The following is a 120,626-nucleotide window of genomic DNA, read 5'->3' on the forward strand; positions in this document are numbered from 1 at the left end:
AGTAATTCCCGAAGACTATTAAGCTGTCTCACGAGGAGACATTATGTTCTGGTATTCAAACAACTGTCAGCAAAAGATTTGCAGTACCAAATCTAGACAACTATTAAACCGCTTTTCAACCTTCAATCCGCCACAGATTGCTAGAAATAATTAAGTCAAACATTGCTTTTTCTATCCTCCCACACATCATCCTACCGGTACGACTTTTTGACGTGATAAATTGTTAACATTACCCTCGAAACGCAATAAGTCCTTCAACGTAAAATACTCCCAAAACACCCGAATAGGAAATCAAAATAAACAAACGCTCCCACAACGTGTCCCAACACAAAGCTCCCATTATGGATGCCGCTGACCGTGTGTCAACAAACCACAAATCAACGATAAACGTGAAAAAAAACTAATCCAAACCGCAACGCAACAATAGACGACGACGACGACGACGACGACGGTGCAATCTATCGATTTATCATCAAACGACCATTTGCCCACGAAGGACTAAACGCACACCTTCCACACCATCTTGTCGATGGTCATCTGCAAGGCAAGACGACCCGGGGGCCACGCCACGCGATGTAAACAAACATGCCTTCCTGCCTGAACTGACCAACGGACACGGCGAGTCCTCAATTAAAGCGAAATTCGAAGAAATAAAACTTTCCTCCATGGCGTATCGATTTTCCCCGTCGGTTGGAGATGTGCACGGAGAGCGTATCCTTGAGGGTGGACAAAAAATGACAACGCGTTGTAATCGGGGAAAAAGGCCGGGTCAGACGGGTACTGAGTGTCCTCGCGCGTTTCGCTTATAATTTGTGTGTTGTTTGGGCTTTGGCTCAGCAAAGGGAAGTTAATTTATTATCATTACACCTTCACCCCGGTCCCGATTCACGTCGCTTTTGATCCCTTTGTCGGCAAATCGAGCTCGATGTCCTCGAGACCAAACCGACGACACACTGTCTGGCAAAGCTCTGCCGCACGGATCTCGTCAATGAATCCTTGAATCGATGCGAACAAACACGAGGTTGTAGGATGTTTGGTTTTTCTACGATCCTTCCTACCTGCAAGATCAACCGATCAACAATAGATCGTTCCGATCCTTTTCGCATTGGCACAGGTAGATAGCCCTTGATGGTTGTTTTTGTGCTTTTAAAATTTATTTTGTTGCTTGTTTTCCTTCCAGCTCCTATTTTTCCTTCCCATATCAGCCATTGTTGCGCCCATTGCCAACCGTTTGCTACACTCGATTGTAGTGCTCATTCATGAAAAGTGTCTTCGCTCCATTCATTGAACCTGTTGTTCGCCCCATTCATGGGCCTCGATCAGCCACAAAAGGCAGACGGTGCAGTGGTGCTGCAGCTCGCCCAAACAATGCACATTCCAATAGTGTGCTTCCCTTCTCCTCTTCCACCGGGTTTCGCACACAAAAAAGGACATCATACCCGGGGAACTCATGCCGGGCGGAAAATAGCTTACCTCACCGATCTGACCGACCTGACTTCTGCAGGGACATTAGCCAAAAACCTGTCCACCCTCGAAGTGTCCTATCCCGCTGCGCATGGTGACAAAACCTCCGCCTTCGGGGACTTTGGACACTTCGGCATCTACCTCAGCGGGGCATCCTCTCGCGCAGCGCACCGTTCACTTGACGTTCGGCCCATTCCCTGGAGCGTTTCTGGAGTGGTGGTACCAGCGCTATTGGATTTGAATTTGTCACCACCCGCCGTGCGGAGGAATGCAGAATTTGAATGGAAGAATACGGCATTCCTGCATTATGCACCCCGGGCAGCAAAAGTTCTTCCTTGTTGCTGTTGATGATGTAAAAATGGTAACCTGGAAAATTTGGACGAACCATCGTGGGAACGTTGGTCTACTGTCGGCTGAGCATTGCAGTGCCACAATCACCATAATGTGCATGCAATTTTGATTCGTACCGACGTGCGGAAGAGATACAATGCCAAACTGCTTCATCATGGTGGTGTTTTTGAGCTGAAATACTGTGCAGTTATTGCCAACTGTAAGCTCACTCACTCTTCCTACCAACGATGCAATGTTTGCGGAAAAAGAGCTATGATTAATCGTTTTAATCCATCATTAACATCCATGAAACGACCATTTATCGTGACAGGTTGTGATCGAGAGCTTGAAAATCATGCTAGAACTCGTAGTTCCTCGTTGGACATTAGAACAATCACCAATCTCAAGTAGGAAGTACCGAGACTTTAAAAAAATTGTCAAAGGAAAACGTTCCCAAAAAGAATCCTTCAAATCTCAATTCTCACAGGACCGATTGATGATACAAATCCGCACTTCCTTCCTTTTTTTGTTGGGATCTTCTGCGAATTACAGGTACGTTCTGTATCTCCCACGCCATCCGAACTGTTGGTGATGGACAGGAATGAAACCTCAAGGCAATTCTTTTCTTCAAACATTTTTCCCTTTCTACAGCGAACATGGCTTGCGGGAACTCTCAACAACTCTGAGAAAAACAATTCACGAAGGGTTTTAAAGACATCCTAATAAGCTTCCAATAGTGCTTCCCAGGCAGGCGCAATCGAAACAGGAAGTGGTTGAGGACTTCATCATGTATCTTGCATCAACAGGACACAGTAAAAAGACTGATCTCTTTCAGGAAACTTTTCTTGTTGGACGCAGTCAGTTGGACGCAACTAGAGATAAAGGCTTACCAACGGCTCTGTTGGAGTTAGATTTACAACCCCTCTCTATCTTCTGTGTCGTTGCAACAGTCACAAAAAACAGCATGTGATTGCATACCTAGTGATGTAACAAGGAAGTAATTGAAGGTAAAAAAGACTACCTACAAGAGAGTTCTTCAGCTATACTTCTCTTACGCACCGTGTGTCCCTCTTAAAATAACCAGCTGGGTCGTATTTATTGCCATCATCAGAATCACCACATCAAGGCTGACCATGCCATCGAATGGCCCTCCGCAAGGATCCCATCCCCAGCTGAGCCGTTTGACGGTCAAAGGGAGATGTTTTTGAAAGCATTATTCGACTCCTGTCTGGTTGGTCGTTTCCACTCGAGCGGCGTGTCGAAATTAAGCCCTTATTGCACCGAAACATTCAAAACGATACCGGAGGCATGGTACAAAGCTTCCGAGACCGATGCCGTGTTCGTTCCGGTCGATTTTTCCTTCACACCCGGCATCCCGACCTCAACGGACGTACAGCAGGACGACGCATGTAGAACCTTCCTCGGTTCGGAAAGAATTGTGCTGTGCTTCATGCTTACTCACGTGGTTCAACGGAAGCATGGATGCGCAGGAGAGAAGAAAAAACCCCATGCCAGGCGAACGCACCGAAAGGTAGCCTCTTTAATCCAATTAACGATGAAATTAAGATAACAAACAAATTTCATTAAAATTATAAAATGATATCAAATTAAATTCGACGCGGTACGCGTATTGAAATGGATTCGCTGCTACCTTCCGGAAGCGTTACAGGACTGTTGTTATAACGCGTTTTTCCTTGTTCTTGACAAATGCACTGCACGATAAATAGAGCATGCCGTCACGTAACCGTGGCAACCATAGCGCACATCCAAGCAGGGTGGAAAACACGAAGGAACGAAAGATTACATCTAATCGAGATCACATGACGATCGGTATGTTTACTTTTCACATGTTCCCATTCTGTTTATCTTGATGCTTGTTGTTGTTTACATGGCGGACCTTTTTTCCCCGTGCGCTCATCTTGCTTTTTTGTCCCGTGTGTCAATAGCTGCCGGCAATCGATCACAATCGAATCCTCCTCCACGAACGATCGATTCACGTGGTACATTTTTGTTGTTGTTTCCTTTTGCGTATTGATGTATTGCGCGTTCGAGCATTGTATGGCCGGGCTTCGGAAGCTAATGGGAAAAGCAAAATATTTTCATAGCCTCAGAGTTAATCGTATCCTTTCACACGGTGCGTCCTATCTGGTTTGGATCTTTCAGTCCTTTTTTCATCGAAGTTCAGCTCGATTTAGCCTAAAGCCAATCAACAGGTATAATGTGTGTCTTATGTATGCAAGAGTGTTTGATGCTTGAAACATCTACTTGAGAAACTGAACAATTTCTATGCCATCCTGATTACTGCCAACTGATGTTTACGATTTGATGGCAAGGTCACTAGAAGCAACAATTCCAAGCTGTCTGGGTACATTTGCTTCAACAGCAACGTGCCTGAACGCAATTAATCCGAACCAGTTGACGAATTTTATTGACCTCCGCTAATCAATGAAGTTGCCACTTCTACTCCGCTTGCCCTTATCAGAGCAACTTTATTGCCAACAAGTGTCGAATCGAAAATTCAAGTTGCACAGTAATGCCGAGCGTGTGAACAAGCAACTTCGTGTGTAAGACCGGAAGTACTAACTAATGCTAACGTTCGTTATGACCACACCCCTGAACCCTACCAAGAACGAGCCGCATACGAGAACCGACCCCCTTCGGCTACCGGCACAGACCAGCATTCAGCATTCGTAGCGTGCATCGCTCCAGTAACAACACCATCAATGGGGTACCGTTTCCGTTTTCGGCATGCCTTACGTCCAAAATCGGCCGGTGGACGAAGCACACCGAGACACCGGGACTCCATCAACTACAAATATTGCACCAATTCTCGATGCGAACAGCCACGTACCTTAACCGCCATTCGTCCGACATGGATCGATTTTGCATTCTTATCTTTAAGGTGCGTCTCTGTCGCTTTCTTTCCACTCGGCTCCCATCTCCGGCCTGAGTTCTGCAGGATGCGTTCAGCGGTCATTGTTGCCGATACTGAATGCTGTTGGAGGTATGGAGAGCAAAACTTTAAAACAATGTGCATCAGGCAGGAACCGAGAGGCGAAGCTTCAAGAGGAAGCTTGGGTGACAGAATGTATCGCATTTCAATTTAATTTAAATACAAACGACCAATAAAGCTAGTCCACGATCATCAACAACAGTGCGATTGGGCCGCGTTCTGTCCTGTACGGTGAGAAGGCGAGAAGTGGCCGTGTTGCCCATCCTTTCCTAAGTGTATCTCCAGCCACCCATCGCGGACCCACCCACCCACCCACAGACCCTGGCACGAAAGACTCCCCTTTGGCGTGTCGAGACTTACGCGGTTGCGTTGCCGAAGACACGCGCTCAGTAACGCTTCGGGCTCGACGCCGTGCAGATGTACGAGCTAGCGGCAGATATCTTGAAGACCTAGCTAAGAGACAAAGTTGAAGCTGCCCTAACACCTTCAAGTTGTCTAGTTTGTGTGGGGTTGTGTTTCGCGAGTGCCATTTGGAATAACGCCTTAGAAACCTCCGGATATCTTCATTATGAATTAAACAAGTGATAAATGTGAAGTGAACCTTCTTAATGCTAATTGTTTAACATCAGCTGCATCACTAGTAACGTGATCGAACCGTGATAGCCCCGTGATATAGATCCATCAAAATGGAACACACTGTTCATTCCGTACCCTTTAATGGGACGTTTTCGGAGTACGCAACAACCATTTCGGCAGCTCTACTAGCCACAACCAACAGCACCGATGTTGCCGGTGAACTTGCCGGCAACCGAACGCAGAAGGCATCCTCCCTGGTCACACCCTGCATGGTGGTGGTAATGTTTTCGTACATTTTTGGCTGCATTGGGAACCTGATTGCCCTCATCCATCTGTGGCGCAACGTCCGCAACACGAAACACGCGCTAATGCTGAAGTAAGTTCTCGAACCTCGGCTGCAGTGACCGAGCAACAAGCATGATACCACACTAACCGGACACTTTACATGCCAAGCACGTTCCCGGGGAACTGGTGGTGATGTTGCTACTGGAAGACTGTGATCACACAGGAAAAGGTTTCTTTTGGGGGTGGGAATGCTTCCAGATATCCGCCTTGAGAGTTCTAAACTTTAAAGCTGCGCTTTAAACTCCCAATAGAAACAGCGTATCGAACTGATTACAATTAACTTCTTCGCTGTTTATCACACTATAATTGACTGCTTGCTGCGCCCGACAGCAATTAATGTCGCTTCGTAACACGTCCAATATCTATGATTGATATAGACACTGCGCTACCAAAGGCGCTCCGAACCGTTGGGTGCCACTATGGCGAAGGAAAATCAATATCACTGAAGCGATAAACGTTTTATAGCCGACACATTAGCGGGTGTGGAAGAATTAGATGAACCGTCCAAGTGAAAGTTACGGTTTGCGTTCGGTCCATTTCACAGGATTCATTGGATTTGGTAATTAAGGATCAAATGACAAACCGTCAAAAGTCTAACCGTTTCGGGCAATTAGATCCTTGGAGGCGGAAGAGATTATGTGCGGTAAAGATGTATTTGATCAAACAATCGAGTTATTCATTGTGAATGATGTGATTTGGAATATGCAAATGAGTGATTTATCACAAAACGTTTTAACAGTAAAAGTTCAACGAAAAGCAAATCGTATCACAGCTTATCGTATTATTGAGTTTTAGCGTTCTGCTTGCAAATAGGTCCAATGGCATGAGGCGCAATGGTAGAGTTTGGGAATAGCAAAACTATCAAGTTTTTTTAATTTAAATTAATTCTTCGTGTAGATTGTAGATGAAGTTAACAAATGTTTAAAACTTCATTAAAAGCGTTAAAGAGTAGTAGATCCAACAATAATACCATTTCTCTCGTACACACGAGGGCAATTATCCTTAATGAGAATTTTTCGGTTTCATTACCTCAGATGTTTGCTTACGAACGATCTAATTGGATTGAGCGGCATGTTTGTCCAGATGTGTTTGCAACTCTACCTTCCAGCGGACGTCATTCAGGCGAACATACACAACCTATGCATCCTGCGCGTAATTTGGCGTGTATTCGGCATCAGTTCCGGTTGTGTAGCGTTCGTTATGGCCTTCGAACGTTACATAGCGCTGGCGAAACCGTTCTTCTATCATAAGGTAAGGAAGCGAGATGGTCAACGATGGTGGACGATAATGTTGCAGTACAACCGAGAACTGCGCCTTTTTACAGTACGTGACGGATAATCTGATCCGCAAATCGATCTTCATCCTGTGGGGTATCGGTGCCTTCATAACGTTTCTGCCACTGTTCGGATTCGGCGTTTATTACGACGAACGGAAGAAAACGTGTGCTCGCTACCGCAGTGCTACCGAACCGATGGATGTGGCGTATGCGTATTTGTTCTTCAGTGTCGGTAAGATCGTTCGTTGAGCCTGCTCTCGATGAGCTCCGTTAACGGAATGTTCTTTTTTACTCCCTAGGAACGCTGCTTTGTGTTGGGATTGTGATCTGTAATCTTAGTGTGAGAAAGGTGTTGTATAGATCGCATCGGAAGATGTGCCGCCAGTTTGGCTCAATCAAACCAACACCAATGCTGAACCGATCGATGAGCCAAACGCCAAAATCATCCAGCTTTACCGATTCCAACATCATGCGCATGTTCAACGAGCCTACGACGGAGGAAATACGCTTCGCCAAGCTGATGACCGTTCTTAGTGTGTTCTTTATCATTTGCTGGCTTCCGCAGATGGTCAGTAAAACGGTAAAGTCTCCTCGTCCTTCACATTCTACACACGTTTTGCCCGCTTTCTATTCGCAGATCTCAATCATCTTGCTGCAACAGCTCAATGCTGCCATGAAGCAGAAGCTAACCTGGGTGTTCCGAGTGTCCGACATACTGATATTGGTGCACTTTACGCTCGACCCGTACATCTATGTGCTGCTGAAGAAGAGCCGCCGAAGTGACTTGCGCACCATGATACGCTACATGTTTAGCCGCAACCAACGGTTCAACATCGTGGATGCTGCCCTGTCACCGATGCAAAAGTCGACCAACTCATCACCACTTCCGTAGTAGCGTTTTAGTAGGAAGGAAACAAATTCAGATTCTACTGCAAGCATACGGGATCCATCGCGATGTAACGAATGATGGTCGATCTGTAAGAATACAAAACATCGAGAATAAATCTTATCGATTCAACACATATGATGATAAAAAACACCAATTCTGATGTTCACAACTTACGAAGGATTGAACTACGCATTGCTAGCTTGCTACACTTGTCTAAATACCTTTATTTCAATGTAAATATTATCACTAGGATACTTTCACCTTTGAGAAAAAGTTCGTCACTACGTTTGTTTGACTCAATGTTCGGTACGCGACCATAGGAGATGGAAATCGTTTTTTTTTCTGCAAAGTTCTTACTACCTTTCCAGGTGATATCAATCAAACAATCAAAGAACGTATTTTTATGACACAAATTGCATCGCTTTAGGCATGTCCTGAAGTCATGCAAAACACGTCATAAAACTGCATTTAGCTGTTTGTTTTTAACTAATACTATCACCTGAACTGATGTACGTGACTAGCAACGCTTCAAGGCGTATTGAAGCAGTGAAGCGCCTTTATGTCCTCGTGGTTTTGTTTGGTTTGGATCGTCCAATGGTGTATCCTTAATATCCACCACACCGTTATTAATGTTGGCGGGATGGCTACAAATTTGTTTCGAACTGGATAAACAAGTTATAGGAGTAAAAAGTGTATGTGTGTGTGTCCGTCTGTGTGTGCATATGAGATTCGCTAATTACAACAGGCTCTATTAGACTGGAAATGGATTATGTGAAACGCTGGTGGCTGACCGCAGCCGGTGCCCTACACTGGCCAGCGTCTAGATTGTTGGGTAGTATAAATTGATATATTCGATTAAGACGGTCGTTCACAATCGTGGTTGATTTTTCTCCCTTTTGCTCTGTTTCACCCTATCACATCGCCTTCGGAAGGGCTACATCGATCGGAGCAAGTCGCGCGTTCAAACTTCTTGCTTGATTCTTCGTTCGTGTACACATCTAGAATGTCACTAATGTTTCCATGCAACATCGATTTGCGCTCTTCATAGTCGTAGTCCACACGCACAGATACAAATCCCATCCTTCAGGGCCAAATGTTGTTTTTGTTTGTGTTAGAATATCGTTTGTACTAATCAGTGGCAAAGCACCAATAAAAGGAAACTTCACTTGTTACTGCTGTTTGTGCTGTCTTGCTACACCTGCAAAACCCAACCTGATATCAAATGTTTGGAGGACCTGCGTTTCTGTTTGGAGTGTTTGGAAGGGTAGTTGGTAACTTCCCCTTATGTTCTGTCAGTTTCCCATTACTCCTCAAAATGTTATTAATGCCCTAATTCTGATTCTATCACCTTTTCTAGACGCAACGAAACAGATGTGTGCGTTGTTCAGTAGTAGATATTTGCTGGAGGAGTTAAAATATGTCATACTTGATGGTGCCTGTCGCTCACCGCTGTTTCTCTTAAGAAGATTTATCAAAGAATTCATTTCTTTTCAAGGTATAATATTGCTTAAAACTGCCTCCGAATTGCCAAAATTTGTTTTACGTTGATGTAATGTTAACACCCAGTTCAAACATATCAACCATAATTAAAAGCGCAATACAGGATGTTCTACTTTATGTACACTAGCAAGTAAGTCGATAAAAACACCATTCTTTGGGCGAGATGTAATAGAATTATTCGTTTGTTAATATATAATTTACGAAATCTAAGTTCAAAAACAAACTGTTGTAGACCAGAGAGATGTACCAGAGGTTGTAGACCAGAGGTCTCCAAACTTTTCAGTCCACAGACCGCATTGGTTGAAACTACCGTAGTAGGAAGCTCTCGAGGACCCGCGGGCCGCAGTTTGGAGACTCCTGATATAGAGAACCAAATAAAACTGTAAATTAGTTTCTCTAACCCTTCCTTGGCCTATAACTTTCAATTGTCATTCGAGGATTCCTTGCATCTCATTCTAAAAAGAGTTTAAATGGTACTGGTTAGTTTGATAATGGGCAAAGACGAGGAATTCTTCCGCATTTATATGCAACTGCATCTAAAGAACGATCCTGTGACGATCGGGAACAGCTAACCGCTACAACTTTATCACAAACTAGAAGCCACCGTCCGCATCCGATCTAAGATCAGCCCGGCAGCCAAAAATGTTTTTTCTCAACTAACGAGGAGTATCGTCTTGATATGGTTCCAGTTCCAATTTCCTTAGTCTGACCACGAGGACGCGATTCACACGCGTTCGGGACAATTCCAACACAAAATGCTCGGTGACGTCCGTGTTCGCCATCTCTTAGTTGCTGATAGTGCTGATGCAGTCAGCGTTCTTCGTTTCGTGCAGATGGTAAGCGCCTAAATCAATGCTCGATTCCCACGACATGGGTACGTTTGTTGTTCCAATGAAATTGCTATAGAACAGCGGCTGCTGCTGCTCTTCGGTGACGGAAGTGGCAGAGAATTTGCGTGGTACGGTGGCAACCGTAGCTCCGGAGCCTTTCATCGAAGCGCACACAGTACCGCTCGGACTAATCACAGCGGATCCACTGTTGGAAGCACAAAGCAACGGAATCGTATCGGTGCATACGCTTGTCTGTGTTGCGTCGTTATCTCCTCCAGGACCGATCGTACCGTTCAGTGATTCACCGCAGGATCCCACCTGCTGGTTTTCAAGCGTTTTCTCCATCGTGGAGCTAATGTACGGACAGACATTGGAGGACCGTACCAGCATGCACCAATTCTAGAAGTAAAATGGAAAACAAATCATTTGTCAGATCAACAGAAGAAATGGATTTCTTCAGGCACACTCACCAGAATATTGAAACTGATGGCAAATATTACCGGCATCACACACGAGTGGACATTCTCCAGGGCAATGACCTCCAGGAACCAGCACACGGAGAAGATCGGTTGGAAGAACAGTCCAAACTTGATCGCCTTCTTGAACTCCGTAAAGTCCTGCACATCCGACGCCATGCTCGGTGTGGTTAGTTCTGCCAGTGATAGCTGTCCCAGGTCGATCCGTGTATCGTAACAATCGAACGAACGTTTGGTTGCGTTCATTGCGTACTGGCTGGCAGCTGCCGTCGTCATGCCTGGTGTAATAGCCATACCTGTGGTGGTCGGCTGTGGTAACGTTACCACCGAGTGACGATTAGCGCAATCGGCGTACTCCTGGCAGCACACGTTACGGTCTTTCACTTGCTCTAGCTGCGGATAGCTGTTGCTTCGGCACACCATGGCCATGTTAACGCCGGCCAATGATGGCAAACGCGGATATATGATGTCGTTACACTTGGACGTTGTCTCGATGATACTTTCTATGCTTTCGCACAGTAGCTCCGTCTGCTTGGTGGAGATACGCTTGAGACTCAGTGTTCCCAACACGGTTGTAAGGATGATCAGAAACGATATCGGCACCATAAAACTTACGATCATACCTTTCTGGATCGACATCCAGCAGTATCGATGCACCTCAAACCGATCAATAGCAGACGCGTACGAAAACTGCATAAAAGAAAGAGAGAGCTATTAGTTGAATGGATCACGTACAAGACTGTTACTGTTCCGTCACTTACCAACACGTACACCGCAGGGATACCGTAACCCAGCAGATAATGATACTTCAACTTCGGTGTACACTCGTTCGCAAGCAGATCGTATATCACGTAGATGTAGATAAAGCACCAGATGCTCGTACTCAGATGCAAATAGTGCAGCAGCACTGCGATCAGCTCACACCGGATCACATTCCGCGTTGCCTGTACGCCCAGTATGAAGGACAAATTTGACGCGATCAGGGCCAGCAACAGATTCAGACAGATCGGATAGAACGCATTAAAGTGACGCAGACGACGATTCCTCAGGAACAGTATGATGATCGTCAGTATCTGTGGTGCCAGCGCAAAGACTGCTCCAATCACGATCACATTCCCGCCGAGATCTTTGCGCAAATTCCCATTAGTGCCGTAGTAGATGTACATGATGTTGTCGATGAAATCATGCCCCTTCATATCGTTGTTCAGATTATCGAAGGAACTCTCATCGTCCGTCGTGTGGGCCTGCGGTGACTTGCGTAACGACTTCGAGGAATCTACATCAAAACAAGGATTTGGAACAAGCTTTAGACGAACTGTGGCCCACTTCCAAGTCTCACGCAATACTTACACACTTTTATCACATTCTCCTCCCCAGGATATCGGTTCCGTTTCATCGTGCTTTTGTTAATGAAGGAAGCGTATATTTTGTCCGGATCGGGAAAAATGTCCGGCGGTCGGGTTACCTCACCGTTTGTCACGGCAGAGCGACCAGGTGTCTCTTCCGGTATTGGCAAACCACCCAACGTCATGCCCGTCTCGTAGTCGGACGTTTTAGTGCCACCGTCGTAATCGTAGTAGATCGGTTCCATGATATCGCCAGCAGGACGGGTAAAGTTGATAAAATCGTTTATGAACTTCGTTTCGTAGTTGGCAAACTTAGCCCGTATGCCTTTACATTCTGTTGAAGGTGGGAGAAACATAGATAACAGGACAATTTCAGTACTGCAAATGCAATTCTTAAAGCCATTTATATGCTCCAAATTAAAGCCTCATCTGCTACTGAACAAAAACCCCCACTCGAAGGCCTTTATCTTGCCTCATTCATTATGGAATATTCTCCACCGTACACCAACGACAATTGCAATGCTTCGACCAGAGAACTGACATCATCCTCATGCTGCAAATCATGCAATTATATTCCCGATAAAGTGCATTATAGTTGAGTGCATTCCAAAAATACCCACGCAGAACTGGGACATTCTCTCTTTTTGTACCTACGTAGGAGCGCGCCATCTGAAGCTCGTGGGAGTGCAAAAGAAACAGAAGGAAAATTTATTCGACATTGTCGAGGCAATTCCGGCTCTTCCCCGTTGTGTACTTCCAGCATGTACGTCGGGGTGCTTCCATGTACCGACGCTTAGTCGCTGTCGCTGCATACTTTCATTCATGCATTCATTCATGCTTCTGCACAGCACATTTCCTGCGGGATTTCTACAGTCAGCCATTCTTGTTTGCGACACTCGAGTGTAGCAGACAAGCGAACATCCTTTAACCGAGCTCTGTTCCTAGCCTTAAGGTTCTACGGTTGGCTATCAAAGGAACAGCTCGCGAGAAGCACACTCAATACAGTGCAGCGTAGTAGCGGGAACACAATCGAAATCCCCCGCCGTTTCTAGACGTGCCCTGAAGTGGGTGGCAAGAGTTGGCAAGAGTGTACTCATTTAATGTGTAACACTTGTCACGTACCGAGAATGCCCGAAGGATATTGGGGCTTTTGCAGGTGTTTTACCGAACACCTCTGCAGTAAGGATTGTTTCTTCTCCCCCCACTCGCTATAAGGGCTCGTATTTTTCTTCTACTCGAATTGCCAACACAGTTGCGATAAAACGGTCCCAAAGCGAGCAACATATTTGCTCTGTGAATCATGTGCTGCCCTTGTTTGTGGTCTCTCCGCAAAGGTTTGGCTTATGTTTGGCCCATTTGTAGGTGACCTATTCCTTGGGGTACAGCACGCAAACCACGTATTCGTGCGAAAAATTGATCAAACACAATCATCGGCCATCGAACGCGCCAGTTTGGCCAGTTTTTGGGGCTTCGTAGAGTCTAATTTTGTGTGTTTTATGTGTATCGTAGTGGGGAAATTGATTTTTCGTCCTGCTTTACGATTGTACGAATGTGACGCAAGTCCAACGAACGGATTTCGGCCTGTTTATTGCTCCCAGACGCCATTAAACCGCCATTTTCCATTGTGAACATTTGGCTCGGCGAGGTTCAGAGCCGTTAAGTGGTTATATGCGCCCGTAACGGCTATGATACAGCGTCAGCCCGTGATAGGAGTGCGCGATGACAGCTCGGGACAACACACTGCTGTTACGGATGCGGGGCGAAGAAGCAACAAGAATCCTGTTCTCTGGTTCCGGTGCGATGGCAAACCACATCGGTGTTGCGGTAGTTACTTATGCATGCAAATTGAATCCAGTTGATTTCTCCAACACAAGTTCTTCCGTTTTGCCACCCTCGCAACCCCCCTCATTTACAATTCGTGCCTTGCCTTGGCCCCGATTCTATACTCACGTAGCTGGCCGGAAAATTGCAGCACCAGCAGCACCGGAAGTACGCTCCTTGATAGCATGTTGATGAGGTTGTGGATGTCGTCTACAGTCGGTGCACGATTCCAAGGGTTTGGAGTTGGGCTAGTAGTGTACGGGATGCTAGATAAGATGCGGATGGATAGTGGGCACCAGCGAGCTTCAGTTCACCGGGAGGATTCAATTAAAAACACCTCGCTATCAGTCGGTTCACATCGCACAATTACCCTTTCTCCATATTTTTCACGCACCCGTTACGCTTTATCCCGTATAGTAAACACATCAACTGGTGTACACACAAACGCACACGCACACAAACACTGCTGCTACTGGAAGACTGAAAACGTAGACACGCGACGCACTCCGACGGGCTAGCTTTTCTGTTGGCAAGCTTTTAGGTCATCAGACACTCCCGTCCATCCAACTTACTACAGTCTCTTTCTGTTGTTTTGGGCTTCACCGCTTAGGTCATACTGGCTGCTTTCCCTCACGCGATACGCATAATCGATACTGGTGGGTCGCGTTGTTCACTGTACTGTGTCCCGAGCCGTCAGGACGCTTATCACATTACACTTTACACCTTGCCACAGATCTCCGTCCTGTCGTGTGGAGATAAATTTTCATCTTATCCTTTCCTTCTCCATCACAGAAGCGTTCTTTTCACTCGTTATCCCTCTCAAACTCACTACGCTCAGGCGACAGGCACAAACCCTTCTGCACCTACGGGTGACAACGACCGTAACCGTACGACGACCGCTTCGCTACCCGTACTATTACCGACTGACTGACGGTTTGTCGCTGTCTGCACCAGAGTTCCTGGGTGAGTTTGCTCTGACCGAGAAATATACTTCCGGTTGCTCACTCCCAACCACTGTGAGCTGTGCTTTGGTAGTGGTGTCAGAGTCCTGGGTTCCTATCCCCAGTGTGAAATACAACGCTACAACGGAGTGCTTTGTTAGCGTCGTTTGCAATACGCCACCAGTGAAACCATGCGTCTCCATCGCTGCTACATAGCAACCAAGCTTTACCAAACACGCGTGAGTGCCGCACGCGCACTACACCCGCTCGCCGTCGTGGTGAGTGACTGCGAGTTCCATATCACAACCGATAACGCAATACAGTACGTCACGGAAAACATCCACAGTGCTATATTATGTTTCCTATAAATCATTTCATAATTCGTGATTCCATTAGAGACTGTAAAGTGTTTTTCGAAAATACCGAATTAAATAACCTACCACAGAGTTTTTCTTTTGGCAACAAGCGAATGTTTATTAAAAATAGATTTAAAAAGAGTTTTTTTTTCATTATTTGTGTACCTTAGCTTATTAGCTAATTTATTTCTTACTCTGTCGAAAACAATCGTAAGTATGATGTAATAGGCCACTAAACACAGTGCAGTTGTGTTTTGTTTCGTAAAGTACATGAAAAAAGTAAACTATCTAACCAACCCATAAATAAAACAAATTAAAGCCAAACCTTTCGCTATTTCAATATAACAGTTTCATAACAAACAAATTTACGCCATTCGGTTGCAAATTGGAATCGATCTACCTAAACTGTGTCCGTACCGTGTTGTCTAACTGTAATATCTATGGATAGCGTCCTCGTTGTCGCATTAAGCACTTTCGCATTTGGAATATGTATCGGTTGAGCGCGTTTTTATCTAACGAATTATTTTCACAGCAACTATTTTGTTTTTCTTCACCGTGATTTAGATATAAAAACAAGAATTTAAAGTCAGCCTACATTTACTACTGGACTAACGCTTACGATGTATTAATAACCTTCTTCCTGAGTACCATTCCACTAAGCATTCCTATAACGATCGTTGATTGTTGCTCTTAGTGTAATAGGGGGTAGCACCATGCACTCGTTGTGCTATTTGTCTTTTTTGTCACCGAATGTGTTCAGAAAGTATCCGAAACTGGATTGTTAACGTTTAGTAGACTAGTAGTGTACCGGTTGTCGTGTCCTCGTCCACTGACTCACCGCCGTTGCGAGTGTACCAACATCAGGAAACTTGTGGCAAGGAATAAACCGGCCGGAATTGAAGCTAGCAAGCTGTAACGTTCATCTGGAAAAGTTTCAACAAAAAAACGGTATTAAACGGACCGCTTCGCACGATGTTCAACGTCCGCTTACCCGTCATTGCTTCACTCTTCTTCGATACTGCCCAGCCTAAACTTCGCTGGACCGCCATTTTCCACTTGGTGTAACGAGCATTCCGTTCCTCTTCGGTCGTCGTCGGAAGGAATGTTTCATGGTGTGATTGAACACCTGCATAGCCGCTGCAAAAAGAAAAACAAACACACATACGATCCTATTTGTTATCTATCTCAAGAGTGTTATTGAAAATGAACCTATCGGGAAATGCCACACTCGACCGTCGTGAACACACATATGCTTATCAGTCCGGGGTTAAACGGTAGCCAGGAAAATAATTATTTCCTCCACCTTGAATAAACACATCCACTTACCGGATTTCCGCTTCCAGCTTGTACAAATCCACCCCGTTTGCTTGAGCTGCAGCCATAGCTGTTCCGAGTGCGGCCGGTTCGTGTACCTCCGTTTTCACTGCAGGTTACAAACAAAATGACAGCATGTAAGCACGATCATCCGAAAAGCCCGACGTAAAAACGCGACAGTCACAACTACTACCTGCTCTCACTGGCGATAATACGTTACGAGCGTACTGCGAGAGCTTTATGTTGTCTACTTACACACAGGAATGCCGCTCAAATCCGCTTGCAGCTGCATTAAAAGACTGTTGTTCGCCATAATACCATCCGCGTGAAGTTTGTTCAGGTTTATGCTGTATGCAAGAAATAAAAACAGAAACATGATCCACTACCGTGCGGAGTGTGTTGCGGCACAACATAACTCGTTTGCCTTCCAGTTCCAAGTCTACGTACCCGCAGTCTTTTTTCATCGCTTCGATAATGTCCCGCGTTTGGAAGCATACCGCCTCCAAGGCGGCCCTCACGAAGTGGTGCTTGGTAGTGAAACTGGTCAAACCACAAAATATGCTGCGAAAGAAACCGAAATTAAACAACATCGAGTGAATGAGAGAGTGCGCGAGTGTAATCGAGTGTAATCGAGTGTGATCGAGCGAGATCGTGTACATTGTGTACAAGCAATCGTTAAGTTAAAATAAGACAACGGGAATTCACATCGCGACGAAGGGCACGATGAAGTCAACGTAAAAAAAACCCACCCCAAAGGGAAATCACCGAACGACCCGTTCGCGTTTGATCTCGTGATACAGTTTACGGAAGCACGAAACGTGTCTGGCTCAATCCGCACACAAAAAATAAATCAATGACGCGCAACCTCACCCACTGTCACCAACGTATGGTAGGAAACGGTTGAAATACTTTAAGCAGAAAAATAAAAATAGTCAATCACGAACGGCAGTGAACATCACGCAAGTCTCGGACAGCGCGTCATCATCGGTCGTGCGCGAGTAGCTTTGTATCAAGGTCTCTCTCGTACTGCTACTAATTCCTTCATGTTCCCTTACTACCAATATATCAATTCTCTAGCTTGCGTGCCACCTATCAATCCACACAAAAAATGAGCCCTGACATCTTGCGCTTTTCCCAATCATCTTCCCGCTATCTTCATGCGCAGCTGTGTGTACCGCAATTTACAACCGAACTATACTCTCATCATCCGCAGGGGTAATATTGATGGTTCCGCGATTAGTGCTTAAGGGTGTGAATTGTACCCTTGCCGTTTATAATCTAACGAACGCGAAATTGCGCGATAACAAGCTGGATTTATGAGCGCGCACTGTTGTAGAAACAAAAACACACGCGACACTTACCCGCGCGCATCCTTTCGCCAGTAGGGAGCGTACAGTCCGGTGAATGCAGGTACGAAGTAAACATCACCCGTCGATGATACGCTGCCAGCGATCTGCCAATGACAAAGTTGATAATAAGTAAACAGAATGTACAAAGCGGTATAACTTATAATAGTCAACAAAAAACAAACGGTGATTCTTTTCGATTCGTTGTTGGAAAGTTGTTGAGTGGAATATTCCATAGCAGAATTTCAGAATTTTCCATTACTAGTATGGTAAGTGTGTATACAAAACAAAAGCAACAATGACAAAAGGGAAATAATGCAAGTATCGTACTAATAAAATACGCGTAATAAAGTCGTATCTCCCTAATAACGACAATCGGACATCAAAGAACCTTCATTAATTGCTCCAAATTACATGATAACTCTCTTTTGATCATGCTTCTAATTTACATACATACAAAATATCTCTGTTTATGGTTCTTACACGTAAATATCTTTATCACATCAACGGCAATAAACTCTTCTCTAAACATGTTTCATTAAATAGTTTTGTTTGTCGCTCTTCAATGTCTTTCAAAGGTCACCGGTACTCGTCGATCAAATCGATGCAACTTACCTGTTCGGAATCTTTGATGTCCTTAATAATTTTAAGATTATCGCGCAACCAGTTCATGGCCACACCGGCTACTGCTACTGAGCCTTCCAAAGCATACACCGGTGGTGCATTTCGACCCATCTGGTACGCTACCGTCGTCACCAGGCCGTGAGTCGATTGGACGCACTACAAAATAAAAGAATATTGAAAAGTGTAACCTCATTCGCCTCTTCTTGTGTCCTTACTCCTCAAACATACCCTAGTTCCCGTATTGTACAGCAGGAAGCATCCTTTTCGGTAGGTATTCTTTGCCTGACCCTCCTTTAAGCACCGTTGCCCGATAAGACTCGCCTGCTGATTCCCCAATATCGCACTGATCGGAATTCCATCGAGCACACTGTTGTCCTTCACCTTGCCGTAAATCTCAGACGAACTACGAATTTCCGGCAACATATCCGGATGGACGGAGAACGTTTTCGTCAGCAGCGGATCCCAGTGCAGTGTTTCGATGTTCATTAACAGCGTACGGGACGCATTGGTTACATCAGTCACGAAAGCACCACCTTGTGGACCACCGGTCAAATTCCACACCAACCACGTGTCGATTGTTCCAGCGTAACAACGCTTCTCCCGGCACGCCTTCCTTACTGCCACCACATTATCCTTCAGCCAGTTCAGCTTGAGGGCGGAAAAGTAGGGCGAAATTGGGAGCCCAGACAGTGCGCGGAAGTGATTGTGGTTCTGTTCCGGCAGACGGGCCAACACCCGATCGACCGTTTTATCCGTCCGAATATCGTTCCATACTGCAAGGTGTGGAAAACAAAGTGTTAAAGCTTTTCTCCAACGGTTGTTAGAATAACGAGATCTCTTACCGATGGCATTGTACAGAGGTTCGCCAGTGTTTTTGTCCCACACGACAGTCGTTTCGCGCTGATTCGTGATACCGATTGCGGCGATATCTTTGACGAGATAGTCAAGCTTTTCCACCTGGTGGCACGCTTCCACTGCACAGAGCCTTACCGCTTCCAGCACCTCCACCGGATTGTGCTCGGTCCAGCCATCGCGTGGGACAATCTGCGTAATGCGTATTTGATGCGCTGCAATCTCCTCGAATTCCGGTAATTTGAAAATCTAAAACAAGAAACAAGAATTCATTAGACTCTTCCAAACCCATCAACAATCCTGACACCAGGCCAGCAGACACGTGTCTTCGTACCACAAACCGCGTACTGTTCGTGCCTGCATCGATCACGCCAATCAATTTGCTGCGCTCCAAGGAAGCCATGGTGGATGTGCAGATGTTGACAACAAATCACACTGTTGTGCCGGCGCTTCTTCTGCTACTTTGCTTCGAAACCGTATGTCGCGAGCACCAGCTCTCAGTCGGGTCAACGCACACACTACTTCACAGCACCACGTTATGTATCAGCCACCACTTCTCGGCTGTACGTACGTTGCATAATGTCACTCGCGGCTGGTGAGGTGCTGGGTCCGCCCGTCTCGAGATGATGATCTTCTGTGCACGTGTGTGTCCGCGATTAGCTAGAGGATTCCTGCCAAGAAGGTGTGTCGAAAGGAACTTATCGCCTTGTCCACGTTATCATGATTATGCACTCATCGCCGACTCGACAGTGTGTCCCAACTAACGAAGGTACGAGGCGAGACAGGCAGCTGAGTCAGCAAGCTGTTCGCAAAAACCACATTCCTTCACTGTGAAACCGGGTCGGGTAATGGAAACAAACACTTAGCGCCTGCCACTCCGCTGCTGCACAGTCACGGCGACCCTCACTTTTCTCTAAACCGGCTTGGCGCGAGATCGTGACGGTGTTATCAACTGCCCACGACGACACTGTCCGGGTGAACACCGGGACTAGCGGAGCAGCGGCTTGTGACGCTTAACACCTACTCTCGCCGACCATCCCAACAATCGCAGCTGCCGGTCCCCAGTTTGCCGCAACAATTCTGGCGGCCACGCAGCACGTCGCGTTTCGGTTCCGGCCAATTTGGTCGTTCAACACGCAGTTGACAGTTTCGGAGAGTCAGGAAGAAATCCGAGAGCAAAAGAAAAACAATACTGACGCACGCATGTCAAGTAGCAGTAGGAAAACCTGTTCATATCGTGCGTTAAATTAAAACTGTTCTAGCAATAGTCTAGCAATCGGCTATTAAATCGCCAAATAAACGATAACAAAACTACGAAAATGTGCAAGATAAACTCATATAATCAATACAAAAATAAGGGTAATCATCATTCTATAGGCTGCTATTTTCCCAGAACGCTTTACAGCAAAGCATGCCGTTGACGTCATTAGGGGTTGAAATAAACCCAACTGACAAAGAAATTAGTGTCATGTTATTAAGCTGTTGATGAGGCAGATGTGCGAATGAATCCTTTGGTAGTTATAATGATTCATCATTAATAAATCTAGTCCTTTGATTGGGGTTTACAAATCATTTGTTACAAATATTTTATGTGCCCTTGAAAGGCTTTTTTCGGTTACAGTTATTCGTAATTAATAACTAAGCGTGGCAGTCAACGAGTTACCTGATGTATTTCTTCTACATATTTGAAGACAACTACATGAAATGCACATTTCGTTGCATTGCATTGGCATTGCAATTCGCGAAGCACCTTAATAGTAGCTTAATAGCAGATATGTTGGCTGGGACGTGTTCAGACGTCATACGCTCGTACAGCAACGTACACCACCACACACAAACGGTGGACGAGCCTCCAAAACTGTCCAAACGACAGCGAATCCGGTTCGTTTGTTGATTCAAAAAAGGGAAAAATTGCTCTCAATCTGTGGCGCGACGGTTGTTGACCCACTTTCATTTCGCGAATATACCTTTCACTGTTCCGATGTCATTTTCCAAAATTTAATTAAATTTAAATGATGATGCACTGTTTACTGTTCTTCAACGACCATCGGCGCAACTTATCGCACGAGCGTGGGCTCATCCCACGTGTTGATTCACAACGGAAAAAGGTAAAGGGTACAGAGACACGCCAGGGGACGTGACGCGGCCCATTAGCTGCATTATAGGCGGGAGTGTAATTTTAAAATTCCCTTCGATAAGATAACGCCAGCAATCGGACACGCCTATCGGGCGCCTACAAACGGTGGGCAAAGTACACCGTTTCGGTGACCGGATGCGACGAACACTGCGCAACGACACTTTTGGAGGTGTTTAAATATTTACATACCGAAAGGTAATTAAGTAACAGACACATACACGGATTGTACACGGATTTACCCTCACTCGAGTGGGCCTCTGTTTAATATGATGTATCGCACCGCACTTCCTAACCGACACGCATGCACGACCGACACTCAACAACTGAGCATCTACTAATCAAAGATTGGTTACACCCGTAAACCTGGCCTAATCTTACACCCGCCGTGTGGCCGACCTTGCGCCCGTCACATTCCTGTCGATTTGTGATAAAACGTCGCATACAGAGTAAACCGCGGTAAACCAATCAGTCAAGGGACCTCATGAACGGGATCGCAGACCCTGGGCGACGATCGGGCTTGACGACTTTGACGTCATTACCAAAGTTCAAATTTCGCGAGCATTATCTCGAACGGGCGCATACGATTAAATAACCAAAGCGACTTCTTTCTGGACTGGTAAGCCGAATAGGCATTTTAAAAAACGCGCTCAATTCTTTTCCATTTGGCATTTGGTGCCATAACGGGTTTTTTTTGTTAAATCGTCGTCGTTTTTTTTATTTATTTACGTCACTTTCGGTTCTGGTTGTATGTACACAGCTTACACGCTAAGTATTTACTTTATACATATAAATTATACAGGTGCATCTTTGTACTCAAAATGACTGGTTTCTGTTGTTTGTTTCATTTTTTTTCTCCCCTATTTTTCGTTACTGTCGCCGCTGCTGATTAGCTCTTTCTGTCTTAAAGTATGTGTTTGGGCAGGTGTTTGCTCTACTAGTGGGTTATCGATTTGCAAAAGTTCTTTTTTTTGTGGTATTATCCATAAGGGCTGGAAGTCTTGCGCGTTCGATGATGCATTTCTTGGGGTAAAGTGTTGTCCACACGCTACCAGCTACAAAACGCAGTTTGAATCGATTCATTTAAAAAAAAACCTCACAACATAATGGGATCTTTTTCTTGTTTTGGGATCGTTTGGCAACATAGGTGAGCTTAGCCTTACACTTAGCTGCTAAGAAAAGGAAATCGTGTGTCAGTGGGGTTTACAGAGGGATAGATTTTATACGCTTAAATACTACTTTTCTATTCAAAACTCGTTACATATTCCGTAGCATCACTGTGTAACATGTTGCCGAGACATTAGGATTCCCCACTTCGGCAATGTTTGATTACTACACTAAACCGTAACAGTTGACTACTACTTGATGTGAGTGTGTTCGTAATTTTGAAAAAAAAAATCGACTTATTGAAAGGACAAACTAGGCACAGTTCGTGTGCCGCGGAGGATAAAAGGGACCTTAAGATTTTTGATTAGGATTTTGATTTTTTTTTTGCTTCAGGTTCCCTTTCGTGTCCTTCCTCCAATGAACGCTTTCCCATGATTGAATTCCTCTGAGCCATTGCTATAAGCATCATAAATGCAGTGCCAGGATGATAGGCCGCCTTCTTTTTGATAAAATTCCACACAACGATAATGGCAGTTGATCGTGCACACGCGATCGGTGCAATTGTGTATCGTACCCACTAGAGAGAGAGAGAGTGTGTGTTTGTGTTTACGTATTGGTTTCAAATTTATGATATCGGAACGTTAATATTGATTCTATGCGTTACACCTGCTTCCCTAAAGACTAAAACGCACTATATTTAGGCAGATGGAGTGTACATTTTCGTATCTATTGCTTCGTATTGTGAATGGTTCTGACTGAATTCGTATTCAATTGAATGTCCTGTCCTGTTAGATCTAGCGAGGGAGTTTGTGTACATGGGTTTTTATCTATTTGTTTCGTACTTTATCTGCATTACATAACACACAGAACGCACCGTGTCGGACGGGGAAGCGCACACAATTTGAGATGACAATTAAAGATGAACAATCTCTCAAACAACGATTAAGGGAAAACAATATCCGTTGTATCCATTTTTTCGTATGTACATATACAGGCTCTTGCGAAAGCGAAGATAATGATGACAATGTTCAGTAAAGTAAGGTTCCATCAATCGGATAAACGGATTTACTAACATACCACACACCGCACCGAACAGACCAATTAGATGTGTAAGCCATTACTAAGGCAGGTGGTGAGAAATGAAATTCCAGCTTGATGTCAACACCCAAGGTAACACAACTCTGTAGACGATCGCTAAAACGATAGGCTAGCTAACGTACATTCGGCAGGGGTTTATTAGCACTGGGTTCACCTATAGTTGCTGTCCTAGCGATTAAAGCAGAATAGCAAGCCGTTATACGTATGTAGTAGTAGTAGTAGTAGTAGTAGTAGTAATAGTAGTAGAGTAATAGCAGCAGTAAAGTTTTTGATAGCAGGTTTGATGAGTTTGATGATCACCGCTTATGGAACAAGCGCCTATTCCGGGATACGGGGCCATTTGGAAAATATCATATTTACATACATCACTCATAAAAAAGAAAACTTTACATACACTGTTCCTCTTCATAGCCGTTTCGCGCGGGACTATTGGTGCAAATAATTTATCAGCTTATCGTTTACTCCTCCTCCTCCTCTTCGCAGCATTCGATTGCCGGTTGCGAGTGAATTAGTTTTTTCTCTCCTCGCACTTTACACTCACAACAATAATGAACAAAGTCAGACACAGATAGAAAAAGGTAGCACACACATACACACAAAAACGAAACTTCAGGGCTGACCATTATAGCCTAGGGCTTATCGTCTAAGATCCGACCTCAACACTTTCACCCTTTCCTCAGTTTTAACAACAATCGATCGTTTTTACACATCTGAACTCACTCTCAACTGCAGAGTTTTAGCATTTCGTTCTACTTATTATCTAGTTTAGTTTAATTGTGTTCCGTATGTATTTTCCAAGTACACTGCGCAACAGTCGTATATTCGCGTACCGCCGCCATGTCGAACCTGGACATCTCTGCGCTAAACAGATGCTCAAATGTAGCAAAAAGGAAAATAAAAAAATACGTTTGAAACAAAACAAAACAAAACTCTTCAAACGTAACATACCACACAAATGCACACAAAAGTTGATTTTTTTTACAAGTAAACGACCATGTTGATGAATTAAAAAAAAAACAAAAAAGGAGCATTCAATACAGCCAAAATAAAGCCATCGAATGAAAGATCGTACATGTTAAATTATGGTGGCGTAAAATTGCATCCTGCCATTGGTACATCAATGGATGTGTTACGGAACATACCGCAAGCATTGCCAGTCATATGCATTAGGTGCATTGTGGAGGAGAGAAAAAACACAAAAGAAATCCACAGCAGCACGGAACAACAACACATAGAAACTGTCGGAAATATGTACAGTCGTAATGGCAGCAACAATAGTAACGTCGGTAATAGTGTAAGATTAAACATAGGGTAATGTAGCTTGGCTAGTGAGTGAATGTAAAGAGTTGCGCTTCCTAATCTCATGCCTAAATTACAAACGTACGTGCTTCCAGTACGTCGTCCTACACGATAGTTCCACTTTTCTTATAAACCTTTATACTACCCACTATTCCCACGCATCACATTCGGTGTCGTCATGCTGCTGTGCCTAGCGCAACAGCATAACCATCCCCCCATCCCATATAACCTTCTGCTATGTTATGTCTCTTTTCCATCCCACAAAAATTTCCACTCGATAAAATGGAAGGTGCATGCATAGTGGAGGGATGAAAGCTAACTCTTTCGATATTGATGTCTAGTAGTGATAGTAGCGGAACCGTTGAAGGTACCCTCCTACCACGGATGGCTATCATCGGCTATCCATGCTGGCCGTTGCCGCGCCACCGCCACCAACACTACTTCCGGCCATACTACCAACCCCGCCACCCATCGTCAGCCCGTAGCTGATAGTCGTTGGTCCCGTCGTCACCGCCATCGGACCCGTCTTCTTTTCCCCCGGCGATACAGTCTTTTTGCGCTTCGAGGAATTTGTACCACTGTGGGAGGACTTTTTGTTGCTATTGCTAGAGGAATTGGCATTGCTATTGATAGTGCCGGCGCCGCTGCCACTGCTCACACTGCTGCTGCTGTTACTTCCGCTGCTTCCACAGTACAGTTTGGCCGTGCTCGACAAAACCGAACTGCCTCCACCACTGGCCACTATCACCACATTGCTGCCCGCGAGCGCATTCGACGGTAGCAGTGGCAACCCACCAACAACGGTGGTGTTAGCCTTCGGGCTGCCCGAACGGTAGTGAAGATTGTTTTCGTCATTTACTACCATGCCGGTGAGTAGATTATTGCTATTACTACTGCTATTGCTGCAATTGCTTACACTGGAGAGACCGGTAAGATCGGTGGAAGGGTATGCCGGGGACGAGTTGGTGGGGATTTTGAGCATGCTGGCCGCTGTTCGTCGATTTTTACTATTATGACGAACCAACGCGTTGTTCGTCGTCGTTTGGCCTATTTGCTGATGATGCTGCTGCTGTTGCTGATGGGGCTGCATATTGTACACAGCGTTATGGACACTGGTGTTGTTATTACCACCGCCATTTGCCAAACTGTTGACGGTCGCACCACTCGATGAGATACGCTCCGAGCTGTTGCGACTGTACAGGTTCTTGTTGCTGCTGACAATCTGCTGCTGTTGATGCTGATTTGGCGACGGTACGATGCGACGATTGTTCATCTACCGAGAGGTAAAACAACATTGGGATCGTGCATCTTTCCGCAAATTCTTTATTAGCGTATTGCGCGTTGCTGGCCGCTTGTTACTTACGTTGTTATAGCTGATCACCTGCGTATCGACGATACTGTTCGGATCCGCCGATAATTGCTGCTGCGGATGGTGCTGATGGTGCGTCATGTTTAGCAAATTGTTCTCCTCTATTAGTAAATCGTGCGGATGGGCCGTAGTTGATGCTAGGTGGGGGGTTGCCGTCGTCGTTAGCATCATAATCGGCGCCGGACCACCGTTCAGATCGTGGTGCAGCTCGATCGGTGGCGAACGGGTCGTTAGGCCGGCTGCGGACGATGACGGCGAGATATCACGGGCGGTCGTCGACGTGTTGCAGTGAAAGTCCCCACTAGCGCCTCCCCCATCGCTATCCATGCTCTCCTCCGACAGCTCCACACTGGACGAGCTCGGTCGCCTTCGGATGACGTGTCGCGGATACTGCTGGTGAATATGATGAATTACTGGCTGCTGAGATAAGTGGCGCGCCTGTTGCTGCTGCTGTTGAAGCGGTAGGTAATGGTCGCTTAAAACAACCGTCGTAGTTGTTAGTGGCTGTAAGCTTGATTGCCGTGTCAGTTTATCTTCGAAGGTGTCCTTTATCCACTTGCGATACTCGATCACTTCGTCGGTCACACGTATTATTCGGCCCAATATGCTTTGCCGGTTACAGTCGTTCAGATGCTTATCCAAGGGTAGTACGGCTTGGACGAGCACAATGTAAGCATACTCAAACGCTTGCTTCACATGCAACGCACCTATAGTGAACAATATGTAATGTTAGTTTAGTCAACAGTATGGGACATATAACGAAGTGCTTCTTACCATAGGAAGAACGGCCAATATCATTGCCCGGGGTAAGTGGATCCTCTATGCACAGCAAGCTCGGTCGATGGCCATCTATCATTTCTCGCTGCAACTCTTCTTTTGGTATGTACCGTCCTGATTTGACACTTATGCCTACCATTGCACACAATAATTGAGCAGGATTAATACAACAGTTTTCAATAATTGCAGAACATACTGAAACAGAAAACTCACCGATCTTCATGTAGTTAAACTTGCGACCGTAAAGCTCGAAGAACTCGATCAACAGTACGCCCAGATTGGAGCAGGCGTTTGGCTTTTGGTGATGCTGCTGCAGGAAGCTAATGCACATCAGTATCAGTGAGTAGGAAGAAATGCCACCGGTGAACACCTCGTTCAGATCGCGCTGAAGCAGAAACTGTTTCAGCACTAGCACCAGCTTCTCCAACACCGGATAGTCTCGCTTGAAGCCCTTGATCAGCTTCGCCGACTGTACGCCAGATTCCATGTTAAATGAAATGTCCACTTTCACCTGTGTCTGTCGATCGGTCAGCTTCACGATCGGTACTGATGCCTTGTCGAGCACCCGGACTGAGTTAGGTTCCGCGATGCCTTGATTGATCAGTTCGATCTCCAACGTGCGCAGCGGCAACATAGCCCATTGTCCGATCACAACCAAGTCTGTAAGATGTGAATGAAAGTAATTATAACATTTGTAAGTACACACACCTTAAGGGATCGGGGTTTGGGAGACCCAAAGCTACTCACCGATATCGCTAGTTGGTAGGTAAAGCCCTGTTCGGAATGAACCGAACATTTCCACCCTTGCCGAGGGCCAGAGATTCAACACGATCTGTTCTATCCGGCCAACCACTTTCACTCGGAGGGCGTGCTCGGTAGGTGTTGCAATCATGTGCGCGTAGAATTGCTCTATCTCCTGGTGTAATCTGTGAAAAATAATCAAAACAAAAAAAAAACTTCATGAGTATTTGTTATCATACAGTACGTATAAATATACATGAGAAACTGATTCTAACGCCTCCGTCAAAGAATTCTAACATTTGCTAGAGAATGCATGTGCAGAGGCATCACATACAAGGGTCACACATCTGCACAATCTCATCGGACGACCTTGAAAAGAAAATTCCAAACTTCTGTTACGTCTTAAGCTGCTGTTACACAAACACATTCTAGTTTGATAAACGACCGGATGATGGTCCGCCTTAACCACATGTAGAGGAAAAGATCAACCAGCACCAGCACCAACAAAACACATTTCGCCGTCTTGAACGGCGACCGAGACGGCGTCGTGCGCAAAAACAGAATCACTTTGTTCCCATCGTTGTAACACTGTACCGCAGTACAAAACACGTGGTTGGGTCGATTTTCGAACGGCAGATGATTCATAAACAAATGGAGAACAACGCGCGAGCGAGCGAAAGCAGTTTCCAGGGTGTATGTAAACCATGGCTCCGCGTGATGCCACCTGTTGTTGAAGATGGAAAATGGCAAAAAACACACAGTATCCCAATGCAGAATCAGATTTAATTGGCAGTCCAGTAGGCAAAGAATTAGGCGCAATTACGCTTATCAAGTCAAACATTTCTTTCTTCTCTACACTTCACCTTCTACTGAACGATTGCAGCAGAAGGGGGTTGAGGTTGATAAGGGATTTATCAATCTCTTGTAATTCTTTTCACATAAAAGAATGCCAAAAAGAAAACTTTATTGGAAGAAGAAATGCGAATTTTCCCAGCCCAGAAATGTTGGCTGAGTCTGTGTGTTTGCACACCACCTGTTGCAATTAATTGTACACGAATTGGAGGACGAATGATACTGTAATCTTGAAGCTCGCTAAAGGCAGCGAAAAACAACCGCAAAGTCGAGTTCAGTGATTCATCCGATCGTTTCAAATCGCACCACACCACTAATGGTAAGTTTAATCAACAATCTTGCGTGCGTAATGAATCGTTTAATCAGCGAAGAATAAGTACGGATGGACAATGTTTCTTTCCCTCCATTTGGGTTCGATTTGATTAGGGTTTTGCGATAGCTTGGGGCTTTTTCTTCGGTCAGCTTGAGTCCAATTTTCCAATTTAGCTCTTCCCGATTAATTATTATTGCTCATCGCAAGCCAGCAGATACTCGCATTGATAGAAAAAGCCTCTCCTTCCATTTCGTGTAAAGATTCGTGTTAATGAAATACGATATAGTTTGTTGTTTTTTTTTCTTACACTCAATTCATTATACATCCCAACCAGAAGCTGGGTAAAAAGCACCCCAAAACGGAAGATACAATCACACCTTAGAGTTCGTCTTCAGCTTCACGGACCACAAAAAGAACCACGGAGAAAGCAAAACCTACAAAAAAAGAAACGAAAACGCTTTTACGGCAAGCTTCTTCCCTAAATGCGAACGCTCGGGGGTTTCTGTTCCTTTCACCTTGCTGCTCTCAGTGCTCAGTTCGGTGGTGAAATATAAGTTAACAAGTTACGGAACACACACGGGACCCACCGTCCGCTCCGGTACTGGTTTTGTGTGATGAACCCTTATGCACACACTGCAGTAAAACAAAAGCAACCGATCCACACAACGCTCCGATGATTAGCGCGATAGCGATTGGGTGCAACTGCATATATCGGCCACAACCGCATGCGTTTCCGGCCGGTTCGCCGGAACGAGGTCTGCACGAAAGCACCTTCACAGACATGTTTCGTACCAAGAGGAGCAGTGTGGTGAAGTGGGGACGCATCGTGTGTGTTGACCAGCCGACCGTTGGACGAATTATACGATTGACGGTGCACAGACGACTGACTGCTCTCGCTTGCCCTTTGCAGTTCCGTGTGCATTTCTTCCATTGATATCGCCCACGGTTTCGGTGTAAATTTCTTCAACCTTTCGTTGCCCAAGTAACATGCACAATTAGTCGTCGTTGTGGCTTTCCTTTTCGAAGGGTGTAAAGAATTACAGAAAACGAACGTATGGTTTATGACGTTAATCACCAACAGGTCCAACAATCTCAAGATGTTCAAAGTGTTATTAACGTATGGAAAATGGCGATTTTGCTTGACTCCTATGTTTAGTGACCTGTGTCCATGACCTCTTAGGGCGGGAGTTCAACATTTCCACATTACAAATTTCATTTCGTCCAGATACTTCTCTACTGCGGTTTGTCCGATTGATTGCCTCAAGCTCCTCACGAAGAGACCTCTTTGCTCTAGATCTTTGTGACTAGACCAAGATTACTATTCGATAATCGGGAACGGACTATATCCTTCTGTTAGGAAAATATATGATAAATGTCAGATCGTTTATATCAGACAGACCACGCTGTCTTCGCTCCGCGTGTTACATCGGCAGTTTAAACAAATCTTCAAAACTGACTGTCTGACTGTAACAAATATAGACTGATAGCATTGTCAGTTTTATTCAGCAAGAAGATGCAATACACACCTAGAGGGCAGGGAACCAAACAAATTAACCAACTTTCTAACCAAGATTCCCAAATACTCGAACACAATGTGCGTCGCGTTCTCCCTTAAACATAGCTCTGAGAGACTATCCGCGACAACTGTCTTGAGCTCGTCTAGCAGTAGAATGTTCGACGACTGGATTTCTACTTGCACAACTGTTTCCATCGACTCTGGTGTTGTTGTATTATTGCAAACAGACTGGAGCGATTGAATCTTTACAATAAAGCATTCACCGACTAAGCAACACCAAATTAATTTCACAACCGATACAGTCAGAAATAAAGGGCATTCCGTCACAATGGACAATTGTTGCGTGCGCGAATAGTTGCGCTCCAGTAAAATAGAATGCCCATAACAAGATCATGACGATCATTTCCCATTTGCCTGTTGTTGTTATTCGCGCAAACATCAACCGATCGACGCAATAGGAAAGTGGAGAAAACACTTTGCTTGGAACTTGGAGAAAATGAAAGCAGTAACACCCTTGCCCCCCCATACGATACTATTATGACACTTGCAGCCCAGGCAAACACAACTGGATAAACACGGGACACACGAATGTATATCCCCGAATGTACCTTCCTAACCCTTCGCATGTTGGGCGTAAGGTAAACGACGATCCGGGCCACCACACACAAACACACAGAATTTGTTCCAACTGCGTCGCTGCTCTCGTGTCTAGTGTCTGTGCAGTTCCACAATTCGTTCGCAGGTTGTTGTCTTACGTCTGTTTCCTGGACCACAACAAGGCTTCCCTTTGACGTACTTTGTCCGTAGCGGATTTTCGGCTAGGAGAAAGGGTAAAATGGCAAAGCCTGTTGAATTGTTAGGTGCATTTCATTCGACGCTACTGAACCGAGGTGCGTCCACTAGGTGCATTCATTGACGCAATCTAGGAGCAACAACTTCACACACCAACAGCCTGAACTTAGTAATTATTGTTTGTAAATGTAATGTCGCCAGCTCTTATTCTATGCATCGCCTATGTAGATTGTGGCGATGGGTTACATCAGGGTCTGATACGGGAATTTGGATCAAACTTGTTTTATGCGCAATTTAATCGACTTTTTGGACACAACTTTGTGGACTCTCTTCGAATATGTATCCCATCTACTCTTCGTTTGGTTCTGACGAAAATATCCCTGACTATATTCGAGCTTAGTGATCACGGTGTAAATCATATTGAATGAGTGAATTTAATCTTACTTAATTTACATCTTCACTCAGATTCTATCATAGTCTTTCTATTCACTCCTGAACTATAAAGCTCATGTGTGATAAAAATATAAGAGTGAGTGAGTTCGAGAGTTCGAGGTTTAATTGGCTACCAGTAACTAGCTACTTACTCAATTTAAATCCCTCCTGAGCTTACAAACGAATGAAACAAGGGTGAGTGAGATAGATCATAATATTTCACTCAAGTATTATAACTCTTAAAAGAGTGAGTTAAAGAGAGCTAACTCAATTTCATACCTAGCTCACTCTGAATCAATACACTGCATTGACTTCTTATTCCCATGACTAGATACGGGCAGGGAGCTTCGATCAGAGGATGTGATCAATCATCTACATCCGGATCGCACGGAAATTTACGTTGATTCCATCTCTAGAGATCCAGAGATCACTGTTTTTTAAAGCAAGAAAAAAACGCCTATTATTGTGTGTCGGGTGCATATGAATACACGTTTATATAGGTGATATTTTAATCACTATACCCAAAACATTAGCCCACGCGCAATGGCCATACTGCCCGCGATCGTGTTGTTATCGAACCGTCCATTCAACAAAGCAACACCCAACGCACCGGACACACCGACACTAGCTCGTGACGTCATAATGTCATCCGGATTTTTTGCCCCTTCCATCACGAGCGATGCCTACAGTGAGACCGTGCTCTAGCCATCTCGCACCACCGTAAGCGTATCGTTTCCGGTTCATCTACATGACAAGGACGGGACCCCGTCGGGCAGGTCTCGCAGCACATTTTGTGATGTGATTTTTTGTTCTCTAACCTCATCATCATCATCATCATCATCGTCAACGGAGGCAATAGTACCGATGCGAGAGTAGTGTGCGAGAACTGGTCCGCACTGGCACACATGATTTACACAGTGTGAAAAAGGCAAGGAAGGCTACATGTCATTAGAACGCGAAAAGTCAATTGAAAATGTGTTTCAGTTATTTTAATTTTTTCGGCAGTGGTTCATAAACCAATGTATCACTTGTCACAAAATGTGATGTACAGAGGTTTACATACAGTCGCGCCGGTACGCCGCCTGTTTAGTACAGGTTGTACAATATAGGTCATTACCGATTAGCCACATGTGTGAGACGATCCTTCACGTGTTCTGCGAAATATTTTCACATTTTCACAGATACAGATACTTGGTTGACCTATTTGCCAACAATATCTCTTGTGGTAAAAGGAAAGCATCGTCTTTATGCAACACTAGTTTGCGAAACATCTAACTTGTTCCCCCGAGCGATCTGCAGTCTGTTATCCGGCTATTTACTTGGCTGATTATCTGTCTTTTTCGAATGGTCCCGATTCATCCGCTGTACGATGAAGGTCTTCTTTGCTTACATGCCATCCTTGAACAGCAAAATCCTCGCGTCGTGTAGGAAACAATTCGCATTCTGCCAATTATAATCATGACGTAGACAGTAGATCAACGAAGATTTAAAGCTGTTTCCAAATACTTTTTCAACAATCTTATCGGCCAACAGTCCCACTCTGAGCATGGCTATCAGAAATGTTATTCTTCTCGCTCCAGTCACACTTGGTGGGCGCAAGGAACAGAGTAAACTAAAATAAGGCAACTATAAGGTCAGCATTAGCTACCATACGCTAATGATAAGAGTGCACACACCCAAAACTCCACATGGAAGACACGTCCTCCGCTTCGCGATTTCGACACCATGCTGCTTATGTACGCCATCTCAGCCCTATAACTAGGTGTGTGTAGTGCGCCGTCGTCTAACAAACGCGAGTACTTGCGCTATTCGTCAACCGAGCAGAACGCGGGTGTGTTCGTAATGGGGAATTGAATTGGTGTGCCGTCACAACGCCATCCGGATCGAAAACATCACACAGCCGGAAACGCACCGCAAAAACCAACGGAAGGTGCTAAAATGGAAGGAACGAAATCATACAATTGCTTATGCAGAATCAATAACAACGAGAGCCGTGAGGAACGAGCTCCCTCACATTTGCCAAAAACAACAACAAAAATTGCCAATCAGTGCCCGGCCGCGTAACGCTTGCGTCCAACACGCGCAGAAGAAAGAGAAATGTTGAGGTCCACCGGAGCAATGAGTGTTACCGGGTCAGTACACGCAGCAGCAGCACCCATGCCCCGCCATCGCACTAATAAACGCGTTCACAGCGCGAACAGGTTGTAAAAACGGCAAAACCGTTCCGGCTGATTATAGAATCGTGCAAAATAATCCGCGTGCGCACGGGGGTTTGTTGGTAATCTTCGTGTTTTTCTTTTCCCTTTCTGCTACTGCTCTACTGCCTTCTTGCGTATGCGGATGGTAGCAGCACGAGACAAACACCAACCGAGACGACAACGCCAAGAAGATTGGGGTAGCAACAGGAAATGTGTTGACCACAGAGTGAATGAAACCTCCGTCATGTTCTGATTTTGTCTGTTGTGCTTTTCGTATGATGTGTAAATATTCGAGCGAGCAAGGCAATATTGAACGGGATGACATTTTTGTACCACGCTGTGAATGTTGAATTCTCTTACTTAATTTCACGGAAGGAATAACGTGTTGGGAATGTTTGCAATTGACCTATATAAACTCGATATATCTCTTTTTTCTTGTCGATATTTGTCAAGGACGCTCAAATGAGCCTAGTCGGTAATGAATGGTCTGGCTTTACATCGCAAACAGATCGTTGGACCAAATGTGCACACTGAGTGAGAATGATTGAGTGATTTAAATTCATACAATGCGGTGAGTGAGTGCTAACCTCTACAAAGAGTTGTTATAACCATACGTTGTAAAACCATTCATATGAATTGTGCATTGCAATTGCATTATTAATAATAATTATTCAAATGGAGTTCAAAAGTTAACTCCTCATAACCAGAGCTTCAAAGACACAAGAATAGATGGCTGATTTATGTCACTTATTAGGCAAAAAGGAAGCCCAAAGGAAGGTGGAAGTGTGTCACCAATTCTATGCAGAAACGCGAGCAGAGCAAATTGCCTACATCATCACGGAATGACAATCGTAGTTTCAGTCACATGCAGCAAATGAGACGCATGATAACCGACTTTATCAGTAGGGGGTGGTAGATACACAGGTGATAGGCTTGTAGCAGCGCGAATATATTACGTGGAGTTCGTTTTCTATGACTTTTTACGTTCATTACACCACACCATTGCAAAATTGTATAATAACAATCGGGTGTCTTATCACCGGTTGGAAAGCGTTCACAATTCGGCGATCGGGAACCAAAACAGAACAGCGCAATAGGCGGGTATCATTTGTACGTTTGCTTATCGGACGTTGCGGTACTACTGTGTAGATGGTTCCAGTTCGTTCCTTTAACTTTACCAGCCCTTGAAGTGCAAATCATTCACATCCTTCCAAAATTCCATACTGCGTCACAGAATTGCCACCATTCGTATGGGTTTTTTTTCTGTAAATTCCGTTTTGTTCCTACTTTTCTGATAATCGTTTACCGCTGATTGTGTAGTTTACAATCAGATAGTAAAGAGATGCGTTCGTTTTCCCTCCGCATTTGAGCCACTCCAATAATGATCAACTTAATAACAGCAGAGTTCACACAGAAGAGTTTTGCGAAGATTCAAGCACACCAAACCCCATCTTCTATTTGAACTGAACGCTTATGCATCCAACCATAAAACTGTGAGCTATCACATATGGCAAAACAGTATTCTTCCATTTTTTGTTTGACTTTCACATCTCGTTGGACTCACTGGATGGTAATGCGCGTATAGGAAGCAGCAAAACAAGGCATCCAATTCCTTATGCGCGAACACTTATGCAGCGAAGGTCAACGAGTTCCTTTTGTTTGTCTTCCCGTCTCCTGTTTCTTCGTTCTCACTTCCTTCTCACCCCATAGTGGTTCTGGAATATGCGTCTTTGCTATGAACAATCTTCATTCAAAAGCGTTCGAAAAACTGCGCCGCAAAGTTAATTTTTTGGCAGTTTCTCTATCCGCGGTGCTCGCATTTGTTCCCGAGCGTATGATGGACACGCCGTTGGGTGACTTTAACGTTCGTACACTGATTGTAAGCCGCCGTTACATGTACGGCTGTTCTTTTTTCCGGTTGGCACTCCATTTACTGCCAGACAGTGGTCGGTGTAGGGCTTCCAGCATTGATGGGGTACAACAGACACACAACCCAGAACACACACCTCACTAATGAAAGCTCAATTTTAAGGTGAGAAAAACCCAAATTGGACATCCCTGCACCCCGCACATCGAGACACACCATCACGAAACGCTGAACAACAAAAGATAAGATAAAAGTAACGTAATGTGGTACTGCTAGCATATTAGCTAGCTGCTGTACGTTAATGTGTAACACATTCCATCCGATTTTACTCACCCAATAATGCCTCGGCCATACTTAAAATTTGGCGGACGCCAGGGACATCCACCGTGGACACCGATCAGCCGGTGTTGTTGCTTGTTCATGTTAAAGGTGCTGGCCTTATTGTCCGTCATCATGCTGCCCAGTTTCTTGCGCACCGGGTTGTAATTCTTCTCGCTACTGACTAGACCGGTTCCAGTTCCGCAACCACCCTTGTTGTTGTTATTGTTGTTGTTGGTACAGCCGTTACCGCTGCCCGTTGTCAACTCGCCGTTCGTCGTGCCACCGCTGACGTTATTGTTAGAATTATTGTTTCCTCCGTTACCATTCCCCGGCACGGACGCATTTACTCCGTTGTTATTGTTTCCGTTTAGTATACTACTGTTTGAAAGTGGTGCGTTACCACCGTTGCCAGCGTTACTACTGTTGACAGTTGTCGTGCCAGTGGTGTTCGAGCTGTTACTGTTGCTACTATTTTTCCCCGTCGATTCGATTGCCGGTGACGGTTGTTGATGATTGCCGATACCGTTGTTGTTCCCACTGTTGGAATTATTGAACTGCAGCAGGTCGTGTTGCTTTTGATCGCCGGTACCGCCACCACGGGACGCCGGACCCTTCAACGTTTCCTGTCCATTATTGTTGCCCTGACCGTAATTAGCGTGCAGTGGACCATACAGATCCGAATTAGTCTCCCAAATACGCATCCAGACCAGCTTCGACGGACCGTCCTGTTCCTCCTGATACCAAGCCACTGCTGGGTCCATCGCGCAATATTACGTTGTGGTTTTGTTTTTGCACCCTCTTTTAATTGGCGTAATATTATTTCCACTCTACACAACTATTCGCATTGATCGCAACTTCCAAACACTTGGAATAACACACTTCTTCTTTCTTTTGGGGTAGGGCCGTCGTAACGCACTTTTGTAAGTTCAATTCTAAACACTACTTACAATTCTAAACCGATCTTTCGTAATAAACGATTCGAGAAGAACGGCCAACTTACTATATATTAATAAAGGGTATTAAATGTGTAACTCTACGTAAACCAATAAGGGTAGCTACGCGGATCTAAGCCTAAAAACACAGCGCGTACCGTAAAAAATGTGTTGCCGCCACTGCTTTATCCACTACACACGTTTTGTGTTGCTTAGTATTACACTAACGATCTGCTCTAACCACTATGCGCGATTTCCACACGGTACGCAAGTAAGTGTGAAACGATTGAGGGAGGAGAAAACAAAATATGCTCGCTTATCACATGATTTAAATATTTGATTTTACGCCCGTTACGCTCGTTCGCTGTTTAACTGCTATAAAGGAAGAACCACTAAAATGGAATTCAAGTCCTTCTTTCTCACACACTGTTTCACTTAAACGTTGGTCACCTTACCCTTTCGCTACAGCAACACGCAAGATGCAATATCACACTCTCCAAGGGCGGTATCTTTTTTTCTTGTTTGCCGTAGCTAGTCTGCCAGCACGGTTATGATCTTATTATCTCATGGGGAGAAGAGATCACGTTTTTAATCATGCACAGACGTTCACTCACATATACACACGCACAGCGACACTGCGCGACTAAATCGAACGATCACTGGGTCGACAATGCAAGGTCGATGAAGGGTTTTTTTGGTTCGGGTGTTTTTGTGTCCACCCGCCGTATGTTTGCGAATGGCAGTATAAACAATATTGTTTAATCGCTACCAGTAAAGGCCAACACCCGTTCTGTCGTGCGTACGTTTAGTTCTCATACACAACCCGTGACCACGCGTCAAAGGAGAAACAGCAACACCATCTCCTTACGGGTGCGACGGCACACTAAGAGCCGACTGCGAACGATAACACCCGTTTCCTCCCCACGAACGACAGGTGTTCGTGTGTGTGTGTGTGTGTGTGTTAGTGCGTGTGTGGTTTGTACACGCGCACCCCAAACCCCGACTAAGGGGTGAGTTTTGCACTAGGTGCAGTTGGTGTGTTGCTGTGATGATCAGCCGAATGTATCGGGCTAGTACGGGCACTGCTGCGGTGTCCGTCGCCGTCGTTGTAGTGGTGATGGGATTTTTCGAAGGGACTATATGCTCTCGCTTTGCTTTTGTACCGTGAACAACTTTCAGGGTCGCGATCGCCTCCTCTCTACACTACAGATGATCCTTGCGGGCTGCGGCTTAGCTTCTTCGACGGATACGCACGCGATCCTCGCGACTTAACCTTCTATTCTTCCCTGCGAGGTGCTCCTACTGTAGAGCCCCTACGCTAGATGAATCTTCTCCACCTAAACTACGCACAACGCGTGTGTCTGAAAAGAGGAAAGAAGAGATAGGAAACATGAAAAGATTCTTTAGAATTTCACATAGAAGCTGGCATGAAAAGTGAATGTCGGATAAAGAGATGCTTGCTAGTGCTGAACCACTGCTGCTGCCGGCATGATTTTCGGTCGTTAGGTTACTTAATGTGGTGCACACTTCAGCGGTTCTGTTGCTGAGCGATCCGTGACAAACAGGTTCTCTACCATTTTCTCAATGCCAACTACTACCACCTTTTGGGTGTTATTTTGTGCATTGATTCCCCCTTCTACTGCGATGGTCAGTGCGTTGGTTCGAACTTCAAGCTATGTTAGGCCTTACGTCTTCTCATAGCTAGTGAGAATATGAAAAAAGAATTATGAGTTTATTTTCAAGATAAACACAGCGCACGTGTTTACTTGGTGTTCGGTATGCGTTTTTGTTTTTTTAATTTAGTTCAAGAAGATGTACTTTTTTATTGATAAATTTTGACAACATCAGCGTCTCTCTGTCTCTGTTCCTCTCATTTCCCTGCTCATGACCATAGCTTAAGCCCCATTCACACTACGCAAATTCATCAAAGCAAAGAATATGTTTCATCTATAATTTTTTAATACACAATCTTTACGAATATGATATAAATGTAGTTAATTAAAAATAAAGATTTCAAGCGCAAATTATCACAAAATACTGTACACGCAGCATTTGATGTGCGACCATTTTTCTCCCCCCACCGATGGAGCTCATCATCAACACACACACTCACTACTCCGACACGTGCTCGCACAGTCGTCCACCACTACATCCACATACTGTTCCACTTGCTGTACTACTTGGGTACGTGTCTAGACGGCGCTTTAGCTCTCCCATGCAAAAGGCAGAGATAGACAATCTCCTGGATGCTTGCGCCATCTCTCTTCCACATTTACGCAGCATTGATGTCGATCGTGTGTAGATTGGACCGTGTGATATGCGAAACATAAATGCACTTCTGCTCCTACCAACGTTACGCGTTGATGGGTTCCAAATCATAAAACCGATGTTCCCGAAACCAACCACGCCAAATTTGACACTTGGAACACCGGAGTTCTGGCTGCATTTTTCGTGCACCGTTCCTCCGTCATGTATCATTGCGTTTACCCACTTCTTCTTCATGTTTTTGTTGCTTCGGGAAGGGCCCACCACTCTTCCACTCCCGCATCTTTCAGCCTCATGCACTATTTCTTTAATCCACAACATACGACAGGCGATTAATTCTTCGCTCCTCTCTCATGCCCTTCCTCTTGCTTTGCTTTTCTACCGCACACAAAGAGATGAAGTTCGCACAACCGGACGATAGGACATAGAACACTCCGCACACAGGAAGAATCATTAGCGACAAAAAAGGAATACAATTGCGAAAATTTTTCTCACCTCCTCGCTGCCTTTTACACCACTTCGTGAAATCACTATACGCCCTCGTGCACGCAGCTCGCCTGCTTAACGGACAACTGATTGTCTAATGTTAGAATATCAGGTGGCAAAGATTGGGAAGAGCAGCAAAAGAGCCCCGCTTCCGACAAACTTCTATAGCCCAGCCTGTGTGACACGGCTCACTTTTCCTTCTTAAAAATCCTTCCCAGAACGTTCGGCACAGTCCACTCGTGGGTTTTGGGCCACCAGCCGGAAACAGCCAACAAAATGGCCCTGCCAACAGTCTCGATACAGCTTATCACGAGCCCAACCGCAAAGATGCTGTTCTGTTGGTATTTTATCACAAATTTGGTACTACTTTACGAAATTTTACCATGCGACCAATCGAAGGCGAAATGTATGATGGCAGCAGGCAACTTTCCTCTCAAGGCGACATTTCGCCGCACGGCCAAAGTTGCTACAGATCGCGTGAAGTTTCGGATGCAGGGGTGGTAAAGCTAATTCAATTTTGAATGCGTCCACTCCAGTAGCGCACAAAATCAAAGGCAAAATTGAGCTTTATTCATCCTTTTAGAAATCGGGCCATTTTACACTACATTTTTTATTTCGCTTTCGATATCACAGTAGGGGTTAAACTTTTTGGACTGCGTCGCGAGGTAAGAAACGAATGCATGAAACAATCGTTAGATACTGTATAGAGACACTGCATTGTAAAATTATGTTTTTCTGATATTTAATGGTCTTTTCTCGTTGGGACTTGTGGCCGTCTCCACATAGGCCGCGGCCACCACGGTACCGCGGAAAACGTGTATAACTTGTATGCCACCTCGCCGCGCTAGGTTGTCAAATCTCCGCGCTTGGCTGTCAAACAGGCGCTCCGCGAAAGGCGCTGCCGCGGGAACGCGATTTTGTTTATGACTAGCTAATCGGTCCGGTTACAGAGCTAAGGGCTGATGATAATGATGTTTTCTTCCGAATAAGTGTACGTTATTAAGTTTAATAAGTTGTAACATTTTTCATCTCATAAAAAAAAACTATTCGGCAAAGCATATCCCAGCTCACATATAGCTAATATTGTTGATATTGGATTTAAAAGACCTTGAACGTTAGTGGCTCCGTTCGTCTCTCAGTCTGAAATAGCCATTCGTCTGATCTGGACATCTAGCGTCGTGTTTTAGATATTTCGTCATTGTAGTTGATTAGTCCCGAACATTGGTTAATTATCACGAATGAAATGTATGGTAAAAATATACGATCCGTCCAATTTGCGTTCAGCTCCCATCAGGATTGTAATGCCCATATACATCATTTCATTTTAACATGAGTACTCCAAATTACACTTAACCGTAGAGTTTCCAACCAAATTTACACACGTAAGTTGGCTACCGACATACCCGGGTATTCCATACGCGTTGGCATCTATGCTCCACAAAATCCTGCGTCTCCAGACTCTTGGTTGTCTGGTTTGATAAAATATACTCTATATAACAGAGAAGTAAACAATATAACACAACAACAACAACAACATTTTTTTATGAAACAGCAGTATCTGATGGTAAAAATATGAATAATTGCAGCGAATCAAGCAGTAAAACAGCTTCTTAAACACCTATATAATATATGATGCTGTAAAACATGGTATCCACTACTATGCTGCTACCTTTGTGGGTTCAATGGACATTTCCTGTCTTTCTTGATTTGTATTAAACATGATAGTGTGTCCTGCGTACGGAGGACCGGCTCAAATAGGGTTTTGTACCAGTTTTGTCGTTTAAGAAACTGTTAGCACTGCATCACCGACCAAAATTAAAATCTTTTTCAAAATCTTGTAAAGGATCCGAATGAAAACTACTAGAAAACGCGCGACTACCCAAGGACAACAATTAAAAAACTTCTATTTGGTAAAACCATAATATAAATAGACCAAAATACAGCACTTCGGCTCGGCTCGGCTCAGCTCGGTCCGTGTCGGTTGTCAAATCTTCCGCGGCTGCTGTTCCGCAGAGTTGTCCATCTTGAACAAAGCCGCGTTTCCGCGGCAGCGCCTTCCACGGAGCGCCTTTTTGACAGTCTGCCGCGGAGATTGACAGCCTGCTGCGGAGATTTGGCAGGCGACCGCGGCCAAGTGGCATACAAGTTATACGCGATTTCCGCGGTACCGCGGAAAACGCGGCCCATGTGGAGGAGGCCTTATACGCGTTTTCCGCGTTACCGCGGTACTGCGGAAAACGCGAATAACTTTCGTTGTTAAATCTTCCGCGCTTAGCTGTCAAATCTTCCGCGGCTGCTGTTCCGCAGCGTTGTCCATCTTGAACAAAGCCGCGTTTCCGCGCCTGTTTGACAGTCTGTCGCGGAGATAGACAGTCTGCCGCGGAGATTTGGCAGCCGACCGCGGCGAAGTGGCATACAAGTTATACGCGTTTTTCGCGGTACCACGGAAAACGCGGCCCATGAGGGGACGGCCTTACCTCGGCGGTCGCGACCCATGTGGAGACGGCATTACAGTCTTCGAGCATAGCTACATTATTTGAGGTGAGTTGTTTTTAGTATTGAATGAACATTAGTGACTGATTAACAGTTGATTTTTTGTAATTAAGGCCATACCTTGGGCCAGACTGTGCAGATTGCTTTTTAACTCCTAGCCTAATATTCTGTCCTATTGTTTCTATGCACACATGTGGCTAGCAGCCTGGCAGCCACTGTAAAACAGGTTCACTCTCACATCTTACTACATGAACCTTGAGCATGCTGGCAACCATGATTTTTTAAACCATGTCAACTGTCAATTGTTTGTGTCACTTGAATTTTGCAAAATAATAACAGCTTTTAGCGGCTTCCCGTACAGCTGGCGTAAAACAACGTATAGTTAACTTCGTAAAAGATATCCGTTCCTGGAGTGAGTTTTTGGAAAAAAAAGTACATGGATTGGGTTGCAAACAATGCCACAAACGGAAACTAAAGCTCCTGCAGTTGCGCTGACGACGGCATCACTATCAATGGACACACAGAAGCAACCAATCGAACGGCTGCAAAGCGGTGTTAACATAACAATGTACGATCGAAGCAGGTCTGCTTGGTGGCAGCTAGAAGATCGATGAAATGTATTAACTTTTTGTTTTATTTGTTCACAATGGCTTGGTACAGAGATAAGGAATCCTCCGAAGAAGCTTCACCGCGATGTTTCCGTTCGACAAGAAGGTAAAACATGACTCCAATGTCACACCATAAGAATGTTTTAATTGAACGTAAACGTCTTTTTTTAGTTTCCAACCGAAGCGAGTGTCTGAGTTGCCTCCTTTAGAATCCGATTCCGAATCTGATGACGATGGAAAGTAAGTATGGTCCTGGGCAATGAGAAGTATTCTCTAATTAGTACATATTATTTCTATATTGCTTTGGCAGCTTAAACTGTGCGATCTTGAACGATTCGTTTCTATTGACGCCGTCAAAGTGCATCGATGAGGAGGACAGTGTGGATAAGAAGATCCCATCCAAAGCCACAATTCGGAGTGTCACGGATGCCGTACCTAAATCGCGAATAAAGCTAGAAGATAAGCTTCCTTCGAAGAACGGTGGTCCTGAACTTGAATCCAAAATGATCAAACGAGCGCCATTGGTAGAACGCTCGCAATTCGACCTAAGGCCTTACAATGATTCGTCACCGACCAAATCGACTCGTAGCCAGGATTCTGGATATGGAGCAAGCGCATCGGTTGATACTGTTGGCGAACTGTCAAGTGCTGCACGAAGGCCTGACAGACCAGTGCTTCAGAGTTCCGCCCAAAGTCCTGTTACGTTAGAATCGGTACCCGAAAAGATGGAAGTTGAAAGGAATCGTCATCAATTCGTAACTCCTCGTGACAAGTTCCCGGGTGGGCAACTTAGGGAAACTGGCTCAAAAATGTTCACCTCCACTACGGTACGAAAGTCACGTAACACGATTGAAAACGAGTTCAAATCGCAAAAAGTATTGTTTGCCACGCCGGTGGTGATGGCTAGGCCACCGGTAAACTTTCTTCCTGATGATAGTCTAAACTATTCGGTAATCACGCCCGATGCCTCGAAGGGAGGGAAACATTTATCACCGATTAAGGAGCAACAGAAAATGGCCAAAAGATCGACAAATCAATTGTTTGGGGAATTGGAAACCGCAAACGATAAAGTGCCTCCGCCGAATGTTGCAACTCTATGCGCACCGACAGGGGTTGAGAAACATGTTGATTCCAACGATACACCACAACAACCCAAGGAACGTCCTATCGTAATCAATGGGAAGGAATATTTGGTGGTGAAAAAAATAGGTTCCGGAGGCTCGAGTTCTGTTTTCCTGGCAAAACAAGTTGCCACTGGTGTGGAGTGTGCAGTGAAGGTACGCATTTTGACATTAACTTCGTTTCGCTGTTCGTTTTAATTTGCTAATGAAATGTTCATTCTCTGATCTTAACTCAGCTCGTTAACTTGAACGGAGATGCAAATTTGGTCGAAGGATATCTGAACGAAACCAAAATGCTTGCAAAACTGCAAACGAACGAGAACGTAATTGCTCTATATGACTAGTAAGTAACTGCATTCGAAGAAGGTTATTGGTTTATAATAATTTGAACAATTCTTTCATTGTAGTGCTCACATTCCCGAAGCTAGCCAGCTATTTCTCGTGATGGAAAAAGGCGAAAGTGACTTGCATCGAATTCTGCAAGGGTACACCTCGGACATTCCACTTCACACGCTGATCAGTATTTGGTATCAGATGGTGCAATGTGTACACTACATTCACGGGGAAGGTGTCATCCATTTGGATTTGAAACCGGCCAATTTCCTCATGATTAACGGTCGGTTGAAACTGATCGACTTTGGGATCGCAAGTAGTATTTCGTTCGATTCGACCAGTATTATGAAATTTTCCCAGGCCGGTACATTTAACTACATCAGTCCGGAGGCATTGATCGATACGTCGAGCGAAATGAGTCCGGCAGGCGCGCAGCCACGCATTAAAATGTCGAAAAAGTCGGACATCTGGTCATTGGGTTGCATCCTGTATCTGCTTCTGTACAAACGAACGCCGTTTGCTCACATAAAAAATGTCGTCACCAAGGTGAATGTCATCACTAATCCCAGAACGGTTATCGAGTACCCTTCGATGGCCAGTTACTATCCACCAATGCTGCTGGACATTTTGAAACGATGCTTGCGTTACGATGCAAAGTCGCGTGCTTCCACGGCGGAATTGCTGGAGTATCCTTATCACATGGTTATTCCACTGAACAAGTAAAATCCCCAATGGTTTTCTGGCTCTTGTGCAAAACGTTTACGAACTTTTGTATTTTGTATAATATTTATATATTGTTACTCGAGATACTTTTGTATACAAAGCTTTCTTTTGAGAACTAACAGAGGATTTTTCCGTACGCAGGACTGACTATCCGGCTACGGATATAAAAAGTCAATAAAACCAGATGTTGTTGTGCCGATACAGAAGGAGAATATAAAATAGAACTTAACAAGACCTTAAAATGCATATTACAAAGAATAAATCACCTATTAACACACGAACAAGATACAACATAACAAGAAAATGGAATTATTATCTTATTTAGCAAAGGAAATGACTTTATCTAGCGAGGTTATATCAGAGCCTCCCAGCAGATCGCGGATCAAGATAACAGAAGGTCTTCTTCGTTCCTTACTTCAAACTGCGCCCAACAAAGAGTACGTACTCTCGTTGGCCTGCTCACGATGGAGCACGTCGTCGTGACATGGCCCGGTCAACAATTATTCTCCAGGATGCTCGGTCCCTGGCTGCAGCTTCCCATCCATGGAGAATCCCGATTTCGGACAGGGTTTGCTTCACCTGTTTCAGCCAGCGAGCTCGCCCCCCGCCCCGTGCCGAATTGAGGGTCGCTATCGAACTCTTTCTTGGTGGGACATGAGTCCGGCATCCTCATTACATGCCCCAGCCATCGTATCTTGCCTGCTTTTGCCACCGTTAGGATGTCCGGTTCGTCGTACAGCTCAGCAAGCTCGTGGTTCATCCTTCTCTTCCCCACTCCATGTTCGAACACACCACCAAAGATGGACCGCAGAAAGCGTCACTCAAACACGCCCAGAGCGTTTGCATCCTCCGCTCGTGTCCATAGAGGACTACCGGGCGAATCAATGTGCGGTATATCTCGTATTCGTGCGGTCTCGTAGTCTTCTGGATCTCAGCAGATGGTGAAGCCCGTAGTATGCACGATGCGTCTTCCGATTTCGCTGGTGATGTCGTTGTCCGAAGTAACGACGGTCGAGGTTGTCGCCGTCGACTGATACGCTACCTCCAAGTTGGGCCCTATCACGGGCTGAACCTCCGGCAAGTAGGTATTTCGTGTTCGTCGCATTGATTCTCAATCCAATTTTTGGTGCTTCACACACCTTCACTGCCGTCTTTCCAATGATGTCAATGTCTTCCGCGAAGTCAAGAAGTTGGAGAGACCGGAAGAATATCGTGCCACGGATGTCGTTATCTAGCCCCGCGCTTCGTATTACACCTTCCAAGACGATATTGAACAGTAGACAGGAGAATCCGTCCCCTTGCCTCAGACCCCTGTGAGATTCGAACGAATCTGACAACAGATTCGATACTCTCACCTTCGCACCATATCCATGGTGGCCTCTAACAGTCGGATCAACTTTCCAGAAAAGTGTTTGCGCTGTATGATGTTCCATATCTCCTTCCGATATATGGTATCGTAGGCTGGCTTGAAGTCGATGAACAGGTGGTGCGTGGGGATCTGGCGATCTCGGCACTTCTGAAGAATCACATTACGGTTTTTGGAGCATATCCGCCCTGTGACTTCTTCAATCTCTTGTAAAACTAGCGGGTTTCCCCCGACTAGGAAAGTTGCCCAAGCAACTGCTCATCTGACTCTTTACAACGGCGTTTCTTGTCCTGAAAGAGCATGGGCTGCTGTTCCTTCAGTCGTTTGTAGTTTTCCACATTCTGATGGTTTTCATGCTGTAGCATGCGGTCGCGCGCTGCATTCTTCTCGGATAGTGCTCGCTTGCACTCTTCGTCGAACCATTCTTTTCTCGGCCTCTTTGGTAAGCGGCCGATTTTCGATTCGGTTGTGGTACCGGCTCGTTCCACCAGTCGCCAGTGGTCCGTGAGGGGCATCGTGGCAGAGTTGTAGTCGACCGAAAACGCTTCCCCGAGCGTTAACGCGTAACCCTCCGCTACATCAGCACGCTTCAACCGGTCCAGGTTGAGCCTTGGGGTGGGCAGGCTCGGTCGGTTGTTGACCACGGAAAGTTTCTGACGTAGCTTAGCCATGACCAAGAAATGGTCCGAGTCGACGTTTGCGCCTCGGTAAGTTTTAACGTCGATAATATACGAGAAATGCCTTCCGTCAGTTAGAACGTGGTCGATTTGGGATTATGTCTGCTGTGGTGATCTCGAGGTTTAGCTGAATCGAGGTGCGTGTGAAAGAAGGTGCTGCAAATGTTCATGTGCTTGGAGGATTGATTAGCCTGAGGCCGTTGTCGTTTGTCAGCTGGTGTGCGCTGAAGCTTCCAATCGTTGGTTTATATGCCTCCTCCCGTCCGACCTGAGCATTGAGGTCCCCATGATTGAGTGATCCATGTTGGAGATATTATCATCCATTGAATGTACTCTATTTTTAATTTGTTTACAGCGTGCTATTGAATAGCTGTATAGGAATAACGGTTCAATTGCGGCACCGGATTCGATGCCTCTAAAGCGTAATTGTGGGAATGAAACGGATATTTCGAAATTTATATCAATTGTCAAAGTGTACTAAAATGAAATTTAGAACATCTCGTCTTCAAATTATATTTTGTTCGGAAACAATTGTTTCCGATGCAGCAAGTGATTGAACTCCAAAAAATACAATAAATCAAAATCAAGCAAATTCATTTTAATCGTATTTTACCATATGTCGACATGTTCATAGTTTGAGCATGTCAATTTCGATCTCCGAGAGAAGAACCCTGTACTTCAAAATGTCATCTAGTTCGTTTCTCGCGCTTCCAGCAAGTCAGACCGTTCGCAGTTTGGTTAATTCTTGATTAACATCCAAGCGAAGAAGAAGCAGACGGTGCGAGCAGAAAATCGCGAGAAGTTCGTTCCAAGTTTAATTCAGTGACTAAGAAGTTATCCCAACACATTTTAATTAAAGGTAAGTGTGCTTTTTCCCCAAAAGTCAATATGGGTAGACCGGAATGTATGTTCCATATTTTATGCCGCCTCATTATGCCGAGGCGGTGTCATACAGAAGATTGGAAAAATGGCGATTTTCTGGAAAAATAGTTGATATTTTTCATGTTATCCGATCTATAGAAGTAGGAAAAGGCTGTCCATTTGAAAAGCGATATATAAAACTCATTTCGGGGCGACTGGAGTTTTCCACAATGGTCTGGAAATTTCCAGGGTCGAAGCGCGTGGTTCTGGGTCAATAGTTCGGCAGGGGGTGAGCTAGGTAAGGAACATTCTGGAATAAGCATCGAACGAGCGCATGGAATCAAAATGGAAGCCTTTTCTTTACCAAGGCTTGCTTGGATTGTGAGCTACCTAGGAACAACCCATGTTTGGTAATGGCTATTTCATCCTAACTATATTAAGCAGATTGTATTATTTTCAAGATTTGCTATAGAGCTATGACTCATACGTAGGGCGTTTTACACGAAGCGTGTTAGAACCCTATCTGATTTTTAGTTCCTGGATTTTGCAATAGCGTCTTCGGGAAATGATTGGAAGTTTCATTGATTTGTTTGCAAGAATGAATTTAATTTAAACCTATTGAACGTAATTTTGCGAATTGTGAACATGTGTATGTGTGTGAGTTTTGCCGTATCATGCCGCATGGAGCGAAGTGACAGACGTCATGGAGAAAAAGTAAAAAATATGATATTCATGAAATTGCAAGCTCATTTTCTCACTGTTCCACTTCAATATTTGCGAACATTGGCCAACGAATGAAATATCTTTAAATAGGTTACACATGTTCTGCAAATTTCATGCAGCTAGCTCTGGAAAATTCCATTACCGAAGCGCGTGGTTTTAACTTCCGGCCTGTTCAATTAAGAAGAGAAGGAAGAAGAAAGCTTCTGGAAGAGGCATGGTGGGAACAAAATGGAGGCTTATGCAACTAATTCTCACATGGCATAAAATTGATTTTCATTGATACGAGCAAACGCGTAAAGTTAAATTCGTATCTTTCCGTTAATAAGGAGGCTGTATAAATTTAAACGAACTTTTTATGTGCGTGTCCAAGAATAGCACATGTCATGGCCACCTTTGTGTGGTGTGTGTGAGAGTGATGGAAGAACATGTTTCCATGATGTGTCCATAGAAGGTTATGGTGCCGCGCGCGCATCATGCGTCTGCTCGCGGTGGCAGCTGTCCGGTTTGGCTTGTAACCGCCTTTTTATGGTAAAACACCGTTGCTTTTTTGAAGCATACACCAATTGCGGAAAGGGTCGCGTGTAGGGTCATGCAAAATTATTTCTTTATTTTCATGTTCACGATTTAAAAAAATGAACCATGCGTAGATTGTTCATACTGTGTTCTTCATTGCAGATGGCAGCAAAAGCACCAGCAGTTGGTATTGATCTGGGCACGACCTACAGTTGTGTTGGAGTTTTCCAGCACGGCAAGGTAGAAATCATTGCCAACGACCAGGGTAACCGAACCACGCCATCGTATGTTGCCTTCACTGACACGGAGCGTCTGATTGGCGATGCTGCCAAGAACCAGGTGGCCATGAACCCGACCAACACCATCTTCGACGCGAAGCGTCTGATTGGTCGCAAGTTTGACGATCCCGCGATCCAGGCCGATATGAAGCATTGGCCGTTTGAGGTGGAGTCGATCGAGGGCAAACCAAAGATTGCGGTCGAGTACAAGGGCGAGAAAAAATCGTTCTTCCCGGAGGAGGTCAGTTCGATGGTGCTGACCAAGATGAAGGAAACGGCCGAAGCTTATCTGGGCAAGACGGTGACGAACGCCGTCATCACCGTGCCAGCTTACTTCAACGATTCGCAGCGTCAGGCAACGAAGGATGCCGGAACCATTTCGGGGTTGAACGTGCTGCGTATCATCAACGAACCGACTGCGGCCGCCATTGCCTACGGTCTAGACAAGAAGACGGCCGGTGAGCGCAACGTGCTGATCTTCGATCTGGGCGGCGGTACCTTCGATGTGTCGATCCTTTCCATCGATGATGGCATCTTCGAGGTCAAATCGACCGCCGGAGACACCCATCTGGGTGGTGAGGACTTCGACAACCGCCTGGTGAACCACTTCGCTCAGGAATTCAAGCGCAAACACAAGAAGGACCTGTCCACCAACAAGCGTGCCCTGCGCCGTCTGCGTACGGCATGCGAGCGCGCGAAGCGTACGCTCTCCTCGTCGACCCAGGCCAGTATTGAGATCGATTCGCTGTTCGAGGGAACTGATTTCTACACCTCGATTACGCGTGCCCGTTTCGAGGAGCTGAACGCCGATCTGTTCCGTTCGACAATGGAACCAGTGGAGAAGGCGCTTCGTGACGCCAAGATGGACAAGGCCAGCATTCACGATATTGTGCTGGTTGGTGGATCGACCCGTATCCCCAAGGTGCAGAAGCTGCTGCAGGACTTCTTCAACGGCAAGGAGTTGAACAAGTCGATCAACCCGGACGAGGCCGTCGCCTACGGTGCTGCCGTCCAGGCCGCAATCCTGCACGGTGACAAGTCGGAAGAGGTGCAGGATCTGCTGCTGCTCGACGTGACGCCACTGTCGCTCGGTATCGAGACTGCCGGTGGTGTGATGTCGGTGCTGATCAAGCGTAACACGACCATCCCGACGAAGCAGACGCAGACGTTTACCACGTACTCGGACAATCAGCCCGGTGTGCTGATCCAGGTGTTTGAGGGCGAGCGTGCCATGACGAAGGACAACAACCTGCTCGGAAAGTTCGAGCTGAGCGGCATCCCGCCGGCACCGCGCGGTGTGCCCCAGATCGAGGTAACGTTCGATATCGATGCCAACGGTATCCTGAACGTGACGGCTCTCGAGAAGTCGACGAACAAGGAGAACAAGATCACGATCACGAACGACAAGGGCCGTCTGAGCAAGGAGGACATCGAGCGTATGGTGAACGAGGCCGAGAAGTATCGCACCGAGGACGAGAAACAGAAGGAAACCATCTCCGCGAAGAATGCGCTCGAATCGTACTGCTTCAACATGAAGGCCACCATGGAGGATGACAAGTTGAAGGACAAGATCTCGGACAGCGACAAGACCCTAGTGCTGGACAAGTGCAACGACACGATCAAGTGGCTCGATGCGAACCAGCTGGCCGACAAGGAGGAGTATGAGCACCGCCAGAAGGAGCTGGAGTCGGTATGCAACCCGATCATCAGCAAGCTGTACCAGGGCGCTGGTGGCGCACCGGGCGGCATGCCATTCCCGGGTGGTGCTCCGGGTGCCGGAGGAGCTGCCGGTGGTGCTGCTGGTGGCGCTGGATCCGGTTCCGGACCGACCATCGAGGAGGTAGACTAAATCATTCCCCACATTCCAGTGAATGATGGCGCGCGAACTAACCGACGTTTGTTAGCAGAGAGCAAGGGCGATCTATTAATAAAAACGCTGGCGCCACAGAAAGCCCCCTTGTTTGCGAAATACTACAACCTTCTGCTTATCTTGCTGTCCTGTTACTACCACACATAAGCTGTTTTTGACAGCGCATGCTTCTCTGCCGCTAATTTCTAATTTCCTCTACTCCTTTTGAACTCTCGACTGTTACCACCTACCCTCAAGCCAGCAGAGCCGAACACAGCCATTTATCATTGTGATTACGGGGAGGATTATTTCGAAAATTGCGTATTATACACGCGAATAAGCAGACACAAGTATTTTACGTTAGTGTTGAATGTTGTATGATTTTGAATCATCATTACCATACCATCCGCGCTTGTGGGTGAAGCAGTTTCAGAATATTAGGTGCGAAGTACCCGTAAAGATAGCTGCGAAATAATCGAACGAACTTGTTCTCTTCCACAATCGATGAAATGTGCTGAACAAATGATAACGAAATGAGCAGCAGGCCAAATAAAGAAACACAAAAAGAGATCTGTACTTCTCCAATGACCAAGATCAAAATTGGAGTGAAATTAGAAACGAATTTTTATTGTTTTTCTGCATTTAGACCATGAGGATGACAATACCCTTCTCTTCCAGTCTAGATATCTCTTTACCTGAGGACCTTGGAATTTCGTACTGTGGGAACTTGTATAAGGGCTCATTCAATTATTACGTTTCCGTTTTATAGTCCATGTATGAAAAATTTACTTGTTTAAGGGATTTTTATACCAATTCCTTGTTATCTATCTACTTGTCGTTTGTTTAAAGGTCAAGTTTCTTAGTATCTTTTGATACCCACTCATTGATGACTTCTAGTGTCCCCTCAGATGGTGATTTTGGATTCCTGTGTGTAGTAGTGGATCTAGTTTGCATCCATTGTCACATAGCAAGCATCGTCAACTCTTAAAACTTACATTGAGCTTGGAGAGCTCTAAACAGACTCAGAATGATGCAACCAAGTTATCCACTATCGTAAAGAGCTTCATACAATAATACATCAATCATTAACCATACATCAGTTAATTATTCAATATCATTTAGTGCTCGGAAGCTTATTCACGATACAATGAATAACTGTTGCCAACTAGAACGTGCAACATCGTGATCGGTGCTTGTATGACCGTGTTTGAACTAAACATACCAGCTAAAATAGTTGATTTTAATGGTGCCGAATTTTACGATGCTTATCAACTCAATTTAACGGGTTTTTTTCCTAACCAAATGCAATTTTTTATTGACTTTCTAAATTAATGATGTGATCAATGATCCCTTAATTTGGTGTTAAATGATAACAATTGGTTTGAATTTTGAGTTTTCCGGCGCTTCGTTGTCTTGGACTGTTGCAGGAGTCCTCTAAACCACCTACGGTCGAGCACCGTCGTTAGCCAATCCATAATCCCGATCTGTATGTTGGACCCATCAACGGCATCCCTCTAACTTAATTTGGACCTACCAAGCCTCCTCTGTCCATGAGGACGACCTAAAAAGGCTTTTTGAACAGGATCGTCCGGTGTCATTCTCATGACGTGTCCAGCCCACCGGGGCCCAGGCTGGTCTAATCCACTGTACGACGGTAGGTTCGCCGTGCAACTCATAGAGTTCATCATTGTAGCGGCTCCATGATCCTTCCTCACATACGGGGCCAAAAAACCTTCTGAGCATCATCCTCTCGAACGCGGCTAAGAGAGGAATAGTACTGATAAATAATTTACGTACGAATTCTTTTTCTTAATAGATTACATCGATTCGCCATGGTCCTATGTAATGTTAACTCTCATACGAGCTTCTTAAGCTTTTTAAATGGACGATTAGCGAATGAATCCTTCGTTTGGGATCTGTGGTGTTGAAGACTTGTATACGAAGCGTCTTCCGGAAATTGATATCTTTATCCAGAACCTATCCAACCTTGGTTTAGTTAACTTGGTACATGCCATTGGTACCAATTATTTTGATGAAAGATACGGACAGCCTGAAAACAAACATGGTTAATGAAGTATTGTATGCAGAATCGTAGTTGTATTGTATTGTGTATCGTAGATTGAAGTAGGTTCTAAAACCGCTTCAAATTATTAGCAACGATTAGCCTGGCGAGAGTAGTAAATTTATTAGGCAGTATGTTTGTTTCTTTTGCATTTGACGAAATACGATGGAATTACATAGATTACTTGAAAACAAATTTAAACAATGAGGGGGTCATCCAAATGTTACGTAACTGATGGAGGGGGTTGCGTCCAGTGTTACGTTTTGTTACAATAGGGGGTAAGAGACGGATGCAGTCGAAAGATGCAAAGTCTTTATAATCCAACACAACACAACAATAGGGGGTGAGGGGGTCGAAAATTGACAATTTTTGCGTTACGTGATAATTGAATGAGCCCTAAGTGCTGCTCACCAATGACTCAACCATATGATATTTTCCTGCATCAAGTCGGAGGTAGGATGGAATCGAGAAAGGTCTAGAGGATTGCATCATTGCACCTAAAATCCTGGAGAACGTTGCTGTGGCCATGCTGGGTCGCCAGCCGTGGCGGAAATTTACGAGCTGATGTTTTGTTCATGTTAGCTCTCTTTCTCAACGAAAAGATTATTTTTAGTCTCCAAGAATTGTGAATTCTGCAGACAATAAAAACACAAACCTTGTAACAAATGCGTGCAGTGTTGAATTCGTAACTTAATGCAAACCTTGCGTGTGCGCTACAACAGGGTCACATGAAATCTTTCATTTATTGCACGTGACAATACGGGGCAACCCCGGACCTCTGTACGAGACAACAATGGCCATAAATAAATCATGTAACATGGGTTGTACTACACGTTCCTTGAATGGTAACAACTTTCTACTTGACCGTGTGATCGTTCGGTGTGTGGGTGTTCAACGCCTACTACAGCTCGAGACTTTGTTCTCAACTATTTATTGATCTGGCACTTCCATTCCATGCAAGGATGAACTGTTTTGCTGCAACATGTCTGGATGCTGATTAATGAGCCTGTTCGTGTGTGCCATACCGCTTAGGATGTTTTGCAGGTTCCAGTCCTTTTTAAGCAACGAGTCTTCCAACAGAAAGTGACCGTGTCGAATGCACCGAACGCTGGTGCAGTGTGCACAAGACTTCAGATTTATCCCAATCTCATGAATCAGTTCACCAAGGTAAGCTTCCGTTTCGTTGATGGCATGGATTTCTAAAAAAACGAAAGAAAAATAATGATGTGAGGAAATGAGATCTTTTTCTCACATACAACACGGTTTACCAATGGTGAAGAACGGTTTCCGATATTCTGCCAGTCGTATTCCGTAGATCATCGGTTGACGATTGTCTGTGGGACGTATCGTTCCTCGACATGCCAGTTCGTACGCCGCCTGTGACTGTATGTCAATTCCGCTTAGTTCGAACATTTTACGTTGATGAGACGCTTGTATCGATGCAAGCAGTCGACCGATCTTTTCTGACCCAATGTGATCGATGGTAGCACGGACAGTTACACGAGACTCGGCGAAATGTGTTTCCGTTGCTTTTCCAAGGAAACCGGTTACTCGGTACACTCGCAGTGGGCGATTCTGTTGCAGTCGAAAGGCAAGATTTGTTCCATTGTTGATACCCAGTACTGCAACAAGTAAAGGAAGCATTTTAGAATTGAAAAATATGTATAAATGATGAATGTTACCTATAACACCACTCGTGAAACGACCATGATTGGCAGAAAATCGACATTTGATAGCATCCGGTTGGTAGCGTGGTCCTGTCACTAGCACGTTGTCCGACAAATCCTCAACTTTTCTCACAATCAGCTTTGAATCTACTGTGTTGTCGATTACTACACGCTGTAGAGAAGGTCTAACCTCGAGTTGGTTGATATCTGCAAACAGTAAAAGGGATTGTTAATAATTTTGTTAAAAACTTTAATTTGTTCGGTGTGTTACCCCGGCAAAGGTTGTGTATAATCGCATTTCGTACTTGTTGCACTGTTACTCCGGCAGGTTTGTACAGATTGACCAGACCATTCAAATAATTCCATACCGTTGGCGCGTCCTTAACTAGTTTTAAAGCCATTTAGTACGTAAATTTATCACAGCAAATGTTTTCTCCGGATTTTTCTGGTGGTTTTCGATTCCGGGTTTGTTTACATTGTTACGAGATATGTCATGATGACGTTACAAATTTTGTCCTGTGTTTAGGGAGCGTAGCTTGATTTCTTAAAATAAAATTAATTAATTTAGCGTGGATTTTTTTTCTCGGCTCCGTGGAAATTCGTTGATCAAGTTTTTCCTTCACTTTCATTGTAGTCCATAAATGGGCGTAGTATTGTTGAAATTACCTGTTGCATCCATGTCAAACGCGGCAAGCGATTGGCCGTGCGTTGACAGCGGGAAATTGACATTTCCCATAGGATGAGTGCAATTTGCCGGCTTGGGGTCAAACATACCTTGCAAAAAGTGCTTGCTGGAAACGGTAAATAAAGTGAAGCGACCGATTATTTGCCGGTGTATTAAACTCCTCTTCATTTGTAGTTGGTTGCAGAACATTTGCCAGAATGGTCGATGCCAAGCTCGATGCGGTGCCGGTCGTTGATATCGACGAAGGAATTTTCAAGTACGTGCTGATCAAGGTTTACGGAAAGGAAAAAAGCGATGGCAGCGAACCATCCAAGCTGATCGTCCGTGGATTCAACAGGGCTCAGTGGCATTCGGACATTTACGACGAGGTTAGTTCGGCCTTGTTGGGCCTTGGGCTGGAGACGGAATGTCTCGGTGGTGGAAGGATTGAGAATAGGCCGGACCTGAAGCAGATCAAAGTGTACGGATACTCGCAGGGATACGGCAAGGCGGATCATATGGAATCGCGACGTTTGCTGCTGACCAAATACCCGGACCATAACATTACATGCTCGGACGAAGGTTACTGAGCGTAGGATGGAACAATCATGTGAGCTTTATTTATACTGAAAGATTTAATACATTACACAATGTCTTAATATTTGAGATGGGATGCTAACCTTTCTAGAGGATACGGAACCGATCGGTGTTGTAAAGGGTAATGATACTGAGAACTATTGTAGAGCTTGTTGGGAAAGGGTCAATGGGCTACTGATATTACTGATATTTACGTTGTTTAGAAGAACATCTTTAATCTGCAAGAATCGATCTCAATGTTGTAATTACCTCTTGTTTCTAAACGATATTTAATTGTAAGGTTATTACATTCGTGTTGCTAGGTAATCTTGACTGGATTGGGGACTATAATTTCGGACTAACGTTATTGATAATTCCCAAAGCAAATTGCGGCTAGATGGTGTATTTGGTAGCTGTGTGGGTTTCACATAACAACCGGTCTAAAATCCCATTCGGACCAATCCTCTGGGATACTTCGGAGCACCGCTCTAGCATACGGAGAGCGTTAAAGCGTCACTTTTTGGAATCTTTTCTGGCATAATTTATACACTTTCCGTTACATTTCCTTCCCTCTTAATCTTTTTTTGGGACGGGAGTGAGGCGCTTGGCGGTCGCCTACTTCGCCTTCCGTTATATCCGCCACTGGGTAAATAAACTCAAAGAAAGCCAGAAATTGCAGGCTTTATACCTCTTCAGGATGTTATTAAAGAAGACTAAGCAATACCATGCTATTTAAAACAAAAAAGATTTATGTTGAGCATTTAAATGCAATTTATTAGCTTCCTAAAAGAATTCTAATCCATTAAATCCATCACTCAAACCACCTTTTTCCCTTGATGATTTGGAAACAGTAATTGATGGGCACTGGCGACCAGACAACATTCGGCAATGGAATCGTAAAAGTGACAAAATACGCGGGGAATCACTTTTTCCCCAACAGGATTATATACAATTTGCATTAAAGTAGAATATAAGCTTGGAAAGGTCATCTACCAGAGGGTGGAGTATCTGCACCATTAAAGTCGAATTTATTCCATTCGTGGAAAATTTCAAACTCCCGGCGTGTGCTCGAATGGGAGAAGGAAATGCCTAAACAATCGATGGGAAAATTGGAAACCGTTTTAAAAGGAATTAGCGTTGTAGGATAGCAGATTTTCCTAAGCGAAGCCTAGTGCCGCTTTGTTCATTCAAGTGGTACTGTAATGAAATCTTTAACCCAACTCATTGTGCTAAAGATGAATGGACACGAGCCTAAAGGGCTTACAATAAGCAGGGAAAAGTAAGCAATTCAATCCACCCCCGAGAAAAAGGGGGGTGCCATTTATGTAAACAACAAAACCATGTCTGAGGTGGTTTGCTAACAAAGTACTAAAAAAAGGATTTAACTGAGGAGATGTGATCCATCGAATATGGGTTTGGTTTCATCGCATTCGTGGAATAAACACTGCTATATAGCTACTTCGATCTTACCAACCTACAAAAACCATACACGTTGTGCTTTTGTGAGCTTTCCGCAAGTCGTGTGCTTTTTCTTTTACAGTTTTAGTCCTTTTTTATTATCGATTGTCTTTTTCCTCCTAAAATGTTCTATAAATATTTATACACCGTTGTGGAGGCGTGTAGCTCCGAACTCCATTATTCGCAGCAGAAAGGATTGTAATCCTTGAAACATTGACTGTGGGAAGAGGTCGGATGTTTTGCTACGCACAATGCTTCTACCAGCAACCAGGGAAACACACAGCCTACTGAGCTTGGAAAACAATCGTTGGAATAGCATATGCTACTTCGATTTACCTTTCCTTTTTTCTGCCGATGAAAGCTCGCCCGGGTATTTACGATCGTTTATCGACAGAGATCTTTTCGGATCGATAAATATGCCCGTACGGTTCGGTGTGTTCGTGCGGACGCAGCTGGGACACGCGGAAAGTGTATCGAATACTATTTGCTTAATACCAGCCTGTAATGTAATGAAATTCAATATGCTTTTCTTTCCCTCGTACCTTCGGTGTGCGGTGCTTTTCGTATATTTGGCAGAACGAACGTTTCAACCCGCTCCCCATTTATATAGGGAAAAACTATTCAAACTCGCGTGCGCATGGTTATGTTTTCGTACAAAACATCAATTTATTTGCTCGTTCAGTTTTAAATATCTCTTTATAGTTTAGACACTGTAGACACACCTACAGCAGCTGCTCCAGCAGCAGCAGCAGCAGCAGCAGTGGTAATAGTAGTAGTTGTGGTAGTTGTTTTAGTACTCGCAGAGGGAAGTTAAGCTGAAACCCGGCAACAATGCACTGCAGTTGCGTTTTCACTACAAATTCCTTCCCTGTAATTATCTATACATAATTATTACTACACTTACAAGGTACCGGTCACAATAACCTAATACAAGTATACCCTAGCACACGACTCTAATCGGTCTACGCAATACGAAACGGAAAGGTGAACCACCGGTGTTATTTTCTTCTAGGTTTCCGTTACTTTCCGGGACAGACGCACAGCATCCGCCATTGTTTTAGGGGTAAGTAAATTTTCCATTATGTCCTATATACGGTTAGAAAGTGTTCGCACGATGTACACGCACGAATTATGCTCCCGCAGTGGAAGTTTTGCCCGCTTGTCCAACTTGGGTGTTGTGGCCTATGATTTATGGTTTCCCATTGGCACACACCTGGAATGGCATGAACATAAAGCAACACTTGAAAATGATACACTCCGCCATATTCTTACCGATTTTTTACTTTACGGACCAGCATGGTCCAACAATTAGCATGTTTTCTTTACCATTAATATCCTTACTCTGTGCGCTGTATTAACTAGCATTGTCTTTAAAAAACACATTGTTACGTCAGTTCGCCATTGTTCTTGGTTATAATTCTGTTTTTTCGTCTTATTTGTTCTGTAGTTCTCAAAACCACACATATTAATCATTTCAACTTCAAGAGCAAGGAAACTCAGGTGAAGTAAGTTTGAGGGTTGAGAAGAATTTTCCGCAACAATGCATCTTGTTTGGGAAAGTAAAATATTTCTCTCTGCATGTTCATCAACTCGCTGCGATGGATCTGTATATTCTGGTACATGTATGTGGAGGATCCATGTGCGTGTATATATAAATTTGCGATATGTATCAGTGACAGTGGGCTTATGTAATAAAGGCTTCCGGTAAATATCTAATTGCCGCAGCATTCATTTTACCTGCGCAACAAGTAATTCCTCTGTTTTGTTATATTATCTCAATTTTTTCCACAAGTCCTGAGCCCCGTAAGGTGGCTGTTCCACTGTTCCACCGGGGATCTCTGTGCGATGGAGACGCACCAAAAGTTGTTTAAAAAGTTCATAGAACTCAAACTTGGCTAAAAGACTTGGTTTTGTTGTGTGTTGTTTGTTTTGATTTTGGAGGAAGAAAGCAGCAGAATGAGCAATACTTTTAACTTGTTTTCCTTGCAGCCGATGTTGGGACGTTGTTGGGCCATGGGCCTCAAACATTTGTAGGCACAGAGAGGGATGACTGTTACGGTTCAGGTTTGATTGACGTTCGAAGTCTACGGATACATGTGTGATGCGCGAAAGGAAGTAAGATCTTCCTGCTAAACAACTTTTCTTTGTTGCTACGGTTGGGTATATGTAACGTGTGGGAGTGGTGCAGGTGGTGGCGCTACTACACGGTCGATGTGTGTGATTGTAGAAGTTAAAGCTACTACACCGACCGATTCCGGCTATGCTAACCGGAGTGCGGTACAGTCCCTGACAAGTTGTTACTTACTTCGCTACAAGATTGAATGCGTTTAGACTCTACTGCACGACGGACTCGAAAGCTTTCAACCGAAACGAATCGAGTCTGTCTGTTGTTTGTTGGTTTGGCTGTCTTTTTACTCTACATTGAGCTACACACTAAGTTACACTGCCTATGATCTACGTTCAGTACTGATGCCTCTGGCTACCGGGAGACTAGTGGGGTTGTCCTTACACTTCCAATGGCTAAGGTAGAAAAGACGGGAGGGGGATTATTGTTTGCTTCCCCCATGTCTCAGACGTTCGGGAAACGGAATATTCAGCATTAGAACCCGACGCCGAACACCTGACGGCGTAGTGAAGATACACACGGACACAACGACATACACTGACATTCACATACGACGTACGTGTAGAGAATACTGTTGGTAGAATCCAGCCTTCCCGTCACTATCAATGCGTCACCCGTTGGGGAGAACGCTGGGGAGATCGTTGCGGAGAAATGGCCGCAGGTCCGTCCTCCGTTGCCGTATCACCGACCGACTGGGGACAGTGTATTTGGGCTTCGACACTAATCTCCTGATTGCACGATACACCCGCCTCGTTCAAGTTCGACTTGCTCGAGTCGGACTTGGCGATCAGGTTAGAGATGTTGGCCGTTATCGTTTGGAAGTCCTCGGTGATGACGTCGATTGTACTGCTCAGGTTGTCATTGAACTTGGAGTTCCTGAACAACTCCCGGCGGCTGTTGATGGTTGCTTGTTCCTCACCACCACCGACGGCTGCCACACCGGCCGTCGGCGAAGTGTTTCGCTGACCGGCCATGGTTTGATTGTGCTGATTGAGGTTTCGCACCCGATTGCCGAGGGCCGTCGTCTCATCTTCCGCTGGTTCGTCGACATCCTGCAAACTTAGCTCCTTGGACAGCGGAGACCGGCAGGGCGTAAAGTCTAAGCTTCCCCCAACACCTCCATTCGTGGCAATGGCGGACGACTTTCGGCGCAGTTCGCGCAGCTTCTTGAGACCGCTCAACGTGTCCGGTGGTTTCGAGGTGTCCGGATTGCTGAGCTCCACATTGCCGAGCACAAACGGGAGCTTGAGCGATACCTCGCCGCCCATGCTGCTGAGTATTAGCTTCACCTTGACGTAGTACGACACGTAGATGGCAAACACGTTCTTCTCCTCGGTCGAGGTGGCGGATGCGGAAAGCATACCGCGTGGGGCGCTCGTTGCCAGCTTGGAGTTGTAGGCCGACGAGCTCGGGTCGGCACTGTTGCTGCTAAATAAGGCACCTTCCACAGCGATCCAGTTTTTGGTGGTGCCTGTAACAGTGTTCAAGATAGTGCGTATTAACTTCCAGAAAGGGCAATAGCGTGTTTTAATTAACCGAAATTAATATGAGACTCTCTTGTGGCCAACACACAGTAGTACCGTTCAACAACCGTAGTAAAAACTACAGTAAACGGAACATATTCTTTTGATGGTCTCCCTTTTTATGGTCGTCGAGAATTCATCCCGTGCCATAATCCGTAAAAGAATATGGTGTGCTCCAAGCTACATTTACCCGTTTCCGGAAGAGTACGCGGATCTTCATAACGCATCTTCAAACCGATGTCGTTTGCATGGGACACGGCGCAGTGCGCGATACATCAATCGACCCTTACATTGCGCCACCAAGCAGCCCCATCTATCGTGTCATAAATATCACTTACCTCGAACCGGAAGCAGCGAGTAGGACGCGTGGAGCGTATCGCCCGGACCGATGTGTTTGCTGACGTCCACCTCGGCGACGATGTTTTTGAACTTGCCATTGCTGAACATGCACACGTCCACGTGCTGTACGGCGACCAGCTGCAGGTGAGCCACGGAGCGGAAGAACCATGCAATGGAAGGATAAAAGACGGAGAAGCGGTGCTTTAGTTTGCTCGACGCTGTTTGCTGAGCAGAGGAGTCGAATGGGTGACGTCGACGTTGCACGATGCTTGATTCCCCGGCGCCCGTCAGCTTGTTTGCTTAGTACGTCCATGTATGTGCCCGGTCTTTGCACCATGTAGAACTGGCATTTTTTCACCCACCCAACAAAAGCATACGAGGAACTAAGGTGTTTTATCCAGCCTTGCCATGCGTGCCTGTTCTATTGTAAGGCGCCCCTGCCATGCACATTTGCCATATTGTCAAAGGCCATGGATAAACATGCTGATACTGTAAAACAGATTAACTTCTGCTGATATATGCCCCAGCCTGGTTTGCCGGCCTGTAGAATGCTTCCGACCAATCTCGGTGTGTTCTGGGCGGGTAACGCTTACATTTCAAATGGGATTATCTGGGCATTCCGAAAGGGATGAATGATGCGGCCCCAGGGGGGTGGGGGGGGGGGGGGGGCTACCACTTCTTCGCTGTACTTTTGTAAAATTCAGTCTAAAGTCTAAATCTGTTGTCCGTTTCGATGAAGCTTCTCATGAATATTCATGCAGAGCTTTACATTGCGCCAAAAGGGCACATGTAAGGGAAAAGGGCGGGCACCTGTGAAAGAGAGGGCCCGAAAGAAACCGTCCCAGGACATGGGAGAAGATACGCGATATTATGACATAGTGGCCGTATCCGGATAATGGACGCAGACACCGATGGAAACGATGTTACAATGTGCGAATGAAAAATCTGTTACCGTGTTTGAGTTTGCCTCTAGCGAGAGGCCAATTGCCGTAATTCGAAGGGTTAAACCCGGCTGTTGAAGATGGCAAAGATGTAAGCTAAAGAAGCTAATAAAGCACATTAACGGCATCAGGCAGCAGTGGCGGGAAGTCTGGGAATTTAAAATGTTGTTAAGTACGCATTAAGGAAAAGTTCCCTGCTTGTAGTTTTGCTTTTGCTTCATAGTTAATTAATGCGAGACAGTGTTGGTTTATCATTAGCGATTCCTGCAGCCACATTGGCTTTGCTGGAGGTTGGCGCTCCACCGAGGGGGTGTATGACATCAAGCGGACGGGTATGAAAGCTGATTTTTTATCCGACACATTAATCCCCATAATTATGCGTAATAAAATCAGTTAGCTACAAGCGATTGGTTTGATGACTGTGCGGGATGATGAAGGGCGCACCAAGCGGCGGTACCGTAGACCGCGGGTGGAAGTCGTCGATGGGTGGGTGTGTTGTAATAAATTTAATTTAATATCCTCCCATCGGATTCGCGTTACACGTATTCAATTATTCAGCGGCATCACTTTACGATTGGATTTCCATTAAAAATACGACCGTCTCTTGGAAGCTGACATTGTGCGGCGTTGGTTTCATTTTCAATTTTCGCAAACCGTAATGCAATGTTTCATGCCACGCGAACAAGCGGCCCGAGCGCATCGCGAGTATGTAGCAAATTGTGATAAAAAATTGAACAATGCGTGGCTCCAGATTCAAGCATAACTCAATTAAAACAATCGTGCATTGTTCTGTCGACGGAGCAAGAACTGACAGGATTCTGACAATACAGCTGGGTGGACCTGGAGCGATGGAAAACTAGTGCTTGGACTGGTCTCTTGTTCGAATAATTTAAATAACATGATTACTCAATAACATGCATGAACGCTGGAAACATCAACTCGGCGAATTTGTATGTTGTGGGCGAGCCAAAATGTACCGCGTTTTGGTAGTTATGACGTCCGAAAAACTGTCCCACAAAGAGACCTTTTTTGTCGTCAACAAATAATCTTCCATTCGACCAACGACCCATTTTGAAGGATAAGCTTTTGCTATCATCCCGATCTACGGTCCACGGACCCGACTCGTGCAAATGGCGCGTACCTTTATTGTAAAACGGAGTTGTTGCCGTTCCAGTGCGGCTGCAAAAATGTCTTGTTCTGCTCGGCGTACTGATGCGACGATTGGAATATGGAAAATGGCGTTCTAATAACCAAAAGCGTTTGGTTTAAAAAAATAGCGCAAGCAAAAGTCTTCCTTTTGTCTCCCTACAGTTTGTGTTCGGGTATATGCAAACGACTGTATAGACGCGATCCGTTCTGATCACAACCGGAAACACAAATGGAAATATGCAACAGCAAAATTACCCTCAGTCCACGAGCGCGATGTGAGTTCTCGGATTACTTACCCGAATTTTCCGCACAATTTTTCGGCTGTCGTTCTTGATGTCGAGCGTGACGGTAACGTTCTCGCCGTGCACGTAGGCCGCTTTGTTGAGTGAAGCTTTCAGGTTGACGCGTCCATCCGCCCACAGGAACGGCTTATCAACGGACACTTGCGGGCCCTGGAAAATGGGTTTGGATGGCAAAAAAGGTGCACGTAAAGTAAGCTGCTTTTTTTTCGACGAGAATCATAAAAGCTAAACCGGAAAGCTTGTACAGCCTTTTATTACAACGCTCAGCAAAGGACAAAAAACTTTACAACGAACCAATAGTCCAGCAGTCCACTGAACGTGTAGGATGTACTTCATAATGCAACGATATCCTTCCTCTCCAAAGCTCTACAATATTCTCTTAACTTTTAGTCTAAAGCTGGCTACCATAACCACCCGTGACTGACCGCGGAAGCCTCAATATTGTGAACTGAATTAAAACTGTCAGACTTGTGTTTGCTGGTCATGTCATTAGAAAGACACCAAACCATCCAGGACGTAAAACTTCTAAAAGGTTTTCCCAGAAGGAGCTGTTAGTGGAGTTTTGAGGATACTACACTTCTACAAAGGCTTGACGATGGCCCTTGATGGAGGGATTTTTTTAATTAGGCAAAGTAAACTTAACTACTTAACAGAAGTTTTAATCAAAATCAGACGCCAAACTCCTTACATTGGTGGTTTGAGAAAAGAAAACTTTTTACGGCCTAAACTTGAGAAATAATTGGCTCTTGAGATTATCCCGAAAATGTTGCCTTCATTCATTCAATTACGTTTCCTTCAAACTTTCTTTCGTCTTCATGCTAACTTATTTAAAGTATGTAACCCTTGAGGGCTCGGGAAGGAATGTGCTAGTGTGTGCGTAAATTAAAAAATCGCAATATTGTGTTGCAGGTACTAAAAACCATCAGGGCAAACAATTGGGCCAAGCTTGTCTCTTTTGGTCGCTGTATTCTCTACAGCTCTTTTCTCGTCCCGAATGAAGACTTTTGGGTGCAATCAATTATTTACGTCTCGATTCGACCGTACTCCATTTGAATGTGGTTCGCATATGTGCGGACGTTATCCTCCGATGGGATGAAGGGACTGCGTTCTTGTTCCTATGTTCTAGTGGCTCTCAAGCACCCGATGATTCCTCTCGATATGCTCTGTTTTATTCGTAAGTCTGGGTGTGTGTGTGCTTTTTTCATGCTAGGATCTTTCTTTCCTTGAAGATGCCCTTGCGGGATGGTGTCCATGGGGCAACCGGAATGATCCCTCATCATAAAGGCAAATAATGACCTTCATAATTGGATCGGCTGGCAGATTTGGGAAGCAAGTGGTAAACGTAGTCGGAAACAGCCGGACACAAGCAGGAAAAGGCTTCAGACTTTGTTGTCACTGGACTTGAATTCGTAGTTCTTCGTTCGGGAAAGGGACGAAGGGAACGGGGGGACGGGGGGACAGTGTTTGTTGGATAAAAAGACAAGCACTTCTACTTATCCATGCACGATGTAGCGACGATCATCCGTGTGTCTCGTCCGCAGCAACGGAAGCGGGTAATGTAAAAATAGCTCGGCTCTACCTTAACCAACTACCCATTTGCACTAAGAGATGGCAGCACGCACTGGAGAGTCGTTACAATGTGGTCGACCCCTCCCGGTGTCCCGGTGTTCGCCATTACCCGTGAGCATGTATGCTGTGCGCTAAATTTGGTCCCACTGGACGTGAATAAATGATACGCAACAAAGCGGCATGTGTACATTCCGATGATGATGATGATGATGATGCTGTTCACGGAATGAACAGAAACTACTTCCCGAAATGCTGGTTATTATTCACCGGAACTGACGCAAGTCTCAGGCAAAGTGCTTGTCATCAATTTATCTCTTTAGTGATGGTCCAATGCGACGTGGGAGTCCTGGGGGCGAATATTTTTGACCTGCTGCTCCAGTCAGATGTGCTGTCACATCTCATTAGGCGATGTATGATAACTGTTTGTCTTTCTGTTGTTTTTTTCCTCCCCGCACCGTATAATGTTGGCCAATTGCCAAACTGGCCGGCGGTTTTCTGCGTCATTATTTATGTTTGTTTTTTTTTTCATCTTCAACCGGTAGCAACGGCGGTACCAGTGAGGCCTTATGATGCTCTGGTATGCGAAAATTCACACAGACCATGCTTCCGGCTAACGATGGAGGCGCCTGGTGTTTAACGTAAATTGCCTTAATTTTAAACACGTTTTGCTGCATGCGCGTCATTATATGGGTCTGTTTGGTTAGGCAGTAATGTGGTATAACTTTCACTCTCCCCTTTTTTGGCGGTGAGTTCAGTTAGATCGATATTCGGCGTAGATCTATTTTGTGTGAGTGTTCGTGGTTTGTGTTCTGTTTTTTTGTTGCGCGAAATATTAAATGTCGCATGCGCTCTTGCACCAAATTAATTAATTGTAACAAGCATTTTGGACACATTTAATTAACTGCTCGTGTGCTAAATGACAGGCGATATGTTTGAAAAATCTATTTAAATTCGATCCTCTTTTTGAAGTAGCGCATCAATGTTCGCGGAACAATCGAACAAATGGAAGGATTCTCAATGTATTGCTGAAAGACTATGGAAATGAAAGCCCGAAATACCAGCTGAGGGTTTTTTGTCGCAAGCCAAGCAATTAATCGAATGTGTTTGCTTCATAGTGGGCTTCAAACCCAAAATCTATGCCCCATTAGAATCCAAAATTGTAGCTTAATGCCCAAAACGAATCCAGAACCAGAATCCTTCAAAGCCGAACACTTGCGTGAGGATGGATTGGTTACTTATAGCAGAAACAACATGCGCTCGAAACAAAGTTTCTGAGAAATGGTTTCACAACGAAAAAACAAGCCTTTTTTTGGGGCGAAAATTGATTGCAGTTTGTATTGGATTCAATTTATTCTTTATTTCATTTCCCGCCTTCTCGTTTTCCACGCACAAGCGCAAAACCCATGCTATTAGAAAGAGCTTAAGCGGTAAGGCAGTTCGTAGGCTTTGGCAATAAATTACCCATCCCTCGTTCTGTTTGGCGTATGTTGTACCACCCACCTTGTTCGTCTCCGTCAGCTCGATGATGGCATGATCGCCGTACGACTTGATGCCACCGTTCGTGCTGTCCACGCTGCTGCTGTGCCGATGCAGTGAGGACAGCTTGAGCGACTTCGGAGACAGCCGCAACCGAAGCGCCCGTGGAATGGTGGTAGTGTTAGCGTTACTGTCCGTGCCTGAGCCGCCCGTTCCGATCGATGCTTGCGGTGCCAGGGCCGGTGGGCTTTTCGGCCCGGCCGTACCCGATTCGCTGAACGAGTTGTTGACGGTGGCCGTTTCGAGTGCGGCCGGTGCTTTGGTACTATCAAGGCAGATCTTATGGATTAATCTTATACCTAATCTCACAGTTGATCTCCGCTGGACACGTTCGTCACCGGATGTTTCGGCTGGGGCCGGTGTGGATCGGCGATTTGGCGATGGGAAGCGGCGGCATTTCATTCCAGCGAAAATTGGTCCCCGGACACATATGGGCATCGGCGAAGGTAGCAAATTGTTCAACAAAGAGAGCAAGAGATAGAGTTGGAAACGAAAAAAATACAATCAACCTCACCGGAAGGGACATCGTAAATCAATTAGCCCTCGGCAAAAAGGGTGTCACATTCTGTGGCTGGCCACCACCGGAAGATTCCAATGACGCTCGTCCTTCACGGTTCGGTCACGGTGGTCCGTGCCTGCCGGTGCGTCATCTTCCCAACGGTGAAGCGAACGCCGCGGAACCTTTTGTGTGTGCGTCCCTTTTTTCCGCATTTTCGCGCGCTGCATATGCCGGAAGTGGAACCACTTACCTGTGTAGACGCGAACGTCATAGCTGGTACCGATGGGTGCTCCGGTGTACCGTTTGGCCGGTAAAAGCTGCACGCTTGGTGGGGCCAGCGTTCCAATTTCCAGCGCGAAGGGCACCGCATTTTTGCCCAGCCGCTCAAGCAGCGCTTCCTGTTGTTTTTATTTAGAACGCCATAACCGTCGTCGAACGGATATTCAGTTTCAGGGCGTTTGAAATGAAGAAGAACAAGAAAAAAGGCCAGTTAATGGGATAGTTTGATGGAAAATTATGGTGGCTATTACTGTTTAGGAATGAGTGTAACATTACGTGAATATATATGATTGACGCTTTTTAAAGACTTATAAATCGGACAATGGGTCTACGATATATGTGCACAAAGTTTTTTTTGAAGAATTCAATAATAGAAATTTATGTAATAATCAATCTTGACCGATTTAAAATTCTTTGCAGACTTTGAAATCTTTTGTGATAGTATGAGTCTTGAACATGATTTTTGATTCTCAGAAGGTGCTATAAATTAAAAGGAATTTTTGAAGCATCAGTGAACCAAGACCTTCAGCTATTTATAAATTTACAGATATTTGAAATTCGATCGTTTGTCTCTTGTATCTCTTCTGTCTTGAATTTTGTTGACTCTTGATTCGATTGACTCTTTACAGAAGATTCATTATGAGTATTACTTCTCAAACCAAAAAAAAAAACATCAAGCACAATAATAATAATTAGTACCGGTTGGATATGTTTTCTTAAATTATAGATTGAACTCTTGCTAGATACGAACTTTAATAGCGTACCCTGCGTATCTGATTTCCACAGCCATCATAATAAAGTGAAAAACGAAGCGTTTTCATTGTTTGGTTTTGGTAAGAGTTTCATCCTATTGTTTTTTGTTTTTATTTTTGAGACCAAAAAAAACATCTCTATTTCATGGAGTATGATCTGAAAATAAAACAACTAAAGCTTCCACGAGGAACCACAAGCGAAACCTACAGCACTCTCAGGAAAGTGAGAATCCGTTAGAAAGAAATATTCATTTCGCGAAATGGTCCATGTTTGTGTTTGTGCTTTCACGGTAAACAACATATTTCTGTTGCCTCACGTAGAAGCATATTTTTGTACCTAGCTTCTCCGAATGTACGTTCGGTCGTCGTTAGCCTTGGGCTAAATTGTAGGTGGAGTTTTGGAAGAAAAAAAGCAGCTCTTTTGAGGCTGTAGAAGAGTTAAGCTTGTTTACAATGCGGGAAAAACAAATCTATTCGACGTAGATTAAAAGAGAAAGTAACAAGAATTAACCTTGTTAGTAAATGTATTTTTCTTCTTGTTTGCAAACAGATTTCACACGATTAGAACATGCATGATTTTTGCTCACACGCACCGATTACTCCACACGAATCTGACGACCTAACAGGATCCATCAAATGAGCTTATAATTTATCTGGATGCTTTCTTCTCGTCATCTCCCCTCCTGGGTTACTTAATTATATCTCCTGCTGACTGCTTTATTCAACCAACTTTTCTACAAACTTACCTGGAGGGGTGTCAACGAATCCGCCTCGGCACTGACAGGTCTTGGCCAAAATTGCTGCAGGGCAATAACGGCTTCATTGCAGAACTTTAGTCCCATAACTTCCTCATCCTCGCGCCCGTACCTGTGCGGGAAAGCAGGATGATGGGAACCACAAAGTATCATCAGTGTTGGATATTTCGGACGATTACCATTACGAAAGGATACGGAGAGCGTAATTGTGGGTTCCGGATTTTCCCCGGTGTGGCCTGGGTGGTACGCGCAGGGAAAGAGAAATGCAGGAACAAACTCAATAAACCAAGATCGGAGCGAAAATTAATTACCGCATGAGTTTTATTTTCTTTTCCTTTCTTTTGGAAATGTTTTCAGGTTGTTAGACACTTTACCCGGCAGAGCCCCACGTACTTTGCGTCATGTCGGCCCTAGCGCGCCCGACTTGATGAACTTGTTCCAAAGTAGCCGCTCAACGTCGGTTCCTCCTTTAGGGGAGGAATTTTTGCAACATGGCGTTTTGCGTCAGAAGCGTGTTCGCGTGAATTTGTCTTATCCCTTATGGTGAAAGCCTGCTTTTCCGCCTGGTTGAAGCTTTGAGATGAGATGGTAGACGCGCACCACCAAAACACCCATCGAAAGCCGGTCAACCAGGGTCGGACGGTTAAAACACCATGAGCACCATGGTCAACACGCGCCGAAACAGAAGCTTGCGTTAAACATAGAAGCACCTGCTCCACTACTTACCGGAACGTCAGTGTTAGCTGTCCGTAAATTTTAGCCTCGTTGATGATTTTCGAATCGATGTAAAGCACGCCCTTGAGTGGTTCGATCACGCCCTTTCGTGCCACCAGCTCCCGGCTGCCGAGGTACAGCGTTAGCAGTTGGTTGGAGGAAGTTTTCTTGTACACGCTGAAAGTGAGAAGCGTAAAACGGGGAGGGAGCCCGTGTGTATTATGGGGTGAAATCAATTTTAATGAAGAAATCGATCGTATCGAGCATCACAGGTGTTTCGGGTGGGTGCGTAAAACTTTTTCACGAGCGGGAAAATGGGAAAAATGTGTTTTTGTCTTCTATTTTCTTGTTCAAATGAGGCACACATAATAGGCGGTAGCAGTATCAGCTACATTACACAAAACCCATGCAATCGGATGTAGGTCCTGGACGTGTAAAAGGTTTTTGTTAGGAAAGGTGAAATTAATACTGTGAATATTTTTAACAAACCAAAGAAATTGTATCCCTTTGAATTCATGTGCGATTTAAATTGAAACATTTTTATACTCTGGCATTGCGCTTTTGAAAAGTTCTCAACACCTCGGGTACAGTTGACACCAGAATTTTGTTTACGACACAATTTACGTCCCACTAACAGTAAGCGACAAACATTATGTTTTCTTTCACGCAACCTTTCCATCCAGGTTGCTTACCGTGTATTGCGTGAGCAATATAAATTACCCCACAAGGTAGCATAAATCAGCTTACCTTTTTATGTTACCGGGTTGCCGAGTGTGTGTGTGGGTTGGGAAGTGGAAGTTTTATCAAGCAATATTTCATGAAAAAACCCCGGAAGCTATTGCTTAAGTTCGTTAATTATTTTCGTTTGTTTTAGCTGTAAAGGTGGGAGCTACCAAAAGTCTTCAATTAACTCAAACCACTCACTTACGCGGTGAAGCCGGTGTTCAAAAGGGCTTTGCGCTGAATTAAAATGAATGAAGAGTAATTTAAAGCATAACGCAAAGCTAGACATTTAATGGATTTAAAGCAAGAACAACAAAAAATCGATCACACAAAACCCAATTCATCTAATGCGTTCGATATTGTACTTGTAAGGGTATCGTTTTCCACTCGCCATCGTAAGCATTTCCCAAGAAACGTGTAATCCGGTTTGAAAGCCAAACAACAAACTTCAATGGAATGAGGGCGCGGGGTTTTCCCTATTCCTTCCATTTTCCAATGTGTTGAAAATATCTTCAGAAAGCTTTTGAGGAACTCGCGCACTCGTGTTTGCTATTGTGGTTGCATCCCCATGAGCACAAGAGGAAACAAACTCCCGGTGTGAAGTCTAACATTGCAGCTGTGAATTGCTGTAGAAAGAGGAACTATAACCGTACCCGTGCAAAACAAAAAGCGGACAAAATACTAAAAAAACGTAATCCAACATCGTGACTTTTAGCATTGCAGAAGACTGCACAGTGGCGCATTACACGCCACTTATCCGAATGAGACTGAAAGGCAATGTTAAGTTAAGCATCGAAGCGCATTCCTTTTTGCAGTGCCCGAGTGTACGGTGTGGGATCGTACAATCTAGCAAGACCAACACGGAAGCACAGATTGTGTTCGTTCAATGCAGCTCGCTGAAGCTATTGCCGACGGGGTGTTGGCTTTAGTTCATTGAGTAACGAAACCTTTTTCTCTCGACGCCCAAATTCCAACCTCCTTTTTAACCACACGGATCCGGTTGCATTCGTGTCGTGTTGGGTGCGATGGGTGTTTTGCCTTGGTGGAAATGTGGTTGGAAGGTTCGGTCGAATGGTAACACGATTAGGCCATCGTGCACTCTACATCACTCCGGTTTGGTATGCATGTGTTTGGGTCGTATGGCGTTTTTTGTGGATGGCATTCCTGCATGGAAATGCACCATTATTTGTGGTGTTGCATTTATGCAGTGGAAATTCAATCCTTTCTACTCCACCTTCTGCTTTGAGCAGCAATTGTCCCATAAGCGGCCCCCGCAAAGGGCATCACGATTTTAAGCTGGATTACAATTTATTTACTGTCAGATTGGTTCACCCTTCGGGGGAAAATGGCCTTTTGTGTGTTTATTTGGTGGAGCTTACAAAAACCCCGGAATTGGATCACACTGGGAGGGATTGCATGGTGTTATCGCATGGTGTTAGCTGTAATGGGAGCATCCTTTACTTACCGCTGGGAACCAACGGGATCCGCATCCGAATCCTGCAGTTTTCTGTAAAATAGTAAAATGCAAAGAGAGTCCGATTTAATTGAGGTTATCTGCGTCACAGACAGGACAGACCTGTGATTTTGGTTGAGCAATATGCTTTAAGTGTAATTAATACGAGAACTCCTCTTCAAAACTTCGACTATAACATTTCTCGTTAGTGCTGTAATGTAGCAAGAAATTCCGAGAAATCTTTCCCCTTCTGTGCTTTTTGATATTTGATATTCACTCACCAGACAAAATCACACAGCTCCTGGAAGGACCAAGGCAAAATCGAAACACGAAACAGTTTGTAATCAAATTCATCATGACAAACGATGACGTGCTGGTGTGCGACCCAAAGACACAAAACATTCCGTCCTTGTTGCCGTGCGAATTAGGTTAAACTCTCAACCCGGCAGGAGTTGCGTACGAAGACATCGGAAGCGCCTTCGAATCGCAACAGAATAAGCAACTTCCGCTAGCTGCTAGGGTTTTTTTTGGGTTAACGATATCCCTCTAAAAAAGGGTACGCACCGCTTTGCCTTGGCGAGGTGAAAAGATGCTACCAAGAAGCAGATGTCTTCATCGAATGTTCTTCCACCGAGACACTCGCACGTGATGGTGTTTGGGGCAAAATGGTTTTCCATCGCCCTCGCCAGAAATATTGCACCCGAAAAGGAAAACCTTTTGAAGATTTACTTCTGAACGTGGTGCCCTTTGGTGTGAATCCCTTTTCAGCAGATGCTTCACTATCGAACGATTGAATGGCGTTTGGGGAGGCGGGTGTCGCAAGGCAAACATGCCTCGGTACATCCTCATCTGGACGCGAAGGGTTAGACAGAAGGAACCCGACAGGCACACAGAAACACACGCCTATCGGTTGCTAACGATTGGAAGCAGAACGAAAGGTGAGCATTTGGTGGCATTCGCAAGAATTATGTCCAATGATGAAACGAGCGCTCTTGAGAATACGGTCCCTCGATGGTCCTTTCTTGTAGTGGAATTAAATTTACATGCACCGTTTGTTGTACATCCGTAGGTTTCGACGAAGGACGATATATCACGCACAGTGCTGGGAAATGGAACGTCGAGAATGAATGAACGATCACTTGTGTGTCGTAAGAGGCGAAAGATCGAGTCCGCACCACCATTCATCGGTGGCGCAACGAACGGAAATGTTTTGCTGTCGGGTTTTATTGCAAACTCGTCCCAGTCACTGGAAGGAAGCGCTGGTCCTCAATTTACGGCCGATCTGGTACAGTGGCCCTGGTTTAAATCGTAGAATGTTGTCCTTAATTCTGTTCGACGACTAAGTGCAAACTCTCAACCACCCATGGTGCACGACGGTACGACCATCTATGGCGTCATGGTTGGGGTATGAAAGCGACGGATAAATTATTGATTGTTTTCTAACCGTTACGCAGAGTCAACAGCAATAGGGATAAATGCTTCTGGGGTAGAGCTCTGTCGTGCGGGTATCCCGGGCATGCTTCGTACTGTGAGAAGAAGGTGTCTCTTGCTATAACCTTTGCTGGGATTATCGGTGAAACAGTAGCGTTATTGGAAGATGCTTCGAAGCTTTATAAATGATGCAATACAATCGCCTCGTCTGTCAATTAGACTTTAAATTAAACACGGTACGCTCTGTGTGGACAAGTGTGACTGTAAAACAATGCGAAGGAGGCACCAGGAACAGGAACTACTCTGGTTAATTGAACCAAACTCGCCGCATAGCGATAGCGTGTAGCCAAAAGGGAAATATTTCCAGTTTTGTTAAACCAACAGGAGAAAAAGCGGCACTACTCGCGCGATAATGTGGGTCAATTTATATGGCCGTATCGTTCGACCGGTCCCAGAAATGAATCCCGTACGGCGGGTGTCTGGATAGCATAATGTGAACAGCACGCTACACACAGAAAGCGCTTTCAAGCGAACGTAACGGCTAACGATGCAGCCGAACCGATCTTACCTGTCTTCCGTCGACGATGGTGACGGTGCTTTGCATATCTCCTGATCTTGGTCGTCCCGTTCCTTCAACATCCTTCCGTGTCCTTGTCGGTGGTTCGTATGATGCAAGCGAATGCAGACTGTGGGCGAGGCGTGTACCGTCTTTTTAAAAGCAAACCCCCATGCGCCAGCGATGTCTTCTTGGCTGCCCGGCGTCGGTCGTTGGCAGGGGTGGGACCGTCTGTGGTGATGCGATATTAACTAAGGCTTTCACGGCGCTGATGCTGTTGCTGATACCGGTGCGATAAAACGCTGACAGACATTTGCAAACGATGGCTTCGGTGAGCGGTGCACGAACGTTGCAGCATTGCGCCGTCCCCCGGTACGTCGGTACGTTGCCGTTTGCTGTGGTTGATGCAACAGGGCGCTATCAGGCGCGTCTTCCGCCTAGCGGTAGTGGTAGCTATCAACTTCCATTGTAGTGTCAGCAGTAATAGAAGACGCCATTGTATGGTGTCCCAAACAAGAAAACCCACCGTCTAGGGGGATATCGTGTGCTATCGATTTTCCCACTCGAATGCCGCTGTTGACTGATGGTTGAAACGATCGATGAAGCTGTAAAGATAAAAGCGGAAAGTGTGACGGTGTGTAAGAATGGTTGCAAGATGACACTTCGTTACTTGGGACTTTATGAGGGATGTGTTGCTGTTCCCTTCTGCTCACTGCTGTGATCGATGCCCTACCACCGTAACACAATTAACGCTACGCTCCTTTCCATTTATTCTAATTGAAAGTGGGTTTTGGACAGCGGAACCTAAACGTATTAACTACCATAAAGCGTGACGGAACAACTTGGAGCAGCAGCTAATTTATTTCCATTTGTAGACAAATGTTTCGCTGAAAGCACATGGCATCTGTTCAATCTCTACCACGCCTCGCCAAGTGGCATAGCAATAGCAGGCTCCCCTTGTTTTGGGTGAAGCAGAATAAAACTGCAAACTACCAGCAGACGGTCATCAGTCAAGTGATGCACAGGATTTTGCTATTTAACTTGAATTAATTTCTAGCTCCATCCGATCCGGACCATATTCCACGAATTCCACAGCATTGGCCTGGAACAACCAAAATACTGATGGCATGATAGACATTACGAGGCCAACGAGATACACGCGCAGTTTTAATCCTGGTGTGTGGTGGCTTATTGTTCGGTGGGAAATTTCTGGGAAATGGTTGAAATTGTTAGTTGGCCGGTACTGCAAGCCTTCCAAAAGCGAGGGCACGCATTACCGAGTGGGTGCGAGAACAAAATGTACTTCGATAATTATACAGCACCATCACCACAATAGGCTTACACATTCGCCCTTCTGGTTCTGTGCTTTGTGCGATGTTTTCGGGGATGCGTGCAGCTCCGGTGTTGGTTGAATTTAGGGTGCAGAAAGGATTTCCCCGTGAAGAGGATAAAATTCACACAAAATTTACCATGTTGAACAGATGGTTTGCTGTGCGGTTTGATAATGGTACTCCTCACAGGCGCCTAATCCTTTTACTGTTATACAGTGGTACAACGTCTGGGGCCACATTTGTGGGTTTTAGATTCGGGTGCAGTTCATAGTATCGCGGAGAAGAATTTTTAACCAGAGTTTTATTTAATTTTGGTAGACCGATTTCACATGACACGTTCCCCGGTAGAAAGTAAACGAAAGACAGAAATGAAGCAGGGAAATATACTGAGTGATCCATTTCCTACAAAATTCCAATAATTTTAAAAATCTTCCAAAAACCAACGCCCGTTGCGCCCGTTGAGCAGCTAACAATTTAAACAAATTATTCAAACTATTTACCCAACTCTTCTCACACATTTGGATCATTCTCACACATTTGAATAATGCAAAGTATCGCACCAACAGTAAGAAGCAGATGAAAACAAAGTGTTCACGTCACAGAGACAGATGGCTACCGGCCAACGACAACCACACTCCCGGTAGCAGAATTGAAGTTTACTACAGCTTATCACAACCGACGGAAGTCTTTGCGTGTCGCGAAAGTTATAATTGACCCATAGCTTTGAACGGTCGTACATGACAAACCACGACTTAGAAGTTGATCGTTTGTCAAAGACTTTGGCTCGATAGGGGCGCACCGTTCGGTGGCCTTCGAAGATCCGTCCATTTGTTTGCGGTTCATAGTAGCACCTTCCTGTTAGTGGCGTTCGGAAGCAACGGCCCCACGTCGAGCGGTACAACAAAACTTGCTCTGGGAAGTTTGCTGTTTTCGACTACCCGGTAGAGAGTTCGATCACGCTCACTCGCTTGCCTAAGCTCTGTTCCGCATCGCAACGACCAAAAACCCTACGAACGTCACACAATCAGTCCGCTGATACATCGACCAGATGGTGAACGTTATCAAACGTGCATTGGAAGTCGATTGCGTCGATTACATTAACACCGGCATTGACATCGAACATCGTGGTAGTGATATAAGTTGGTCGTCGTCGTCGTCGTCGTCGTGTGACAACGCTGAAGGTTGCTGCTGAGCGATTTTGAACGGGCTAACGATAAACTTTGCGCACTGGCACTGCTTCCGATGTTTCCGGAAATGTACGCCACCGCTTCAGCGTTCGGTAATGGTTTTCGGGGGCAAACAAATAGCACGTCGCGTAAATTCGTTGCCTCTGTTTGGGGCTGACTGGATTGACAATGGTGCAACGTACGCGAAAATTGACGTTAACTGCCGGTTCACGCTTGAAGCGGTGGTACTGTTTTTGTACTGCAGAATGTATCAAATTGGGAAGAAATCACAAAAAAAAAACGAGAAACTGCTGCCAACGTAATTAGGTATTTCTCTTTCGATGCATCTGTGTGACGGTGGTTCAATAGACCATCGAATGCAATTCCCTGAAGGAAGAGTAAGTTGGGAAAATGCACAATTTATACTTAATGTTGCTTAGTCAATTTAACATATGAAGAGTAAATTTCTCGTTGGTCGCTCGCCGACATTCTGTTCGACTGTCATCACAGATGAGTTCCATTCTTCAAACTTCCTCTCGACTGCACTGCACTTTACTGCAGTGAATGGCAGGCGGAAAATGAAATGACTAATGAGATGAAAATAGGAAATCGTGCTCTTTGCTGTATCGATTGTGTTTGTATCGAGCCGTTGGCACGATAGAAACCGATTTCCGTCTGCTAAGAATAGCTTTTCGTCTTGCAAGCGAATGTTTCAATCATCCCTTTGCAAAAGTGCCCGCAAGAGCATATTTTCTTCCTGTCATATCACGATCAACCGAGTGTTCCTTCCTTCCTGGTGCGTGAATGTGGCACGAAGGAGAGTTTAAGCACCTTTATGCAACTGCTGCGAAAGGAAACGTTTGTGCAGAACTGATATTTTGTAGTCGGCACTGCTTCTGAATGTTTAACTCAGAGCAGTAGACAAAGTATGGCCTTATCGTAAGCAAGAGAAGTGCATTACTTTTGTTAAAGTTTGAGGCAAAATTGTTTGACATTTTGAGCACGCTCGAGGGGAAAAAGGGAAATAATCTCAACGAGACAACGACAATATTCGCAAAGTACCCATCGTCTGTTAAATATCGTCACAACATGCACGTGTGTCTCCGGTGTATGCTTACTTTTCCCACCTGTTCTTGCCCCAAGCCTTCTCTCAGGGTCCCTTCTGGTTCAGATCCTCGGAACTGTCAAAGGGTCGTCGCAACGAGTGCTTATCAGAGACAAGACACGAGCCGCAAAAAGGGCCGGCGATGAACACCGGGAAGTAATAAATGGTTATCGCAAAATATGTGCTTACTTTAGCGCACAAATTGACTGAATCGCTCAAGAGCTCTTGAAAGTTGGACGGAATATAGATCGGTGTGGACAGTTGGAAGGAAGTGCAAATCTTCACCTGAAACTCCCGCACGCAACAGCGGAGGCGTGCTATAAAATCAATGCAAAGACAGAAAGTAAAAGAAAACATTAAACAATGCGCGTTGCAATGGCTACACTCGAGTGCAATTTGGCCCTGCGTGTCCCGCGCCAGGGCCGGTAATGCGTTACGGTCGAGAACAAACAAATACATATGTTCTTTTGAGCTCCACCTGGGTTTGGGTAAATATTGGACCGAACGGATGTAAACAATCCCAATCGCAACGGCCATACGGTGAAGGAGTACATTTAGTGGCGTTACTCTGGCCGACTCCATAAACCCGTACCCGGCTTTGTTTGGGCGATTGCGAATGTTTAATGTGAGGTTGTATTTTTAACGATAATGGGAGAGGGAAGACTCCATTCGTTGCCAAAATTTTCCACGACCGACTGATGATGGATGTTTCCTTCCGCACACAGCAATCATTCGTCATGCAAGTATCGTGTGGGAACGCGCTTATAGGAGAATTTGGCTCCCGTCTATTTCTCCCGACCGTTCTGTGATCAGTTTGATTCGTCACGCCAAAAGCAGCTGTTGCGTATCGCGAGACGAAGGTGATTGATTTTTGAGCTGAGGCGTAACTCTGGGAATGAGAAATGCTACAGAGTTGGCAAGATCGATAAGCAATTGAATTTAATATTTTAAAGTATACATATTACATCAGTTCTGATGGTGTTTGAGATAAGTTCCAACATATCCAAACGTTGAAGATTACTCATGAAATATGCAATGGTACTCGTGTGCCCATCCGCCCATCCAACTGACTAATTTATCAAACAAAGCACATCGTAATTGCGGTCACTTTCCATGCATATTTCAGCGAAACTATTCAACAATTTATCGCACCATCCTGTGCAGCAACGTGCCGTCAAGTGTCTGCTGGCCCGCAGTGTGTGGTTTGGATTAAATTTCCAATTACACCAGTGCCGGAATCCGCGCGGTGAATTAGCTGATCCCGTACCGAATGTGCGCAATTAGAAGATGCATGGAAATTAAATTCCGCGTGTGGGCTCGCGTCCCCCCAGCCAGCCAGCCCATTTCTAGCAGGGAGCGGCGTGAAGCTGTGTTGGTGAGCGAATGCATGAATGTGTCATCCGTCCTTGTGTGGAAGTGTTTTTCTTGATAATTGTACCGGAAAATGCCGATTCTACCAAGTGGAATCCGGTGACGTCAAGCCAGCCTCTCTACGGCATCGCGGAGACATGCAGAGCAGGTGATCCTATTTTTTCTGGTCCTGTTTCTTTCTAGCCAGCCTGCCTGCTGAAGAATGCAGTGAACTGTAGGTGGCCGTGGCTTCGATGCTGGGGCACTTCGCAGTAAGCCCGGTGGAATTAATTCCCTTGCTTTAGAGTACGTGCAGGGCCGTTATTTGCACTTCTCCCTCGTACGGTACGTAGAGACACACACACAGCAGGAAGAAGTGCTCTTGTAGCCCGCATACAAGCTAGTGCTCGTGTTGTGAATGCGCAAGCATGGCGCGGGCCCGTTTGCATAATTACAGTATAATGACGGCACCTTGTAACGCTGAACGGCAATGTCTATGTGTGCTTATGTTGCTACAATCTGGCATGTAGCGAAAGTGTGACCGTGTTCAGGCCCACCTGGATCGGAACGTCGATCCGAAGGTCGAGCAGCAAAAGCGACGGCATGCACGGAAAGCTACGTGGCTTGCAAATTGCTGGACTTTTCATCAGTTTGTTCCAATTAACGCAACATCGACGGAACAGCAATGGATAATTAATCCGGTTTTACCCGAGATGAGTCATTTCTGGTTGAATGCCTGCACAGCGCACCGATTTGTGTGTTTTTAGTTTTGATCTAGCATTAGTGAGGATGAGAGGGAGATAGAGAGCGAGGGAGAGAGAAAACAAGGGAAAACCCATACGATATGATGAAATGGAGGCGCACGGTTGCTCAGCAATTTTTCAAATCGGTATTAGCAAACTTTTCCCGGTCGGACGTGGGCGTGCGAATTGAAATGGAATAATTAATTACCAGTTTCATGGGTTTCTCCCAAAAATGGTCCCTTTTTGCAGCCTCGTCAGTTGTTCTTTAAATGGTTGAATTGTTATTTTTAACAGCAGCAACGTAATGCGAAGAAAAAGGCACATCTATTCCATCCCAAAATTGCTTCCTCCTTGTCCAACGTTGATGATTGACATTGGATGGTTTGACCAGCACCGGAGCGAAAGACACTTCCAGGAAGGCACACGAATCGGCACGGCGGGCTGCTGTTTTTATTACCAGCGTGCAAATGATTGAATAATATTTTTATCACCTCGATGTTTTAATGGATATTTGGGGCTTCGCTTTGGCCGGCTTGGCTTCGAGCTGAGCAGATTGTGGAGCAGATGAATGGTGATCCATCTGCTGTTTAGCGTTGATGTGTCTGTTGAAATGGAAGCAAAGGAAAAAAATTGGAAAAGCGTGTGGAAATTGGTTCATTATTTTCCTTTCCATCACGAGTAACAGAACCAAATTAGCTGGAGTGTTCATTCCATTATCAGTTCTTACTTTAAACATTGCCATCTTGAATTCCTCTGAAGAATTCATTTTAAGACAATGCACTAAAAGAAAGCAATTTTGAACCGTAAGAAAGTTTCTTTGTGTCTCTGAATGTTTCGCGAAAGAACAACACTCTCCAATAGCTCTAGTTTTAATCCTTCTAAGCTTTCATTTGCCATTCCCGTTTGACCACGAGCAAAATGTGCTCATTCTTCCACCATTTTACGCTATATTCCATCTTTGCCCGTAATGAACCATTGTGCCAGTGCAGCAAAAAATCTCAAGATGCCAAACAAGAAAAGAATCATTCGCGCACCGCTCCGTTTCGTGGTTCCATTTTATCTCATCCCAAGTTTTTTGCCCATTTGATAAGCGACGAGCTTTTCTTACGTTGTGCGGGCTTTCTACCGTAAGAAATTAGCGACGAGATAAAAAGGGCAGAGATATGCAACCATCCGCAGCAGAACGTGCGCTACTGTTTCTTCGATGTAACGCAAGCAGCAGAAATGTTGCTCTCGGGTCTGGGGAATTCTTCGTTGCTCGTTTCGTTACGCTGCGTGATTAACGAAGCGAAGTTGCAGTATGAACGCAGCGGTGACTTTGGATGTGACTCCCAAGTGCAGACAAAAAATTTAATTAGTTGCGTTTGCGCTGCAGAGGAAAGGAAAAATCCCCGAAGTAATGGAGACGAAATGATACATTTACTCAATCCACTGTTATAAAACCAAGAACGAGAAGGTGAACGAACGATGGTAAATAATAATGACATCAACGTAAATAAATATTAATCAAATGTAGGTCGACAACTATTCACGCAAGCAGGGTATGCAAAGATCAACAAAATTACTTTTGCGTAGCTATATTACGTTTATTATTTTAATTCACTTGCTTGTTGGCAAACATAACTCCCACGCCAACTCTTTAACCGGCCACTACTTTGTTTACCTCCTTCGAAATAGGTCAATTTGACGCAATTTTCTCCTCACGGCGAAAAGGCAGGGAAAAGCGGAGAGAAAATTACTCACAAAATAAAATCCATCCATTGTAGGGAAATGAAGCTATAGCTCATCCTCCCGCGAAGGGTTTTCTATTCGTTTGTCCTAGACAAATGGGCCAACCACTACAAGCGCGCCAGAATAGCGCATCTCCGTTGCAAACTCCCACGTACGCAAACCCTCCAACGCGTCCTTCATCAACCGCATTCACTTTAGCATCACGTGCCGAGCGGCGTTCGTTGCACGTCGCATTCCAATTTGGCGGTTTAAAAATAAACACCCGGGACATCAGAAATCAACCGGGCGCCTCCATCGACTGATGCTCGCACGAGAAACATAAACAACCTGCCGCCGCCCGCGCGCTCGCAGGCCCCGCCGTCTGAGTGTTGCACATTTTAATATAAACGATGTGGAGCGATGAAAAATTACTGCCACCCTGCCATTGCTGTGTCGTGCAGTGTGTGTGCGAGAAGGAAATGCTGCTTTAGTTAAGGAAAAACATCTCATCATCGTGATGATCGTCGGCTTCATCATGCGCTGGTGCCGATGGTTGAAAGGAACAGAGCAACCGTTGGCATGGAATTATGCCATAATTTTAAATGACCGTCATCGATACACATTCCCTTGAAGAAGGGACCAGCTACCAGCGGAGGGATTTGGTTTCGGATGAGCTACGGATGGTAGATAAAACGTTGATTCACTGCATCGTTGCTCTTTTGCCTTTAAGGCATCGGGGAAAGTAACGTCAAGTTTTACCGCGTTTCTCACGTACCCCCGAACCGCCGGGTCGTAACGAGTTTTGAGCAAAAACAGCACCGGTAGCGACGAAAACAATGAGCTTAAAATTTGATTTACTTTCAATTTTTTCCCTTCCATCCCTCGGTACAGAGTGGCCTCGTGTCTTGAAACGCGCACGTAGTGTAAACAAAGGAAGCATTACTTCCATACTGCATCCCTCATCCCTTTTCGGGGAAAGTGTTTTGGTAAAAGTAAATCGGCGGAGACCAAAAGAAAAGCAACAACAAATCCATCAAAAGAAAATATTGAGGATTTATGCTTAGCTTCAACAAGCGCACGATAAGTGCTTTCAACATTTTAGCTTCCAGATTGTTCCAATTATTTTGCCGGCTCGATATTGCATTGTGCGTTTTATCACCTTTTTATTAGATTTATGTGAAACAATAATGAACCTTCGCGAATCGATTCGATCCGACGCAGCATGTGGATAAAATGTACACAAATCGTTTGACGAAAATTCCATCACAAAATATTGTCGAAAAAGGCCGAAACGGAAAGGGAAGGAAAACACAAATGTAATCGTAGATAACCGATTTTCTTCTTCGCTTCCCCCTTGTGGGGGACGTTCAGCAGAACGGTACGTAGTTTATTAGCCCCCATAAAGAAGGCAAAATTGTTGTTTGTTTTAATGCGGGTGCTTGCTTTTATGAGTCCCCGAACGGTTGACTGGAACATTTGCTGCCTGGGAATTCCGTTTTTCCCTCTTTATACGCAAACAAATTCCCATCGTAAAACTACTTCCCAGCTGCGCATAAACAGTTGGCCAAGTGCCCAGGAAGAAAATAGCTCAGAAATGGAAGTTTTTTAGTTGAGATGTAAATCCCGCGAGCGGGCGGAATGGTCGTGAATTTCCGTTGCAGTTAATGCTGTCCTATTATGCAACCGATACGCTAGATGTGCGCACGTACACAACGCATCCGTGTCGGTCAACAAGTGACTAAGTGCGTGTAAATGGTCGGGAAAGCATTCGGCAAACGGTTTTATTGTCTATCGGACGAATACGATCCATCATCCAAGACAGACGCTTTCGTGTGATGTTTATCGCCCTCCCCAAAAGGTGTCCATTGTGGATGTTACATTTCCGAAGGCTAGCACGGCTTGATCTCGCGTCGTTTCCGGCAGCTCACCTCACGAACACACACGCTGAGTACGTTTCATTGCCGTGCCAAGCGTCGTTTTTTTCCTTCTACAGACGTTGCTCCATAACATCCCCATATGTTGTCGTTATTGCGGGGTGTCTGTCGCTGACGTGGCAAAGCTTTCGACGACAATGCGACAAGGGCGAGATAAATGAGGAACTTGGGAGCAATCTGATGCTTTCAATCATAAACCGACCCGGACTGGAAGTGATTTTACCGTCAAACCGTGTGCGTCTTAATGAAGAATGATAGGATCTCAGGTGAGGTGTGACACCTGCGGTTGATACTTCAAAATAAAACCCAAAGAGCATTTTAATGTGCAATTTTTACTGCAAGGGACAATAAAATCTTTGGGCAAAACCACGCTAATGTGGGTCCGACCTGGTTTGTGGAGCTACCTTCATTTATCATGTTCTGCCGACGTCACTGCAGGAGGAGAACAAATAGAGAAAAAAACAGCAAACCCCCGCCACCCGATGGATGACCGATGACTTCCCTGAAAGTATCTCACATCATCGCATGTGATGCGCTCCTTTTATCACTGCTGCTGTCGGGCGTTATGCGTTTCCGATGACACTAATGACAAGATTTAATGTCCGCTCGGTTCAAATGGCAAGCGCGAAGCTTAGCAGGCCACTCCGACCCCTTGCGTGTGCCTTTTGCTGTACGTGTGCCGTGGGGGAGGTTGCATGAGTTGGGTTGCTGAAAAGTGTCCCCCAGTACGGTGACGTTTGGCTGTCAAGTGGGTCTTCGCAGATGGCAGCTCTTAGTGCGTCTTAGCGGGTTACATTTTATCATCCCATGTACACAATCTCACGTCCCCGGGTTTTTTGGGGGCCCCGTCGTGGTATTGTTTGTGCGGACTATTATCACGATTATGACGAAGCGATGTGATGACGTTCGAGGATGTGGCTAACGGCTACCATTTTGACCCACCCCCCGGCCAGGATTAGCGGCCGTCCATCATCATCCGACGTCTAACGAGTTTGGGTCGCGCTTGTCCTCGTGCGTCTATCAGGCCGTGGTGACTTTGCAGCCAAAACCACCAGCGAGCGCTTGGCGAAGATGTTCTATTCCCGATATGGAAGGCTTCCCATTTTGGAACCGCTCGGCAATAAAACGCTAATCCGTTTTGTACCAGAGGTTTCCATAACCCACCCATCAAAGCTCTTTTGTTTGCTGCGGCCGTGGCACGAATGCTTCACCCCCAAACGTCCAATCGCCGCGGTTGGTCGGCAGGCAGAAGGCTAGAAGTTTGTCGGAGCATCCCAGGCGTGATCTTTGCCTAGGACTAGCGGCATAATCAATCTTGATAATTCTGGCTGACATTTCCTGCGGAGTGGGATAACCAGGGTCCTGTCACGGAACAGAGCAGGCCGAATGGAAGCGAGCTGCAATAACGGGTACGCCGAGATGCATAAATCAGACTGAGGCGAGAGAATTTATTACCACTTGTTTTACCACGAAGAATTCTCGCAAAGCGCACGATTTACGGCAAGATGATGATAAAGTTTTGCATCACTTTGCTACCCCCGAAACCCGAGCAGCAGGTCTTTGGGTGCTGTGGCCGAGGCACGTGTTGACGCGGGAAGTTTTGATTCCGTTTCGCGAACGAAACGTAACCGATGAAGCGATCGGTCCGCAACGGATGGAGAAAGGATTTTCATGTAGCTCATGTCACTTGCAGTTGGAGGTTAAATACGTGGAAAAACTTTTGCACAATTTACTGTCTCGGTGTGAGTGTAATGGGACGGAGGATGGATTGAACTTTGCGAGTAACGATACGGTTCAGTGACGTCTAATGTCCTCATTTCATACATCTCCGTCCGGGCGATCGTAAGAAAAGGAAAGCAAATGGGATGCTCGCTCACGCTGTATTATCACATAATCGTAAAGTTTCGGAATCACTCAGCAAACGCTATCTGCACTGGAACGCGCACTGGCAGAAGCCGAAGCTTCCGTGAGACGGCCAGCGAACCCGTTTGTCCGTTATCGCATCTTGGAAGTTCGATAATGGGAAACTTTTCCATTTGTCCCATTTTGTTGCTGATCTCTCCCAGTCACACTCCCTCCCCACTTGAATGCTTCACATTCTGTTCGATTGAATCAACCGAATGTCGCTGGCCGCGATGTGTGTCGATGGCGGCCACCGCATGACAATGCATTCTGCTTCAGTGAAAAGTTTTTCTTCCACCTGGTTCCCCCTTATGCGATGCAGTTTCGGGAGGGGTTTTATGGTAGCTATGAAAATGTTTTCCATTTAACGGGAAATATTTCTGTTCCCAGTGTTTTCCGCTTGCTGGAATGGCCGTACACATCGGTGAGCTATTGGGCGGTGGCTTAATGGTTGCTGAAAGCGTTTTTCATTCGAAGCGGAGGAAGTATCACTCGATACGGAAGTTCGTATTGATTTTATAGCTGTTCAATCGATATCTTCCGCTCAATAGGACACATTGAAATGATGGACAATATTAATTAGCTAACGCTACGCTTACAATTCCTACGCATCCCAGCGCTGTTTGAATGGAACTAACATTGTAGAATCATAATTATTTTTATCCCCTCCAGACATAACAAGCTGTCCGGTGCAACTATTTCTGTAAATGACGTACGCTTATTAAAAGGAAAAATAACCCCGATTCAATCTACCCTAACCATCCTTTAGGGCGTCCTGTTGGTGACATTCGCTTTCGAGATTCGGGCTTTGATCTGTCCCGGGGAACGACACTATTGTTTCGATGAAAGTTTTTTCTTTCCATTACTTTACCTGTTGCACTAATGCGAAAACTGTTGGCTGACACCTTCGGACACATTCCCACCGCACGACATGTGTGTGGGTGTAAGTCGGACCAGAACAGATGGAAAGCTTATAAGCCATTAAACCGGGCAAGCACAGTACAGTAACAAAGTTTGCAACACACTTGTTGAATGTCCAGGACGGTATCGGGGAGGATGATTGTGCTGAAAGAGGAACACATTCACCTAAGTTCGTTCCAATTACATTGCTGTCAGCTTGCGGCGATGTCTTTCTCCGTTGAAGTATTTTTATGCTGACTTCGAAGCATTGGTTTGTTGTGGTTATTGTGTGCAATACAAATATTCTCGATAATATCATAATAATGAATTGCTAGAATAGATTTATTATGAAAGCTATGTTCTGAGTAGTAGTTTCAATGGTCGCCTTAAACACCGTTAGTGCTTTCCAACTTAACGAGCGGAACAAATAGTAATTTCCCAGTGTGAATATCGTCAACTAGGGGGCCTATTTCATTCATCACAAACGCCACCCGTTGATGGGCACGCTTTTCCGCAGGAGTACAATAACGAGGCGGCAAATAAAACGGAAAAACAAAAGCTTTCTAATGAGCTGCTCGTGCCGAAACGTGTATTCCCTTTTTGTGTTATGGCGAAAGTGACGTGAACTTTTTTAATATACCACCGGAACATAATGGAGCGTTCGCACCGGGAATGGTCGAAACGGTTATGAATAAAACACTTGGCACGTGGAGCGCAGGGTTTGTGGTATTTCACGGTGGGGCCTACCTCCGGTTGTTGATCGATGGGAAAAGTTTATACATTGCAAGAAAATAATGAAGAGAGAGTGAGAGAGAAGCGAAGGGTGCGTGAAATTATGAACATCACCATCTGCCAATTGTTTACCATTCTGGATGAATGGTTAGACGTAAGTCGCTGGAATTGCGGTGGAGTGTTGGGGAAGGTTCACGCATGGAAATGAGAAGTTATGAAGAACACTCTTTTTGGGTTGCTTTCTAAGAACACATCCAATTGTGGAACTGTATTCTCAGGAACTGATATCATCCATTCCGATAAGTGAGGGTGTACCCTTTTCCAAGTATTTTTATTCGATTTTTTTTTTCCTTTTCGCTAAAACATTTGTTAACGACAACTAAAACCGAACATTGTTACGATCTAATTGAATTGATGTAATATTGATTTGTTTTCCGTGCTATTTCCTGCAACCCTAGCACGTGGCCCGTGCGTTTGCCCGCTCGATTTGCGAAGGAATTCTCCATTACCCATCGCTAAAGCGGCGCAAGGATGAAAGTTTCCCGATCGAGTGTCCTTGATGGAGATCCTAATGGTTGGCTCTACACTTTCAGCTACCGTGACCCAACAGCAATCGAGGCTCCAACAACGACCCGAAGGCATTTTGAAGCACGTACTCACTCGCGGAAGTACTTGCGGTGCGGCTGTGCCCCTCGTGACCTGTGCCGCTGAAAGTTAACGCCGGCAGCGATCGGGGCGGAACGTGAAAAGGGCAAGGTAAGTAGTGTTATACTTCCGTGACGCAGGTCAAACCGAGAGACCCGATCGATAGCCGATTGGGGGAAGGTTCATTCACATGGTGGGAATGTCTCCCCATTGGCAGGATATTTGAAGAGCGACACAAGCGAACCGCTACCAAGGGCTTAATATAAGCGTGCTGCTATACAAATTGCATAACTTGAGGCGTACAGGATAATTTTGTGCTTTGAAATGTTATGCTTGTTTTTGTGCGTTATTTTAGGCATCACGCATACGAACTATCACGCATACGAAGCGTCAACGCTTCGTAGGATGAAGGCTGAAAATAAACACCAGACCTGACGTTGGCATTTGATGGATCACCATTTACCTTTATCCATTAAATCATCCACCACAGTACGAAGGAATGGATGGAAAGGCATCAGGAAAAGCCGCCACCCTGGAGTTATCCCATGGTAATCACACCCGGTGCATTTGTGTACACACGTACGCAACCCACCGAGGCGATAAGTTCAGTAAGTCGCTCCGGCAGAGGTGCAGCTCCTGGCGGATGAATGCATTTTCCAATTAAATATGGAGGCGGACGGTGGCCAGCACGGTGTGATGTGGTTGGATGAAGGTGCTGAGTGGTGCTTATTGATCAATGAATGGTTGATGATGTTTGCTGGCATGTTGGATATGGGTTTTTGCTGGGCTGGAAGGTTCGCAGTGTGGCAGTGCGGAAACCGCTAAAACACATAATCGTACCAAGTGCACACTTGTGCAGTAAATTCTGATAAAATGTATATTCGGGTAAGTGGTGCATTAAAGATGCATCGAGCGTAATTCTCTGCCAGCGATGCAAGCACGCCCCGGTTGTGTTTATCTACGTCAGTACCAAGAACTGTTGCGTTCGAAGCTAATGGAATAGTGAAAGGTAGTAAGTGACCGTTGCATGCGGAATTACCGATATTCGTACTTCGGATTATAAAAATCGAATCGCAAAGCCTTTCCGCTAGGGGCTGTTGAAGTAATCCCATCGAACTGCCGCTCCTTTGTTGTCACATTCGATACGTTCGGCGTTAGCGGGTGTTCACGGACGACCTGGCTTACATTTATCGAATCTACATACGATAATGCACTCTCCAATCACGTCTTTTCATCCGACGATTGGTGGATCAGATTAAATGTGAGGCTTAATCGGGCATAATTTATGATGGCTGTTTGTCAGCGTTGGCACGTTGCTGGTGGTGCGAAATGAAGCATGATATGACGAGCTTCTGGTCAATCGACATTTTGATTATCGATGAATGTGAAATCATATGCATATGACACAGGTGTGGGAAGTGGGAAGTAGGGGAAATTGGAGCGTCTGCTGCAGGTTTCCAATTTAGATGCATCACTGTTGACAGACACGTTGTATCGGGTTAGTAGCAAATTACAAATGACCCGAATTAATCTCGATGTGCTCAAAATCCGGTTAGTTGCAGCTCAATGGAGTGGATGGATGGTGTTAGATAAATACAAGAAATTTTCAATAAATCAAGAATTGTCCAAATATCTGAATGTTATTAAGTGTTGAATATCCACTTCGAAAAGTGTACAAACATCTATACCTCCGCGCTTTTGAAACAACACGCGATGAACCTTCGCCATGACGATGGCAAAGGCCTTCAAGAAATAAACCTCTTGTCATTGCTGTAAAAACAATTTCAGCATACCGACAGGACCTTTTTTTGACAAATCACCCCAGTGGGTGATTTCAATTATGCGCTCGTCCTTTCTTTGCGCCCGCTTCGCGGTACGTTACGATATCGCCATGGCCTGCGAAACGCAACGACCTGCATTGATTGTATATTCAGGACACGCCAGTTCCAAAGCCTGGGGACACGTTAATTTGACAACCTTTTAAGTTCTGCGGCCGGCCGTGTTTTAGGACGTTCGGTAAGCTAATTGAGGCTGGCCGAGCATTTTTGTTGTCGATGCTGCTTCCGCTTTTCGCGCTTGTTTCGATATGCATTATTTTTAAAAGGTTTTTTTTCGGTACGTCGTGTTTGTTTTTCACTCAATTTGGGTAATTTTAATGCTTCCGTGCCGTTTTTCGTCGATCGGTTCGGAAGCACTGCTTCCTTGAAATGGTATTATTTCAAATTAGTACACGTAATTGAATGGAAACCATAAGAGGCAGTTGTTTGTGCAGGAATTTCCAACAGGGAAAATGAATTAAGTAAGATAGTTAACTTGTCGAGATAAACACGAATAAACCGAAAACAATTTTTGCTCCCTCTATAAATAGTAGCTTCCCATAACCGTCTCGGTAAAATTGTTTTAATCAACATATTTTTATTAGCAGCAAATTAAGCGGTAGACTCCCGTTTCCCTGCATACACAGACTATCTTTAGTCTGCTGGTAGCATGGAGCACACTTTCATGGCGGAAACGATCAAAACATTTCTCCGAGACGTGACTCCTGGCTTTGGTCGTGCAAGCAAACGCAAGCAAAAAGAAAGTCCCGCTGTGACAGTGCTGCTTACTCGTTTCCGTTTCCAGCACACCAGTCCAATCACTGACAACACTTTTATGGAATCACTGGAAGGAAGGAAGCAAAACCAGCAGCTGCTCCGTTGGCCTGGCAGGATGAGGCAGCTTCAGTCAGGTTGTGCTACCAGAGAGTGACTAAACAATCCATCCAATTCGATTGTTCCCATTCTCCCCTGTTGTGGTTATGGTTTCCTGAGGTGAAGTGGTTTATCTGTTTCATATAAAGTCACCCTTTCTGAAACCTCATTCGCTCAGGTCGGTGTGCTACCGCCATCATCGCCATCATCGCCATCATCTGATCAAGTTTTACCACCCGTTGATGCTCTCAAGCCGTGAGAAGAAAGTCGTTGGATTGATTAAAATTTTACTCTGCATGAGTGTAAAGACTAAATAAATCGCCCACCAACCCATTCGTTCGTGGGTGTTCTTTCGCCTTGCTTGAAATTACATTTGCTACCGTTGCACGTTGGGTATGCGGAGGCACTAAAAACCGAGTCAACTACGCAAGTTGATTTATTCCCTGGAGGAATTCGCACATGAAAGGTTCGGTTTCAATTAGATACCGGAGGAACGGATTGATGAATGAGGGCAGGTCTAATAAATTATGAATTGATAATATTAAAGAGATTTAGGAAAGCTTTGGATGGAGAGCAATTTAATTTGAGGAGGAAGTTGTGGAATACACAGTATTGGATTAAACTAATTTAAAGAGAATGATTATAGTATGAGAAATCGGTTATTTCATGATAATATTACAGCAAACATCCATAGGGTATACCACAGAGACATTATTAAGGTTGGGTCATCTCTAGAGAAAGAGACAACTTCAAACAACCGATATCTTTTCAAAACTTCTCCAGCTTGGTTGGCATATGTTCCGTCCTCTTTAAATTGCTGAGGAATTGGAATTGATTTCCATGGAATTCGGAACTGATGAATTCTTGGAGAATGTAGTTTATCTTGGTAGCGTATGAATCGCACTCCGATAATGGTTGCATATTGTAATCAACATCATTATCAACAAACGGGAGATTCTGACTTTGAAGAATTCAACTATTTCTTCAGGAGAACTGTTGGCTTCGGTGATCTACGGAGAATGAGATCAGATTATACTGGTTGGAGTGAAAGTCCAACTTATGACATAGTTCCTAACTAATTTCTCTGTTTCATGAACATTCCATTCCGATTAATGGTTTTGGAAATACACCAAGAAAAGTCTTTCAAAGAGGGGATTGGTGGTCCATATTCATTTCCAATAGAGGAACCAGATGCGATTCGCACCACGACCTTCAGTCTATTCGTCTATATGTCGACCATAAGTTTGTGAGAACCTAGCAAAATTGTTGAATCACATAATCTATTCATGAATATCCTTAATATCCTCTTTACGCTTACTTCATCTAACAATTTAAGTAGAGCTCTCATGTTTCAATAAGATACAAGTGATCGTTTTCAAGTATAAACAAACGTACAAATGACGATCTAATCATTCTTATAAATAATTCTAATCATACTTTCATTTGATTGTAGTCCAACCAGAGCACACCATCTATACGCTCCATTGCTGCAATCGGTGTCAAACCCATTGGACGATTAATTCAATAGGATTTCTAATAGCGTCGTGAATATGAATAATGGCCCTCACTCCCAGCCCGAACTTCAGCTTCGTCGAAAAGAATCGCGTGCAAGTGGAGCTCAAAATCCCGACGCGGCTCTAACCTCAATTAATGCACCTTCGGTGAGAGAGTTGGAGCGCTAGTTAGTCGCTAGCACGACGCACTTCATGCACGGCGTGGTTATGCGCCACTCGATTATGCTGGCGTGATTATTCAGTCGCTTCCACTTTCTTTCCATACATCGATCGCACGCTTTCGTCATAAATAATGCCACACAGCGGGTACTCGCCGGGTATGTGTCCCGCTATTAGAATACATTACCAGACGGGTGCATCCCCCTATTCTTTCGCTATTTACGTGGCGTTCCCGTGTTGACCTTTTCCCGTACGGTTCCTCGGGGAGTGGTCGATAGCTGCGGTCATGTGAAGTGTGTTTCCTCAACAATCAACCATCGCGCTTAGAAGGGGTGGGATGCGTCATGTGCAGCACTACCTCGCCAATCTATCGTGTTACCTTTTTTCACTGCTTCCAGGCACCATGCGAGAAGTTGAGTGGTTTTTATCTGATAAATAGAAACAACACTTTGACCGGCGTCTGTACGTTTTTTTCTCGCTTCTTTACTTCGTCGACGTGTTTTTTCGCATGTGCCCGAAGGGATGGGATGGGATGGGAGGCAGGCATCATGTTGCACGATGGAGCTATCTGTTGCAGGTTGTTTGGCCGCAAACGTCATTCATCCACCGATCGGAGGGTGGGATTTGTGATTTTTTCTCACGATTTCTCACGTTTACCTGCGCGGTCGATGATTAGCATTAGGTGGCCGCGCGGTGATCTCCCGTCCCAGAAACGCGAGCACAAAAGCTACCCAGTCTTCGCACTTCGGGCGGAAGCAGTGGACAGGATGGTAGACATCAATGATTGATTTGCGAAAAGCTAGCGCAGAATCAACAGTGTGAATAAATTTGCATTATTCTTACATTTCTCTGGCGAGCGTCCGAACGTTGCGTTCGTTTTGCCATGGTTATTGCTGGATAATAAATGTCCCACCGCTGGGTGGGTGTCTACTGTGGTCGCGGGATTCGAATTGCAAATGATACCGGGCCGGGGTGCATGTTTAATCAATGGAAATGGCATTGGGAAATGGTAAATAGCCCCCAGTTCCTTAATGTTTCCTGCAGGAATGTTTGTGTTTTCTTTTTGCATTCTCACGATGACTTTCTTTTCTAACGATATTTGTTCTTGCACCTCAATTTGTAGCATTTGGTACCATCGCTTCCATCACTGTGTGCGTTACATGGTCGGACAACATGAACATTCAATTTGTCGTTGTAAGAAGATTAGAGCAAAAATGAGGAACGTTTAAAGCGGATGGAAAAGAACATCTTCATCAAAAAGGTTTTACTTCCCGGAATCCATTTGGTCGACGAGCCAATGGTTGGCCCGTCATAATGGTTTTCTGTGCTTGCGTGCTCTAATGGCGGTGTTCTCACATACCTGCATGTGGGGACAAAATGTCGCCCTAATAGAACGCCTTTATCCGATAATCTCGGAGACCTTTCTCAATCTGTTGTTTTTTCGATGGCGATAGCGAAAGAAATGCAGCGATAATGAATATAACTTTCATTTGCCAGCAGCGCCCTATACTACAATCAAACCGCGTGTCCTTTTACCGATCGTTTCGCCGGTCAATAATTATTCCATTAGGGCCGCAAATTACGTTTAGTAATTGAATTCCCGATGATCGTGGAAGGAAGCAACCTAATTAAACATGGCAACAGGGCCGTAAAGGAAAGAACACGAAATCGGCTTACCTTTGGAGCGTGCGCTTGTATTGCCGGGGCGAGTACACACCTTCGTTCCGTGCACCGAAACGTCCTCTTAAACGCTATCTTATCGGTTTGCGTTGTTTTACTGCTTTTAGTGAAGGTTCTTTCGCTTGTTGTCCCTTGGCCCACTCGTTAACAGCGGGTCACCGCGCGATTGCCGAGAATGTTTCCTTGGGAGTTGTAAATCAGAATCCTATTTCGAAGTTTCCCTGTGGCATTCTGAAGCCTCCTAACGAAACGAGCTCTGGGCGAAGATAAAAGCGTACCACTGGGATTGGAAAGGACAAGAAGAAAGCAACTTTAATTTGACACGAATCACCGGTTTATGATGATTGGAGAGGATAAATTGTGTGTCCCTTTTAGTGTCGGGATTTTTCCTTTCACTCCATTCTCGGCTACAACTGAGCGAGAGTTGTTCGTCCGCAGTTCCAACCAAGCACCGCAGCAGGCTGAGGATTTATTCTTTATTTTCCCACTCCTTTCAACCCCTTCAACGGTAACTACGGTTGGAATTTTTGCTGACGTATTTAGAAGACAAATGGAATGTAGAATTAAAAAGGCCTCGTGGAGAGAAAGAGAAAAAACTAAACAGCAAACAGATTGGAGTCAACCGAATTTCGGTCCTGTTGCATATTTGAACCAAAATGCTGAACACGTGGACACGTAACACTTTCACTCACCCCAAAATTCACAAAGCCACACACATACACACTCGACGCAGGTCTAAATTGTCAGCACTTTACACGCCAACCAAACCAGCTGATCCCGTTGCCAGCGCGTCAAATTCTTGACATTCTTGTAGCATCTTTTACACCGGACGCACTTTCACCAGGAACAGGAGATCGTTACATCTTGTGTAATCCTTCCCGTTGTAAGCCACTCCACTTTGCTCGAAATTCGGATTAACTTGATAGCACTTACACGAGATTCACGGAAAAAGGAAGTCGGACAGCAGAAGAACACAAAACAGACAATCTTTTATCGACCAGCAACGTCTGACGTCACTACGAGTCGATTTCACAATGCACACTTTAAGAAATTCTATGCTTTGTTTGTTTTTTCTTCTATTTGTCGCACTATATACTCCCCACAGCATGCAATGCGATGACGAAAATGACACCTCGAAGCGATAAAATCAGTTAAAAGGAACAGGGAGGTTCTTCTTGCAATCACGCAAACACACCATAACGGTCAACCGTTGCTGTACTTTGCCAGTAAGGTTTTGTTCGGTAGGTAAAACCGCGCGCTAGACCTACTTCGATTCCGTCCGACTATTCGCACACGAATGAACGACTGGTTCGCTATGGCGATGAATGGCAACCTGTGGGAATGGAATGAACCCAGCTGGCACGCTCATGGAAGAGAAACGATTTTGCGTTCGTTCTCGCCGCCAGTCGCGAGGGAAGATGGAGAATCATCTTGCAGAGCGCTGCGAAGAGAGAATGAACCTGCCTTGCTCTCAAACCAACCCCTGTTGAGGTACTAAAAGCGGTAGTGGAACGGCAGCAGTACAAACGTGTTAGCGTTCACTGGCTGCTGCTGTGTTTCCCATCGACCTCGGCCGCTCAGCTTCCGTGCGTGCGTGCACACGGCGGTCTGCAAACGGTTCACGTGCGCCATGAAAGCAAAAGTAAGTCTTAAAATCTCGCACAATAAAAGAAAAGCAATCGTCGTACACTTTCTCCGATCGTCGCACACAGCACGTGGGAGCTGAAAGAAGCGGACGAAGGGAGCAAAGTGGGACAAGGGGAAAATGACAGCAGTCGTTGAGCTTTGCAGGCGACAGGACTCTGACCTAACACTGCGTTATGCTGTCGTGCCGTGCCGGGGTTTTGTGTGTGCGGCTCGTCTTTGACGGTAGCACTCTGATGCCCTGTGGGGAAACCCCGTTCAATGGGAAGGGTAAATTTGATTATTGAACCTGTCGGGGAATAGGGCCGCAACCTTTACGCTAGGTCCTGGTCTGCAGCATTACTGATGCCTCCTCCACGTCCCGTACGTTATTTGTTATCTTTCGCTATTCTCTCTATGCTTTCCACCCTGCCACGAAAAACAATTGCCAGGAGGCGCTACGCGGGTGAATCGATCCGTTCCAAATTTCCGCAGGAGTGAGAAAATGGATTTACCTTCACCTTTTTCCCGTGTGTGTGTGTGTGTGTGTTTTGATTCCGTCTTCTCCTTGAGACACGATGCTGCCACACGGAGGCACCATGTGAAGGCAAGTTTTTCTTTCTTTAAGATACCGTCCTGCTGTGTCTTCGATCGGAAAGACACTCGAAACCTGTGGCTGTGCAGCAACGGAAGGCATCGAACGATAACTTTACCGATGAAAAGTTGGAAAAGCTACACGGTTCTCACCCATGCTCGGAGCGTCTGTAAACTGGCCTGTGACTGGAGGATGGAAATTCAAATCCATTTCCAGCGTGGGAAAGTGCGAGTAGCGAGATGATTGCAATGGGAGGAAAAAGGGTACAGTTTTGTTCAGTACGATTGTGATACGTGCGAACCATTTCCGATCGAACGGAAGCGATGCGAAGAAGTTGGCGTGAGTTTTCTTAAGGAAATGTAATTAAATGTAAGGCTGAATGAATGTGCAAAAGCTTATTTAAGATGAACGCAGCTGGGGAAAGTTTGCCGGTGGGTTTTAGTGTTTACTTTACAGCGATAAAAGGTTTTAAATAAGTTATTGCAATTCCTTCCTTATTTTTGTGTTAGTTTTTTTTAAATATTCTACAAGTTTTTTATAGTATTCCTGCTAACAGTTTTTCTATTAAATATAAACAAATATCGTATTGACATTGATCGTTAGATTTCATTCCACACTTTGCATTTTCCACCAATTTGCAGTTCGTTTCCAGATCTGTCAAATAGTGCAGATGGTATCGCACGGCTCAATAACACGCACAGTCCGGGTTAGAATCTGGATCAGACCGTGCTTTTTCCGCATAATCTTTAACGCTAATTTATGTACTAATCATATCGATTGATATGTTAACAATAGAGTTATTACAATCATGGGTAGCATTGCATCTACAAATTGTACAAATTTTCCTTCAGCAACCACAAAAAGGCAAAAAGACACATGGCCAAAGAATGTTCGATTGGGAGCATAAGGAATTTGTAGCATATTTCCCACATACCCAGCACGGTCAGGATGGAATTTGGTTGCATTGCTCCAATGAGGAATGCTGTCACATTTACTACCCTATCGTCCCCGAAGAACAAGGGAACGCGCTAGATAGCCGGCGGGGCGGTCTCTGTCTGTTTATACACCGATCAATATTATTTTCTCCAAAGCAAATACTGCATTCCATGCTGGTTAGAGTTCGACGAATGATCTGGGACAGTAGGGAGCCACCATTTCTTCCCATCAATCGAACATCTATTCAGCCCAGCTGCCACGTGGCGATAGTAAACAATAGTGTCAATATTAACAAAAGATTGTTTTTACCGCCAGCCAGTTCATTTAATTTGCAAATCGAAAGACGAAAAGTAGTAGGAAATGGAAAGATAGAGAGAGAGAGAGACTCACACACAAAAGAGACAAGGAACTCATTTACGAAAGCGTACGTGGAAATGCCTTGGACCGTAGACCGTAAGTAAGGTAAGCAATTAGTTTCGTTCGGTGGCAAATATGTAACCAAACGGGTAGGACCAGAACAAATACCTACCAGTGGCCGGGAACGTCGAGCAAACCGTGTAGGGATCGTTTGGCGAATAGCAAATGATGATGTGGAAATGTGACGAAAGTGCTTAATTGATTAGCTTTCCCTTCACGGTCGTTGGCAGGCAGATGAACCGTGAAATGCCAAAACCATCGTCATCAAACACCATACGTGGTAAGCTGAACGTTATCTTTTGGCCCGTTTTCCGCGTTTGGGTCGTTTTGGGAATTCAGACCAGCTATTGATATTGATCGGAGAGCGCGGCGCAACGTCAGCCTGGTTGGTCGTGTATTGTAGGAGGTTTTCTAAGCGCGACGTAAAGTTGTTTTTCATTTTCCCTCAACTCGGTCGCATGGTGGAAATTGTTGTGGAATGAAGTTTCCTACTCAAAAATGAAATTTTGAAGGGGTTTGATAGCATCGATGGAGCGCGGATGAAGCCCTGTGGATGAAGCAATAAATCATACAGACGTGTTTAATGGGACGACAGGTTTCCTGGAATTAAGATGTTGGTTTCGTACGGGTTTCACAAAAAAAAAATAACGGAGGAGATGCTTTTCCACTTGCCATCACAGCTCGATCGGGAGTGAAACACTTCAAGGGATGCTGCTGTGGGGATTAAAGGATGACTTTCGCAGTCGATTCGCTTCAGGCTTGTTTATTGACAGGAAAAAGGGAGTAGTAATCGCGTTTTTGAGGTTTTAAATTTAAGCTTTGAAATATTTTTTGGAGTAAGTGCAGGATTTCGGGTTGTTTTTGAGGGCTTAATTTGAGATTTAATATTTCATTCCATGGTGCAAACACAACTTTCCATGCGACACTCAATGAGACACAGGACCGTATCGGTATGTTTATGTCTGTGCCTTGTCTATTAATCTTGCCTTCTCGGATCGATTGGATCGGAATGGAAGGCTCACATAAATCTCTGCCTTATCGCAATTCGTATACGGAGAAAAAGTTAATAGATAGTTAGCGAAACCCAAATCTCGCAAGTTTGATGTTATTGAAGTTTTTCCTCTCTATCCCAAATAACGCCATAAATCTTGAGTTAATGACAGACTAAAAGTGCTTTCGCAAACGTTTTCCACATTGTCTTATGTCTTGTTTACTGAATATATTGTACGAGCATCCTGAATTATGTTTTACCCAAGGTCCTCAAAAAGAAAATAAGACAGAAAACATTGAGTCCCAGCACTTTCGCTGAACCATAAAATTTGACCACTGAATTTTGCGCTGTTCTGTCGGGTTTGGTTCATTTTGTGTGAATCAAAACCCACCATCTGAAAGGATTTCTTTTTCATGAAGATCTCCCTTTTTTTTCTCCGGTGTCCGGTCGTAGTGAAACAACCCAAGCCTCCCAAAAGGAAAAGTTTTGTTTGTAGAAAACGAAACCCAAAAAGCGGCGCTAAAGTAGCGTAACAAACTTGACGGTAAAGCCTGCGCCAGACTCTTGCTAGCGTGTGATTCTTCCTGATACAAACTCGTGCAATGTGAAGAGAGAGAGAAAACGGACGAGGGACCCAAAAAGCTGCAGAATTTCCTAGAGCACGCCGAGAAGGAACCCGACGGCAAATGGCAGCACGAGCTGAAACGGTGTACCGACCGAGTGTACTTTACTTTCTGGCGGTACCACTTTCCGGCTCTACTCGCTTCCGGTTGGTGTGTGTCAGAACCGACGTGACCGGAAGCGTCCGAAGAATAGTGAATTGTAGCGGGAATCAAGGAAGGATGCACTTGTGCCTACCGGTCGAAACAAGTAACAATGAAATGATGAACAGAAAAAAGCGGCCTCAAACCTCTCCCCAGCGTTAAAGCAATAGTAGAAAGCAGCACCGGTGATGTCTCTTTACGCTCGTCCAAACCCAAGTCGAATTCTCAATTTCTCCTGAGATGATTGAAACCCACAGGCACTCGTCAAATCGGCCGTACACTTCGAACCCATACACACTCACACACACAGTGGGACGCTCACCGGTGACACAAAATTCCACTCAAAAAGAAACGCCAACCCCCCGGAGGGATTCAATGTCCCACCACAACGTCGGCAAACGGTGCGTCTCATCGATCTGCAAGCCTCACGTATACAGTTTTCTTTCTCTCGTCGATCCCTGTGGTGGCTCTTCCCAGTACACGCGCTGCACAGCTTCCTTTACAGCGTAAGGATTCCGACTGTTCTCGCTTCTCGTGCACCAGTTCCGTTCCTAGCGCGGCTCTTTCATGAGCGTTTCTTTTTCGGCAGGATGTAATATTCCCTTTTTGGGTTAACTTTAATTTATTCTCAGCACAATTTCAATCGCATTGTGCCTGTTTCCGTGGGTCTGAATTGAATGCACGACAAGGAAATGGACCATGTTATGTGCCGTGATGGTATGGTGCGGCGGCCTGTTGACTGTGCCAGGCATCTCCTCGGCTTACGCGTCGTGAAACCCGCAGAATGAGGGATGTTATTAAATGGAATTATTTTTTTACTTTGGTTAAGAATTTATTATGCCAGCTGTTTACATGTGGCCATGAATTGGGAAGGGATGCTTCAATAACGAATGTACCACACCGTTCATTATGAAGCTTTCGTCGAAAACACTCCTTTCTGGGTAATATTGTAATACATTCTGTGCTACGTACTCGTGCAGATGTTTTATCCGCAATATTTTCACTTGTGTGCGAAGCAATTTTAATATGTTATGCTTTATTATTCTCCTTAAATTTACAATTCTGTAAAAATACAATATTGTCTTCATAACAGCTTGTCAATTTTAAGTATTGATAAGAACTCTTTTCGAAGTATTCTTCAAACCCGTACAAATCTCGTACTTCTTTGCAATATGCAATATGCCACAAATGTAATAATTCCGTTGAGTTATTCATGTTGAAAGATATCCTTTTTTCCGGCCATCTTACTCTTGTTCCGTGAATGGTACTCGAATGTCATTCAGCTTATTCAACGAAATTTTCCGACTCTCGGTGTTCTTCGATAGGCCTAGCGTAACATCGAACCTCACCATCACCTGTCTGCTCGTTTTCAGCTCGACTAGCAATAGTTTTATCATTTCCCTGCCGTTCACTTCATGATTCCGCCCAAAATGCACTTGAAGCCCAATCCCGTCGCAAAAGGGCCGCCATTGTGAGAACCCTACTTGGAAAATGGCAAGATTTGGCTGACGTCACGTACCGATGAAACCGACGCAAAAAAAAATGGAGGCCCGAGCACAGGAATCAAATGCTGCCGCACAGCACGAGTAAAACGAATTGAATCTAATTTTCCATCCTGCCAGATTTCTTCAACATACTCCTAAACGGATCTGATGGCACACAACTGCAGTAGCGAAAGGGAGAATAAAAACACACACAAACACACTCGTAGTCATAAAAATATGTTTTTTCCGTTCGGCAACTTTGCCTCTTACAGTGCTTTTGTCTCGTTTCAGGGATTTTTTTTGGCTGCTGGATGGTAAGGATTGAGTTTTTGTTCCGCACCTGTTCGTTTGCTGCTGCGGTAATACTATTTCTGATTCCCTTTTGGGATGTTTATTTTTCATCCAGCGTAGCACGGTAGTTCCGACTAACTCACGCAAAGCGATTATATTATGGTAATGATAATAATAAAATCACACTGCTACGTGCCCGAACGCTTGTCGAACATCGGCATGGAGACGCCTGGTACTTGTGAGTACGAATGATGGCGTGTTGTATGCAGCGTGTTTTTAGTACCAACCGGATGAATCCCAGCAGTGCAAATCAGCTTCTGCTAATGGTTTGATACACGCTTGCCAATCAATACCCGATTGTGTGGGAATTCTATCCTCAAAATATATCAAATGGAACTGGAAGAAATATAGGTCTCTTTCTTCGTGTTATTTACTACCATGTTAGTAAGACACCTTTACTTCCTTCCATTAAAGCTATCAGCATACAATAATCGATTGTTTCTCGATGGGCAGCAACAACTGATCGAATGCTCTTGTGCTTTAGGCTACTAGATCGATTATTACCTTTCAAACTGTAACCGGAAGTCTAGCACCAGGTTTGGTGTCATTCCACCTCGAGGCACTTTTACACTTTTGCACCCAACTCGTGGCAATTCAAAATTCATACTCCAATCGTTGTTGTTTTCCGTTCGTTTTGTTCGCTTGTTAGGTTGCAACCGTGTGACTTTTGCCACGCCAGCACATTCAACCGGCTAAAAAATCCCCGGATCACAATAACCAAGCCACTCGGAGTCTGTGTTTCGTGGGGAACTTTTTTTGCTGCTGCCGCTGCCGTTGTTCGATGGTTCTCACATTGAAATGCTTTATATTCAACGCTCGCTGTATCATGCTTCATGCCAGAATTTGGCGCTTCAATCCGGTATTCAAATCTCGGGATCCGTTCAAGCGTTACGATGGCTTTGTGCGGGCCTAATAGGGAAAACGAGTTCGATATGCCTGCTTTTTTGTGTGTTGCTTTTCCGTTTTCGTGAAGCGGTGGATTGGTTCAGTTAGCATTCGTTGTGTTTGGGTTTTTATGCAGGGTGCGTTATAAATTTGTATTCTCACTTTTGAGGCTTTCGACCCAGTTAGGTGAACTTTTCTGCGAACGGGTTTTCCCCACTTACAGTTCACATGCCCTACGGGTCAACGTTGTTTCGTTGGACTACGAATGTTGAAGTTTAAAATTGAATTGAAATATGTTTCAATTGTTGTACGATAACAGTAGTATCTCGAGATACGAGTCTAAATCGTTCCGTAGCCTTGTTAGTATGTCAAGTTACTCGAGCTAGCTAGCTTTCTTACAGAATAACCTCCTCCATTTTAGGCTCCTCTTTAACACTACTTACTGAAGCTGGGGCTATTCCACGAACATCGCGCTCATCCACCTCAAAACCTATGGATTTTCCCAGAGAAACAAATCTCCTTCACCGCTGATACTTCAAAACCAAATCCTTCGAAGGCCCTTTCAACCATAACCTCAGTCCACAACTTTTTCCATTCGGAGGTTAAGGTCCCCGTTGTATCACCACGTCCGTTCTGATCAATATTTCTAAGGCATACTACGGAGTTAAAGAGATCCTTTCAGAAATCTCAAGACGAGCGGTTTCTGTTTTCCGTCAGCTCAAAAAGAGGATAACAAGGCTGACTGCAAGTCTGAGGTAGTACAGAGTGTTGTGAGACATCCACACACAGTTGAAGAACAATCGCCACGATAAATGTCGACCTGTGCTGCAGTGGTGTGCTTCGTTCCTCGGATCGTAAAGCGTAAAATAACGCTCGCTCGTATCTCAAATCGCTCGACTCCCAAGGCACCACTGTATTTGTTTACAATTATTTATCTTTTTTTTCGAATCATACGAAGCGATCAAATTTTATTTCCTTATTAAACTTTACATCCCTAAACGGGGTAATAAACTCACGTGAATTTTAATATCTTTGTCTTGCTTGCTGCCTTTTGCCATATTTACGAGGTACATCCATTTATGAGGTTGTATTTCCTGCGAATGCATGCATTTCCGCGTACCCGTAAGTGTGTGTTTCGTTTTATTACCGCATGATTACCGCCGCCGTATGATATCTGCGCTTGTTCCCTATCGAGCACCCACAAACATATGTCACCCAATTATGGTAATTAAGGGTGAAGGATGATGTGGCACGGTGCCGACCATTGTACGTGCGTGTCACAGCACTTGATACGGACGCCGGTTATGAATATATTTGTGTTGCTATTAATCGTTGCTTAAATTTGATGTACAAACTAATAATCGAGCTTAGCATTAGATATATATTTGCTTTCAAAATGGAGGAAAGTTTTTTCCCACTAATTCGCGCATCAAACGCTGTAAGGGATTTGCCATCCGGTGCGTTAATAGCGCAGCACAGTATTTCAGAACCGCTCCACAACGCGCGGCGGTAATCCTCCGCGCGATTATTTTAGCGCGTTCGCTCGTATCGAATCAATGTAAAAGACAATCATTTACTCTACTCTCACCCAACCTACAATCGCACCCTGACATCGCACTGACCGTAGCGTACCGCACGCGTCGCTTATGGACTACCGGGCGTCTCCATCATCGCGAAGGACAATTGTGGCTGTACGTGCCGATTACGGCGATACGGCCTATCAATAACAAGTGTATTATCTTCATCACAATCGAAACGGTGCACGTCGAAAAGCGGTGGGATGAGCGTCCCACCCATGCACTTGCGTTCCCGCGTGTGGGCAGCCATAATCCACGCTTGTCACGTGTTTTGTGTCCGAAATGGTCTGCTGATGGCAGTTTCTCAGCTGGACACTTTTGGGGAGCCTTTTTTACTTTGCGGTCACGGTAGAAAGTATGAACGAGTGTAAAAATGGTCAGGTGGTTTTCCACGAATAATAAGTACGGTTTCAGATGTGAGGGCACTGATTGTGGAGTTGGGTCACTCGTCGTCCTCGACATCAACCACTGTTTGCATGTAAAAATATGTTTTAATCGCAACGTTCAGATCCGCAGCGTTGTACGAATGCGTTCAATGTAAACATTGCTATCCAAATGGCGAAACCACCTTTTGCGCATTGTTCCGATTCATATTTATCAACTAAGAAAACCCACTGTAATAACGTTGCTGCTGTACTTTAGCGCTTTACAACTTGTCCTTTCTTTTGTGGTTTTTCACATAAAAGAGTATTTTCCACTTCCACGAAACTGTTTGAACTGCTTTGTTTGGGACAACGTTGGGGCTTTTGTTTGCAGAAGAAGGCCCGAGATTTATCATTCCGCTGCTGTCCCCAGAAAACCATCCACCCTACGTCAAAGCGTGGCGGTGACCAGCCCAACCCGGTTCTCTTTTTTCTTTTTTACGGTCGGTGCTCGTCCGAGGAAAAGGGAAATTCCTCGTTAGATCGCATCACAAAATTTGCTGCCGCTTTGCAGTGGCTGGGTGTGCTTATTTATTCCGACCCGGAAGAGGAACCGCTGCTGGCAGATGGGGATGACGTACCCGAGGACGAGCCTTCCGGCGGCGGTGTCCTGTCGTGGTGGTGCTGCGGTGGCGGTTTCGATTTCTTCTTACGTCCGCTTGAGGTTTTTTCGTGGATTACCTCGAAGCTACCGCCACCCGCTTCGGTTCCGTTGCGCCGCTTGCGCTGATCCTTGCTACCGTCCGCGCTGTGATCGCTGTCAAATGAGGTACGCTGCTTTCGGCGGCCGGAGCTCTGCTTAGCGTCCGTGTGGCGGGTTGAAGATTTTCTGAAATTGGGGAAAAACACACCAGCATAACAAAACGCCACACTTTTCGGGACGAAGATGGTAATGATGAAGGATGGCAGCATGTATATTTATATCGAGGCTGAGTCTTCGCATGCCGAACTCGGCCGAACGCGGGGATGAGAATCCGTTTGTGTGGCGCATTATTCCGGTTATAAGTTATAATGGAATAAAACTCCACCGAGGTGGAAACATTGCGCTCTTCATCCTGCCCTGATCCTAGAAATGGCACACATACCAACACCACCACACATCATCTCGTGTATGATGTTAATGCCCTGTTTTTATCACAAGTGGCACATCATCGTACAGTGAAGGAGGAGTGAAGGAGGTTTTGGTACTCGGTTTTCAGAAGCGTGTGAGATACGGGCCCTATTTCTACGCCGTACACGCACACATCGGAACATGGGGACGTTAATTTGAGCACGGCATCGGAAGGAACTGAACACGATTGTGGCACCGTTACAGGATATCTTTCTCAATTAATATTAATCCAAAATGCCGCCATTGCGTTCGAGATGTTTTGCCGGTGGCCATGGATGGATGAGGATTTTCCGGAATGGGGTGGAATTTTGCAGCGAAGTGGGATTATGTGCGATCGGGTGTTAGACCGTCGTACTCGAGCGACGACGAAAAAGGCGTTTGTTACTGTCAGAAGTACTAGCTCCCTTACGGGAATCCAGGGGATGACCTTTTTCCAGGAATCAGGATCGATGGGGTAAGGCAGTTGTTTTTTTTCCCGGAATTCCAAGCATAATGTATCATTTAAAGTTGTGTGTAAGCACATGCCACATGGAGGATGTGTTTGTTGGGGACTATCTAACGTAGCCATTTGTGTGACATTTAGCAACACGCGGAGTGGTCGTGCCTTGAACGAATTAACCTTTGCTTCCGACTGCATCCTTTACCTGTCCTTCGTGTCCTTTGACCGACGTTCGTCGCATTTCCCATGACGCCCCGCTGGTCGTTCACCTTCCGACTGGTTGCGATCGTCCTCCGCACCGCCATCGCTGCAGATCGGCGGAGGTGGCAACGGATCGTCCTCATCCGACTCGGTTCCGGGCCGCGGCGGTGGCTTCACCGTCGACTTCCGCAGACGCCGCTGCTCGGCCGTAGTCTGACTGCTGGCCGTCGAGTAGCCAGTGTCCTTGCGGGACGAGGACGACCTGCGACGGGAAAGGTAACGTCAAATCGAAGGAGTTTTCCGGACGAGAAAAATGATGATGACGATGATGATGAGGTTTGGCAGTCGTTTTGCCGGAAGACACTTGCTACTAATTGAGCACAAAATGCGCAACAGTGGCGTGCCGTCACGGGTGATTAATTGCGCATAATTAATCGTGCACACGCCAACTGCTTTCGCACAACCGAACTCTCTCTCTCTCTCTGGTGGATTAGTGGATTTGACTCGCCTGGATAGGGCCACGCAGGGCTTGTCTACGCAATGAATGCTTGCCATTTGACTAACACTTACCGACTTTTCCGCGAATGTTTCGACTTTCGTCCTTCCTGATGGTCTGCTTCATCATCTCCAATATCCGCAACTTTCCTGGAAGTGAGCGAGAGATGGCAGATAAGCACAGATGGATAAGAGAATGTACAACACCAGAAAGGGCCTTCGCATCGATCTGCCATTTGATGAGACGCTTTCGCTGCCCGTTGTTCCTGGAAAACAACTCTCAAACTGCTGGTTGTGTTTGTTTCGCTTTTTTGTTTGCTATTTTCGGACGCAGATTTGTATCCAGTCCAACCCCAGTGGCGAAGTTTATCATTGGCGAAAGGCGGAAAAAGTTTTGATATAAAAGCCCACGCTCACGCTCAAGGTTTTCGTGCCACTGGCATCGAAAATCCTCTTTTTCTACCAAAGCGAGCCAAACCACTTAATTCTACTTGGTCGCCAGCAAAGGAAGAGGCAAAAACTGACTTCGGTACTGACTAAGTACTACTGCCGGCTACACGGTTGGATACTTTCACAGGCAATCAGTACACCTATAAGTCGCATTAAAAGTGCATCGTTGGGTGCAGTTTGCTTACGAAGTTTTGAAAATCGCCACCAGACAACGCAACAAACTGCAGGTGTATCGGTACTATCAAGCAGCTTTTATTGTTCCGGGCGCAACGGAACGGGAACTGCTGGCACAACAGTCCCAGAAAGTGGATTGCCTTGGTCGGGTACGGGAAAACTTTGGCTATCTCCCGGAGGATCAATTCACTCGCAAAGTTACGGTTGGGCAAAACTCTCAAGGCCTGGGTATGTTGGAAACGGTACGAAGGCCAGCATCGAGCAAGCTTTTCAAGAGTTGCCTTATCTTCTGGTGCTCTTGAAGCCGGAAGCTTGCAGTTGGACCCCGGGAAGACAGGATCGGGTAAGTTCTGTTTTGCCAATGGAATTGAAGCCGACAATCGAGGGAATTTTAAATGCTGTGCTTCCCTGTTTGATGCTAGTTTCAAAGTCATTTCATCGCAACTCCCGTCAATTTGGTGTCTGGTAAAAACGTAAATCAAACTAATTATGCTGGAAGCCTAATAGGATTGGACATGAATCTTTAAACAACTGTTGCGCTGGCACAGAATTTGGCTAGTTCGAGTGGAAGACTTTATGCCCATAGACATCCCTGATTTACTTCGTGACATACTTGGATGATTATTTTATTTGTAAGTGTTTAAAGATGAAGATTAAAATGTTGTAATTAATGTGGTAATTTAAATTCTTGCCCTTAAACAATTATCTTCTGATATTCTGGCGGTGAACCGATCTACCTAGCTCGGCTTCATTACGATACGGAAACCGAACGCAAATAAAGGCACGTGCGTTCCTTTCCCAACGCACCACCACTCGCTCTGTAATGATTCAATTTGACATTGGAAAAGTATCTTTTCGCTTCTGTCCCCGAAATCACGTTCGTCGAAAGTCAAATCGAATCATACCTTTATTTCCTTTATCCTCGCCACTATTACCATATCGTTTGGCTGGGCCGCGGCACAATGCTCAATGTGCGACCGAGGCTTTTAGCTGCCTCCGCACGGTAACAATCCGGGTTTGAAAAACGGTGAAGAGGACACGTTTGAAATAATCGATAACGCGTCACACGAAAGTGCTTTGCAGGAAGGGTTCTCGACCGCAGCATTTCATACGCAACCGGAAAAGGGCCTCTTTCCGAGACGACAGCCCGTTTCCTGCCCGGGCTTCTGTGACTTTTTCCATCCTTTACGCCATATCGTTCGCTCTCTCTTTCACTCATTCTTGGAGGACACCGGAAAATGGCATCGATTCAGACTTGGTGCTTCCCGTGGCCTACATTCACGGTGGTGGTACTGCTACCACAGTCAGTCGGTGTTGTTCGTTGGCGGACGGGATGATTAATGTTTGTTCCCTCGGAGGTTTCCTTGCCGTGCCAAAGTGCTGACGAGATAGAGAGCAACCGTTTCGCAAACATCCCGGAATGGGCAGGTTAACGATCCTGGTTCGCGCGATATGAAGATTTGCGCGCTCCTCCAACCCATGATACAGTGGGGCGGCTTTTACGTGACCGCTTGTTGTTGGGGATGGTTACGCGAAACAAATGGCATGTAATTAGTGATCGCTATTAGATAATGTAAGCGGATGGGAATATTTACACTTTTTGTCTAATCGGGGAAGCTCTTGGCATCAGTCATGCATGGAGCACACGGCTGTTCCAAATTGATTCCTCCTTTTATACGATTATGGAACGCGCGAAAAGTGAGCCTTTTTGATGCTTTTGAAAAAGCCGTAATCTTCGCCGTTCCACTCATGCCATCATAAAGGAATGTGGAATCTTGCTTTAGACAAATTAGATAATTATGTGTCAACAAGCAACATTTAATCCGCTTTGCTTCGTCCAACGTGCGTGAGGCATGATTCCAGCAACGAAACGATCTCACTGGATCTCACCGGAGTGAACTAAATTAGTTAACCTCATTAATGATCTTCGCTTAGTGCTTGAGCGCAACTTCCACGGAAAATGCTTCCCATCCCCAAATGGATTCGAATGGAAACTAATTTCCTTCTGGTTCTGGGGACGCGCAGACGGGGCAAGTGCTTACCTTTTGCTAATTTTCCGCTGCTTCTGCTGCCGGGCGGCTGATTGTTCTGCCTTTCCGCGCATCTTCTGCCGTCGTTTGTTGGCCGCCGCTTTCCTGTTTTCCGAATTCACCACGTACAGTCGGTACAGTTGCAGAAGTATCACGAGCGTGTTTTTGCCTTTATAAAACCAGAACGAATGTAGCATCGTTTAATCGCCCGGCGAAACAAAAAACAAACAAACAAACAAGACCGACCTTCTGCTAGTCAGCGTGGTCGACAGGCCACAGGGGTGTAAGATAAATCACTCACAGGTAAAGAAGATGTTCATGTAGGTGATGATTTTGTAATGCACGATGATGAGCAACCGAAACGTAAGGAATGGTGCGTCCTGGAGCAGAATGTTCAGCGCAATGCCCCACACATCGATGTTACAGCACGCCACATTGCAGCAGCTCGCATCGTCGGCCCCCTCCTGGCCGGCGCGCGGTTGACTCCCACCACCGCGTGGCTTACGGGCGCGCGTCGCCGACAGGACGATGGTGAACTGCAGCAACGACCAGGACCAAATGCTCAGCGTCAGCAGCACCAACACCGGTTCATTCGCTATCTTCGCATCCTTGAAGGAGTCAAAAAACTCGATAATGTCCGCCGCCGTACCGATGTAGACCAGCAGCAGCTGGCTGAGCTGGTCCCGGGTAAGATCGCCCTTCGGCAGCATCCAACGGCCAATGATAAGCACCAGCATGAGAAACTGCTCGATCAGTGTGACCCACATCTCCGCCGTGAGCTGTATGTCCGGCAGCTGAATCTTGACGCCCAGCATCTTGTTCAGGTCTTTTAGATCCTTCCCGACCGTGGCCGCAAGATTGATGGTTTCGTTCAGCATCTGGTCCTGGTAGCGGGTCCGCTTGTCCAACTTGTCCAGCTCCAGCAACCAGATGGCGGGCACGATGCTGGACAGGTAGAGAAAGACCGATGGACAGAACCTGCAGCACCGAGCGATAAGAAGCAATTAACTTGCTGGAGCTTAACCTTTAAGGTGGCATACACAAATACCGCAAATGTTTATTTTAATTTACGAACAAAAGAGATTTTTCTGCATCGAAACAGACTGCAACGCAGTATAAAATTAGCAAACTACAAATGAATAATGTTAAGCTTGCCATTAATCCTAATGTATCAGCGTACGAAACCATTTGTCCCATGTACGGTTCCGCCCTAAATCAACAAAATGCTGTAGCTGGCCGCAATGCAAAAACTTTCCCATTAAAAGCTGGCCCTCCGCCCCGAGGAGATGCGTCGAGAGCGGGAACTGTTTTCATTTTGTGTGATGCTGACCTTGTTAAATGATCACTTGGCCGAAAAATGGAAAGTTGGGAAAAATTGCTTAGGATTTGTACGTCTAATCTAAATTTATGTTTTTTTCTCGGAAGGTTTCATAATTTTGTCGTGGGGCTAGAACTTTTGCCCAGAATTTCTAATTCTTCCAGCCACCTTGTAAAGAGCTTTCGTGTTTCGAATCACTGGAAGAGTGCCTAATTTTATTCAAATCCACCGTATCTTCGCAAAAACCTTCCACTTAGGGATGACATTTTTCCACCATTTAAGACGAATTTTTGGAACATCCAATCGGTTAAACACCGTAAGGAAAAGTTTCTACTCATTACGTGCAGGGCCACGAGAGTTGACCAAATGCCGACTGATTTGTCAAGTGACAAAATCAGCTTGTCAACTGCGAAAAACCAATATATCGTTGCCGCGCACACAATTGTTTTTAGATTTCCGATACAAGGAGAGAATGTTTTTTAAGAGGTGACACACACCTTCAGCGTGGAATAAATTTGCCCATCCCTATTGCATTACATATTATCGAACCCGTGAGAGCGATCGCTAGAGTAAGGAAGATGGATGAAACGAAAAGCATCCTTTATTTCGCTCAAACTTTCCATCGGCTGGTACGAAATTCCATACAAACCAGCTGTTTTCAGATTGCCGATACCAGGAGAGCATGTTTTTCAAGAGGTGACCCCTGGTACCAGCCGAGTACCAGGATGTTGCACAACACATGTTGCACAACATATGTTGCACAACATATGTTGCACAGCATCTGGTATGCAACATAAGTCGCGCGACATGTGTTGCGCAACATCTGGCATGCAACATCTTACATGCAACAACTTGGTATTACCGGGAAGCGCGTGATTTGTGCTTGCTTGGCTGGTACCAGGTGTCACCTCTTGAAAAACATGCTCTCCTGGTATCGGAAATCTGAAAATTGTAATGAACTTTCGTACCAGTCGATGGAAAGTTTGAGCAAGATGAAGGATACTTTCCGTTTTATTGATCTTCCTTACACTAGCGATCGCTCTCACGGGTTTGATAGTATGCAATGCAATAGAGATGGGCAAATTTATTCCACGCTGAAGGTGTGTCACCTCTTCAAACACATGCTCTCCTGGTATTGGAAATCTGAAAACAATTGTGTGCGCGGCAACGGTATAGTGGTTTTTCGCAGTTCACAAGCTAATTTTGTCACTTGATTTTTTGATTTGTCGGCATTTTGTCAACTCTCGTGGCCCTGCACCTATTGATGCCACTAATTCGCTAGAAAAGTAAGTCGCACAAAAATTACCAAAAGACAAATTCACACAGTCTGTTGTAAATTCGATTTTCACAACTGAAGATAAGGCCCAAACTTTTCGCACACTTTCGTTTTACTTTCGCCGACAGCCATTTTCCACCGCACATTGGATAAAGACAAAAGCGGTAACTTTACACGACATGGCACGAGCAGCGTAATTTTACTTCTTTTCATCCACTCTCCAGTACGAAAGTTTGCATCTTGAATGAATCCCAACAATAGAGCCTGACAGAAGGACACCATCGAGGGAGAAAAAATAGAATCACCTCAAGTACGGTACAATTCATGGCCAGGCTTCGGTCCACCAATACCGAAAGTGCTGTAGTGGTCGTTCCGTTTCAGCCACGGCACATGCCATGCAGCAGGAAATTAGATTTTACGGTTACCATTTTGTTTGCATCTTCCAAAACGGTCCCCCGAGAATGGGTGGTAGCTTCCCGTTCGGGTGTGTGTTCTTACCAGCGCCATTCCTGGTTCTTCTTGATCGCCAACGTAAAGATGCCTTCGATAAAAAGCACTCCGATCGGAGCGCATAGACACCAGTAGATGGGTTCCTTTTTGTTTTGGGTCACCTGCCAGATCGCGATAAACCCGTGGGCAGCAAACAGTATCCTCGTCAGCGTGGCTTTGAACGTTGCTAGCAGCTTTGCCATTTGATGTTTTGTTGTTATCACTATTATCGGGTTCAGTTGTTCTGGTGCAGCTGACTGCACTTTAAAATGTTTAGCTCCACTGTTCGGGTCTCGAGAACAAATATTGACCAATTTCAGCAAACGATCGCGCTCGACTAACTGCCGAAGCGACATCAGCAAGGTCGTGGCAATTGCTTCGTCCTTTATGAATCTGGGCGGGAAAGGAAACATGACCAATCAAATCATTGGTGGAAGTATTCGAATAGTAATCGACACCACAATGACGGGGAGAAATATGCGATGAGTTGCAAGAATGTTTCGTACGTTGGGAATATTCGGAATTCCGCTGTATTACTTATCCTTCTAAATTGTGAACGAGACAGTGACTGAATTAATACCGTAAAATCTTGTTTATGTTTTTAAAATGGAGTGTTATACATAATTTAAACAATCTTTATTTGTAGCAGAAGAAGATGCTTTGAGAGATTTGCATTGTCTCTAAATTTATAATTCCAATGAAATTGTATCCTCGCTGAAGTTTGCTCAATTTACAGAATGTATCCAAGAAACGAGTGTATTTCATTTTCGGAATATGTTTGCGATAAGCCCTAGAATACAACGTTATTATAATATTCCACGCCAATTGTGCTGATTTCTTTCCAGATAGTGTCCCAAAACCCGTTACACATTTTCAAATCTTGGTGCACGAGCACATCTGCCAGCTGTCAATGTGCATCTGACAGCAGCGCATGACATGACCTCCCGTTCAAAACATCGCAACAAATGTAAGCAAAACAAATTTCGCATTCGTGTTGTTTTCGTGACAAAAGTTTTTCCCTGTCCATGTTCACCCTGCGACATTAATGATGCTTTGCACGCATCATCAAGCTATCTTTACCACCAATAGCCCTGAATTGTGTATCGTTTAAAGCCCGCGTAGCGTTAGAATGTTGTGCATCCCGACGTAGTGCAGGAATCAAGGATGGAGTTCAAGTACGCCAGCTGGATAGCGCTCAGCGCGGCTGTGTCGTTCAATCTGTTCGGAATGTTCTGGGTCACGACGATGGTTATCGGTTTGGTGCTGTTCTTGCTTGGGTACGACCCGCTTATCAGGCTTCCGTTCGAATCGGTGTCACATTTTCAATTCGTTCTTCTCTTTTTCCTCGTAGGTTTCTAACCATACTGTACTTACAACATAGCGATCTGGACAAATTTCTCGACAGTGGGCTGCTGGAGAATCCGCTCGATGAACCGAAATCTTTAGGACTCAGCATCGGTATGTGAGACAAGCATAACATTCGGTGCCCGCTGTGTGCTTTTAGTTCAGTAGTTCCGTTTTGTTTCTGTTGTACCGTGCCCTACGATTGCGAATTGGCCGTTTGTGTTTTTTTTGTTTCGGTTTGCTTCTTTTGTTGTATTTTGTTTAATGTGTTGCTTAATAACGCACATGTGAAGCGCACACGATTTCATCCCGATTGGATATGCGTGTTGGAATTATGTTTTTCTTGCATTCATTTATTCTTTAAGCCTTCATCTTCGTTTGCTCACCACGTATCGCTTGGATGTTGTTTGCAATTACGCTAGCAATATTCTATCGCCTCATCCGGAAACCCCCATTTCTCTTCTCTCTTTCTCTCTTTCCCATGTGAACCACATTTTACACACATGTACACACGCATATGCTCTCTATCGCCATCATATGTCCCGATTACAAAAACTCCTCAACGAAATGTTACCATGTCATGCACCCGTGCACATGATAATGCCAAAATCAAACCCATCCTGTTACTGTATCTACCACGGATCCGGTTTGCTACGGGATCCGTCACGCACGGCACGCTAACTCCGGCAACTATAACCGGTGTGTCAATATGCCACGCCTTTGCCGAATTGCCACTTGCCCAAACAAAACACGAAAAAAAACTCCCAATAGTTTGTGACCCTAAGCCCGGTAATTTGCTGCTCATTTCGCCCAACATCAAAGTGCAAACCGAATCGAACCGAAACGCGAAAGCTCCCCTCTCGTCCGGTGCGGGCGACTCGTCCGCGGCCGGTGGCCACGGTACCCGTCGGCGCAACTTTCTCGATGCTGGGATCGAGCTGCTGTTCAAGAAGCGTGAACCACGTACCAGCGCCGGTGAGCCGCCGGCGAAGCCAAACGCAATTACGGACCACCTTATGCACCGTGGCCATTTGCACTTCCACCAACGGGACCATCATACCATTCTAGATAACAGTCCGGAGGGAGGGTCATTTCATCCCACGACGGTGCCGCCACCCACATCCCATCGACAGCCATCGCCCGGAGAGGAACGCAGCCGCTGGAGACCGTTCGAGAGCATTAAGATACACACGGACAAGCGGGCGACAAGCGGACTGGCAGACCATGAGCCGGACAAACATCGGAGAAAAGATGGTAAAGTTTGAGTCGAAATGCTTGAAAACCAGAGACAGCTCTATTCATTGCTTTATTCATTGTTTGTTACCGTATGGAGGTGTAGGTTATTTGTTGTAAAGTTCGCTTGAATGGGTCTCTTGCGTGTGGGAGGTAGAGGATATAGAGGGACGAAGGTTTAGTGCTAGATTAGAGGGAATCTGTCTAGAAAAGTAGAAAACGATTAAACGATTTGTTAAATTTGCAAGAACGATCCCGTTGCGATCGATCTCCTTTACCCATGTTTGCTTCTTCCCAGTAGGTAATGTTTCCATCGGCGAAGAAGTATCTGTCGCATCGACTCCTCTGTCCTCGTTTAAATCTTATCTCACGCATCCGGAGATTCTGCTGCACCACCACCGTCACGATACACCGCCCGGTTCGCCGAAGAAGAAAAAGATCCTAAGCGGTAACAAACCGGTCGACAAGCTGATACACACGATCCTCGATTATGTGGTGCGTGATTTCATCGACTCGTGGTACACGATCGTGTCGGACAATCGGGAATTTTCCGAGTGCAACATTCGCACCAGCATCGAATCGCTCATTCTGCAAATCTGTCAACGCGTCCGGTCGGTCGACCTGCTTCCACTGATGACGACCCGTCTGATCGATGATCTAGCGAAGCATACACGCTTCTATCGACTTGCCACGCAGGAGGTAGCTAATAGTGCCAATAGCAAAAAGTCCTCAGGAACGGAGCAAAAGCGCATGAAGATCCACGAGAAACTGTCGCCCCAGCGGCGCAACCTCAAGGTGGAAGGTCACCGGCGCAACAAGAGCGAAACGGATCTTACCTGGCAGTTGGGTAATGCGGCACTGCAGAAGAATGTGGCCAACTCACGGTTTTACAACATGCCAGTCGATGAGCAATCGTTAATCGATCCGGACACAATGCTGCTTAATGCGTTCTTTGGCTTTTGTGAGGATTATCGCAGCGAGTGTATGGATGTGGAAGCGCTGGATGACTACTTCAAGCACGTGTCCGAAACGGTGCTTTACTTCGTGCTTCCGGAGGAGGATTTTAACTGTCTGACGTTGCGTACGCTGCTTTGCAATCTGCTCGCCAACAGTCTGCTGAAACCGATGTTTCACACGCTGGCGGATCCGGACTTTATTAACCTGCAGATTGCGAAACAGTTTACGAAGGATCCACCGGCGGGTGAGTTTCTGCTGAAGATGATCCGCCAGTCGACCGATCTGTCGGAACTGCGTGCCTGCCGGCAGCTGATTACCAAAGAGATGGACGCAAAGTACAAGGATAGTAACTGTAGTGCCGAGCTGGCCAGTCTCAAGTACACGCAGAAGCTGATCGATCTGAGAATTAGCCATTTGCAGAACAACAAGAACGGTAATGTGGGAAGGTTGGTGGTTACGTATGAGGACAATATCGCTACAACCTGTTTTTATGTTCTTTTTTCACCGGTTAGACTTTGGCAAGACGGAACGAGATAAAGCTTCAACGAATTTACCACAGCTCAGCCTCGATGATATCCTGCGGAAGGAGCTGGCCGTGTTCTACTATCTGGACTATCTTAGTGTATTAAATCTGCAAAAGTATGTGATATTTTATCTCACCGCTCAAGGTAAGGGACAGCTATTCTTTCTCTTCTGAAGATTTGTTGGATACAGTTTCAGTGTTGTCTTGTGTTTGTGTAGAATGGAAGCTTAGTACCAGTCAATGTTACTCCGAGATGCAGGTGAACAAGTCGAAGCTAAGCCGAGAAGAACTACTGCGAAGCATCCGGGAAAAGGCGAGCAATCTGTATCAGGAGGTAATCATTCGAAGGAATATCCCCGTAGGGACTCATCGTTCTGGGACGCTTCAATTAATGAGGATATTTCCATCGGTATGACTTCCATTCTAGTATCTGCAACCCTCCTCACCCAACTACCTTAACATCGATCCGGGACTGATAGAGGCTCTCAATTTCCGGTTGAACGATCCGTCCATCCAGCCGGAAAACACGTGGTTCGATTCGATCTGCAAATACATCTACGAGAAGCAGAAAAACGAGGAAGTGTTCCTTAATAACTTCTACCAAAGTGTGGCCTACAAGCAGTTGCTGCGTGAGTTAGACTTCCACAACGCGCACGATCAGGATATGCCTTCGCTCGAGCATTTAACCGTGTTCGGAGGGCTCATGCACAGTGATAGTGCAAGCGACACCAACAGCGGTGACATTCGTTTCGATGAAACGGACGACGATGAGGATGGGACGACCGCGCCAACATCTTCCACCGTATTTCCACCTCCCATTACGGTGGACATCAAAGAGGAGCACGATGTGAGGGCCGGTGCAGTGGTGAAGAAACCATCCCCGTCGAGCCTTTTTCCCACGACCGTGAACACGATCAAGCACGCCCGATCGCACAGTGACTGCACCGGGATGTTTGCAGCCATTAACGATCTCAACATCGAGCAGCTACGGCAATCGTCCGACTGTTCCAGCAACGATTCGGGCAATGAAGCGCCCACCGCGATGTCCACGAGTCGCCGAATCCCGGCACCGCAGCTGTCTGATGTTGTGCATCGTTATGCGGATGAATCCAGTCAGGGTCAGGGTCCACACCATCAAACCCAGCATCATCATTATCATCACCATCACCACCACCACCATCAATATAAGCATAAGCTGTCCGCACGGATCATTAACACCGCTATTCACTGTGAGGGCCATTACGCGGTGTATGCCATCCAAGTGCACGTGATCGAGGATAACCACCACAAGAGCTGGCACATCTATCGACGCTATTCGAAGTTTCTCGAGCTGAAAAAGCTACTGGTGAAGCGCTTCCCAGCACTCGATCGGGTACCGTTTCCAGCGAAGAAAACGTTCCAAAACACACAGCGGGCCGTGCTGGAACATCGGATGGAAATATTGAACCGTTTTCTGGCGGAGATCTGCGCGAAAGCGGAACTTTCGGAGGAGATGATGGCGATCATACGGAACTTCTTGGAACCGGACACGGACGACCGAAAGATGCATGGAGGACCGGTAGTAAAAACGGTAAATAATGCGCCCGACGAGAACAAGCTTTTGTCTTTAATTATTGATGCGAGGTGGATTTGTGTTTGTTTTACTTTCTTAATTTAGATCGAAAGTCTCAAGTCAGGCATGAGTAAGATACGGAACATGCCGGACACGCTCGTCGGTGGCATTTCGAGGATGTTTGTGAGCAAAAGTTCGCTGAAAGAGCGCAGCTTCTACGACATACAGGACATTCCGACGCTCGAGCTGAAACAGTCCGAGTATCCGGCACTGGCCTCGGCACTAAATCTGCTCGACGAGGTGTTCGATCTGCAGAACAAATCGCAATGGTTGCGCCGTGGGCTTATCAACCGTCTGTTGGGTGCGCCTTGGGTTAGCCATGCGACAAACAAGCGCATTATACAGACGGCGAGTAGCCTTCTGGCCACGGACAAGCTGGAATCGATCCTGTCTTCGATAATGTAGGTTTGGTCTTTTTGTGAATGCCGCTCGTCAAGGGATGATCGAATTGTTTTTGTCTTCTTCTAGCAATAATGTATGGCCGGAAGGGGATCGTTTCAATCCAAGCACTCCCCTGCGTGAGGACAGTACACGTTTGCGTACGAAACTGGCGGCCAAAATTTCCCTCTTTGCATTGCTGTCCGACGATTTGAAGCACGTGGTCGGCTCGGTGACGTGTAACAGTGGTCTGTTGAATTTCTTCCAAATGCTACAAAACAAGAGGCTAAACACTCGGCTGCTGCTGATCCTGTTCAACCGATTGCTGATGGTGATCTTACAGACGGAGAACATTACCAAACATGCTCTGCTGTCGTCTGGAGCTAGCGGAGCTGGTAATGGTTCTGGTACGAACGGAACCGACGATACGACAACGATACGCATCGGAACACCGGGAACGGTGGCCGGATCGCGAAAAGCGTCCCGATTCTCGTGAAGGGCACGACAATACAAGGCCACATCGGAGACCCATTCCAACAACACAGTATGCCGCGTAACGAAGCTGTATTAAATGAGACGCTATCATTATGGTTTTTCTGATTTCCACTCACCGTGTTATCATGCCATTCCAATTTTGCAATGATTTTAAGTGCTTTGTTTTTTTTTAACGATATGACGATAGGTGTACTAGGAAGGAACGTTTTCTTTGTTAATGGTTTTAATTATTGGCTTTTAAGTATATTGTGATGCAGTGTATGCAGCTTTTTATTCTGTCTATTATGATTGGTAAGTGTTTTAGCTCGTCCATGTTTTGTGTTGCTACAAGTTATTCGATTAGAGAAGTATAGAGTCACATATCGCCGGGTGCTTAAATAATATCCTCCTACCCCACATATAGTTTCAATTCGTTTGTGGGCCATTTTTACGTTGATTCGCTTACATACGTGTGTGCCGATGAACAAATTGCTACTAGCGGATTATTATTGTTGTGTAGAGACAAGTAATAAAACAAAGGTAATACACTTTATGAAAATGAAAAGCTTCCCGATTAGTGTTTACCCATTTGGGCATTTTTGTAAAAAATCCGAAATCAGTTTCGTTAACCCTGCAGGAGAATGCTCCGTTAACCCTGCATTATAAGTTGTCTCTTTCACGCGTTCTGCATCCTATTCGTCTCGCGTCATCTCAGAGTTACCTCTTCCTGTGGATGTTCTCTTGGTGTCAAAAATTCTGAAACGGTTCATTTCTGGAGCAATTCGACGGAGACCCGGCGACGGCGTTCAACCCGACACTCTCACACAAACGATCGCAGTCGTAAGTATCGTTGTGGTTGATAACGTAGAGAGAAGATCCCTTATCATCGTATATGTGAGCATGCGAGAACAGAACAGCAAACAGGCAAAACATCGCATCCGCCGAAAGAGATGAAACATACTTCCCGCTTTCTCCGATTGCCGATCGCTCTCACGTGGTCATGGCCGTTATATGCGAGAGGGAAACAGCAGTATGGTGAGTGAAATTATTCCGGATTCGTGTTACCTCTCCCTTGGTATGTTCTCTTGGTATCAAAAATATTGAAACGACTCATTTTTGGAAGTACGAATTTACCTTTTCCGCGGACGATCGCTCTCGTTGTCCGTACCGGCGAACCAGGATCCTTTTTTCGCTGGAGGAATTGTTCTTTCAATCGTTGGAACGCATGGAAAAATACGAACCCATGTACGAACCATTCAGCGCAAAAAGGAATTCTTTCGCTCTTGTCTTTTCTTTCATATTGTTAAAAAAATTCAATCAAAAACACCATCACGTTACTTTTTAAATTATGTTTTTTGCTCTGTTTTATTTAATCATAAAAGATTTGTTTTGTATCAGTTGTTGCTTTGTTTTCCACCCATCATATCGTCGCCGTCGTGTAGTTTCGGTTGTAGTTTTTACACAGTTTTCTGATTTATACGCCCCCTCACTTTTTCACGACTCTAACATTCGTTTACTACTACTGCTACTACTATTACTATTTGCTGCAACTACCTTCTCGCACACATCACATCCGCATCTAACTCCTTGCAATTTACGATTGCTTCGCTTGTGGCGGTGACGATCGTACTGATTTTGTGTTTTCTTTGTTGCTGCTCATTCATCAGCGTGTTTACATGGATTTGTGTTTTTTGCTCTGTGTGTGTTTTGCTGCTATTGTTTTCAATAAGATGCAATAGTTCATTTGCTGGTTCCTCCCACAAGGGAGCGTATTTTGCTTAAGTAATTCTCTTTCTCTACATGTCGCCCTCCCCGTTTGCCCTTACTAGTCCTAGAGTACGTAGAGAGCAAAGTTATCATTTAGCTGTGTGCGCGCTCGCTCGATGACGATCGTTCCGATTTGCTCTTTCTTCGAGAAAGTGGAAACTGGACGGTAAACCGAGGAAAGCGAAAAGAATCCTTCCCTTCCCAGGAGAACACGCTCCAAAACGAAACGATCACTTTTTTCCGTCATAAGCACAATAGCACACACACTCACACTTTTGTAATGATAAGCTTGCTCGTAGTATTACAAGTACGAAATAAGGCAACTAAAACCGTATGAAAAATAAAGAAAACTATCGAACACACCACACCCCGCCCAAGAATGCTTGGTGCCTG

At 45.2% G+C, this 120,626-nt stretch overlaps 11 protein-coding genes across 20 annotated transcripts; 5 read left to right on the forward strand and 6 right to left on the reverse strand.

Moving 5' to 3' along the window:
* The first annotated feature begins 5,433 nt into the window (after positions 1 to 5,433).
* On the forward strand, positions 5,434 to 8,029 carry LOC128305920 (prostaglandin E2 receptor EP4 subtype). Its single transcript, XM_053043600.1, has 5 exons — positions 5,434 to 5,699; positions 6,703 to 6,919; positions 6,993 to 7,176; positions 7,244 to 7,512; positions 7,582 to 8,029. Exons 1-5 carry the CDS (start codon positions 5,434 to 5,436, stop codon positions 7,834 to 7,836), a joined length of 1,191 nt encoding a protein of 396 aa, XP_052899560.1. The 3' UTR covers positions 7,837 to 8,029.
* A 6-nt stretch (positions 8,030 to 8,035) lies between these two features.
* LOC128305743 (uncharacterized) lies at positions 8,036 to 14,034 on the reverse strand. The gene is made up of 5 exons (XM_053043369.1): positions 13,936 to 14,034; positions 11,990 to 12,319; positions 11,401 to 11,915; positions 10,634 to 11,329; positions 8,036 to 10,562 (listed from the first exon to the last, which is right to left on the reverse strand). Exons 1-5 carry the CDS (start codon positions 13,991 to 13,993, stop codon positions 10,119 to 10,121), a joined length of 2,043 nt encoding a protein of 680 aa, XP_052899329.1. The 5' UTR covers positions 13,994 to 14,034; the 3' UTR covers positions 8,036 to 10,118.
* Positions 14,035 to 15,253: 1,219 nt separating this feature from the next.
* LOC128305831 (glycerol kinase) lies at positions 15,254 to 20,514 on the reverse strand. The gene is made up of 10 exons (XM_053043484.1): positions 19,574 to 20,514; positions 19,230 to 19,488; positions 18,616 to 19,160; positions 18,379 to 18,543; positions 17,779 to 17,870; positions 16,865 to 16,978; positions 16,673 to 16,764; positions 16,430 to 16,526; positions 16,095 to 16,240; positions 15,254 to 16,026 (listed from the first exon to the last, which is right to left on the reverse strand). The coding sequence occupies exons 1-10, from the start codon at positions 19,640 to 19,642 to the stop codon at positions 15,938 to 15,940; spliced, it is 1,668 nt and encodes a 555-aa protein (XP_052899444.1). The 5' UTR covers positions 19,643 to 20,514; the 3' UTR covers positions 15,254 to 15,937.
* A 1,515-nt stretch (positions 20,515 to 22,029) lies between these two features.
* LOC128310167 (non-canonical poly(A) RNA polymerase protein Trf4-1) lies at positions 22,030 to 36,816 on the reverse strand. The gene is made up of 6 exons (XM_053046740.1): positions 36,068 to 36,816; positions 27,771 to 27,949; positions 27,237 to 27,683; positions 27,021 to 27,155; positions 26,241 to 26,953; positions 22,030 to 26,150 (listed from the first exon to the last, which is right to left on the reverse strand). The coding sequence occupies exons 1-6, from the start codon at positions 36,814 to 36,816 to the stop codon at positions 25,269 to 25,271; spliced, it is 3,105 nt and encodes a 1,034-aa protein (XP_052902700.1). The 3' UTR covers positions 22,030 to 25,268.
* Positions 36,817 to 42,672: 5,856 nt separating this feature from the next.
* Positions 42,673 to 45,286, forward strand: LOC128299220 (dual specificity protein kinase Ttk). 2 transcript variants are annotated; one of them, XM_053035111.1, is made up of 6 exons: positions 42,673 to 42,799; positions 42,892 to 42,945; positions 43,011 to 43,079; positions 43,150 to 44,116; positions 44,197 to 44,303; positions 44,368 to 45,286. In XM_053035111.1, exons 1-6 carry the CDS (start codon positions 42,687 to 42,689, stop codon positions 45,014 to 45,016), a joined length of 1,959 nt encoding a protein of 652 aa, XP_052891071.1. In that variant the 5' UTR covers positions 42,673 to 42,686; the 3' UTR covers positions 45,017 to 45,286. The 2 variants fall into 2 exon arrangements, with proteins under 2 accessions (XP_052891071.1, XP_052891075.1); XM_053035115.1 differs by having other exon boundaries at positions 42,684 to 42,814.
* A 2,491-nt stretch (positions 45,287 to 47,777) lies between these two features.
* On the forward strand, positions 47,778 to 51,901 carry LOC128299219 (heat shock 70 kDa protein cognate 4-like). The gene is made up of 2 exons (XM_053035110.1): positions 47,778 to 47,918; positions 49,319 to 51,901. Exon 2 carries the CDS (start codon positions 49,319 to 49,321, stop codon positions 51,281 to 51,283), a length of 1,965 nt encoding a protein of 654 aa, XP_052891070.1. The 5' UTR covers positions 47,778 to 47,918; the 3' UTR covers positions 51,284 to 51,901.
* Positions 51,902 to 53,877: 1,976 nt separating this feature from the next.
* Positions 53,878 to 55,464, reverse strand: LOC128297588 (pseudouridylate synthase TRUB2, mitochondrial). The gene is made up of 4 exons (XM_053033260.1): positions 55,284 to 55,464; positions 55,028 to 55,219; positions 54,614 to 54,967; positions 53,878 to 54,544 (listed from the first exon to the last, which is right to left on the reverse strand). Exons 1-4 carry the CDS (start codon positions 55,411 to 55,413, stop codon positions 54,276 to 54,278), a joined length of 945 nt encoding a protein of 314 aa, XP_052889220.1. The 5' UTR covers positions 55,414 to 55,464; the 3' UTR covers positions 53,878 to 54,275.
* A 287-nt stretch (positions 55,465 to 55,751) lies between these two features.
* On the forward strand, positions 55,752 to 100,662 carry LOC128298886 (sex-regulated protein janus-A-like). Of its 3 annotated transcripts, XR_008287283.1 has the most exons (4): positions 55,752 to 55,812; positions 55,872 to 56,286; positions 58,723 to 58,773; positions 100,617 to 100,662. XR_008287283.1 is itself a non-coding variant. In XM_053034694.1 (3 exons), the coding sequence occupies exons 1-2, from the start codon at positions 55,752 to 55,754 to the stop codon at positions 56,264 to 56,266; spliced, it is 456 nt and encodes a 151-aa protein (XP_052890654.1). In that variant the 3' UTR covers positions 56,267 to 56,286; positions 87,823 to 87,883. The 3 variants fall into 3 exon arrangements, 2 of the variants coding, with proteins under 2 accessions (XP_052890654.1, XP_052890653.1); XM_053034694.1 differs by lacking the exons at positions 58,723 to 58,773; positions 100,617 to 100,662 and adding an exon at positions 87,823 to 87,883; XM_053034693.1 differs by lacking the exons at positions 58,723 to 58,773; positions 100,617 to 100,662 and having other exon boundaries at positions 55,872 to 56,337.
* Positions 58,358 to 95,195, reverse strand: LOC128298884 (uncharacterized). 4 transcript variants are annotated; one of them, XM_053034692.1, is made up of 12 exons: positions 94,610 to 95,195; positions 93,915 to 94,197; positions 74,369 to 74,961; positions 72,382 to 72,423; positions 70,206 to 70,370; positions 69,471 to 69,591; positions 67,944 to 68,091; positions 67,159 to 67,544; positions 64,084 to 64,239; positions 61,697 to 61,835; positions 60,395 to 61,306; positions 58,358 to 60,230 (listed from the first exon to the last, which is right to left on the reverse strand). In XM_053034692.1, exons 3-11 carry the CDS (start codon positions 74,437 to 74,439, stop codon positions 60,438 to 60,440), a joined length of 2,097 nt encoding a protein of 698 aa, XP_052890652.1. In that variant the 5' UTR covers positions 74,440 to 74,961; positions 93,915 to 94,197; positions 94,610 to 95,195; the 3' UTR covers positions 58,358 to 60,230; positions 60,395 to 60,437. The 4 variants fall into 4 exon arrangements, with proteins under 4 accessions (XP_052890652.1, XP_052890649.1, XP_052890651.1 ...); XM_053034689.1 differs by having other exon boundaries at positions 58,358 to 61,306; XM_053034691.1 differs by lacking the exon at positions 93,915 to 94,197 and having other exon boundaries at positions 58,358 to 61,306; positions 94,610 to 94,627.
* LOC128298883 (sorting nexin-13-like) lies at positions 87,904 to 118,990 on the forward strand. Of its 4 annotated transcripts, none has more exons than XM_053034685.1 (10): positions 87,904 to 87,985; positions 112,791 to 113,222; positions 113,297 to 113,403; positions 114,061 to 114,543; positions 114,821 to 115,912; positions 115,992 to 116,147; positions 116,221 to 116,336; positions 116,430 to 117,572; positions 117,660 to 118,015; positions 118,083 to 118,990. In XM_053034685.1, the coding sequence occupies exons 2-10, from the start codon at positions 113,110 to 113,112 to the stop codon at positions 118,486 to 118,488; spliced, it is 3,972 nt and encodes a 1,323-aa protein (XP_052890645.1). In that variant the 5' UTR covers positions 87,904 to 87,985; positions 112,791 to 113,109; the 3' UTR covers positions 118,489 to 118,990. The 4 variants fall into 4 exon arrangements, with proteins under 4 accessions (XP_052890645.1, XP_052890647.1, XP_052890648.1 ...); XM_053034687.1 differs by having other exon boundaries at positions 114,358 to 114,543; XM_053034686.1 differs by lacking the exon at positions 87,904 to 87,985 and having other exon boundaries at positions 112,896 to 112,912; positions 113,016 to 113,222.
* On the reverse strand, positions 104,494 to 112,148 carry LOC128298791 (transmembrane protein 26). The gene is given in 6 exon segments (XM_053034576.1): positions 104,494 to 104,791; positions 105,718 to 105,975; positions 106,278 to 106,358; positions 108,875 to 109,031; positions 109,164 to 109,840; positions 111,955 to 112,148. Coding segments are annotated over 6 exon segments (1,665 nt in total).
* Positions 118,991 to 120,626: the final 1,636 nt, after the last annotated feature.

This window comes from Anopheles moucheti, chromosome 2, assembly GCF_943734755.1.
Source record: "Anopheles moucheti chromosome 2, idAnoMoucSN_F20_07, whole genome shotgun sequence".
NCBI lineage: Eukaryota > Metazoa > Arthropoda > Insecta > Diptera > Culicidae > Anopheles > Anopheles moucheti.

Excerpts from the sequence above, each read along its gene's own strand:
- LOC128310167 (XM_053046740.1), bottom strand. The coding sequence starts at position 36,816 with ATGGACCCAGCAGTGGCTTGGTATCAGGAGGAACAGGACGGTCCGTCG. Across the intron at positions 27,950-36,067 it reads TATGGCCGAGGCATTATTGG|ATTACACCAGGAGATAGAGC; the intron begins GTGAGTAAAATC and ends TATTTTTCACAG. Across the intron at positions 26,954-27,020 it reads TATTGGCCGTTCTTCCTATG|GTGCGTTGCATGTGAAGCAA; the intron begins GTAAGAAGCACT and ends TGTTCACTATAG.
- LOC128305831 (XM_053043484.1), bottom strand. The coding sequence starts at position 19,642 with ATGGCTTCCTTGGAGCGCAGCAAATTGATTGGCGTGATCGATGCAGGC. Across the intron at positions 18,544-18,615 it reads TGTACAATACGGGAACTAGG|TGCGTCCAATCGACTCACGG; the intron begins GTATGTTTGAGG and ends TTTATTTTGTAG. Across the intron at positions 16,765-16,864 it reads GCGATGAAAAAAGACTGCGG|CATAAACCTGAACAAACTTC; the intron begins GTACGTAGACTT and ends TCTTGCATACAG.
- LOC128298884 (XM_053034692.1), bottom strand. The coding sequence starts at position 74,439 with ATGTTGAAGGAACGGGACGACCAAGATCAGGAGATATGCAAAGCACCG. Across the intron at positions 68,092-69,470 it reads ATTCGTTGACACCCCTCCAG|GAAGCGCTGCTTGAGCGGCT; the intron begins GTAAGTTTGTAG and ends TAAAAACAACAG. Across the intron at positions 64,240-67,158 it reads AGCTGACGGAGACGAACAAG|GGCCCGCAAGTGTCCGTTGA; the intron begins GTGGGTGGTACA and ends CCCATTTTCCAG.
- LOC128299220 (XM_053035115.1), top strand. The coding sequence starts at position 42,687 with ATGCCACAAACGGAAACTAAAGCTCCTGCAGTTGCGCTGACGACGGCA. Across the intron at positions 42,946-43,010 it reads TGTTTCCGTTCGACAAGAAG|TTTCCAACCGAAGCGAGTGT; the intron begins GTAAAACATGAC and ends GTCTTTTTTTAG. Across the intron at positions 43,080-43,149 it reads GAATCTGATGACGATGGAAA|CTTAAACTGTGCGATCTTGA; the intron begins GTAAGTATGGTC and ends TTGCTTTGGCAG.
- LOC128298883 (XM_053034685.1), top strand. The coding sequence starts at position 113,110 with ATGGAGTTCAAGTACGCCAGCTGGATAGCGCTCAGCGCGGCTGTGTCG. Across the intron at positions 113,223-113,296 it reads TTGGTGCTGTTCTTGCTTGG|GTTTCTAACCATACTGTACT; the intron begins GTACGACCCGCT and ends TTTTCCTCGTAG. Across the intron at positions 116,337-116,429 it reads CGAGCAATCTGTATCAGGAG|TATCTGCAACCCTCCTCACC; the intron begins GTAATCATTCGA and ends CTTCCATTCTAG.
- LOC128298886 (XM_053034694.1), top strand. The coding sequence starts at position 55,752 with ATGAGTGCAATTTGCCGGCTTGGGGTCAAACATACCTTGCAAAAAGTG. Across the intron at positions 55,813-55,871 it reads AAAAGTGCTTGCTGGAAACG|TTGGTTGCAGAACATTTGCC; the intron begins GTAAATAAAGTG and ends CTTCATTTGTAG.
- LOC128305920 (XM_053043600.1), top strand. The coding sequence starts at position 5,434 with ATGGAACACACTGTTCATTCCGTACCCTTTAATGGGACGTTTTCGGAG. Across the intron at positions 5,700-6,702 it reads AAACACGCGCTAATGCTGAA|ATGTTTGCTTACGAACGATC; the intron begins GTAAGTTCTCGA and ends TCATTACCTCAG. Across the intron at positions 7,513-7,581 it reads TTTGCTGGCTTCCGCAGATG|ATCTCAATCATCTTGCTGCA; the intron begins GTCAGTAAAACG and ends TTCTATTCGCAG.
- LOC128297588 (XM_053033260.1), bottom strand. The coding sequence starts at position 55,413 with ATGGCTTTAAAACTAGTTAAGGACGCGCCAACGGTATGGAATTATTTG. Across the intron at positions 54,968-55,027 it reads TTTCACGAGTGGTGTTATAG|TACTGGGTATCAACAATGGA; the intron begins GTAACATTCATC and ends TACTTGTTGCAG. Across the intron at positions 54,545-54,613 it reads GAAACCGTTCTTCACCATTG|AAATCCATGCCATCAACGAA; the intron begins GTAAACCGTGTT and ends TCGTTTTTTTAG.
- LOC128305743 (XM_053043369.1), bottom strand. The coding sequence starts at position 13,993 with ATGCTATCAAGGAGCGTACTTCCGGTGCTGCTGGTGCTGCAATTTTCC. Across the intron at positions 11,916-11,989 it reads GGAGAATGTGATAAAAGTGT|ATTCCTCGAAGTCGTTACGC; the intron begins GTAAGTATTGCG and ends GTTTTGATGTAG. Across the intron at positions 10,563-10,633 it reads CCATCAGTTTCAATATTCTG|AATTGGTGCATGCTGGTACG; the intron begins GTGAGTGTGCCT and ends TTTTACTTCTAG.
- LOC128299219 (XM_053035110.1), top strand. The coding sequence starts at position 49,319 with ATGGCAGCAAAAGCACCAGCAGTTGGTATTGATCTGGGCACGACCTAC.